This window comes from Dipodomys merriami, unplaced genomic scaffold, assembly GCF_024711535.1.
Source record: "Dipodomys merriami isolate MVZ:Mamm:240054 unplaced genomic scaffold, mDipMer1.0.p SCAF_549, whole genome shotgun sequence".
Taxonomy (NCBI): Eukaryota; Metazoa; Chordata; class Mammalia; order Rodentia; family Heteromyidae; genus Dipodomys; species Dipodomys merriami.
In genome coordinates this window covers 305,182-449,360 of record NW_027206123.1, presented here as the reverse complement: position 1 = coordinate 449,360, position 144,179 = coordinate 305,182, and the positions used below count along the sequence as shown (strand labels likewise).

Here is a 144,179-nt window from a genome sequence, read left to right as displayed (position 1 = left end):
AGTTGATTGGTTATGGTTTCTTTGGACTCCCATTCCTTCTGTTGGGTTCCATTCAGCATTCCCTTTGTGGTCTCCCTGACTTCCTTCAGCTCTTTGTTAATGGCTTCCATGAATGCCTTTAGTGATCTTTGTGTATTCTCTACCTGGTCTCTTAATTTGTGAATTACTCTTTGATTAGTTTCCTCCCTTCTGTGGGATTCCTGCAGTTCTCTTTGAGTGTTCTCTGCCTGCTCACGCCATTCCTCCCATTCTCTTTGAGTATTCTAAAATTGTTCACGCAAATCCTGTATCAGTTTTTGAGAAGCTTCCTCACGCTTATGATATTCTTGTATAAACTTCTGGGATGCCTCCTCTCTCTCCCTATCACGCTCATACAGAGTCCTTTGTACATTGTCAAACTTCTCATTTATCATGTTTGCTATTAGCGTTTGTAGAGCTATTTGGGAACTCTCCTCTGGATTATTCTTTATCTGTTCTAATCCCTGATTATCAAGGTTGGAAATTGAGATACCCGAATTTGCCATTTTTCTTGTGTTTTTCCGGCTTACTCGGACCATTTGAGATAAAGATTGCACCAGTTTTGTGCTAGAACACTATTTTAAGGCAACCATCAACCAAAGTTTGCCTTTGTACAGTCAATAGTCTACAGATACAATCTAGTTCAACAGATACATCTATTCAACATCAAACGACTATATGTTAAAGGACTTCGAACCGCAGAAAAGAATTTGGAAAACCAGAAATTATTAGGATTAGGGAGAGATGTGGGTAAAAAATAGGAATAGATTGGTGTGGGGAGGCACAGGGAGAGTTATCTATGTCCTAATCACAGTGCAGTAAATGGGTTGGGTAGGATGCAAGTAGAGAGAGAGAGAAAAAGAAGAGACGGAAAGGGGAATAAAGAGAGACCAGAAAAAGAATAGAAACGTAAAAATTAATGTTATTATAGAGGTTAAAAGACCGTCTATTTAGAGAGGAATGTGAATATGTTCAGAGAAGGGGAGGGACATAGAGGAGATGTGAAAAACTTTAAGGATGGGAAAGGGAGAAGAAAATATCAGAAGTTCAGTAGAGCTAGATAAAAAACAAAAAGATAATTAAGAAAGAAAGAAAAAGAGAAAGAAGACAAGAAAAGAAAGGAAAACTCTCATTCACGTATTCCTAAAATAAAAATTATAAGATGAGAAAAAAAAAAGTTACTGGAAAACAATTATTTTTTCAGAAGAGGCAAAAATTAAAGATTAATAAAAGTTTTAGAAGGGAAAAAATTTATATATATATATATATATATATATATATATATGGTAACAAAAAACAAAAAACAAGCAAAAAAATAGAAAAGAAGAAGAAGGAAAAAAAAAGTCTTTTGATTTTTTTTTTTTTGGGGGGGAGGAGTGGGAAGAATCCTGTATCTCCCTTTTGTCTGCAACCAGTCTCTTGTTGGAGTCTCTGGTCAGCTTGTGGTCCTGTGGCTTGATTGGTTTCTTAAGTCGGTTGGTTGGAAGAGGCAGAAAAATGCTCTGCTTTACCCAAGATTTTGAGATCCCCCTCCCAGGTTAGTTTTCTGGGAGGGTGGTCTGCTTTGAGAGTCACAAAAGAGGGGGATGTGGTGATGAGGCTATGTTCTGGGTAGAGTTGAGGCCTTTCAACAAACAGTAGCTTTTCCCTGGGGCTATTTTGTGATAAAGCTCACAGCGCCCAGCCTGGAGCCATTCTCAGGGTTTCTGTTTTTCAATTGATTGTGGTGGCTGCTAGAGGGAGGGGCAGCCTCTGGCTCTGGTTACCCAGTGAGGCAAGGCATTCTGATGGCTGGCGCCTGAGCTGGGTGACTTTTCCCTGGATGGAGCTGAGTCTGGCAGGTCACTTCACCGTTAAGTTCTTGTGACCTGCTAAATGACTCATTTTATTCCAAGGCCTGAGCTGGAGCTAGCAGCTCCTCCGAGCTTTGTCGGTATCCAAGATGGAGATCACCGGTGCTGGGGGGGGAGGGGTGGCCTTCCCTCCTCTGCTCCCTGAGGAGTGAGGACGTCGGGCTTGTACTCACGCCGAGTCTTGGATCCTGGGTCGTCTCTGGTCTGCAAACAGCAGGATGAAGATGTTCGCTCCTTGTCTGTTCTTGTTGGTGTTGAGTAGAATCCGCTCGTCCGCTGCGTCTGGCTCCTTCGTCCCGGACTCTCTGTGTCTCAGGTATAACAATTACAATCTTTGGCAGCATTATTTAAGCATAAATTGGAGGCCCTCAATCCTCTGGATTGGATTTATGCAATAATTATAATTGCCATTGTCAGATCAATTCTCCCAATTCTTATTATTATATTTCCAGTCATTTTCCAGATGATCTTTAGATTTTTCTCTTCTGTGCACCAAGACATTCATGAGCTTCAATTAAAAAATAAAAAAGGAAGAAATTCCATGACATCTCCTGCTGAATCTGCGTAAGAGATCGCGCCAGACAAAGCATAAGCTTCATGGAAGTATGCCTGCAGGAAGGGGGTGTTGGTTTAAGGCTTCCTATATACTTTGGTGCACCTTTATTTCCTCTACCTTTATTCTAACTATATTCTTCTTGGCTGTACATTTGTTGCCTTTATTCTCATTTTGTCTGTTTTTCTATTGATCCATGAACAGAGCATGTGAAGCCACTTCCCCTAGTGCCTGTCCTCGCTCCTCTCTGCTCTCTCTCTCAACCTCCACTTCTCTCGCGGGCCGCCTCACACCCCCTGTGCATGCACACATGCCCCTCTGAGACCCTGGCCACTGCTGCCTCCACAGTGAGGCCCCTGGGCCCTGCCTCCTTCAGCCCTCGGCCCAGTCCCCTCTTCCCCTTGGCTCGACCCCTACCCTTGCCCACAAGAACAACTCTGAGTGGGCCCTAAGGCTTCCAGGCCATGGGAATTACAGCTTCACCTCAGCTCAACACTCCCCGCCAACCCTAGCCCTTGCTCAGGGGATCAAATCTCCCCTCAGCCTCACCACTAGAGGAGACTCTCCTCCAAGCCTCTCCACTCCACATATCAAGCACGTGCACAGTGACCCAGTGAGAGAAAGAGAGAGAGAGAGAGAGAAAGAGAGAAAGAGAGAGAGAGAGACTGAGAGACTGAGATACTGAGAGACTGACAGACTGACAGACTGACAGACTGAGAGAAATTGTTGGGGAAAACTACCTCTCAAGGACTCAGAATGTAGCACCCTTTGGGATGACTCAGCACAAAGCATACTTCAAAAAACAGCAAAAAGCACCCTGAGTAAAAAACTCAGCACTGCCCTTTGAAGGACTTAGCATATAATAGCCTTTGGGATGACTCAGCACACAACACCCTTTGAAGGAGGGAGTCCACAGCATGCAGTATATAGGACTCAGTGCATGGCACGCTTTGAAAAACTCAGCATGTAGTACTCTTTTCCAGGACTCAGCACATAGCACCCTGTGTTAAGACTCCATACACACCACCCTTTGAAGGGCTGAGTATGTAGCACCCTGTGTAAAACACTCAGAACACAGCACCCTTTGAAAAACTCAGCACATAGCAGATTTGAAGGACTCAGCACATACCACCTTGAGGAAGAACTCAGCACACACCACTATATGAAAGACAGTTCAGAGCACATTGTCTACAGGACTCTGTACACAGAACTCACTTCATCCCTCTCTTCTCAAGGATGCAGCACATTGCACCCATTGGAATAACTCAGCACACAGCCCTCTTGAAGCACTCAGCACAAGTACCCTGTGTAAAGGACTGGGCCCACAGCACCCATTGAAAAACTCACCTGTCCCTCCCTTCTCAAGGAGTCAGCACATAGCACCATTTGGGATGAATTAGCATATCACACTTTTGAAGGACTCAGCATAAAGTACATTGTGTGATGGACTCAGCACACAGCACCCTTTGAAAAACCCAGCACAGCCTACTCTTCTCAAGGACTCTTAACATGGCACCCTTTGGCATGACTCAGCCCACAGCATGGTTCGTGAAGACTCAGAAAAAACACCCTATGTGGGAAGGACCCAGAAAACAGCACCCTGTGAAGGACTCAGCACATTCCTGTATGTCACAAGTTCAGGCGTCATTAGAATTAGGGTGCTTTGTTCAGTATCATCATTCTTCAGAAACACTTCACAAATCCTACTAGTTCACATTTAGCTAATGTGTGTTTTATGGGGGAAGGTCAGCTGGGGGTCTTGAACTCAAAGCTTGTGGCCCCTGTCCCTGAGCTCTTTGGTTCAATGCTAGAACGCTACCACTTTGATTCACAGCTCCAATTTTGGTTTGTTTTTTTGGCGTTGTTCTTTGACAGGCCTTATGGTGATCAGGAAGGCCAAGTTGGGGTGTCCATGGGCAAAGGCTCTTAGCTGGGCCTGGAGCTGACTTCTCACTTCCTTGTGCCCCTGGGATCAGGGCCTCCTGGAGCTCTCTTGGCCTAGGGTGGAACAGATCTACTCTGGAATCATCACTCAGGGTGAGCAAAAGTCAGGTTGGCCCCGGTCACTTCCCCAAATTGAACTCTAGAGGACTATAGTCCCCATGATGGCACAGGGACGCATGTTCCACCTCTGGCCACCAGGAGGCAGGAGTTGTCCACCATAAGGATTGTATTGAGTTGTGTTTACTCTTGTTTTCCTGGGGCTCCCATCATGCTTTGAAGCCACCATGGACAGGAAAGTCCTTGAGACTTCCCTACAAATAACCATCGAAAAGCAAGTGGGGCTGTGGTTCAAGTGGCAGAACACTAGCCTTGAGCAAGAAAACTCAGGGATAGAGCCTTGGCCCTGAGTTCTCTCTCTCTCTCTCTCTCTCTCTCTCTCTCTCTCTCTCTCTCTCACACACACACACACACACACACACCCCACATGCATGCAAAATCAAAGAATTCTACACTGCAATCTTTGGGTATTCTTTACCTTTTCCCCACTGAGTCTGGTGGCTGTTGGCCTAGATGTTTGATGCATCCAACACCACCTGGCATCTTTAATTTTGGGGAACAGAATGGCTAGAAAGTCAGCCTTTCCCCATACCAGCTCCTTGATTGGTTCAAGGTCTATCCAGGCCCTTTAGGTCTCATTTTAAAGACTCGCCAAGATGCCTTCAAAAGGTATCAAATGCTGGGCACTGGTGGCTCATGCCTGTCATCCTAGCTTCTCTGGAAGCTGAGATCTGGAGGGTCATGGTTCAAAGCCAGCCTGGGAAGGAAAGTGTGTGAGACTCTTATCATTGATGAACCATCAGCAAACAAGAAGTGGCCCTGTGGTAGAGTGCTAGCCATGAAAGAAAGAGCCCCAGGACTGGAAGAACAAATCTTTATTGGGCTTATTTTCCCTTTGAAAACAATTTATTCTTTGTGATAAGCATAACATGGGTCTCTTCCCTGGCCACCAATAGGCCATTAGATGTCCCTTGAATATGGGCCACCTTTGCCCTAACCGACCCGCAGTTTACCCTTCCCATGACCAGCAGATGGAGGCCTGAGAGAAGGCCACCTGGCCACCTACTTATGGTGGCTGCTGAGGCTTTGGAGAGTCATTATGTCACAAAGCCATCATCTGCATCAGTCTAGAGAAGAAAAGGAGCGCTCCTCACCTGAGCCCGTGAGTTGTGGGTGGCTCTGGATGTAGGGCAGCTGTGGCAGGATGTGCTTTGTGGGGGAGGCCTCTATGGGGTTGGGAATCTCGATCTCTCCTCTGGCAGTTTCCACACTGCGTTGAAGTGGCAATTCTTCAAAACCTTTCTGCTCCTCCCTCATTGCTCCCTCCCTGGAGCCTGGAGGCATCCAAAGCGGCAGCAGTGACAGGAGGCTCAGCCTGTGCTGGCATCTGGAGCCCGTTGTCCATTTCTTCCCCTGTGAGGAGTGACAGCGGCTCCCGCAGCTCTCTCCTCTTCTCCCTCTTCTCCTAGGACAGCTGGTACACACGCTCAGGTTTCTTCTGACACAGCTCAGCCAGAATGAACATCTGCTCTTTACATGCCATGAGGGAATCCTCAACAGTGCGATGTGTGCCGACAGCTGGGTGCATCTATGTTGAAGATCACCCGCTGTACTATGGAAGTCCATCTCATCAGGCAGTTCATGGACATAGTATATTTTCTTCTCGGACGCCCACATGTCCTGATTCCCATCCCCACACAGGCTTTGGTGCCAGCTCATGGGATGGAGGGCCTTTGACTCAAGCTTTCTCTGGCACTGAGCTGCCAGGTGAACTGGGTGCCCGCATCAGGCCTGCCACTCCTGTTGCAGGAGTTTCCCTCTGTGGATTTCATCCACTAAGAGTGCTCACAAATCCACGTCCTTCTCAGTTTGGGGAATGTCTCCATCCTCTGAAATGGTCATGTGTAGGGGGGAGAGTCGACTCCTCACCTTTTGCTTCTCCGGGGTTTTCGACTTCCCCTTCCCCAGGGAAAGTCAGGAAGGTCAGCTGGGCCTGCAGCCGCTCTTCCTGTGGTCTGATTGCTTTCAGGCACTTGAGAGTGTCCTGCCACTTTGGGAGCACCACCTGGTCTCCCCAGTTGGTCGGGCCATGCACTTGCTTCAGCTACTCCAGGAGTTGGGTCTGCCTCTCCAGGTGCTGCTGCAGGGCCTCCTTCTTGGAGCTCAGCCACTAATTGGAGGTGATGTGCTGCTCACAGGTGGCTCTGAGCTCCTGTGGCTGGGCCAGGGACTGCTCCTGCTGGTCTTGAGATGCTTGGCTTTCTTTCTATGTCAGCCACTTCTTTCCATTCCTCTATCTTCGCCTCTGTGTGGACCAGCTGTTCCCGCAGGTGTTTCTTCACCTGCTGCTCTGTGTCTAGGATGCTGGAGAGCTCCTCCTTCTCACCGCTCACCATGTGGAGCGCGTCCCAAAGCAGGGCCAGATGCTCCTCCAGCTGTCCTTCACACACATATGCGCATCATGGGGTCTCAGGGATCTCCTGCCAATCCTTGGCCTTCTCCTCCAGTCTCCAACATTGCTCCTGCTTCTCCGGGTTCTGGAGATGTAGCCTCTTTTTTTCCTGGACCTGGATGTGAAGTTATTCCTTCCGGTTTTTCAACACTATCTGTGTGCAGTACGTCTGGGCCTGGAACTGCCACTTGGCCTGAGATGGGCCATGGTTCCTCCAGCCTGTTCTCTAGGCTGTTCTCTTGCCCCTTGGTCCTTCTCCTCTGTCAGTTGGTTCACCCAACTGACAGCTGCCGGGCCTCCTCCTTTCCTGTGGACCTCTCAATGCTCAGGTCTTCTGTGAAGGTATCTCTCTCTAGATTCGCTGTGTTCACTAGTCAGCTCACATTGTCCAGTAGTCTCTTCAGTAATTCATGCCCCACCAGTGCTTGTTGGAACTTGCAGATTCCTCTCTTCCTGTTGTCCAGAGCACTTCAAGCTTCTCCTATAACTTTGAGTTCACTTGCTCCAGGTCATCGAAGCTTCTGGCCATTTCCTTGAGCAGAAGGGTCACATCATGCAGCTGTTCAAAGAACATTTCAGTCGCATTCAGTGATCAGTGACCACAGAAGCTGACATCTCCAGCTCGGCCATGCACTGCTCTGTGGCCTGCCGGCAACTGGTGAGAGCTTCGTGCTCCCTTTCTGTATCATCGGCCGCCTGCTGCATGCAGGCGGGATTGTAAATTGCTTTCTGCCAAAACCAACCTCTGTATAGGTGCCTTGTGGCTCTCTAGCTCTATTTTAAGTGCTGCATGCACCTGTGCTATCTTCTCCCTCTCTTTCTCCCGTTGATCCTGAAGGTCTGTCTTTTCCTGCTTCAGTGATTGGATCTTGGCATAGAGTGCCTGGTTTCTTCTTTTCTGGGGTCCAGGGTGGGCACCACGTGTCGGTAGCACCTCTGCAGATCCTTGGTGGTATCAGGACCATTGACAATCTAGAACCTCATGGCTGTGACTGTGTCCAAAGGCATTCGAAGCCCATGGAGGGCATCACTTTTGGCCGGACCCTCCATTGAATCACGCTCCCCTGTGGTGTGTCTTGGGGATCCTTCCCTTTTTCATGTTCTTTGTTTTCTTGAATGCTACAGGTCTGTCAGGAGGATTCTTCTACCGGTGTTCTGGCGGCAGTTTCATGCCCGTAGCTTTCTCATGGAGTCTTGTTGTTTCAGACATCTGAGCGCTGAGATGGGAAAGATGGGCTGGCCATGTTCCCAGGCTCTGGGAAATCCTCTCTTCTCCGACTCACTGATTAGAACGTCAATTTCGTACTCTATTCCAAAGTCGCATGGAGTCTCTTGATCACCACTTAGCCACCACTACCTTCCTCAACTGCTGGTAGTGGTGTCAACCAACAGAGGGAATCCTGGTGCTTCCGGGCAGCATGGAATGTGGGTGTGGCCGCCATTCTTGTATCCCATTGGTCAGAAAGAACCGTGAAAGAATGGAGGTGTGACCAGAATACTGTGATGCAGGCAGAATGGGCGGAGTCAAGATGAGAACAGCCACTTTCCCAGGAAACTGTCCAATCCAGTTGGGGACAAGAAGGTGACCTGCTTTAGCTGGATGGCTGCACAGATTGTTCTGTATGTCTGTTTGTTGCCAGTCCCAGACCTTTAACTCAGGATCTGGGCACAGTCCGTGAGTTGCTTTTGCTCAAGGCTAGCCCTCAACCTCTGGAGCCACACGGCTCTACTTCTGGCTTTGTTGGCACTGAAGTTGGACAGAGGTCTCAAGGATTTTCCTGCCTAAGGTGACTTTGACCATGATCCTCCTATCACAGACTTGTAAGTATTAAGGAGGACTGCTGAGAGCCACGGGTGCCTGCCTAATCATTGGTCTTGCTGATGTTTTTGGACAGACCTGTGAGTTCCCTATCCTGGGGATTAAAAGGTGGAAGCTGGAGCCCAGAGTTTGAATCCTGTTCCTGCCACCTCCAAATGGCAGGAGATTCTAAGAAACTCATTCTTATCCATATGAATACCAATGGAATGTGATATATGTCATGATTGAATGGGCACTTCTTGAATGATTCTAGGATAAAATTATACACAATTATATCCTAGGACTCTGATCAATTTTAACTAACATTTCATGAAACTACTGCTTGAGTCACAGTGCTACTTCCGGGTTTCTAGTGGTTTATTGGAGATAAGATTCTCACGGACTTTCCTGCCTGGGCTGGTTTTCAACTGAGATCTTCAGATCTCAGCCTCCTGTGTAGCTTGGATTACAGTTGTGAGCCACAGGTGCCTGGCTTTGCCACTTTTTTTATGTGCATATTTTTCCCACTTGCAAGGCTTGGGGATCTAGGATCCCAGGATTGGCTGTGGCTCCAGTGGCTGCACCCCAGCCTAAGACAATGGAAGCTGAGGCAGAGTTGTCATGACCTGAGTTCAAGAAATTGCTTCGCAAAAAAAAAAAATAAAAAAAAATTGCTCCCTGGCTTGCAATTCACGCTGTTTTTTTTTTTTTTCTACCAGGCTTTGGATTTGAACTCAGGGTCTGGGTAACTCTGTAGCACTGTGGACGAAGGGGAAGCTCACCATGCTTGAAGACAAGAAAGTCCCGCCTGGTCACTAGGCCTGAATTCAAAAGCCCCAGCCCTGGAAACCATACTATTTATATTCATTGTAAAGATAGAATTTGTATTTACCTATAGATGTTCAGTCCATATCCTGTTTGTTGTGGTTATTGATTGTATTTTTGTTTTATTCAATTATTTACCATTTATTGACTGTGATGATATGCATTCCATTTATTATACTGATGACATCCCATCACATAGTATCTAAATTTGTAGACATGATGTCCATCATGTCTGACACCCAGGACTCTCAGAGAAAAGGAAAACAGGTGTCACACTTGGCTTCTTATTCCACAATCCAATTGTTTGCAGTGAACTCAGGGCCTAGCAGACCCAATTCATGAATGAATGTGTCAACACGGCAACCTCTAGCCAAGGAAGCTGCCAGGCAGTTCCCAGACCCTGACATTGAGCCACAGGGGTGGACAAAATAACCATACATGGATAGGCAGGTGGTAGTATACCAATAAATATATATTTGTATAGAATTCCACAGACATCTACTTAGGATTCAATGACATCAACTACATTCCTACCAACTCTTAGGTATTTATTATGCTGCTATTGAAGGAATAGTATTGTTTTCATGCTTAATAAACCATTCATTAAGATCAATCAGCGTCCTAGGATCATTGCATCCCATTTTAGATTAGACCGATGCCCGCAGAAACTTATTCAGTCATGAGTTTCCAAACATTCCATCATTATTCCCGTGCATAGGAACAAGTCTCTTGGGAAGTCTCCCCACTGATAGGTGTCAGGACCAGGATTCAGTATCAGGGCCTTCGATGACATATGGGCCTGTGGCTTCTGCGATAGCCCTCTAGCCTTGGCCAATGCAAAGTGAAGTAAACTTGTATCCATGTCATTCAGATCCAGGTTGGTCACCATGCAAAGGAATAAAATGTAAAAAATCCATACGGTGGCTATTTCTCAGTGAGGGTTTTTTTTTTCTCCTGCAAGGCTTCAGGGTCTAGGATCACAGGATCGGCTATGTGCCCATGGCAACTCTGCCTCAGCTTCTGCCTCAAATCTCTTGGTTGGAAAAAAATATAATAAAATAAAAAATAATAAACCACCCTAGCTCAGAATTTGCACCATTTTTTCTGCCATAGCTGGGATTCCAACTCAGATCTGGATAACACTATAGCACTGTGGGTGAAGGGGAAGATCACCGTCCTTGAAAACTACAAGGTCAGGTCTGCTCCCAGGGCCTGAATGGAAGCCCCCACACTGGCAAAAATCATATGCCCACCTATTTCAAACACAGGATCTCTATTTAAATACATGTGTGGAATGCATCATGTGTTTAATGTAGTTATTCTTTTTATTGTGTCTTAGTAAGGGATACATTTTGTATTTTATTGATTATGATGACAGATATAACTGTGCTGGCAGGGATGAGAACTAAATCCCATGTCTATAGCATTGCTTGAGCCTTCTCCATCCTAGCTGAGACTCAATTTTCACAGGGCAGTAAAACAAGTGGACATCTTAGATTCTCACATCTGCATTCCTCTTTTGGCAGTGTTGGGGTTGGAACTTAGATCTTAGCAAACCCAACAGGAGAAAGGGTCAAGGTGAGGATACCATGCTGAGAGCTAATAAGGAACTAAGCTGTTCCCAGGACCTGAGATTGAGCCCTGGAAGTGAAAGGGGGAGAGCACAATACTCATCTATTCATAAGCTGAAGGTAGTCTGCATATTTGTATACAGTAGGAGAGATGGCGACCTGTGATGGAATCCAATTTACCCCATGACTACCGATTCTTGGAGCTTTCCCGATGCCTCCATTTCATGACTGTGATGATTATGGTCAAGCTTCATCAACTCGTCATTGAAAATAATCGATACACAATGAGTCTTGCCTATCATTTCCTACGTGCATCTTGCAGGATGTACTCAAAGATGAGATTGATCGAATTCCACGACCCTTCCAAGTGCCGGAAAAGAGTATCTCAGGATTGCCCGCCATTCCCTCATTGGATGGTGTCTGACCTGGATTCGACCTTGAGGTCTCTGATATCCCGAGGCCCTTGGGCTTCAGCGAGAGCCAGCAGACCTTAAGTCAGTCCAGGTCACCTTCACTCTGTAGGCCGCCAAGTTCGGACCCAGCATGGTCACCAGGCAAAGGAAAATGAACATAAAAGCGCTAGGTGGAACTTCCTGCAACTTTTTTTCCCCTTCACGGCTATTTCTTTTTTCCTGCAAGCCCTGGGGTCCTAGGATCCGATGATGGATTGTAGGTCCAGAGGCTACAGCCTAAGATTATCGGAACTAAAGCAGAGTTACCAAGACTTGAGTTCAACCTCTGACTCTGTTGAAAAAAAAATATGAAGGAATTTGCCTAGCTCCGAATACGCCCCATATTACTGCCAGAGCTGGGATTTGAACTCAGGTCTGGGTAACTCTGTTGCACTGTGGGAGAAGGGGAAGATCACCATACTTGAAGACTACATGTTCAGGCCTGCTCCCAGTGCTTGAATTGAAGCCCAACACTGGCAAAAATCATATGCCCACCTATTTTACACATAGGATCTCTATTTACATACATATGTGGAATTCATCACGCTTTCAGTTTAGTTATTTATTTTATTGTGTCTTAGTCAGAGATGCATTTTGTATTTTATTGAATATGATGATAGATATAAATGTGCTGACATGCATGACAACCTATTCCTATGTCTATAGAGTTCCCTATGCCTTGTCCATCTTAGATGAGACCCAGGACTTTCACGGGACTGGAAAGCAGGTGAACTGATGTACTGCTCACATGAGGATTCATGTTTCGACAGTGTTGTGATTTGAATTCAGAACCTAGCAGGGCCAATTGGTTAAAGGGTCAAGGTGAGGACACTGGCCTGTGAGCAACTGAGGAGCTAGACCATTTCCAGGACCTGACATTGAGCACCAGGGAGGGCCAGGATGGGCATAAATTCATAATTTAAACATAGGATCTCTATTGATATACATGTGTGGACAGCATCTTTCATTCAGTACACTTCTCCTTAATTTGTGTCTAACTCATGGAAATATTGTGTATTTTACTGAATATGGTGACAGGTATAACTGTGCTGACATGGATGTCAACCTGTTCCCATGGCTATAGAGTTGCCTATATAGCATGTACCATTCCTAGCTGAGAAGCAGGACTTTCACAGTACAGGAAAAGAGGAGCATCACTTGGCTTCTCACATCAGTATTCATCTTTTAACAGTGCTGGGATTTGAACTCAAGGCCTAGCAAACCCAAGTGATGAATAGTTCGTGGTGAGTACACCAGCCTGTGAGCCAAAAGAGGGTTAGGTCCATCCCGGGACCTAAGATCGAGCCCTGCCCGGGCTGGCTTTGAACCGTGATCCTCAGATCTCAGCCTCCCGAGTAGATAGGATTACAGGTATGAGCCACTGGCCCCCAGCACTAATATGATTTCTGTGTACTCCTTTTTATGCGCCTGACACAAGTCTGTTTCATGTACTCATCACTGGTCACCTAGTCTTAAATACCTTTTTACAAAGTATGTTTTTTCCCCATAGTGTTTTCATATTGGTCCTCTCCATCAACAAATTACTGTTCCTTGTAAGTGTGCAGAGGGAAGAGCTCAGACACAAATTCTAGTATCATTATTTACTCACTACATTTACTTTTGGCTTTACATTTCTCATCTATAAATGGATGTAATCTACCAGAAATATTGAAGAATACTTTGCTTACTCCTAGAGCAATTAAAAAGAAAAGTGCAGAGTCCTTACATTTCCACCTTAGCTTACAAATAAGGATAGAGTCAAATTCAGATTGTTGGTATAAAGTCACAAATTGCTTCATGCAAAAATAAAAATAAAGTTTACCTCCTGGCTCTAAGGGTTGTGTCCTTTTAAGGCAACTACAGATATGTAAGTGGTATTATGTAAATTGGGTCATGTGTCCACATTTGTATTTAAGAACATACTCAACATATCATTGGAAAACATTGGTTATTGAATAGTATCTATATGAGAATGTTACTTGAACTAATGACACTAAGTTGAAAACTAATCTTTTTCCATCAAAATTTTCTTATTGCTTTATGTGCTGCCAAGTGTTCTTCATAAATTTATACATAGATTTTCTTCAGTGAACTGGATAGAAACTAAAACTGATTAAGGATTTCTGCCTACTGAGTGAAGCAGGCTTGAGGCTTGTGTTGTTACCTTCTAGGTATGTATAACTAAGCTACTGGCTATGTCGGTGGTGAAAGGCTTTCTCCTAAGTTCCCAAGACTAGAACAAACAAGATCATTTGATAACAAAGCACAAATCTTATTATATTTTATCTATGTGGGATAATAAACATGTGAAAATAAACGATTTTATTTATAAGAAAACAATACCACCAAGAAAAGTGAGGATACATTAGAGAGACTGCAAGAACATTAGGGATTTACTGTCTCACCTGATTATGTGATTGTTATTTCTTGATATTGAAACTCTCCTTTTGTTATTCTTATTGTATGTAATCCAACACTGTTTATTATTATGTATTCAATGTGGGAAATCTAAATTCAAAGATGTCTAAAAATTTTTCTTTTTCAATCCTAACATTGCCATTATCAAGGTCACTCTGGTCATCATCATCTTCAAAAAATTACTATTAGCATCATAAATGCTAATTATTGAAAGTCTGGTATGTGTCTATGATTTTGTATTATTTGTATTTTGATTAATAATTTTAATATTATGACTGTGCATGCATCCGTGTTAAATTTTTGAATAAATAAACAAAAAAACTAAACCATAACAGGTAGCTTGATTATGTGATTATAACAAACTATTGAACAGATTTTTGAAGCATTGCCCATTTCTAACCAGTATGAATTAACTTCCCCTCTCTCTGTCATTACACACAAATATTAAAGGGTTTGAACAGAATTTTTTCAAGTAATATACTATAAATATTACTACTACATCATGTGTATATCTAAAATTCGTTTGAAAATAATATATTCTACTTTCAATTGAAATATTAGTCATTTTACTCTAGGAAACTTTTGGAAAAATAGACTATATCTTTGAAATGAAAAGCATAAAAGTTTTAGAGGGAATGTATATATTCAGAAATATATATATGTGTGTGTATAAATTTTATATGTAGAAGTCATACATTTTTAGAGGGAATTTGTCGTCATATATATATATATATATATGCATAGAATTATGTGCATTATAGTGAAACAAACATCTTAAAACGTAATTAAAATAAAAAAAAAATCATCAAACCAAGTGCCGGTAACTCACACCTATAATTCTAGATCCTCTGGTGGCTGAGATCTAACAATTGTTTTCACATCTAGCCCAAACAGAAAAGTACATGTTAGAATCTTATTCTCCAATTAACCATTCAAAAACAGAAATTAGCCTTGTGCTTCAAGTTGTGCAGTGCTGGCCTTGAACACAAAAAAAGCTTAGGGACAATGCCCAGGACTTGTAAACAACAACAACAACAACAACAACAACAACAACAACCTGTCTCACATTAATTTCACAAAAGCATTTTTTAACTGCTGTGATCATTTCTTAGAAACATGAATATACGCCCTTGGAAATTTTTAAGTAAAAAGTATAGAATATTTATGTCTATGTTAAAAACATGACTATTTAGATTGTGTAAGATATTTAGGTAATGATTAGGAATTAAGTATAATGATAGGTAGGTAATAATTGGGACTGGTCTTTTATTCTATTTTATGATAGTGATAAAATGATACCTGTAATGATTATATAAAATTACTCTTGCTTGGTATTTGAATTATAATAAGTGATAAACATTTTCTGAAGTTTTTTATTGTGAAAATATTGTACCAAGGGGTTACGATTACATGGGCAAGGTAATGAGTATATTTCTTTTCAAGCATTGTTGTCTCCTCTTTTGTTTCCTCTTCCCATCCTTTTCACTCCCCCCCCCACTGATCCCCACGCCCTCCCTCCCCCATTCCCAGGCCAAAGTTGTAACATTCGTTTTTTAGACATAACAAAAAATAACTCCAGTTTTCACTGTGTTTTATGTTGGTATAATTTGTCGAGGGTTAGGGAAAAAACAAATCATTTAAATACGAATACAGGTGGAACCACTGCAACAATGAAATGTACAAGTCGTTATGTTGAAAAATGAACTTTACAACTTTGGTGGGGGGGGAGAGGATTGGGTAAAGGGAGTCTGGGAAGTGATGGGATGCGGAAACAAAGGAGGAGTCAACAATGCTTGATAAGAAATGTACTCATTATCTTGTCTATGTAATTGTAAACCAACTGTACTGCATTTTCACAATAAAAAAATACCTCTCAGTCCTATCTCTCAACATCACAGGATTTAATTCTCCAGTTAAGAGACATAGATTGTCTAGTTGGATTAAAAAGCAAAATCCTTCTATCTGCTGCCTTCATGAGTCACATCTTGCCCATAAAAACAAACACATTTTGAAAGTGAAATACTGGAACAAAATCTACCAAGTAAATGACCCCCATAAACAGGTGGGAGTTGCAATCCTAATATCAGATAAAATAGACTTCAAATTAAAATTCGTGAGAAGAGAAAAAGAATGTCGCTACATACTAATTAAGGGATCATGCCCTCAGGAAAATATTACAATTCTAAATATCTATTTGTCAAACAATGGAGCACGCAAATTTATCCTAGAAACACTACTTTCCCTCAAAGCTCACATTGATCCAAAGACATTAATTGTTGGGGACTCTAACACACCACTATCCCCACTAGATAGATCAACTCGGCAAAAACTCAATAAACTGCAGATCTAAACAACTGCAATCATAAACTAGATTTAACAGACATCTAACGAATATTTCACCCAGCAGTATCAGAATACACCTTTGTCTCAGCAGACTATAGAACATTTTCAAAAACTGACCACATTTTAGGTTACAAAACAAAAGTCCAAATTCAGAAACATTGAAGTTATACCTTGCATTCTCTCAGACCACAGGAAATAAAATTAGAATTCAGCGCCAAAAGCCACCAAAGAAATCCTGTAAGGCATGGATGCTGAACAACACACTGTTGAATCAGGAGTAAGTCATGTAAGAGATTAGAAAGGAAATTAAAGTGTTCATGATATTCAACAAAAATGAGCACACAAATTACCAGTTCATCTGGGACACAGAAAAGTCAGTACTCGTGGCAAGTTGGAGATATATGAAACCAACAATTTAATAAGATATCTGCACCTCCTTGAAAAAGAGCAGGAAGATAAACACCAACCCAGTAGATGGAAAGAAATAATTAAAATTAAATAAGAATTAAATGAATTAGATTCCAAAAAAAACATAGAAAGAATCAACAAAACAAGGAGTTGGTTCTTTGAAAACATTAAAAAAAATTGACAGATCCTTAACAAATCTTATCAGAAAAAGAAATAAATAAACTCAGAGATGAGAATGGAAACATCACCAGAGAAACAACCAAGATTCAGAACTTTATAAGGGAATATTTCTCAAAACTATGCTAATAAGTTTGAGAACTTGGCAAAAATGGACCTTTTCATAGCAAATATCGACATGCAGCTGAAACTAAACCAAGATGAGTTAAACGATTTTAACAGGCCCATATCAAGCATTAAGATAGAAAAGCAATAAGAGAAGTCCTATATAAAAAAGCCCAAGACCAGATAGATTTACATCAAAATTCTACAAGGCCTTCAACACAGAGCTCACACCAATACTACTCCAACTCTTCAATGAAATTGAAAGAGAAAGTTCACTACAGAACTTACTCAATGAGGCCATCAAAACCCTCATCCATAAACCAGGCAGCGACTCATCAAAAAAGAGAAGTTTAAACACATTTCTTTGATGAACATTGATGCAAAACTTCTCAAAAAAAATTTGGTCAATTGACTTCAACAATTCATCCAAAAAATAATACACCATGATCAAACAAGATTCATTTCAGGGATGCAAAGTTGGGTCAATATATGCAAATTAATTAATATAATACATTGCAACAAGAGCAAGGATAAGAACCACATGGTTATCTCCATTGCTTGAGAAAAAGCATTTGACAACATACAACAATCCCTTTATGATGAAGGCTCTCGAAAAATTAGGAATCCAGGGAACATTCCCCAATAGAATAAAGGCTGTAAATGACAAACCTACAGCCAGAGTTATACTTAATGGAGAAAAACTAAAGTCATTTCCTCTTAAATCAAGAAGGGGACAACGGATTGCTGGGTCATAGGGAAGCTCTATGTGGAGTCTTTTGAGGAACCTGCATACTACTTTCCAAAGTGGTTGAAAAAATTTACACTCCCACCAACAATGCAGTAAGGTTCCCTTCTTTCCACATCCCCATCCAACATCTGTTGTTATTAGAGTTCTTGATTTTAGCCATTCTAACTGGAGTGAGGTGGTATCTCAATGTCGTTTTGATTTGCATTTTTTTATGGCTAGGGAGGTTGAGCATTTATTAATGTAACTATTGGCCATCCTTCGTTCCTCTTCAGAGAAGTTTCTCTTTAAGGCTTTAGCCCAATTATTTATTGGGCCGTTATTTCTTTGAAGATTTGTTGTTGGGGGATATAATTTTTTGATTTCCAGGTATATTTTAAATATGAGACCATTGTCCATTGTATGGCTAGTGAAGATCTTCTCCCAATCCGTGGGCTTTCTATGGATCTTGCTAACTATGACCTTTGCCATGCACAAGCTCTGCAATTTCATGCAATCCCATTTGTCCAACCTTTCTTTGATTTGTCGTGTTTCTGGGTCTCCATTAAGAAAATTTTGGCCTGTGCGTCATTTACCCAAATGTTCACAAACAAGAACACACTGAAGCTACCAACAAGACTATGTTTATTGTAGCATTATTTACTATAGCTAAGATAAGGAAACAACCCAGATGCCCCTCAGTAGATGAATTGATCAAGAAAATGTTGTATATATACACAATGGAATTCTATGCCTCCATCGGAAAGAATGACATTGTCCCATTTGTTAGGAAATGGAAAGGCTTGGAAAAAATTATATTAAGTGAAGTAAGCCAGGCCAAAAGAAACATATGTCCCAGTATCTGGTATATGACTGTGTCAAGCGGAAAAGGTCAGATAATTTGATGTTAGGGAAATGAACCCTAAATATTTATTCAAATGTTATTTTTTCCTTCATGCGATTGTTTCTAACACAATTGTAAAATTATTTCTTTGTTGCTTTGTATGTCCCTCCCTCACAGTATAACCCCTGCTTTCACTGTATTTGATGTCGGTATAATTTGTAGAGGGGAAGGGAAAAACACATCGTTTAAATACGGATACAGGTGGACCCATTGCAACAATGAGATGTACAAGTCGTTATGTCGAAAACGAACTTTACAACTTTGGTGAGGGGGGGATTGGGTGGGGGCCTGGGGAGGATGTGAAGGGATGGGAAGGGGAAACAAAGGAGGAGATTACAAAACTTGATAAGGAATGTATTCATTATCGTGCCCACGTAATTGTAACCCCTCTGTAAATATTTTTACAATAAAAAACAAAAGAAAGGGACAAGGATGTCCACTCTCTCCAGTTTTTTTCAATTTAGTATTAGAATGCCAAGCTACAACAATAAGACATGGTGCAAACATAAAATGTATCCAAATAGGGAAAGATTAAGTAAAACTAGCCCTCTTTGTAGATGGCATGATCGTGTATTTAAAGAATCCCATGGAATCCACTCCCAAATTAGTCATAGTGATTCAAAACATTGGCAAAGTTGCCGGTTATAAAATTAAACCTCAAAGACAACGGCTTTTCTCTAATCCAACAATGACAAAAGTGTGGCTGAAACCAGGAAAAAATTCCATTTATAATAGCCCCCCCAAAAAATAAAACACCTAGGAATTAATCAAAAATGAAGGACCCTTATGATGGAAACATTTTTGTTTTTGTCAGTCATGGGTCTTGAACTCTGGGCCCTGGTGCTGTCCCACAGGTCTTCAGCTCAAGGAGAGCTCTCTATCACTTGAGGCACAGCACCACTTCCGGTTTTCTAGTTGTTTATTGGAGATTAGAGTCTCACAGACTTAACTTCCCTGGCTAGCTTTGAACCATGATCGTCAGATCTCAGCCTCCTGAGTAGCTAGGATTACAGGCATAAGCCACCAGTGCCCGGCTGATGAAAACTTTAAAAACATAAAAAAGAAAATCAAAACAGTACTTAGAAAGTGGAAAAACCTCCCATGCTCCTGGATTGGAAGGATCCACATTGTGAAAATGGCAATACTTGCCAAGGCTATCTGTAGTGACCGTCCACTCGACCAGCGAGGAAAAACGACCACCACACCAGGAGTCTTCTCAGATCACACTTTATTGGAGAGCCTTTTAGTTGTAGGAGAGCTTGGGCGCGAGAGAGCGTGCACCCGAAACACAGCCGCTTATATAGGAGAATCGGAACGCGGGTCTTTCTATTGTTGGTCGCCTGCCTTTCACCATCACCAGGTGTCATGGGATTGGCTGGGGGCTCTACCTGGCTCGTGCACGCGCACAGCCCAGGCCTCCCACCAAGCACCGTCTGGGGTGGAAACCTCAAAGCTGCAAGGGAGTGGGCGGAGTCTCGCCTCGGCTCCCTACAGCTATCTACAAATTCAATGCGATACCTATCAATATTCCAACCTTATTCTTCAAGGAAGTAGAAGAGGCAATCCAAAAATTCATACAGAACAATAAAAGACCCCGAATAGGAAAAATGATCAAAAACAGAAAGAAAAGTGCTGGAGGAATATCCATACCAAATTTCAAACTCTATTACAACACCATTGTAATCAAAACACCTTGATACTGACACAAGAACAGATTGAAAATCCAAAAATGAACCTACAGACCTATAGCCATCTAATCTTCGATAATGGAGCTAAAAATTAGAATGGAAGAAAGTCAGCCTCTTCAGTAAATGGTGCTGGCAAAATTGGTTAATCACTTGTAGAAAACTAAAGCTAGATTCTTATATATCACCCTGCACCAGAATCAACTCCAAATGGATGAAAGCCTCCGGAGTCAAAGCAGACACTCTGAAAACATTACAGGATGGAATAGGAGAAACCCTAGGTCTCCTTGGCGCAGGCCGAAATTTTCTTAATAGAGACCCAGAAATAAAAGAAATCAAAGAAAGGTTGGACAAATGGGAATGCATGAAGTTGCAGAGCTTCTGCATGGCAAAGGACATAGCTAGCAAGAACAATAGAAAGCCCACGGATTGGGAGAAGATCTTCACTAGCCATACAATGGACAAGGGTCTCATATCTAAATTATACCTGGAAATCAAAAAATTAAATCCTCCAACAACAAATCTTCACACAAACAACTGCCCAATAAATAAGTGGGCTAAAGCCTTAAAGAGAAACTTTTCTGAAGAGGAAATAAAGATGGCCAGTAGATACATGAAGGAATGCTCAACCTCCCTAGCTATAAAATAAATGCAAATCAAAACAACATTTAGATTCCACCTCACTCCTCTTAATATGGCTATAATCAAGAACCCTAACCACAGATTCTGGATGGTATGTGGACAGAAGGGAACCCTACTTCATTGTTGTATGGCTTGTAAACTTGTTCAACCATTTTGGAATGTAGTATGGAGATTCCTCAAAAGATTATACATAGAGCTGCCCTATTTCCCCGCAATCCCACTTTTGAGCATTTATCCAAATGATACAAACATGATTATTTTAAAGCTGCCAACACGACTGTGTTTATTGCAGCATTATTTACCATAGATATAGATATAGAACCAACCCAGATGCCCTTCAGTAGATGAATGGATTAAGGAACTGTGGTATATATGCACAATGGAATTCTATGCCTCTATCAGAAAGAATGACATTGCCCCATTTCTTAGGAAATAGAAAGACTTGGAAAAAAATTAATTAAGTGAAGTAAGCCAGGCCCAATGAAACACAGGCCCCATGGTTTCCCTTATTTGCAATTATGTATATATGTGAGAGAAGCAGAAACGGTCAGATAAGTTGATATGAGGTGAAATGAACCCAAACATAAGTATTCAAATTTTTTTCTTTCTTGTGATTGTTTCTAACGTTTATAAGATGATTTCTTTGTTGCTTTGTATGTCCCTCCCACACAGTATAACCCCTGTTTTCAGTGTATTTGATGTTGGTATAATTTGTGGAGGGGAAGGGAAAAAAACAAATAGTTTAAATAGGGATACAGATGGACCCATTGCAACAATGAGCTATACAAGTCGTTATGTTGAAAAATGAACTTTACAACTTTGGCCTTGGTGGGGGAGTTAGGGAGCACATGGTGGGGGGATGAGAATGATGTGAAAGGGAAACAGAGGAGGAGGCAACAATGCTTGATAAGAAATGTACTCATTATTTTGCTGATGTAATTGAAACCCCTCTGTACAGTATTTTCACAATTGAAAAAGAAATATACTATTCAGGAAAAAATATATAGAATTAGGGGCTGGGAAGGTGGCTCAGTTGTAGAGCACTTGTGTTGCATATGCTTGAGGCCCTGGGTCCAATTCCTCGGCACCACATAAGCAAAAAGAAAAAATCAGCAAGTGGCGCTGTGGCTCAAATGGTAGAGCACTAGCCTTGAGCTGAAGAGCTGAAGGACAGCGCCCAGGCCCAGAGTTCAAGCCCCATGAGAGGACCCCGAAAAATATATATCAGAGAGAATTATAAGATATAAAAATACTTAAGACTCAGGATCATTGTAGCATTAATATTGTAGCATTAACAAATATATGCCCTTTATCTGTTGCATGTATTTTCACTTCTGTTATAGTGTCCTTTGAATTATGAAAATTTATCATTTGATATTATCCGATTGATTCTTGCTTTTCTTTAGCCACGAATGAGCGTCCTGAGCATGTTGGATTACAGGCATAACATATTGGTGCATGTTTGTCTTTCAATATTTTAAGGGTTGTCTTCTTTCCTTTGAATTCAAACATTGTCCTGTCAGTAAATCTGCAAATTCTCCAACTGCTGTTCTCAAAATGATAAGCATCTGTTCGATGGGTAATTGTCCTGTTCATTGTGTTTGACATAGTTCTCATTTTTTCTATTGATTTGCCCTTCCTAATTATTTCATATGATGATTAGAATATTTAATATATAGACTTCGGTTTTGCCTCTATGGAGATTGTCAAAAGAATGTTTTAAAAGATTCTTATAGAGACAGAATTGTGAACTTTATACATAAAAACGAAAAAACTTTTAGTTGGTCATTGTTCCTATGAAGAAATTTTAAAAATAGGATTTAAATTATATAGTAATTATTTTTAAATGCCATATGAACCAAAAATATGATAATCAGCACAATTTTCCCTAGGTGACTGTCCCATTTATTCCCCCACCCCACTTTTCCCTGTTCTGGAGCCTAGAAAGGAAAAAGAAAATTTGTGTTGATTATTAAACATTGTGAAATTCTCAAACTAGCTTTTTAGAAGCTGTAGAGGGTTGGGATGTAGAACTGTGTTAGAGACCAAGCCTTTTATATTCAACCCCCTGCGCTGGATCTTCAGCACTGAGAAAAGAGGAGGAGGAAGAAGAAGAGCAGAAGGAGGAGGAGGAAGAGGAGGAGGAGGAGGAGGAGGAGGAGGAGGAGGAGGAGGAGGAGGAGGAGGAGGAGGAGGAGGAGGAGGAGGAGGAAGAGGAGAAGGAGGAGGAGGAGAAGAAGAAGAAGAAGAAGAAGGAGGAGGAGGAGGAGGAGGAGGAGGAGGAGGAGGAGGAAGAGGAGAAGGAGGAGGAGGAGAAGAAGAAGAAGAAGAAGAAGGAGGAGGAGGAGGAGGAGGAGGAGGAGGAGGAGGAGGAGGAGGAGGAGGAGGAGGAGGAGGAGGAGGAGGAGGAGAAGAAGAAGAAGGATGTCTGGGAAGATGGCTCAGTGGTAAAGTGCTTGCCTTGCATGCTCAAGGCCCTGGGTTCGATTCCTCAGCACCACATAAGCAAAAATAAAAAAGCCGGAAGTGGTGCTGTGGCTCAAGTGGTAGAGCACTAGCCTTTAGCTGAAGAGCTGAGGAACAGCACCCAGGCCCAGAGTTCAGGACCATGACCGGACCAAAAAAAAGAAAAAAGAAAAAGAAGAAGAGGAGGAGGAGGAGGAGGAGGAGGAGGAGGAGGAGAAGGAGGAGGAAGAGGTACAGAATCAAATTTATCCACATTTTATTTAATGAATATTTATGGCAAAATAACAGGTTCAAGTTTCATTTTGATCTTTACAGTAGTTCCTATTTAGCCTTTGGATATACATTTCAAGTGGATACCTGAAATCCATGAAGTACTTTATATAGTTAACCCTCAGTATCCAGAATTTCCACATCTAGGTGTTCAATCAACCAGAAATTTAAAATATTCAGGAAAAAAATGATCCCCAAAGATTCAATATAGCAACTATTTACATACTGTTACATAACCTTGATGTAATTTAATGTGTAACTTACTTTGTATGATATACTATGCTATTTTTTATATGGGACTGGAACCTATCCTGATTTTAGTGTACTCAATCAGTTCTGGAAGCAACACTGTAAATACCGAGATGACCATTTTATGCTTTTACCCAACAAATATAATTACAATAAAGCTCCAGGTATAAATTAGGTACAGTAAGACAATTATAACAGTAACTAATAAAAATAGAAAAATTATAACAATATACTGTAAAAAAAAAAAAGTAATGTGAAATGTATGTGGAAGTGCGTACCTGTAATTCCAGGAAACAGAAGCCTAGGGAGGAAAATAATCAAAGATATATACAGTGAAACTTTAGCTCCAAAAGAACCCAAAAAAACAAAATAAAGGTATTATGTGAATGTTGTCTCTTTCAAATTATGAGATGATTTTCCATTAATCTTTTCAGAGCACAGTTGAGCACAGGTAACTTTTTGGGTCTTTGTCCATCCCAGGAAACAAGAAAGACAGAGGGGTCTGAGGAAAGGTAAGTGCGGTGCTGGCCCATTCTCCAGCCTCCCTCAGCCCGGGAGACAATCAGATACAGCGAGGAGCCAAGTCAAGTAGGAAGAAAACACATTTATTAACAGAGAGCAGCCCTTTTTAAAGCCAAAAAATCGGGTGGCATGGCAGGCAGGGAAGAGGAACCAATCACTGTCAAGGTCACACCCTATCATGCACCTAAGCTTTCACGGGCTGGTTAAGCACTGAACATAAGGTAAATTCGGCTCTGCCAACTCAACTCCCTCTCAGCGCCATCTTTGCTGCCCATGTGCTCTGCAGTAACTAACTACAGAAGGGGAAATTACAGTGAAGGGGACTACTGTATAATTGTTTTGTGAAGAGGAAAACTTATCTTATTAAAAGGTTATTTTCTGAGAAGAAAAAATATGCACAATTCTTTTGCCTTTTTCTGAAACTCTAAGACATTTCACCTCTCCCAACTAACCATCTTCCCACCTGGGTGCTGGAAAGGACAAGCACTCCCAAACTAGCTTAGCTCTGCCATCAAGTTTTTCCATAGCAACAATGTTTGATAAGAAATGTATTCATTACCTTTCTCAGGTAATTGTAACCTCTCTGTACGGTATTTTCACAATTAAAAAGAAAAAGCAGAAGTACAAACATGATTTATTCCTGAGCAATCAAGCTTCCTGTAGACTGTTTCACTCTTCCTATTTTGCTCCCAGATGCCCGGGAGACCTTGGTTTGAAGACATATTCTGTATAGTCAGGTGTGTGAGATAAATGACTTCCTTATAAGAAAATGTGAGTTTGAGGATTGAAATTGAGAAGGGAAATCAAACTCTTCCATCATTTTTACTAATGACCAGAAAACAATGATAATGTGCTTACTTGGTGAGAGTAAGCAACTTTTGCCACCTGTGGTAATGAATTTAATTTTGATGCTGTTGTGAAATGTATCGGACATGTGTCTTGATCCCTAATTCCTTATTTTCTGAAAGCACCACCTATTCAGAAATTCTGATTTGTGCTGTGAATATTTACTTCCTGTAAAATGCAGTTGTTTGGATATTTTGATTTTGTGAAATCTTGGTTAGTTTGATATTGTTGTCTCATTTAAATTATAAGCAAGTAAAAATCAATTGAACCTGATTAAATGAAGTTCTTTCTACCCATTTACTCTGGTACAGATTTCTCTGATTTAGGAAATCTACATTTTAAGTCATTCTGGATGCCTAACTAGGTCTGTGTATGTGGATGAGTCAATAAGAATTGCAGACTTTGCCACATTGATTTTGGAGCAAAACCTTATAGCTGGTAACTGCGCAATGATTCAAAAGACAGCTGAGTCTGAAGCCACGAGCTCTCCTGCCTGTGTTCAGCTCCAAATCTCTTCTAAAACACCACTCACTTCCCATGCAGTGGTTTCTTTTGCTATCCAAAAAGGTTTATGGAGCTTAATCTTATGCTGGCCTCCTAGTATGCCAACATGAGGGGAGTCAGGAAAGCAAGGCTGATGTGGCAGAGGCATTTTTTTGGTCAGTTGTGGGGCCTGAACTCTGGGACTGGGCATTGTCCCTCAGCTCTTCAGCTCAAGTCTAAAACCGCTGATCTAAACAGCTGCATATATCAACTAGATTTAACAGACATCTATTGAATATTTCACCCAGCAGCATTAGAACACACGTTTTTCTCGGCAGCACATAGAACATTTTCCAAAATAGACCACATTTTAGGTCACAAAGCAATCTTGTCCAAATTCAGAAACATTGAAGTTATACCTTACATTTGCTCACACCACAGGGAATAAAATTAGAACTCAACACCAAAAACCACCAAAGAAAGTCCTATAACACATGGAGGCTGAACAACACACTGTTGAATCACCAGTGGGTCAGGGAAGAGATTAGAAAGGAAATTCAAATGCTCATGATATTCAACAAAAATGAGCACACAAATTACCAGCTCTTCTGGGACAGAGCAAAGGCAGTACTTAGAGGCGAGTTTATAGCTTTGAGTTCCTAATTGGAGAGATCTAAAACAAACAATATAATGAGACATCTGAACCTCCCTGAAAAAGAGCAGCAAGATAAACCCTAATCCAGGATATGGAAATAAATAATTAAAATTAAATCAGAATTAAACTAATTAGGATAGAAGAAAACAAAATTGACAGACTCTTAGCAAATCTTGAAAAGAAGAAAATTCACCCAAATAAATAAACTCAGAGATGAGAATGGAAACATCACCAGAGAACCAACCAAGATTCAGAACATTAAAAGGGAATACTTATCAAAACTGTGCTAATAAGATTGAGAACTTGGCAGAAATGGACCTTTTCATAGCAAATATTGACATACCAAAACTAAACCAAGATGAGTTAAAACATTTTAACAGGACCATATCAAACATTGAGATAGAAACAGCAATAAGAGAAGTCCCATCTAAGAAAAGCCCAGGACCAGAAAGATATGCAGCAGAATTCTACAAGGCCTTTAAAGCAGAGCTCACACCAGTAGCTCTTCAATGAAATTGAAAGAGAAAGTTCACTACTGAACTTATTCTATGAAGACATCATAACCCTTATCCCAAAAACAGTCAGGGACTCATCAAAAAAAGAGAACTATAGACCCTTTTCTTTGATGAACATCGATACTAAATTTTGGCCAATCAACTTGAACAATTCATGCAAAAAAATCAAACACCACGATCAAACAGGATTCATTTCAGATATGCAAAGCTGGGTCAATATATGCAAATCAATTAATATAATTCATCACATCAACAAGAGCAAGGATAAGAACCACATGGTTATCTCAATAGATGCAGAAAAGGCATTTGGCAAGATTCAACACCCATTGATAATGAAAACTCTGGAAAAAATAGGAATTCCGGGAACATTCCTCAATACAATAAAGGCTGTATATGACAAACCTACAGCCAGCATTATACTTAATGGTCAAAAACTAAAGCCATCTCCTCTTAAATCAGGAACGAGACAAGGATGTCCATTCTCGCCACTCCTCTTTAATCTAGTATTAGAATGCCTATCTACAGCAATAAGACATGATGCAAACATAAAATTGATCCAAATAAGGAAAGATGATGCAAAACTCTCCCTCTTTGCAGATGACATGATCTTGTAGTTAAAGAATCCCAGAGACTCCACTCCCAAATTATTCAAGCTTATTCAAACTTGGACAAAGTAACTGGGTATAAAGTTAACCCTCAAAAATCAATGGCTTTTCTGTATGCCAACAATGAGAAAAGTGTGGCTGAAATCAGGAAAGCAACTCCATTCATAATAGCTCCACATAAAATAAAATACCTAGGAATTAACTTAACCAAAGAAGTCAAGGACCTCTATGATGAAAACTTTAAAAACCTGAAAAAGGAAATGAAAACAGAACACAGAAAGTGGCAAAAACTCCCATGCTCCTGCATTGGAAAGATCAACATCATGAAAATGGCAATACTTCCCAAGGCTATCTACAAATTCAGTGCATTACCTATCAATATCCCAAATTCATTCTTCAAGGAATAGAAGAGACAATCCAAAAATTCATATGGAACAATAATAGACCCAGGATAGCATAAAAGATCATTAACAGAAAGAAAAGTGCTGGAGGAATATCAATACCAAATTTCAAACTCTACTACAACACCATAGTAATCAAAACAACTTGGTAATGGCAGAAGAACAGACCTCAGGACCAATGGAATAGAATTGAACCTACAGATATATAGCCATCTAATCTTCGATAAGGAAGCTAAATAATTAGAATGGAAGAAAGATAGCCTCTTCAGTAAATGGTGCTGACAAAATTGGTTAATCACTTGTAGAAAATTCAAGCTAGATTCTTATAAATCACCCTGCACAAGAATCAACTCCAAATGGATGAAAGCCTCCGGAGTCAAAGCAGACACTCCGAAAACAATAGAGGTCTCTTAGCACAGGCCAAAATTTTCTTTGTAGAGGCCCAGAAACACAACAAATCAAAGAAAATTTGGACAAATGGGATTGCATGAAATTGCACAACTTCTGCAAGGTAAGGAACATAGCTAGCAAGATGGATAGAAAGCCCACTGATTGGGAGACGATATTCAGTAGCCATACAATGGACAAGGGTCTCATATCTAAAATATACCTGGAATTCAAAAAATTAAATCCCCCAACAACAAATCCTCAGAAAAACAACTGCCCAATAAATAAGTTGTAAAGACTTAAAGAGAAAGTTCTCTGAAGAGGAACAAAGGCTGGCCGGTAGACATATGAAGAAATGCTCAACCTCTCTAGCTATAAAATAAATGCAAATCAACCTAACATTGAGATACCACCTCAGCCCAGTTAGAATAGCTATAATCAAGAATTCTAATAACAACAGATACTGGAGGAGATGGGGACAGAAGGGAATCTTACTGCATAGTTGGTGGGAGGTTCCTCAAAAAGACTCCAGACAGAGCTCCCCTATCACCCACTTTTGGGCATTTACCCAAATGATCACAAACAAGATCATACGAAATCTACCAGCACAACTATTTTTATTGCAACATTATTTACCATAGATAAGTTATGGAACCAATCCAAATGCCCCTCATTAGATGAATGGATCTAGAAAATGTGGTATATTTACACAATGGAATTCTATGCCTCTATCAGAAAGAATGTAATTGCCCCATTTGTTAGGAAATGGAAAGACTTGGAAAAAATTAAGTGAAGTAAGCCAGGCCCAAAAATATAGGTCTCATGGTTTCCCTTATTTGCAATAACTAGTATATTTTTGACACAAGCAGAAAAGGTAAGATAAGTTCATGTTAGGTGAAATGAACCCCAAGATAAGTATTGAAATGTATTTTTTTCTTTCTTGAAATTGTTTCTAACATATTTATAAGATTATTTCTTTGTTGCTTTGGATGTCCCTCCCCCATGGTATAACCCCTGCTTCCATTTTATTTGATATTGGTATAATTTGTGGAGGGAATGGGCAAAGCCAACCTTTAAATAGGGATACATCGGACCCATTGCAACAATGAGCTATACAATTCATTATGTCCAATAACGAACTTTACAACTTTTGCCAGGGGCGGGGTGTTAGGGGGTTGTAGAGAGGAGATCAGAAAAGATGAGAAGTGGAAACAGGAGGAGGCAACAATGCTTGATAAAAAATGCACTCATTACCTTACCCATGTAATTGTAACCCCTCTGTACGGCATTTTGCGGAAAAAAAATTTTTAAAAACGTTTGGCAGAATAATGTCAAAAAGTTTTTGACAGAATAATCATTAGTGTATCACCTAGAATCTGGATATGGTTAGGAACTCTAGAGGATTTTCTCATACTTTCAGAATTTTCCTAAACATACATAATAAGTCAAATGAGGTGTTTTATACATATAATCCTAGCTACTCTGAAAATGGAAATGTCGATAGTTGCAGTTCAAGGTCAAGCTACAAGAGACCTCCAGCTCAATCAATAAAAGCTGGGTGTGCCAATGTGTGGCTGTCTTCCTACCTATGTTGGACATAAAACTATGAAGTTCACTATCCAGATAGCCTAGGAATAAACAAATACAAGATTCTATCTCAAACACAAACAAAGCAAACATTGCTGGATGTGGTATGGTGCAAGTGGTCAGATGCTTGCCTGGCAAATGCAAGGTTCTGAATTTGAATCCAAATACTTACCTCAAAAAATTAAAAATAAACAATATGAATTAATTCTCTAAATCACTTCTCAGTGCAATTATCTTATGTATTCTTCAAATAATCTTGTAGTGAAGGCAGAGAATTGATTAAACCAGATCAATATGATAGGTGAAATGAACCCAAGAATAAGTATTGAAATGTATTTTTTTCTTGCTTGCAATTGTTTCTAACATATTTATAAGATTATTTCTTTGTACTGGGAATGCCTAGCTTCTTCATAGTTCACAGGCTGGTGTGCTCATGTGGACCCATTCACCAATTATGCCTGCTATGCCCCGAGTTCAGATTCCAGCCCTGCCAAAAGATTCATCTTGATGTCAGAAGCAAATCGTTGCCCTGTTTTCCTTTCCTGTGCAACTCCTGGGTTTCAGCTATGATGGAAAATGCATGGGCCATCCTGTGGTCATGGGAATAAGTTGCTATACATGTCAGCCGAGTTATACCTGTCTTCATATACTCAAGAAAATACACAATACATCCATGAATAGCATATAAAATAAAGACAATAACTACACTTAACATACCATGCAGTCCACACACGGATGTGAATATATATCTCATGTTTCAATGATGCATTGAGGACTATTTTGGCCTCCCTGGGGCTCAATCTCAGTTCCTGGGAACAGCCCAGCTCCTTACTGGCTCACAGTCTGGTGTGATCACTTGGACCCAATGGGCAGTTGGGCTTCCTAGGCCTCGATTTCAAATCCCAGCACAGCCTAAAATTCCCCCTGATGTGAGAAGCCAGTCATTGCACCTGTTTTCATGTGCTGTGCAAATTCTGGGTCTCAGCTAGGATAGAGACGGTATAGGCAACTCTATATTCATGGGAATAGGTTGTCATCCAGTTCACCACAGTTATATCTGTCAACCTATACTTAAGAAAATACACAATACATCAATGACTAAGACACAAAATAAAGAGAATGACTACACCAAAGGCAAGGTGTCGCCCACTCATGTTTGGAAATATAGATCCTTTGTTTAATTATGAATTTATGACTATATTGGCCCCCACCAGGACTCCATCACAGGTACCAGGAATGGCCTACCTCCTTAGTGGTTCACAAGCTGGTGTGCTCACCATGACCCATTCACCAGTTGGGCCTGCTAGGCCTTGAGTTCAAATTCCAGCACTGCCAAAAGATTCATTCTAATGTGAAATGCCCAGGGTTGCTAATGTTTTCCTGTTCTGTGAATGTCCTGAGTCTCATTGAGGATAGAAAATGCTATATAAGCAACTCAATAGCCATGGGAATAGGTGGTCATCAATGTAAGCACAGTTCTATCTGTGACCATATTCAATAAAATGCACAATACATCCATGAATAAGATAAATAAAAATGAATAAAAAGTGTAACTACACTGAATGCAAGATGCATACCACACCTGTAGGTAAAGAGAGATCTTATGTTTAAAAAAGGTGGGCTTGCTATTTTGTCCAGTGCTGGGGCTTCAAATCAGGCCCTAAACCAGGCCTGACATTCTAGTCTTCAAGGATGGTGAACTTCCCCATCCCTCTCAGTGCAACAGAGCTATCCAAACCTGAATTCAAATCCCAGCGCTCACAAAAGATTCTTCCTGATGTCAGAAGCCAGTTGTTGCACACGTTTTCTCCTCTCCTGTGAAAGTCCTGAGTCTCAACCAAGAAGAGGAATTCATAAGCAACCCTATAACCATAGAAACAGGTTGTCATCCATGTCAGCAAATTATACCTGTCACCATATTTAGTAAAATACAGAATACCTCCATGAAATAGAGACAAAATAAGAAGAAGTTCACACAAGATGCTGTACAAACATGTATGTCAATATAGATCGTATGTTTAAATTATGAATTCATGACTATAGTGGACCACCCTGGCAATCAATTTCAGATCCTGGGAATGGCCTAGCTCGTTAGTTGCTCACAGGTTAGTGTGTTCACCTTGACTTATTCGTCAATTGGTCCTACTAGGACCTGAGTTAAGATCCCAGCACTACCAACAAGTGGATCTTGTAGTAAGAAGCCAAGTGTGAAACTTATTTTCCTTTTCTCTGAATATCCTGGGTGATCCTGAGAATCCTGGCATGATGGAGAACATTTCTATAAATCTAGATGCTCTGTGATAGGATGTCATCAATGTAATAAAATTAAGGTGTTTCATCTTAGTTCAGTCAATGGTAAATAAATGAATTAAACAAAAAATACAAGAACAACCACACCAAACATGTATGGACTGAACATCTATAGGTAAGTATAAATCCTATCTTTACAATGTATATAATTAGTATGTTTCCAGGGCTAGGGCTTGAATACAGGACTAGTGAACAGGCCTAACTTTCTTTTCTTCAAATACGGTGATCTTTCCCTTCATCCACATTGCTGCAGATTTACCCAGATCCTGAGTTCAAAGCCAAAGCCTGGAAGAATAAACAGCGTGAATTGCAAGCCAGGGAGCTAAATTTTTCTTAAATTTTACTTTCCTCAATATGGCGCTTGAACTCAGGTCGAGGCAACTCTGCCTCAGCTTTGATCACCCTAGGCTGGGTTGCAGCCACTAGATCTACAGCTCCTCCTGGGATCATAGACCCTCAGGCCTTGCAAAGAAAGCAATGCACAGAAAAAATATGGCCATTTTATGTTTTCTTCCTTTGCATGGTGACCCTCATAGGTCTGAATGACACTGTTGCAAAGGGTACTTCATCTTGCATTGCTGAAGGCTGCCAGACTATCAGGGATGCCATAGGCCCACGTGGTAACATAGGCCCTGATTTCGAATCCCTGTCCTGAGACCAACCAATGGCAGGAGCTACTAAGAAAATGGTTCCCATCCATAGGATTAACAATGGAATATTGTCAATGTCACGGTTGAATGAATTGATCATGAATGATGCTCCTATAAAATTAGACAGCATCATTTCAGGAGGTTGATGCATTTTATTTAATATTTATGAAGTATTGAAAGAATATTATTACTTAAAGGAATGCAATAATTAAAGGACACTGATTTCATTAACAGTTTAAGGATGAAAACAATTAATTACATTACCTTAATTACATTAATTACATGGAGGTATAATTAATACCCAGGAATTGGAAGGAATGTAGTCTATATAACTGAATACTGTATAGACTTCTCTGACACTCTATAAAGATTTATATTTATTAGCATACTGCCATCTGCATGTCAATCTTTTCTTATTTTGGTCACCCCTGGGCCTTGATCTGAGGACCTGGAAACAGCCTGTCAGCTCAATTTGCCCCAGGATGGCATGCTAACATTCACCCATTCATGAATTGGGCCTTGAAGGCTTGTAGGTCTTGAGTTCAGATGCCAGCACTCCCCAAAATTAATCATGGAGTAAGAAGATAATGGTGATACATGTTTTCCTTTTCTGTGAAAGTCATGGGTGTCAGGTATGAAGTGGAATACATATGCAGACCTATATCCTGTGTAATCAATGTAATCAATGTTTTATGTTCCATAATAGTCAATAAAATAAATGGTCAATACATGAATAAAACAACAAAATAAAATAACTACACTGAATGCAATATGGAGTCAACATATGTATATAAATAAAAATCATACATGTAAATTGTACATGAATAGGATGTTTTCTAGTGATGGAGATCTATTTTAGGCATAAGGAACAGACCTGAATTTCTTGACTTTAAGTTGGCCAGCTTCCCATTCCCACACAGTGCAACAGAGTTACCAAGACATTGAGTTTCAATCCCAGTGCTGGCAGAAAAATGGTACCTTTGCAGTATGTGAGGCCCAATTCTTAAGCATTTCATAATGTCTCCATTTTATGAATGTGATTGTTTAACTGCTTAATAAAGAATTAACTAAAATCAATCAGTGTCCTATAATATAATTGTTTATAATTATATCCTAGAATCATTCAAGAACTGCCCAACCATGACATACATCACATTCCATTGGTATTAATATGGATAGGAATGAGTTCCTTAGGATCTCCAGCCATTTGGAGGTGGCAGAACCAGGATTCCAACTGTGAGCTCCAGCTCCCACCACTTCAACCTGGAGATAGGGTACTCACCGGGCTGTCCAAGAATATCAGCAAGACCAATGATTAGACAGGCACCAGTGGCTCTCAGCAGTCCTCCTTGATACTTACAAGGCTGTGATGGGAGGATCATGGTCAAAGTCATCCTAGTCAGGAAAGTCCTTGACACCTCTGTCCAACTTCAGTGCCAACAAAGCCAGAAGCCCAGGGCTCCAGTGTGGAGGGCGAGCCTTGAACAAAAGCAGTGCTCAGACTGTGCCCAGATCCTGAGTTCAAGGTCCGGGTCTGGCAACAAACAGACATACAGAACAATCTGTGTAGTCATCCAGCTAAAGCAGGTCACCATCTCATCTCCAACTGAATTGGACATTGTTCAGTGGGAAAAGGGCTGGGGGAGCTGCTATCTTCTTGACTCCGCAAATGCTGCTTGCATCACAGAATTCTGGCCACACCCCCATTCTTTCATGATTATTTCTGACCAATGGGATATAAGAATGGTGACCACGCCCACATTCCATGCTGCCTAGTAGTACCCGGGATTCCCTCTGTTAGTTTACAACACTACCAGCAGTTGAGGAAGGTAGAGGTGGCTGAGTGGTGAGGAAGAGACTCAAGCAACTTTGGAATATAGTAGAAAATTGAGATACCTGCCCACACCCTCGCTCCCTCCTCACCTTTCCAAGTTGCAGGATTTCAAACCTCAGGCAATGGTACACTGCCAGCCCGCCTAAAGACCTGACCTGGTCCCTGGCCCTGGTTCTCTGCTCTTGGCCCATGTGTTTGCAATGCCGCTGCCATTGCTGCTTGCCCCACCTGGAGCAGCCTCCAGCAGCTTTTCCCAGCAGCACAGGTGAGTGGCTGCTCCCAAATGACCACTACCTGGGATCAGACACGCCTCTGGGGGCACCATGACCCCTTTCTTGGATCTGAGGAGCCACCTTTCTGTCTTGGGCATTTCTGAAACAGAAACTCAATATATGCTCTAGTTGGATTGGATTGAGGTTCTCCTATCTGGGACAGGTATGCCCCACCAGGCCTGGTCCTCTGTAGTTGTAAACATGTAGCGCCATGCTCAGTCAGCGATTTAGATGGATTATCCCAAACTTTTAGTTCACAGCACCCGATTCTTGACCACAGGTGAAGCTCTGGGTAGGGCCACAACCATCAGACCTCATTCTCCTCACAGGACGGTTTTGAGGAAACAAGGGATTTATAGAGAGGGAATCTCTGGAGCATGGCTTGGCATGGAGTGAGTGGCATACAGAGAAGGTTCTCTGCAATTCTGTGAGCAAATGACAGGAAGATACCCACAAAGGACTCAGGTGGAGCAGTTATTAATCATGCAACAGCTGGGGATTTTGAAACAAACCATGGCTCTCTTTCATCATTACCCTATCCCCATGAGGAAGGGGATCCTTTACTGTGTTGAATTTTGCATCTGGGGAAACCGAGGCACAGAGAAGTCTGGTGACGTCCTTATGACTTCAACTTCACAGGAAGCTCGGCCTGACTTCACTACCATGCTCCCTAAGACAATGGGTGCAATTCAATTCACTTCTTGTGGTAGGAAGTCCACTTCTTGTCACTTGTGGGGTTTGAACCCTAGGCATGGGCACTGTTCCTGAGCTCCTCAGCAAAAGGCTAGTGCTCTATCACTTGAGCCCACAACACCACTTGTGGTTTTCTGGTGGTTCTTTGGAAATAAAAGTCTCAAAGACCTTCCTGCGGGGGCTGGCTATGAACCATGATCCTCATATGTCAGCCTCCAGTGTAGTTAGGATTAGAGTTCTGAGCCACCGGCACTCAACTTAATTTTAATTCTGACTTCTCTCTCTCTCTTTTACAAAAACTGGTTGAATAGGTGCTGGAGGAGGGGGTCCAGCATCCCCATGTGGTTGGAATCCAAGGTGACCCTCTCATTCTGGAGGTGGGCTGTGGGACAGGAGCTGTCTTGCTCAGCCTGTTGAAACAGCTCCCTGAGGTAAGCCCCACTTTTCCCTGGCTAGACCATGAAATTCATTGTCCATCCAGCCTTACTGGACTTATTGAATTGTATTGCTTTCTACATCATTTTCTAGCACCTGGCCAAACTTATGATACATAGTTACGGAGTGAAAATGTAATGCCTTCTTAAGAAAGTCATTTAGGGCTCTGGGAATGTGGCTTCATGGTACGGTGATTGCCTAGCATGCATGAAGCCCTGGGTTCAATTCCTCGGTAACACAGAAAAAAGAAAAACACTAGAAGGAATGCTGTGCCTCAAGTGGTAGAGTGCTAGCCTTGAGAAAAAAAAGCTCAGGAATAATTCCCTACCCCTGAGTTTAAGCCCCAAGACTGGCAAAAAAATTAGTAAATGGAAAATAAAGAACCCATATTTGAAATACATAATTGCTACTTCCATACTGACACCTAATAATAGCCCGTAATTCATGTATTTTACTTATGTTAGGATACTGTGTTGAAAAAAGTTTTGTTCATTAAGTCACCGCAATTAATGCCAGGAATGTGCTTAGATGTGAGCTGAAGATTAATTCTGCAAATTCAAGGATTCAAGGATTTTGTGTCATCACTGCTCATCACAAAGTGAAAAGTAGTCTAAGTGTGATTTTGAATTCCTTTTGATCAGTTTTGGCATCAAAAAGGCAGAGGCTAATTAATAGTTGTGACAGAAAATAAGGAGTAACTCCAGATGGAAGGAAAAAAATGATAGTAAATAAGGTATACCAGAAACTGGTCTAGAGAACCATTTTTGGTTATTGAAGAAATAGTTGTAAACTAGGCTTTTGCTCATTGCCTTTATCATTCTAAATCTCTTAGGCTACTTCTTAATCTCTGCGTGATAAAAGTTTCTCTTTTTTTTTTAACTTGTGTGCATTTTTTCCTTTTTTCTTTTTAAATTTTTTTTAATTTTTAATTTTTAATTTTTATTTTTTGTGAACACACTGTACAGATGCGTTACAATTACATGGACAAGATAATGAGTACATTTATCAATCATTGCAGCCTCCTCCTTTGTTTACCCTTCATATCCCTTCCCAGCCTCTCCCAACGCCCCAACCCCAAAGGCCACACCCCGCACCAAAGTTGTAAAGTTCGTTTTTGACATGACAATTTGTACTTCTCATAGTTGCATCGGGTCCACCTGTATCCTTAAACGACTTGTTTTTCCACATCTCCTCCACAAATTATACCAACATCAAATATAGTGAAAGCAGGGGTTGTACTCTGGGGGTGGGACATACAAAGCAACAAAAATATAATCTTATAAATGAGTTAGAAACAAAGGCATGAAAGAATAAAACATTTAAAAACATATCAAGGGTTCATTTTCCTAACATCACATTATCTGACCTTTCCTGCTTTACTCAAACATATACTAAATATTGCAAATAAGGGAAACCATGGAACCTATGTTTCTTTGGGCTTGGCTTACTTCACTTAATATTTTTTCCAAGCCTTTCCATTTCCTAACAAATGGAGAAATGTCATTCTTTCTGATGGAGGCATAGAATTCCATTGTGTATATATACCACATTTTCATGATCCATTCATCTACTGAGGGGCATCTGGGTTGGTTCCAGATTTTAGCTATGGTAAATAAGGCTGCAATAAACATAGTTGTACAGGTAGCTTTAGTGTGGTCATGTTTGTGAAAATTTGGGTAAATGCTCAAATGTGGGATTGCTGGGTCATGGGGGAGCTCTATGTGAAGTCTTGAGGAACCTCCATACTGCTTTCCAAAGTGGTTGAAAAAGTTTACATTCCCACCAACAATGAAGTAAGGTTCCCTTCTGTCCACATCCCCTCCAGCATCTGTTGTTGATAGAGTTCTTGGTTATAGCCATTCTAACTGGTGTGAGGTGGTATCTCAATGCTGTTTTGATTTGCGTTTCTTTTATGGCTAGGGAGGTTGAACATTTGCTCATGTGTCTATTGGCCATCTTTGTTTCTTCTTCAGAGAAGTTTCTCTTTAATTCTTTAGGCCACTTATTTATTGGGCAGTTGTTTCTTTGAGGATATGTTGTTGGGGGATTTGATTTTTTTGAGTTCCAAGTATATTTGAGATATGAGACCCTTATCCCTTATATTGCTAGTGAAGATCTTCTCCCAATCCGTGGGCTTTCTACTGATCTTGCTAGCTATGTCCTTTGCCATGCAGAAGCTCTGCAACTTCATGCAATCCCATTTGTCCAACCTTTCTTTAATTTGTTGTGTTTCCGGGTCTCTATTAAGAAAATTTGGACCAGAGCCAAGGAGACCTAGGGTTTCTCCTATTCCATCCTGTAACGTTTTCAGAGTGTCTGCTTTGTCTCCGAGGTCTTTGATCCATTTGGAGTTTATTCCGGTGTAGTGTGTTATATAAGGATCTAGTTATAGTTTTCTATAAGTAGTTAACCAATTTTGCCAGCACCGTTTACTGAAGAGGCTGTCTTTCTTCCATTCTATTATTTTAGCTCCCTTATCAAACATTAATTGGGTATGGGTCTATAGGTTCATTTCTGGGTTTTCAATTCTATTCCATTAGTCCTGAGGCATGTTCTTATGTCAGTACCAAGAAGTTTTGATTACCATAGCTTTATATTAGAGTTCGAAATTTGGTATTGATATTATACCAGCAGTGTTCTTTCTGTTGAGGAGCATTTTTGCTACTTGGGGTCTTTTATTGTTCCATATGAATTTTTGGATTGCCTCTTCTATTTCCTTGAGGAATGAGTTTGGAATTTTGATAGGTATCGCATTGAATTTGTAGATAGCCTTGGGAAGTATTACCATTTTCACAATGTTAATCTTTCCAATCCAGGAGCATGTGAGATTTTGCCATTTTGTAAGTTGTTTTGATTTCCTTTTTCAAGATTTTAAAATTTTCATCATAAAGGTCCTTCACTTCTTTGGTTAAGTTAATTCCTAGGTATTTTATTTTTTGAGGTGGGATTACAAATGGAGTTCCTTTCCTAATTTCATCCACACTTTTCTCATTGTTGGCATACAGAAAAGCCATTGACTTTTGGGGTTAATTTTATACCCTACTACTTAGTCAAAGTTTTGAATCAGCTTGAGTAATTTGGGAGTGGAGTCCATGGGATTCTTTAAATACAAGATCATGTCATCTGCAAAGAGGGAGAGTTTTATTTCTTCTTTCGTTATTTGGATCCCCTTTATGTTTTTTATCTTGTCTTATTGCTGTAGCTAGGCATTTTAATACTAGATTGAAGAGATGTGGAGAGAGTGGACATCCTTGTCTTGTTCCTGAGTTAAGAGGAAATGGCTTTAGTTTTTGACCATTAAGTATAATGCTGGCTGTAGGTTTGTCATATACAGCCTTTATTGTATTGAGGAATGTTCCATGGATTCCTAATTTTTCCAAAACCTTCATCATAAAGGGGTGTTGGATCTTGTCAAATGCTTTTTCTGCATCTACTGAGATAACCATATAGTTCTTATCCTTGCTCCTGTTTATGTTATGAATAATAATACTTGATTTGCGTATATTGAAACAGCTTGCATCCCTGAAATGAATCCTGTTTGATCTTGGTGTATGATTTTTTGGATGAATTGTTATAATCGTTTGGCCAAAATTTTGTTGAGAAATTTTGCATTAATGTTCATCAAAGAAATGGGTCTATAGTTCTCTTTCTTTGATGAGTCCTTGCCTGGTTTTGGTATGAGGGATATGATGGCTTCATTGAACGAGTTCAGTAGTGAACATTCTCTTTCAATTTCATTGAAGAGTTGGAGGAGTATTGGTGTGAGCTCTGCTTTGAAGGCCTTGTAGAATTCTGCTGTAAAACCATCTGGTCCTGGACTTTTCTTAGCTGGGAGGTCTCTTATTGTTGTTTCTATTTCAATGCTTCATATGGGCCTGTTAAGCTGATTTAACTCATCTTGGTTTAGTTTTGGCATGCCAATATTTGCTAGGAAAAGGACTATTTCTGTCAAGTTCTCAAACTTATTAGCATAAAGTTTTGAGAAATATTCCCTTATAACGTTCTGAATCTTGGTTGTTTCCGTGGTGATGTTTCCATTCTCATCTCTGAGTTTATTTATTTGGGTGTGTTCTCTTCTTTTTCTGATAAGATTTGCTCAGGGTCTGGCAATTTTGTTGATTTTTTCGAAGATCCAACTCTTTGTTTTGTTGATACTTTGTATAGTTTTTTTTTGGATTCTTATTCATTTAATTCTGATTTAATTTTAATTATTTCTTTCCGTCTACCTGATTGGGGTTTATCTTGCTGCTCTTTTTCAAGGAGGTTCAGAAGTCTCATTAATATGTTGTTTTCAGATCTCTCCAATTAGTTGACTTGGGAACTCAGACCTATAACTTGCCTCTGAGTACTGCCTTTGCTATGTCGCAGAGGAGCTGGTAATTTGTGTGTACATCTTTGTTGAATATCATGAATACTTGAATTTCACATCTAATCACTTCCATGACCCACTGGGTGTCCAACACTGTTGTTCAGCCTCCATGTGTTACCGGAAATTCTTTGGTGGCTGTTAGTGTTGAGTTCTAATTTTATTCCCTTGTGGTCAGAGAGAATGCAAGGTATAACTTAAATGTTTCTGAATTTGGACAAGTTTGCTTTGTGGCCAAAAATGTAGTCTATTTTAGAAAATGTTCCATGTGCTGCTGAGAAAAACGTGTATTCTGATGCTGCTGGGTGAAATATTAGGTAGATGTCTTTTAAATCTAGTTGACCTATGCAGCTGTTTATTTCTGATGTTTCTCTGTTGAGTTTTGCCGAATTGATCTATCTAGTGTGGAGAGTGGTGTGTTAAAATCCCCAACAATTAATGTCTTTGGATCTATATGGGATTTGAGGGAAAGTAGTGTTTCTTGGATATATTTGGGTGCTACATTTTTTGGCGAATAGATATTTAGAATTGTAATATCCTCCTGAAAGAGAGATCCCTTAATTAGTATTTAGCTACCTTCTTTAACTCTTCTCACGAATTTTAATTTGAAATCTATTTTATCTGATATTAGGATTGCAACTCCCGCCTGTTTATGGGGGCCGTTTGCTTGGTAGATTTTGCTCCAGCCTTTAACATTGAAAATGTGTTTGTTTTTTGGGCAAGGTGTGACTCCTGAAGGCAGCAGATAGAAGGATCTTATTTTTTAATCCAACTAGACAGTCTATGTCGCTTAATTTTAAAGTTAAGTCCGTTAATGTTAAGAGTTAGGACTAAGAGGTATTTGGGAGTTCCTGCCATGTTATCCACCTTCTTGGGGTTGCGAAAACTGTGTTCTTCCTATGGTTCTTGGATTCTCACTTTTGGTGCAGTTTTTTGGCCTTTATAGTGGTCTTGTTGGTTTTCTCTGTGAAGGACATCCTTAAGAATCTTTTCTAGGGCTGGTTTGGTGGAGATGTATTGTTTCAATTTTTCTTTGCTATGGAATGTTTTTATTTGGCCTATAGTTATGAAGGAGAGTTTAGCTGGGTACAGTATTCTTGGTGGATACTTGTTTGTTTTTAGGGCTTGGCATACATCATTCCAGGCTCTTCTTGCTTTGATTGTCTCTGCTGAGAAATCTGAGGTGATTCTAAATGATTTCCCTTTATAGGTGATTAACCTTTTCTCCTTGACAGCTTTAAGGATCTTTTCCTTTGTCTGAGTTGATCCTGTGTGGATTATAATGTGACAGTGTGATGTTCTATTCTGATCTGGTCTATTTGGAGTTCTAAAAGGTTCTTGTATCTGAATAAGCCTATCTTTTTGCATGTTTGGGAAGTTCTCTGCTAGGATCCTGTTAAACAAATTTCCTAGACCATTAACTTCTGTTTCTAGATACTCCTCTACACCCATTATCCTTAGATTAGGTCTTTTGATGGTGTCTTCCAAGTGTTGGATAGATCTATCATATTTTTTGGACTTGTCTTGGATGGTTGTATGTTCTTTCTCTATAATATCTAGGCTATCTTCAATCCCCGAGTTTCGATCTTCTGCATGGTCTAACCTGCTGTTAAGACTTTCTACTTTGTTTTTTATTTCTTTTCCTTCTAATTGGTCAGCTTTGATGTCTTCACATTCTTTGTTGAAGCCTTGTTTTAGATCTTGTATGGACTTCTTTACTTCCTTAATTTGGTGTTCAGTGTTTATTCTCAAATCACTTAGTTAATTGGTTATGGTTTCCTTGGACTCCCATTCCTTCTGTTGGGTTCCATTCAGCATTCCCTTTGTGGTTTCCCTGACTTCCTTCAGCTCTTTGTTAATGGATCCCATGAATGCCTTTAGTGATCTTTGTGTATTCTCATCCTTCTCTCTCAATTTCTGTATTACTTTTTGCTTAGCTTCTTCCTGTTCATGCCATTCCTGCCTGTCTCTTTGAGTATTCTCAAGAAGCTGCACACGCAAATCCTGTATCAGTTTTTGAGTATCTTCCTCACCCTCATGATATTCCTGTATAGAACTTTTTATTGTCTCCTCTCTTTCCCTCTAATGCTCATACAGAATCCTTTGTAAATTTTCAATCTTTTCCTGCATTGACCTTTTGTTTGTGTCCTCTCTCTTTCTATCATGCTCATACAGAGTTCTTTGTATGGTTTCAACCTTTTCATTTATCATGTTTGCCAGCAGTGTTTGTAGACCTATTTGGGAACTCTCCTCTGAATTATTCATTATCTGTTCTGTCCTCTGATTATCATGAATGGGAATGGAGATACCCGGACCTGCCATTTTTCCTGTGGTTTTCCGCCTTACTCTGCCCATTTGGAATGAAAGTAACACCAGTTTTGTCCAAGAACACTAACTTAAGGCAAGCATCAACCAAAGTCTGAGTTTGCATAGTCAATAGTCTGCAGACACAATCTAGTTCAACAGATACCTTTATTCAACCTCAAACAACTATATATTAATGGGCTATGAACCTCAAAGAAGAATTTAGTAAACCAGAAGTTATTAGGGTTAGGGAGAGATGTGGGTAAAAAAATACTAATGGAGTGATGTGGGAAGATACAGGGAGAGTTAACTAAGTCCTCGTCTCAAAGCAGGAAATAGGTTGGATAGGATGGAAGTAGAGAGAGAAAAAACAAGAAGAAATTGAAAGGGAAAAAAGAGACCAGAAAAAAATAGAAAAATAAAAATTAGTAATATGCAGATTTGAGAACAAACTATTCAAAGAATGGGAATATATTCAGAGAAGGGGAGGGATATAACGGAGATGTGAAAATTTTAAAAATAAAAATACTTAAAATGTTATATAGGTATAAAGAGGTAGTACTGCTATTAAGGAATTTAAGTCTCAGAAGTTTTGAATTGAGTAATAAATTTGGATTAAGTGTGTACACAATGGGGGATAGAGCCTAATAGTTAACTACGGGTTTATCTGAGGATGTGCATAACAACAATTAAGTCCCATAAAGAGGAACAAAAGAGAGGAAAAGATGAGAAGGGTAAGGAAGAAAGAAAAAAAAAGATCAGAAATTCAGTCGAGCTAAGCAAAACACAAAAAGAAAAAAATTTTTAAAAGAAGAAAAAAAAAAGAAAGAAAAACGCACACACACATGTGTCCCTAAAATAAAGATTATAAGGGGGAAAAAAGTTACTAGAAAATATTTGTTTTTCAAAAAAGGTAAAAATTAAAGATTAAAAAAAGTTTTAGAAAAGAAAAAAAACTTTTTAAAGGTATAATAAAAAAGAAGAAGAGGAAAAAAAAGTTCTTTGATTTTTTGGGGAGGGTTGGGAAAAATCCTGTGTCCTCCTTGTGTCTGTAATCAGCCTCTGGTTGTAGTCTCTGGTCTGCTTGTGGTCTTGTGGCTTGGTTGGTTTCTTAAGTCAGTTTGTTTGGACAGGCAGAAAAATTTTCTGCTTTACCCAGGATTTTTCGATCCTCCCCAAGTTAGTTCAATAGGAGGGGGGTGTGCTTTGAGTATCACAAAAGAGGGAGATGGCTTTTTCCTCAAGTTTGGAGATGCTGTGATGAGGCGATGTTCTGAGTAGAGTTCAGGCCTTTCAGCAAAGAGTAGCTTTTCCCGGGGCCTAGTTTGTGAGAAACTCACAGAGGACAGCCTGGAGCCACTCTCAGGTTTTCTGTTTGCTGATGTCGAGGCTACTAAAGAGAGGGGCAGCCTGTGGCTCTGATTACCCAATGAAGAAAGCCAATCCTAGGGCTGTCGCCCGAACTGGGTGACTTTTCCCTGGGTGGAGCTGAGTCTGGCAGGTCACGCCATTAAGTTCTTGTGACCTGCTAAATGACCCTAGTTTTATTCCAAGGCCTGAGTTGGAGCTAGCAGCTCCGCCAAGCTTTGTCGGTATCCAAGATGCAGATCTCCGGTACTGGGGGGGGGGGTGGAGGGGTGACCTTCCCTCCTCTGCTCCCTGAGAAGGAGTGAGCAAGTCAGGCTTCTACTCATACTGAGTCTTGGTTCCTGGGTCATCTCTGGTCTGCGAAATGCAGATGTCTGCTCCTTGTCGGTTCTTGCTGATGTTGAGTAGGATCTGCTTGCCCTCCGTGTCTGGCTCTTTTGTCCCCAGACTCTCTCTGTTTCAGGTATGTCGGTACCTCCCCCACTGCCACCACTGCCACAACAGCAGCAGCAGTTGCTGGCAAGAGCGCAGATCTGTCACCTTGCCTGGATTTTCCCTCTCTGGCCTCTCTGTCCTGTGATGGCACACTTGGTGTGATTCCTGGCTTAGGACTGTCGACTGGAACTCTATAACTGCTTTCTATGGAAGAGCTTTTTATTTCCCTCCAGCTTCTCCTCTGCCATCTTCCCAGAATTCCCGAAATATACCTCCTTCTATGCTGTTGTTTCATACCTTATTTCCTTTGTTTTCTAAAAATCTCAGTCTTTCTATATTTCTCTATGAACATTTCCTGATAGTAAATACACCTATACAGATGTCACAGGATGCTAATATAAGGGTCCCATAACTCATGAGTCATTAATGTAACAAAATGGAAAAGAGGACATATTTACTGCTACCTCAATTTTTCTGAAAAGCTGCAATGTCATCATTTGGTTAAAATTCCATTCTTTGTCTACACAGTGTCATTCAGTCCACCTAAATGCAAATATGAAATGGGTGCTGTTGGTTTAGAACTGTAATCCTAGCTACTCAGGAGGTTAAGATGAGAGGATTGTGGTTCAAAGCTAGCCTTGTCAGGAAAGTCCATGAGACCCTAATCTTCAATTAATCACCAAAAACCCGGAAGTGGTGCTGTAACTAAAGTGGTAGTGCGCTCAACTTGAAATGAAAAGCGGGATCCTGTGCCCAGGATCAGAATTCAAACCCCACAACCAACAAAACAGGTGAAATATGACTTTAAGGTTCCCCAGAAGGAACGGCAAGATCAATAATCTTCCCAAGCAAAAAAAATTAATTCCAAAATTATTCAGTGCACCTACTTTTGGTGAGTTATGTTATGGAATCTGTGCTGGACATATTCTCTAAAAACAAATTGTTTAGGGATTCAGGTGGACCCATTGCAACAATGAGATGTACAAGTCGTTATGTCAAAAAACGAACTTTACAACTATGGAGAGGGGGAGTATGGGAAGGAATGGGAAGGGGAAACAACGAAGAGGCAACAATGCTTGATAAGAAATGTACACGTTATCTTGCCCGTGTAATTGTTACTCCTCTCTATGGTATTCCCACAATAAAAAAAGAAAAAATGTCAAATATTAGCTTCACAATAAACATCTAATATTTCTTCTTTGAAGAGAGACGTCTATACAGTTGATGTCACTTGGCTTTCTTACTATCTTAGTTCGAATCCAACCCTGGGAGGAGAGTCTGTCAAACTCTTATCTGTAATTATACAGCAAACAAGCCACAAGTGGAGTTTTGGTTCAAGCAGTAGAGTACTAGCTTTGGGGGCAGATTAGCAGGAAAAAAAACTGTTCAGGGACAGGATCCAGCCTATGAGTTCAAGCCCCATAACCAACACAAACTAAAAAAAACAAGCAAACACAAAAAACCCAGATATTTCATTGGGACCCTCCTTAAAGGAGTACTGATCATACTCACTGGATGCTTTTTTGGAATCCTTATTGCTCTGGAGAATTCAAGACCAAACTAAAGGAATTGAAAACTGACTCCTGAAACAAGAGAATCATCTCAGGAGTGAAAATACCAGCGGTAAGACACTTTAAAACTTCCATGTCATTGTTTCTTGGCAGTTGAACTGTTTTGGGGGGTCCAGTCGTGGGCCTGAACTCTGGGCCTGAGCGCTGTCCCTCAGCTCTTCAACTCAAGGCTAGCGCTCTACAACTTCAGCCACAGCACCACTTCTGGCTTAAGTTTTGCTTATATAGTGCTGATGAATCGAACCTGGGCCTCATGCATGCAAGGCAAGCGCTCTACCACTGAGGCAACTTCCCAGTCCCTGCATTAGAATATGTTTAAAACAATTTTATTTCTTTTTGTTCTATGCTGGCCTTCAAATGGCACATTATATCTTTTTGTAATTCTCTCAATTAGAAGTTTACAGAAAAGTTATATATGAGTAAAAACACACACGAAAAAGTCGGGGACAGAGTTTGCTTCAAGCCTTGGGACTTTCTTGTACAGTAAAAAGGAAAGCACAAGTTAACTTGAACTTTGTCAATCCTCTATATTCCATTCATCTCCTGGGATCAGTTTCCACATCCAGTAGCAGTTATTTCCAGGAACAATCTACGGTGCTGCCTGAGATATAATGAATGTTTTCTTGCTTCACCGAAATAACACAAAGACACCCTGATCTGAGGTTACACGTGTTTCAGAGACAACTTAGTAAAGAGAAAATATGAAATTTATATTGCTCTTAAATACATTTTCCATGAGTATTTTGAGTTCAAACTTTGTAAGTTCTCTATAAATTAAGGCGAATTTTAAACGGGAAGAAGGTTCTCAGATCATTTTTTTGTAAGTGTATGTGCTGCGCATTATTTCCCAACTGTTCATGAGTTAACAGTAAGAAAACAATAGCAATAATAGGAGAAAGAGAAGTTTTGTGTTTAAGTATAAGGGTTCAATACACTATAGAAGATTCTACAAATAAGACCACATTGAAACAATAAAACCAAGTCCAGTATGTAAATTTGAGAGTGATATAGAGAAAGCACTACTCCTACGTGGAACAGGAAGTATGAGGCCACTCCCTTTCTAAATCACGCTTGCTAATCACGCAACTTTGTAGACAGTAGAATGGAAGCATAATTCTCTTTCCAATGCAATTCAGATATAAGAGCATGGACTTAATTGGAAAAAAATTCCATCCTGAGAGAGCAGGGATTATACTAGCCGTGAACTGGTAGAAAAGATCACATTTATTTTCTTTCTTTTACTTATGTATTTTTTGTTGTTGGTGGTCTTGGCACTTGAACACTGGGCCTGGGAGCTTTCCCTCTGTTATTCAGCTCAAGTCTAATGCTCTATACTTGAGCCACAGTGCCACTTTCAGTTTTCTTGTAGTTAATTGGAAAAAGAGTCTCCGGGACTTTCCTGCCCGGCCTGGCTTTGAACCCTATCCGAATATCTCACCACCACCCAGCTTAGGATCACACTTCTAACAGTGTACACACAGCATATATAATGTGCATGTTCATCTATCTTTATATGAATTCGTAAGTTAAAAATCTAGGCTACAGCTTAGCCTTTACACTCACAAAAATGTTTGTAATTTAAAAGTTGATACTACTGGAGAAATAAAACCTAACAATGTAAAGGTGTATGGGAAGTTCAGTTTGCATCCAGCCAGGGCAGGACAGTCTTTGAGAAGCTATAATTAACCAACAAAAAGCTGGATTGGAAGCATGGCTCAAGTATTGGAATACCACTCATGAGCAAGATTGCTGAATAAGAACTTAACCCTGTTGTATACATGCATACAACCATACACATATATACAGAGACACTTATATGCACACACAAATACACATATGAAGCAACTCTCAGAATATGTGGAAAAGTTGGAAAACAATAGAAAATATGTCCTGAGTAAGACTAGAACCAAGTGATAATTTTTAATGTTAGAAACTCCTCAAGAGAACCTTCTTCAAAAAAGTTTATGAATATTACATAGATAGGGACCAGAGATAGTAAGAGAGTCAAGTAATTATTATTAATGAGAACGGGTCCATGGAGGAATTAATCAGAGACTCCTGCGGGTGCATCTGAAAATGTTCATATCCTGTGTCAAATGTTAGAACATCTTTGAAAAGAGTACATGAACACTTTGAGCAGTATTGTGGATAATATTACTGGAGAAATTCAGAATTGCTAGTCTGTATCTAGATTAAATAAACCAAGAAACTATGGAGGGGCAATGTGATACAAGGCTAGAATTCTAGCACTCAGACTAAGACAGGAGATTAGATAGTGGAATTATACAGTGATACCTTCCCTGGACCAGGTAGTATAATTTTGTCTTAATAAAACAAACCAAAGAAGAAAGGAATACAAAGTTGGAAGTTTGGGCTAATTTTGCCATTATGTTTTGAGAAGTCAAGTTTCCTATTGAAATGCAACTCACATGTAATCCTCAGTTGTGTTTGAAATGTTCTCTTCATTACAGAACATTCTTAGATGCAAAATGGCTCATGATTCCCATCCAAAATTTGAAAAACTAAGTAATCATCATTTTGATATATTCCAAGGAAAGGATGAAGGATTAGAAAAGCTTAAGCCTGGAAAAACTAAGTAATCATCATTTTGATATATTCCAAGGAAAGGATGAAGGATTACAAAAGCTTAAGCCTGGAAAAACAGCAAAGTTAATCTAATGTAGCACTATGTAGATCTTGCTAAATTAGAGTTTATATTTAAAATAAATATTTTGGTTTTGTTTGTAATTTCATATTCTATAGGATACTACAAAATTCTTTTTAAGTAGAGGTTTAATTGAAAAATTTACAAATGTTTCTTGCATTCTATTTGCCTAGAATTTTCTTTCATGAGAGTAATAATTAGAACTCAGTTAATAGATAATACCAACACTTCATGTATAAAATGATAATGTGAATAATGAAGACAGAGTTGGCAACAAATGGATGATATTAATTTATACATTTAGAAAAAGGGCAATTTTTTGAGGCTTTGGTATAACATCGTATGAAGAGAATAATTGTGTGAAATCTTCTTTCTTCTACCTGTATGTAACACAGGAAGCAATTTCCTTAATTACGTGCCTCTGTATACAGTGAGAAAAATGCTAAGTTTGGGATTTGTTTTATTTTCGTTTTTGATTTATTGGTTTGTCCTAGTCTTGAACTTCGAGACTGGACACTGTCTCTGAGCCTGTTTATGCTCAAGGCCCGTGTCCTACCATTTCCAACCTCAGCTCACTTGTGTCTGGCTTTTGCTAAGAAGTTTATTGGAGATAAGAATCTAGAGAACCTTCCTGCCTGGGTGGGTTTTTCTCAACGTCTAGTGCGTTGGGGTCCCTGGGTAAGGGTAACGAAATCACAAGGACACTGTGGATGCAGAGTGCAAACAGCAATTGTCACTGCATGCTGTGCTTTATTGTTAGTGGTATTTAATGACAAGCAAGCATGATCTTTGCCAAGATTTGGTCAGAAGACATTGACACAAAAATTTCAAAAGATACATTTTTACTTGACCTGTGAGACAATGTCTTGGTATATTATTATCTAAACTATTTTAGAGCAAGCTCAAACCAATCAGGAAAATGCTTGACCAGCTGTTCATCTATGATTAAGCAAGAAGAAGGGCTACTTCCTCAGCCTTCAGGAGTCTGTGACATGTCTTTTGAGATAGGGAGAGAGAACATTTTCCCTCTCTAGCCCGGCATACCAAGAGCTTTCCTAATACTCAAATACAGTCTTCAGATAATCCTGAGGCGAAGCCTGCATCATTCTGCCCCCTAAACATAGACCCTGAGTCTTCACAATTTCCTTCTTTTTTCTTTTGTTTTAAAAGTAAAGCTTTCCACAGAGTTATCATAGATGCTTGCATTGGTTTCATAAAAATCAAATATAACAGTACAAGTGCAAACAAAATAATAACAATCATAATTCCCATACCACTAGCAGTATGTGAAATGCTTTGTAGTATTTCTTTCGGATCCAACCCTTCCAAATGTTTAATGAATGCATTAGCAATATTAGAAGCATCATCATTTGTAAATTGTTTACCAAAAATCTCATGTACATTAAATTGTAACTGAGCAATCAATTGAGCAGCAGTAGAATTTCCAGAAAAATACTGCTGTATTACATTCTAATCATGTATGGATTTCTTATATTTTACATTAGTAATGCAAAAGGTAGTAAAATTCCAATTACATTTTAACAATAACTGTTTTTCTACAACCAATAACTTGTTTCCTAACCATTCCACTGTCTGTTTAAGAATATTAATGTGTTTGTAATAGAGCATCAATTTCTACCTGTGAGACCCACAATTCATGTGAATCCCGGTGCCATTCTTCCACAAAGTGCTAATTTGTAAGGAAGTGTGTAGGGCAATTCCAGACACCGCAGCAACAGTGGTAATAGCAATTAAGCTTAAGATCACAGCTACAATGGCTCCAATCATACGCTTTGCACGTTTTAGTAGTTTGGTAAAAAAATTCAATAACAACACTATCCACAGAATTTTGGGACTATTCTCTTCCTAATTTATCAGGCCAATATGAGTTCTTTCTTGTAATATCATAGTACGATCACTGTCATTAAAATTAAGAGAGGGATTATGCAAGAACACAGGTGACAATTAAAAAAATAAATAGTAGGAGAAAATGTAAAATTTCCCACTAAAAATGCATAAGGCAGAGGTACACAAGCTGTTGCATCATAAGATTTGTACAAAGTAAAATTATAAGTGGATGCAGAGTTCACCGTCCTTGAAAACGATCCATTTGATAGCATCACAGGTTTCAGCGCCGCTGCGACCTTCCAAAGATGAGTCTGAACAGCAGTGGGTGCAGGCATGAAAACCCATAGAGCATTGGCAATGCTTCCATCTCTGCAGGCCATCAATCGAGCTCCAGTAAGCGATCCATTAATGGCTTCCGGCATCCTAGTAACATTTGATAAATCATATATGGTAATATTCCATTCTGAACATGTGTTAATAAACTGTCCAAAAGGTCCTCAATTAATAAAATTATTGAACATTTTTCCAAATGTTCCTCTACACTCTTGCCACACAAAAGGCTGATATTTTAAATCAATATAAGTAAATCATTGCACATAGGTAAGGATAACTCTCCATCAGTGACATTTTCCCAGCTGCTATTAATGGCCAAGTAGTTAATCGCTGCAGCTGTGTTTTAGAATTGGAAGTGCATTTCCCAGGTAAAACCCAATGTTGCCAATTCATTACTAAACATGGAGGAGGCCCCAGACAAACAGGCAAGGAATGAGTATAGTAAGTAAAATTTTAAAAGCTACCATCATCCTTATTGCAAAATGTGAAATTATTCCAAGGAGGAGATAAAACAGCAGGAACAGTATAGATGGTTATATCCATGTCTACCCAAACAACAGGTTCCAATAAAGGAGGGTTAGGAATAAAGGCCCCAAAACTTACATTAGCATTAGCATGGACAGAGTTTACAGTAAGCAGGGCACACATGGCCAGGAACAAATTCTCAGCTGGGACAGGTTTACCATTGCATTGTAACATCTTTTGTCTTTCTCCAGGCAACTTTTTAACCTGTCCCTAGGTGGGCAGGGGGATTTCTTTTTCCTCAATTGGTGGCTGATTCCTTGAAGGATACAGGGCTGTCCTCACTGGGCCTCATCTGTATCCATCAGGCAGGAAGCTAGTATTGTTTGCCATCCTGTGTAGACACAAAATCTTATCCTCTCCCCTTATGTAATAATGTTCCTAGTTGCCATTCTGCATCCAATGCAATCTTAATCCATACCGAAGAATTTAAATAAGGTTTCTCTGATATATGTTCAAAATGGTGCTCAGCTCTAGTTAAAATATCTCCTTGTGGTAAGTTTAAAAAATTAAGAATATAAAGAGCTAGATGTAAAATTATTTTAAGATTTTGCATGGAAAACCACAAAATTTCCATACCCTCATCCAACCTTTTCCTCCTTTTTAATTTTTTAATTTGTTGTTGTAGTGTGCCATGAACTCGTTCAATAATGGCTTGTCCTTGGGGGTTATATTCTATTCCTGTAATATGTACCACATCATAAAGTTTACAAATTCTTTTAAATCTGATATTTTATAGGCTGGTCCATTGCCAGTCTTTATTTTAGCAGGCACTCCCATAATGGCAAAAGCTTCCAATAAGTGTTCTATTACATGGTTAACAGTTTCTCCCATAAGGGCAGAAGCCCAAACAAATTTGGAATACATATCTATTGTAACATGTAGAAAGGAAAAACGGCCAAAGGCTTATACATGGATTATATCCTTTTGCCAGAGCTCGTTCTGTTGTAATCCACGAGGATTTTCGCCAGCAGGTACAATTCTCAAATGCATTGGTCTGCATATAGGACACCTTTTTATAATTTGTTTAGTTTGAGAATAAGGTATTTTATAATGCATATGTAAATGGCTAGCATTTGTATGTAAATGAGCATGATCCTGTTTAGCAGAAGCAAAACTAACTAATTTATCAAACTGATTATTGCCATATACAAGGTACCCAAGTAACGAAGAGTGAGTTCTAATGTGAGTAACAAAACTTTGGCATTACGTTGTTGCAGTAATGCTTGTAATTTTTTAAATAGTTGGTTTAGCTGGGGTTTGGATGAATATGTAACTGCAGTGACTATATTAGTCACAACTCCTACAGCATAGGCAGAATCAGTAACAATATTAACATCTCCCACAAAATCTTGTAACATCTTATTAATAGCAAAATGTTCATTTTATTGAACTGATGCTTAAGTAGTTGTTTGTACCCAATATTTATTTGTTGTCCAATAGCACTTTTTGTTTTGGAGCCATCTGTAGAAATGGTAAGAGCAGTGGAAATAGGGGCCGTGGTAATTATATTGATAATGACAAGTTGTTGTTTATGCAAGCAATCCCACAATCTAACTTTGGGAAAATGATAGGAAAATTGCCCAGGAAAATTTACTAATGCTATTTGTAGCGTTTCAGACAGGTATAATAAATATTTTACTTGGACATTTGACAAAGGAAAGATAATTTCAAATAAATCATACACCGATAGGGTAAATACCCGTTGCCTGGCCTGTTGAATAATTATTGACAACTGTTGTTTATAAGGCATAATATATTTTGTAAATCTATGCCTTGTATAAATCCATTCTAATGGTACCTCATTTTGTCGTATAATTCCTGTTGGGTATTTCCATGTATCTAAAATATATAAATTTATGAGTTGATTTAGCGTTACTCGATGTAAAAACATTTTTTTATTCTCTGTTCTACAAATTGTACTTCTCTTTCAGCTTCCTTAGTTAAAGTTCTTTTGCTATGTAAATCAGGTTCCCTTGTAATAATGAAAAAAATTATATAATTGATAAGTAGGAATTTCTAAGGATGGTCGCATGGAAATAATATCTCCTAGTAACTACTGAAAATCATTTAACTTATGTAATTGATCACGTCGTAAAGATATTTTTGAGGTGTCACTGTTTGTCTACAAACAACATATCCTGATGGAGGCATAGAATTCCATTGTGTATATATACCATATTTTCTTGATCCATTCATCTACTGAGGGGCATCTGGGTTGGTTCCAGATCTTAGCTATGGTAAATAATGCTGCAATAAACATAGTTGTGCTGGTAGCTTTAGTGTGGTCTTGTTTCTAAACATTTGGGTAAATGGCCAAAAGTGGGAGTGCTGGGTCATAGGGGGGCTCTATGTAAAGTCTTTTGAGGAACCTCCATACTGCTTTCCAAAGTGGTTGAACAAGTTTACACTCCCACCAACAATGAAGTAAGGTTCCCTTCTGTCCACATCCCCTCCAGCATCTGTTTTTGTTAGAGTTCTTGATTTTAGCCATTCTAACTGGGGTGAGGTGCTATCTCAATGTTGTATGGATTTGCATTTCTTTTATGGCTAGGGAGGTTGAGCATTTCTTCATGTGTCTATTGGCCATCCTTCTTTCTTCTTCAGAGAAGTTTTTCTTTAAGTAATTAGCCCACTTATTTATTGGGCAGTTATTTCTTTGAGGTTTTGTTGTTGGTGGATTTAATTTTTTGAGTTCCAAGTATATTTGAGATATGGGAACCTTGTCCGTTGTATGGCTAATGAAGATCTTCTCCCAATCCGTGGGCTTTCTATTGATCTTGCGAGCTATGTCCTTTGCCATGCAGAAGCTCTGCAACTTCATGCAATCCCATTTGTCCAACCTTTCTTTGATTTGTTGTGTTTCCGGGTCTCTAATAAGAAAATTTCGGCCTGTGCCAAGGAGGCCTAGGGTTTCTCTTATTCCATCCTGTAATGTTTTCAGAGTGTCTGCTTTGACTCCAAGGTCTTTGTTCCATTTGGAGTTGATTCTGGTTCAGGGTGGTATAAAAGGATCTAGCTTTTGTTTTCTACAAGTAGTTAACCAATTTTGCCAGCACCGTTTACTGAAGAGGCTTTCTTTCTTCCATTCTATTATTTTAGCTACCTTATAAAAGAATAGATGGCTATAGGTCTGCAGGTTCATTTCTGAGTTTTCAATTCTATTCCATTGGGCCTGAGTTCTGTTCTTGTGCCAGTACCAAGCTGTTTCGATTACTATGGCTTTATAGTAGAGTTTGAAATTTGGTATTGATATTCCTCTAGCAGTGTTCTTTCCATTGAGGAGGGTTTTTGCTATTCGGGGTCTGTTATTGTTCCATATGAATTTTTGGATTGCCTGTTCTATTTCCTTGATGAATGAAGTTGGAATTTTGATAGGTATCGCATTGAATTTCCAGATAGCCTTGGGAAGTATTGCCATTTTCACGATGTTAATCTTTCCAATCCTGGAGCATGGAGGATGACATTGCCGCATTTGTTAGGAAATGGAAAGAAGTGGAAAAAATTATATTAATTGAAGTAAGCCAAGCCCAAAGAAACATAGTTCCCATGATTTCCCTTATTTGCAATATCTAGTATATGTATGAGTCAAGCAGAAAACCCTAAGATATGTATTTAAGTGCTTTTTTTTCTTTCATGCATTTGTTTCTAACGCAATTATAAGATTATTTCTTTGTTGCTTTGTATGTCCCTCCCCCACAGTATAACCCCTGCTTTCACTGTATTTGATGTCGGTATAATTTGTGGAGGGGAAGGGGAAAAACAAGTCATTTAAATAAGGATACAGGTGGACCTGTTGCAACAATGAGAATTACAAGTTGTCATGTCGAAAACAAACTTTACAACTTGTGGGGGGGATTGGGTTTGTGGGAGGGCAGATGGGAAGGAATGAGAAGGGTAAATAAAGGAGGAGGCTACAATGCTTGATAAGAAATGTACTCACTATCTTGCCCATGTAATTGTAACACCTCTGTACCATATTTTCACAATAAAAAAAAACAAGAAACAAAAAAAAAACATATCCTAAACATTTTACCACGATATTTTTTTGTATTTTTCCAGGTGCTATTATTAATCCAAAAATCTTTAAATATGGAGGGTAAACACTGTGACACCATTTCTAATTCTGTCATATTTGGTCCTCCAAATAAAATATCATCCATATAATGAGAAATATAAATGTGAGGCCATTTTTGTCTAACAGGTTTTAAGGCCTTATCAACATATACCTGTCACATAGTTGGAGAATTCATCATTCCTTGGGGCAACACCTTCCATTGGAAGTTCTGATGAGGGGTTTGATGATTTATTTGTGGTAAAGAAAAGGCAAATATTTTATAATCTTTTACATGTACAGGAATGGTAAAAAAGCAGTCTTGTAAATCTATTACTATTATTGGCCAATTTTTAGGAAGGATGACAGGCGACAGTATACCAGGTTGTAAAGCCCCATAGGGTACGTGGATGCCTTACCTCCTTGTAAATCAGTCCGCAATCTTCATTTCCCTGACTTCTTTTTAATAACATATATTGTAGAATTCCCTGGTGACATAGATGGCTCAATATGTCCTTTGGTTAACTGTTCTTCAACTAATTGATGAGCTGCATCTAATTTTTCTTTAGATAAAGGACATTGTTGAATCCAAAGAAGTTCCTCAGATTTCCATAATATCTTTATGGGCCCCAACTAAAAATGTTAAAATTGAATATGAGCTCCCCATTGTTCCAGTATATCTCTATCAATTATGTTAACTGGAACTTCCATAATATAAGGTTTAAGGACAGCTGTCTGTCTGTCTTCTGATGTTATAGTAACATACGACACTGAGAGTTAGAAAAGAGCAGCGGGAGAGAGCCTCTGGGCCTGAGCTAGGCCTTATCTAGGGTATGGGCAGAGATAGGTGTTGCCACATCAAATTCAGATGTGACCTCAGCGGATGCAGATGTGACCTCTTCCAGGTGTCCCAGTTGCCTAGGTAATACAGGTACTGGGTGGAGACTTTGCTGTGAGAAGGGTGGAGTCTGCTCGCCATCCTGGAGCAGACCTTATATTCCAGCCTTTTAATAATCATAAAATAGGGTGTGGATTCTCTCTGGCTACTTGCTGCTGACAAGGGGGCTTCGACAATAGGGGTAAAAGGCTGGAATTCGGTCCACTCCCAGAGAAGGCAGTGAGCAGCAGTGGTCTCTTGGTGGCGTGAATCCTTAGATGAAGTCTGGAGAAGTCTCATGAGCATTGAGGGGCTGGAAAAAAAATACTAGTGAGCAAATAAATGGTAAGAGGAAGGACTTGTGGCTTAAAATGTTGTAGAAATGTCCCTAGCTACTTCTGACATCTGCCGACTAGGTAGAGAAGTCAGGTGACAAAGGCAAGAATTATAAATTCCTGTTCAGTTAATAGATAGATAGGTATAGACATTGGATGGGCACGCTTCTTACTTCCCCTGACCTCCAGACTCTGGTTAATTTTGAAAGGGCAGGCACAAAGTAGCTGATGTGTCATCTCCTCTTACTCCTCTCCATGTTCCCTTGTTCCCCAGACTGGCTGTGTCTAGGTGCTCATTTCTGGGATGGCTTGTCCCAGTTGGTATTCAAGGAGGTTTGAACTCAAGGCCTGGGCACTGTCCCTGAGCACTTCTGCTCAAGGCTAGTGCTCTACCACTTTGAGTTACAATAACACTTCCAGTGTTTGGCTGCTTACAGGTAAGAGTCTTGAGCCATGCTTCAGGCCGGGCTCTTTGCAGGTTAGTTGGGAGATGGAGTCTTAGGGATTTTTCAGCCTGGGCTGGCTTTGACCTGCAATCTTTGCCACAAAAGACCTTTATTATTTCAAATTAAAGCAACAGGGAGGAAGTGGCGCTGTAGCTCAAGTGGTAGAGCGCTCGCCTTGAGCTGAAGAGCTGAGGGACAGCTCTTAGGCCCAGAGTTCAAGCCCCATGACCGACAAAAAAAAAAAAGACTAGCACCTTACTAAAGCAACAGGGAGATCAAGTAGAATAAGTAGAGCTTACCTGGTTCTTATCAAGAATTGACTGACAAATATTCTGAAATGACAAAACTCATTAGATGTGATGAGAATTTCAGTACAGATATGCCCAGTATTTTAAAACCATGTAGTCAGTAGAATACACAACACAAAACAAAAAAGGCAAAACTCAAAACCTAAAATTTTGGCAACAGTGTTTAGACATCTTTGCTAACAAAGCACATCACATGGTTGGGCCTCAGTTACCAGGGCCTGTGAAAAAAGCAAATTGTTAGCAAGGCAGCTTAGAATAGCCAGATGGAGTAGTAAGTTTGGTGGAAGGTTAAGGGCCAGATGGGGCCAAACCCTTAAGCCACCATGTGGCCAAGATGGCAAACTCAAGATGGCGAATTTCTGAAAAAAAATGCAAAGACACCCTGAACAAATAGACCAAGACTACAATTGGCTAGCCTTTGAGATAGAACCTAGAGGGGGTCCCTGGGACCCAGCCTGCGTCGCACTCTTCAGGGCACAAGCCAAAATGTAGAAAAAAGAAAGGGAGAGATAGGGAAAGTTGGACATGAATGGCAGAGAGAGAGCAAAGAGAGCCTGGAAATAAACAGAATTCTGACCATTTACCATTGCAGTAGAAAAACTGTCTACATCTGAGAATGGCATAAACATGAGGTGCTCTGGCTTTCCAGGGAGCGCAGGAGACATTTCAAAGGGGTTTCACGGCTCAGGCATGATTTGCAGCACCCCATTAAATGAGTAGGAGAGTCAGTCTGGTGAGTGAAGGAGAGCTGACCATGCAGAAGGGGCTTCCCGACTTCCCCCAGAGCCCTCTAGAGAGAGCAACAGAGAACCTTAGAGTAGCTTCACTCAACGGAGTAGAGAAGTGGTGTGGACATGGATGTGAAGGCCAGCAATGGTATCGATGCGCTGTTTCCACAGCAGACAGATGGGTTCGCAAAAGGTCATTAGAACTGTGGGTATTCCTCAGAACAAAAAGGGGAAAACAAACAGAAAACGAAAAAAGAGGGAAAAAATACCAGAGAGAAGTCCCAGCTATCCTGACTTTAAGCCCTTTATCCGAGTCACGGCACCATTCATGTTAGGTTTTTAAAAAGAGGTAGCCGAGTAAGAAAAGCACCATGCACGTGATATTCAGGTAAGGGGTAGGTTTATTCAGTAGACCTGCTGGGACCAGGCAAGGTTGGAAATCCACGCGGCTGGGAAAGGCCTAGGAAAGAGAGATCTGGGAAAGAGAGAGGAAAGAAAGAGAGAGCAGAGAGAGCTAGAAAAGAGCAGCAAGAGAACAGAGAGCTAGAAAAAAGCTGTGAGAGAACAGAGAACTAGAAATGAGCAGCAAGAGAGCAGAGAGAGCTAGAAAAGTACAGTGAGAGAGCAGAGCTAGAAAAGGACAGTGTGAGAGCAGAGAGCGAGAACAAAGAGTTAGAAAAGAACAGTGAGAACAGGGAGAGAGAGAGCAGAGAGCTAGAAAGGAACTGTGAGAGAGATAGAAAAGAGCAGAGAGCAGAGAGAACTAGAAAAGAGCAGCAAGAGAGTGCCTCTGGGCGTGGGCTATGCCTTATCTAGGGTATGGGCAGAGAAAGGTGTGGCCACATCAAATTCAGATGTGACCTCAGGGGATGCAGATGTGACCACTTCCAGGTGCCCAGTTGCCTAGGTAACGCAGGTGCTGGGTGGAGACTTTGCTGCAAGGAGGGTGGAGTCTGCTCTCAATGCTGGAGCAGACCTTACAAGGACCATACACCATCACTGCCTTCTTAAGTTTACCAATATCATCAACAGCAGCACATTCATATCTGGCTGGTTGAGATATACCATTCATAGGGGGTGGTCGAATTAAAGGATAAGAAAAAAATAGGCATTTCATCATCAAACTCACTGTCTGAGCCCTCTGTTTTGTGAGGGATTGATGCTATAAAAATTCCATCGGCCAGTGAAGGAGCCTAAGGCTGCTTTACTTTCACTTTCTCAGGTTCTCTTTTCACTCTGCTAATTTCCAACTCCATATGTTGTAATTTTGATAACAAAAATTTCATTTGCTCAGATATTTTATTTACACTTTCAATTTGTTCCTTTTCACGCTTTTTTACCACTTGTTTTTTTCTCTGTTAATTGCAATGCATCCTTATCTATTGTGTCCTTAACCTCAGAGTCCAATTGTAAATATAGAATAGAAGGGGTGGCCTCTTTCTTTAAGTCTGCTATTAATCCTTCCTCATTCAAAGCTTTAAAAGGGTATGTAAAATAGCCCAAATGGATCAAAATCTAATAGGAATCTTTTTAAATTTAATTTTATTTGTGAATATACTGTACAGAGGAGTTACAATTACGTGGGGAGGATAATGTGTACATTTCTTACCAAGCATTGCAGCCTCCTCCTTTGTTTACCCTTCACATCACTTCCCAGCCTCCCCCCACCCCCCAAATCCCAATCCTTCTCTTCCCCCCTTCCCCCCTCCCCCCCCCCCGCACCGACGTTGTAAAGGTAGTTTTGGACATGACAACTTGTACTTCTCATTGTTGCAACAGGTCCACCTGTATCCTTAAACAACAGGTTTTTCCCCATCTCCTCCACAAGTTATACTGACATCAAATATAGTGAAAGCAGGGGTTATAATGTGGGGAAGGGATATACAAAGGAACAAAGAGATAATCTTATAAATGCGTGAGAAACACATGCATGAAAGAAAAAAACAATAAAATACACATCTAAGGGTTCATGTTCCTGACATCACATTATCTGACCTTTTCCCCTTGACTCATACATATACAAGATATTACAAATAAGGGAAACCATGGGACCTATGTTTCTTTGGGCCTGGCTTACTTCACTTAATATATTTTTTTCCAAGATTTTCCATTTCCTAACAAATGGGGCAATGTCATTCTTTCTGATGGAGGCATAGAAATCCATTGTGTATATATACCACATTTTCTTGATCCATTCATCTACTGAGGGGCATCTGGGTTGGTTCCATATCTTAGCTATGGTAAATAATGCTGTAATAAACATAGTTGTGCTGGTAGCTTTAGTGTGGTCTTGTTTATAAACATTTATGTAAATGCCCAAAAGTGGGATGTCTGGGTCATAGGGGAGTTCTATATGAAGTCTTTTGAGGAACCTCCATACTGCTTTCTAAAGTGGTTGAACAAGTTTACACTCCCACCAACAATGAACTAAAGGTTCTCTTCTGTCCACATCCCCTCCAGCATCTGTTTTTGTTAGAGTTCTTGATTTTTGCCATTCTAACTGGACTGAGGTGATACCTCAATGTTGTTTTGATTTGCATTTATTTTATGGATAGGAATGTTGAGCATTTCTTCATGTGTCTATTGGCCATCCTTCTTTCTTCTTCAGAGAAGTTTCTCTTTAAGCCTTTTGCCCACTTATTTATTGGGCAGTTGTTTCTTTGAGGATTTGTTGGTGGGGGGTTTAATTTTTTGAGTTCCAAGTATATTTTAGATATGAGACCCTTGTCCGTTGCATGGCTAGTAAAGATCTTCTCCCCATCCGTGGGCTTTCTATTGATCTTGCTAGCTATGTCATTTGCCCTGCAGAAGCTCTGCAACTTCATGCAATCCCATTTGTCCAACCTTTCTTTGATTTGTTGGGTTTCCGGGTCTCTATTCAGAAAATTTCGGCCTGAGCCAAGGATACGTAGGGTTTCTCCTATTCCATCCTGTAATGTTTTCAGAGTGTCTGCTTTGAGTTCAAGGTCTTTGATCCATTTGGAGTTGATTCTGGTGCAGGGTGATATATAACGATCTAACTTAAGTTTTCTACATGTAGTTAACCAATTTTGCCAGCACCATTTACTGAAGAGGTTGCCTTTCTTCCATTCTATTGTTTTAGCTCCCTTATCGAAGATTAGATGACTATAGGTCTGTAGGTTCATTTCTGAGTTATCAATTCTATTCAATTGGTCCTGAGGTCTGTTCTCATGCCAATACCAAGCTGTTTTGATTACTATGGCTTTATAGTAGAGTTTGAAGTTTGGTATTGATATTCCTCCAGCAGTGTTCTTTCCATTGTGGAGCGTTTTTGCTATTCGGGGTCTTTTATTGTTCCATATGAATTTTTGGATTGCCTCTTCTATTTCCTTGAAGAATGAGGTTGGAATTTTGATAGGTATTGCGTTGAATTTGCAGATAGCCTTGGGAAGTATTGCCATTTTCACAATGTTAATCTTTCCAATCCAGGTGCATGGGACTTTTTGCCATTTTTTAAGTTCTGTGTTGATTTCCTTTTTCAAGATTTTAAAGTTTTCATCATAGAGGTCCATTACTTCTTTAGTTAAGTTAATTCCTAGATATTTTATTTTTTGTGGGACTATTACAAATGGAGTTGCTGGCTGTAATTTTGTCATATACAGCCTTTATTGTATTGAGGAATGTTCCATGGATTTCTAATTTTTCCAAAACCTTCATCATAAAGGGGTGTTGGATCTTGTCGAATGCTATTTCTGCATCTATTGAGATAACCATGTGGTTCTTATTCTTGCTCCTGTTGGTGTGATGAATAATATTAATTGATTTGCGTATATTGAACCAGCTTTGCATCCCTTAAATGAATCCTGTTTGATCATGGTTTATGATTTTTTGGATGAATTGTTGAAGTCGATTGGCCAAAATTTTGTTGAGAAGTTTTGCATCAATGTTCATCAAAGAAATGGGTCTATAGTTCTCTTTCGTTGATGAGTCCCTGCCTGGTTTTGGGATGAGGGTTATGATGGCTTCATAGAATGTGTTCGGTAGTGAGCTTTCTCTTTCAATTTCATTAAGGAGTTGGAGGAGTATTGGTGTGATCTCTGCTTTGAAGACCTTGTAAAATTCCGCTGTAAAACCATCTGGTCCTGGACTTTTCTTAGCTGGGAGGTCTCTTATTGCTGTTTCTGTTTCAATGCTTGAGATGGGCCTCTTAAGCTGATTTAACTCATCTTTGTTTAGATTTGGCATGTCAATATTTGCTAGGAAAAGGTCCATTTCTGTCAAGTTCTCGAACTAATTAGCATAAAGTTTTGAGAAGTATTCCCTTATAATGTTCTGAATCTTGGTTGTTTCCGTGGTGATGTTTCCATTCTCATCTCTGAGTTTATTTATTTGGGTGCGTTCTCTTCTTTTTCTGGTAAGATTTGCTAAGGGACTGTCAATTTTGTTAAGTTTTTCGAAGAACCAACTCTTTGTTTTGTTGATTCTTTCTATAGTTTTTTTGGATTCTAATTCATTTAATTCTGATTTCATTTTGATTATTTCTTTCCGTCTACTGGATTGGGGTTTATCTTGCTGCTCTTTTTCAAGGATTTTTAGATGTGTCATTAAATTGCTAGTTTCAGATCTCTCCAATTTGTTGATATAGGAACTCAGAGCTATAAACTTGCCTCTCAGTACTGCCTTTGCTGTGTCCCAGAGGAGCTGGTAATTTGTGTGCTCATTTTTGTTGAATAGCATGAACATTTGAATTTCCTTTCTAATCTCTTCTATGACCCACTCTTGATTCGGCAGTGTGTTTTTCAGCCTCCATGTGATACCAGACTTTCTTTGGTGGCTTTTGGTGTTGAGTTCTAATTTTATTCCCTTGTGGTTAGAGAATTTGCAAGGTATAACTTCAATGTTTCTGAATTTAGACAAGTTTGCTCTGTGGCCTAAAATGTGGTCTATTTTAGAAAACTTTCCATGTGCTGCTGAGAAAAACCTGTATTCTGATGCTGCTGAGTGAAATGTTCGGTAGATGTCTGTTAAGTCTAGTTGATCTATGCAGCTGTTTAGATCTGCGGTTTCTCTGTTGAGTTTTTGCCGAGTTGATCTATCTAGTGGGGAGAGTGGTGTGTTAAAATCCCCAACAATTAATGTTTTTGGATCTATATGGGTTTTGAGGGAAAGTAGTGTTTCTTTGATAAATTTGGGTGCTCCATTGTTTGGTGAATAGATATTTAGAACTGTATTATCCTCCTGAAGGAGAGATACTTTAATTAGTATGTAGCGAAATTCTTTACCTCTTCTCACGAATTTTAATTTGAAGTCTATTTTATCTGATATTAGGATTGCAATTCCCGCCTGTTTATGGGGGCCGTTTGCTTGGTAGATTTTGTTCCAGCCTTTAACATTGAAAATATGTTTGTTTTTTTGGGCGAGATGTGACTCCTGCAGCAGAAGATAGAAGGGTCTTGTTTTTTAATCCAACTAGAGAGTCTATGTGGCTTTATTGGAGAGTTCAGTCTGTTAACGTTAAGAGATAGGACTGAGAGATATTTGTGAGTTCCTGCCATGTTGTCCACCTTCTTGGGGGCTGTGAAAACTGAGTTCTTCCTATGGTTCTTGGATTCTCAGTTTGGGTGCAGTTTCTTGGCCTTTGTTGGGGTCTTGTTGGTTTTCTATGTGTAGGACATCTTTAAGAATCCTTTGTAGAGCTGGATTGGTGGAGATGTACTGTTTCAATTTTTCTTTGCTATGGAAGGTTTTTATTTGGCCTATAGTTATGAAGGAGAGTTTAGCTGGGTACAGTATTCTTGGTTGATAGTTGTTTGTTTTTATGTCACGGCATACATAATTCCATGCTCTTCTTGCTTTGATTGTCTCTGCTGAGAAATCTGAGGTGATTCTAATTGGTTTCCCTTTATAGGTGATTAACCTTTTCTCCTTGACAGCTTTAAGGATCTTTTCCTTTGTCTGAGTTGATCCCGTGTGGATTAAAATGTGACGGTGGGATGTCCTATTCTGGTCTGTTCTATTTGGGATTCTAAAAGCTTCTTGTATCTGAATAGGCCAATCTTTTTGTATGTTTGGGAAGTTCTCTGCTAGGATCCTGTTAAACAAATTTCCTAGACCATAAACTTCTGTTTCTACGTGCTCCTCTACAGCCATTATCCTTAGATTAGGCCTTCTGATGGTGTCTTCCAGGTGTTGGGTAGATCTATCATATTTCCTGGACTTGTCTTGGATGGTTGTATGTTCTTTCTCTATAATATCTAGGCTGTCTTTAATCCCTGAGATTCGATCTTCTGCATGGTCTAACCTGCTGTCAAGACTTTCTACTTTGTTTTTTATCTCTTTTCCTTCTAATTGGTCAGCTTTGATGGCTTTAAGTTCTTTGTTGAAGCTCTGTTTTAGGTCTCGGATGAATTTCTTTACTTCCTTAATTTGGTGTTCAGTGTTTATTCTCAAATCACTTAGTTGATTGGTTATGGTTTCCTTGGACTCCCATTCCTTCTGTTGGGTTCCATTCAGCATTTCCTTTGTGGTCTCCCTGACTTCCTTCAGCCCTTTGTTAATGGGTTCCATCAATGCCTTTATTGATCTTTGTGTTATCTCTACCTGGTCTCTCAATTCCTGAATTACTCTTTGATTAGCTTCCTCTGGTTTGTGGGATTCCTGCAGTTCTCTTTCCTCCCGTTCGTGGGATTCCTGCTGTTCTCTTTGAGTGTTCTCAGCCTGCTCACGCCATTCCTCCCTTTCTCTTTGAGTATTTTCAAGTTGTTCACGCAAATCCTGTATCAGTTTTTGTGTAGCTTCCTCACGCTTATGATATTCCTGTATATACTTTTGGGATGCCTCCTCTCTCTCCCTATCACGCTCATAGTGAGTCCTTTGTAAGTTGTCAAACTTCTCATTTATAATGTTTGCCACCAGTGTTTGTAGAGCTATTTGGGAACTCTCCTCTGGATTGTTTGTTATCTGATCTGACCCCTGATTATCAAGATTGGGAATTGAGATACCCGGATTTGCCATTTTTCTTGTGTTTTTCCGGCTTACTCTGCCCATTTGAGATGAAAATAGCATCAGTTTTGTGTTAGAACACTATCTTAAGGCAAACAACAACCAACGTTTGCATTTATTCAGTCAATAGTCTACAGATACAATCTAGTTCAACAGATACATCTATTCAACATCAAACAACTATATGTTAATGGGCTTCGAACCGCAGAGAAGAATTTGGAAAACCAGAAATTTGTAGGGTTAGTGAGTGTTGTGGGTTAAAAATAGGAATAGATTGGTGTGGGGAGGTACAGGGAGAGTTAACTATGTCCTAATCTCAGTGCAGGAAATAGGTTTGGTAGGATGCAAGTTAAGAGAGAGACAAAGAAGAAAGGGAAATGGAAATGAAAAGAGACCAAAAAAAATAGAAACATAAAAATTAATATAGTTATAGAGATTGAAAGACCATCTATTTAGAGAGGAATGTGAATATATTGAGAAAACAGGAGGGAGATAGAGGAGATGTGAAAAACTTAAAAAAATGCTTAAAATATTATATGGGTATAAAGAGTTAGTACTGCTATTACGGAATTTAAGTCTCAGAGGTTTTGGATTGAGTAATAAATTTGTGGATTAAGTGTGTACTCAATGGGGGATAGGGTCTACTAGTTAACTATGGGTTTATCTGAGGATGTGCAGGACAAGAGTTAAGTCACATACAGAAGAAAAAAAGAGAGGAAAGTTGAAAAGGATAAAAAAGGCAGAAAATAAAATATCAGAAGTTCAGTAGAGCTAGACAAAAAACAAAAAGATAATTAAGGAAGAAAGAAAAAGAGAAAGAAGACAAGAAAAAAAGGAAAACACACATTCACGTATTCCTAAATTAAAAATTATAAGAGGGAAAAAAGTAACTGGAAAACAATTATTTTTTCAAAAAAGGCAAAAATTAAATATTAATAAAAGTTTTAGAAAAGGAAAAAAATTTTATATATATATAAGGTACCAAAAAAAGAAAGAAAAAAAAAGAAAAAAGAAAAGAAGAAGAAAAAAAAGTTCTTCCTCTCCCTTTTGTCTGTAACCAGCCTCTTGTTGGAGTCTCTGGTCAGCTTGAGGTCCTGTGGCTTGATTGGTTTCTTAAGTCAGTTTGTTCCAACAGGCAGAAAAATGCTCTACTTTACCCAGGATTTTGAGATCCCCCTCCCAGGTTAGTTTAATGGGAGGGTGATCTGCTTTGAGAATCACAAAAGGGGGGTGATGAGGCTAGGTTCTGGTAGAGTTGAGGCCTTTCAACAAACAGTAGCTTTTCCCTGGGTCTATTTTGTGAAAAACTCACAGAGCCCAGCCTGGAGCCATTCTCAGGGTTTCTGTTTTTCAATTGATTGTTGAGGATGCTAGAGGGAGGAGCAGCCTCTGGCTCTGATTACCCAGTGAGGAAACCCACTCCAATGGCTGGTGCCTGAGCTGGGTGACTTTTCCCTGGATGGAGCTGAGTCTGGTAGGTCACTTTGCCGTTAAGTTCTTGTGACCTGCTAAATGACTCGTTTTATTCCAAGGCATGAGTTGGAGCTGGCATCTCCTCCGAGCTTTGTCGGTATCCGAGGTGGAGATCACCCGTGTTGGGGGGGGAGGGGTGGCCTTCCCTCCTCTGCTCCCTGAGAAGGAGTTAGGACATCGGGCTTGTACTCACGCCGAGTCTTGGGTCCTGGGTCGTCTCTGGTCTGCAAACTTCAGGATGAAGATGTCCGCTCCTTGTTGGTTCTTGCTCCTGTTGAGTAGAATCCTCTCTCCCTCTGTGTCTGGCTCCTTCGTCCCGGAGACTCTGTGTGAGCGCTCAGGTATGGCCGTGGTGGCGGTTTCCGCTGTGACCCTGCCACCTCCGCGGCAGCTGCTGGCAGGCGCTCAGATGTGTCTCCTTGTCTTGGCTTTCCCTCTCTTGTCTAACTCTCTGTCCTGTGATGGCACACTTGGTGTGATTCTCTGGCTTAGGACTGTTCACTGGAACTCTAAAACTGCTTTCTATGTGAGAGCTTGTTCAGATTCCAGCTTCTCCTCTGCCATCTTCCCGGAACTCTCTAATAGGAATCTTTTCCTCTTCTCGAACATCTCTTTCTACTTTATTATTTACTCATTTCAAATTATCAACATCTAATGTTCCTTCATCTGGGAACCAAGGATTCCATTCCCTAACTACATTAATACACATTTCTATGTCTGAAGAACAAATATTTAGATCATAAGCAGCAAGTAAATGTTTAAGCATATGTAAGTACGGAGTAGATTTAACTTGTCCCATCACCCTGTAATTAAAAGTACTTACCTGAATATCCCATCCTGAATTCAACAATGAAGGGTCCCTGTTTGGGTGCCAATTGTATCGTCTAGTGCCTTGGGGTCCCTGGGTAAGGGTAACGAAATCACCAGGACACTGGGGATGCAGAGTGCAAACAGCAATTGCCACTGCATGCTATGCTTTATTCTTAGTGGGTGTTTAAAGACAAGCAAGCATGATCTTTGCCAAGATTTGGTCAGAAGACATTGACACAAAAATTTCAACACATACATTTTTACTTGAGCTATGACACAATGCCTTGGTATATTATTATTTTTGGGGGGGGGGTCCGTTTGTGGGGCCTGAACTCTGGGCCAGGGCGCTGTCCCTCAGCTCTTCAGCACAAGGCTAGATCTCTACCACTTGAGCGACATCACCACTTCCGGCTTTTTTCTTTTGGCTTATGTGGTGCTGAGGAATTGAACTCAGGGCCTCATGCATGCAAGGCAAGTGCTCTACCACTGAGCCACCTTCCCAGCCCTGTCTTGATATATTATTATCTAAACTATTTTAGAGCAAACTTAAACCACTTCTCCAATTTCAGGAAAATGCTTGACCAGCTGTTCAACTATGCTTAAGCAACAGAAGAGCTACTTCCTCAGCTCCTAGGAGTCTGTGACATTTATTTTGAGATAGAGGGAGAGAACGTTTTCCCTCTCTAGCCTGACATACCAAGAGCTTTCCTAATACTCAAACACAATTTTCAGATAATCCTGAGCCCGAGTCTGCATCATTCTGCCCCTTCAACATAGACCTTGAGTCTTCACAGGCTTTGAACTGTAACCTTAAAATCTTAGCATCCTGATTATCTATGATAGTTAAAAAAGTATAAATATAAATAATTTTTCCAAGAATACCAGTAGGGGAAAAATGATGCAACCCAGTATATAGTGATCTTCTTTCCAGAACACGGAGGGCATCACATTAGCAGAGGTGCAGTGTATTTTCACAATGGAGATAAGCTATTCTTGATGTGAATTAAGGAAATTTTGAGGTGCACCGTACAAGTTGGAAACTGGTAGGCTAGGATGACTTTATGGCATAAATCTTGTGATTGATGGTAATTAAATAATAGCTTAATCTGACAAACAACTGCTTACTCCCGAAGAATTAATTAAAACATGCTTCATAGTTATATCCTATATCAGAATGTAGCACATTTTCTGTTCACTTCTCGGTCTGTAACACACCATTGGAAAATTCATCTATTGCCGAATTACATAACATGCAAACAGGTATATTTTGAATCTGTCAGGTATGGAATGTTCAGAATTTGAAAATGAGTAGTTATTAGTCATAGGAATTTTGAAGAACACATACATTCTGTCCTCTTAACAACTTATTTACTTTTAAAAGTTATGGGTTTCCATTGAATTAAACTGTTTTCTGTTTTAGTATAAGAAAGTACTAAATTTATTCTATTTTCGAAATATTGGCAAGTATATTGTGAAAAAATTGTCTAGTTGGATATCATTCAAGTTGATGACCGTCTAATAAAGAAGAGGTAATTAATTCAAATTAGATGCCAAATAATACTGATTTTTGAAAAGGTACTACATAAAGAATAATATTTACTATACCAAAACAGTGAAATTTTATTTCACCAGCTTATTTTTTAAATGTAATTTCAATGTGAAAGTGATGTGCACTGGGGTTACAGCCATTGTAAGGTACTGAATACATAACTTTTCAAACTTGTTATTCCCTCTCTCATTTTTCTCACAGTTTTTCCTTCACCCCAATATGCTTCAAAAGTTGTAATGTACATTTCCAACTTCTTGTCTTGTGAGAATTGCTATTGCATTGGTTTGGTCTTTGTCCTTTGCCTCACCATTATTTTTGTTCGTGTTCCCTTCCCTAATTAAGGTAAATGTATACACAATACACAGGATACCAAAATCAAACACAGCAGGGGATAAACCATACGGGAAAATCTCAAAGAAAATAGAAATCACATAGTACATCAAAAACAACAACCACAAATAAATATTTCTCTTTCCATATCTTGGAGTACATTTTGCTCAGCATCAGCTTATATGGTCATATATACGCATAACAAAGGCACTGGAAAATAGTAGTTTCATGGATACTATATCATGAAACAACATGTTAACTGTTTTTGATGGTAAAGGCGGGATTATGACTGGTGATTTCACGATTCTGATAAAGGAATTTCAAAAGACCTTTAAAATTTATGACAGGTAAATTTTAATTGTTCAAACTTTTTAACAACTTAGCCTATTAAGAAAATTTAATATTGTCTGGGAAAATAGGCTTTCATGCAAAGAAATCCTTGGAGACTTAGCTGAGAGGTAGCAATGTGGGTGAATATGGTTCATTTTCACAGTAAACTAACAAGCCTCACAAACCTTGCTGTAAATCCTGTAGGTTCCCTTGAGAATTGTCCTTATCCAGGAAATATACTCTCACTGTGTGAAACAAGGTAGCAGTGGAATTAAAATTCAAAGTTCTTTAAAAAAAGACATCAAAATTTGTGAATTGACATTTAATTACCAAACAGTAATTCTCTGAAAAAGAAGGAAAGATGTAACTCAAAATCACTTGACTTTATTAAAAGTATGAGAAAAGAGTAGTGAAGAAAGAAACCTTAGAGAACTGTTTTCTCCCCAGTGGTGTAATGGGTTCTTGACCTTGTTTCTTCCCTTCTATCTTCACAAGTTATAAAGTGTATCTCAAGACTGGAGTAACCAGTTCAGACAAAGAATACTCAAAGAATGGGGGCTTGGAAAGTGGCTCAGTGGTAGAGCGCTTGCCTTGCATGCCTGAGGCCCTGGGTTCGATTCCTCAGCACCACATAAGCAAAAAAAAAGCTGGAAGTGGAGCTGTGGCTCAAGTGGTAGAGCGCTAGCCTTGAGCTGAAGAGCTGAGGGACAGTGCCAGGCCCAGAGTTCAGGCCCCACGACTGGCCCCCACCCCCCCCAAGAAAAAGAATACTCACAGAAGAAAATATTTGCAGTAGATGTAGGTAATTTATAACCTTTGACAATCTATTTAAATCTGTTCAAAATTCTCCCCTACCACAACTGCACTCTTTGAATAGTTTGTTTGCTTTTCCCATGACTGTCCTTCATTAACTGCTTAAAATTTTGTGAGCTCATATATATGCTCTCTAAAGATTGCTGTTTGGTTGTGATTTTTGTGTGTTTTTGTTATATTTGAACTCTAAGTCAAGTTTTCCTAGCCTTGGTAGAACAATTATGGATCTAATATTCCAGAAATTATTTTTGGCCTACTTATGCTGTACTGAAATCTTCCACTCATCATTAGGAGAGGGGTATTAAAAATAATCTTGTGACATTTGTGATTTTGTTTACTCATATGGGCTGGTCATCTATAAATTAAAAGTTTGAACTACAGTACTTTCTCTCATATTTTGTGATCTCATCTTTCATTTTAATTTGCCTTACATTTCACAATTGCTTACGGCTAATTCCTGCAAGGAATTGAGGTGGGTCTTCAATTACTTTCTCTTAGCATGTTGCATGGGCCAAGGTGAGAAGTCTTGCCCATGTTATCTGATGATGCAGGTAACTGGGATCTGATATCCTCAGACCCATGGGTACTTCAGAAGAATAATAGATTTTAGGAATCATATCAGCAAAATTTGTGTATAATCAGTAAGAATGCTTCAGAAATATGGAAAAAAAAAACACTGGGACTAGCGAGTTAACACAATAAACGCATCAGCAGTGTAAAATCTCTTCTAGATTAGAGGAAAACAATATTTTTTTTACAATGTGAATTCAGAAGACCAAGAACACTTAGAAGGTATCACAAGTTTATACCGAAGACATTGCAATGATACTTCTTATATTCTAATATATATTCTAAGCCTAATTATTTATGTTCCAATCTATTTATGGGAATAATTTTCAATTTATTTGCCAAATTATCAATTAATTCTAGTAAGATTCACTGTGTGAAATTTAAGATAAGCATATATAAAATATATAAGTATATATAATATAAGAAATTGTTATGCATTATTCTGTTGAGGTTAGGTTATCAAATGCAACTCTGTTTTAAAGTATTATTCCATTATCTCTACCTCAGTTTTTGGTAGAGTTAGACCTAAAACTTTACCATTTGTAAATTTACAACCTGGAGGCAAGAGGAAACACTTTGATTAAAACATTACCAATTTAAGGCCTAATATCGAGGAGAAATTTATGGACTTCTCCAGGAGCTATGGAAATATTTGGTGATAGAAAGTCAGTAGTGTAAGTTCCTGCCTGTTTGGATGGTAGACAGGTCAGGATATTAGGTAACATGAATATGAACACTTTTTTCACCTTCTTGGCTTTAGCTACTTTTGAAATGATAGGTATAATAAATAATTATATTTTGATAAAATACCTTCTATTCTGAACAATTCTGTCTGAAGTTTTCCTCTCTCTATGAACCCTTGTAACTAAGATTAGTTTTGTTCCAGTAAGACAATCTATGCTGTCAGGGTAAGATATTCTGGTTGGTCTGTTCCTACATGGAAGAAGGGTAAAGGGTCAGGAAGACATTTTTCCCTTGAGCTACCAACTCATGGACAATGTCTAAATGTCCATTCTAGGCTTCCTGATGAAGAGGGGTATACTTACCTCATTTCTAGTATACATGAGGGGCCTTTTTGGAAAGTAGTCTCGGCAGTGTAGTAAGCCAATTAATTTTGGCATCCCAAAGAAGAAATTTGTATGGTATTCTTCTCCATTATTTTCTTGCAATTGATACCTTCCTCATGTTTTCATCTTGTTCCGTGTCTTCATCAGAATTGCCTAACCAGAGACTTTGAGTACCAGTGGGAATGAGGTGTCCATGTATTTCCCCAATAGTTCACGTTGGTTGAAATGGTCAGAAAAATCCGGTGAATTTTCTGCATATGTTTTTTCACCATGATTTATTTTCTCTTTTTCCATTTTTACTATTTTAAATTATTCAGACTGGACAGTAGTGAATTGATAGAGAGCAGAGGAAAGATTTTCCTCCGTATAAAAAAGCACAGACTGAAAATGAGGACCAGTGGTGTATTCATGATTCATGTGCAGCTTATTCTAGGAAGGAGAAAATAGGAAACAATGCCTTCTACGTAAATAATTTGGGAAATACCAAGATATAGTGTAAGAGAACTTACTATTCAATATATTAGCTTTAAGAGCTTTCTAATAGATCCATTATTTATTGGTAACCAACATTAGAAAAAAATGTATAATGTAGTAGTAAAATAGAAGTCCTATGTATGACTACCTAAATTCTTGTTTTTTTAAAAAAAAACTTGTTTTCATCTAAAAAAGTAGGCCTGGGCTGGGAAGGTGGCTCAGTGGTAGAGCGCTTGCCTTGCATGCCTGAGGCCCTGGGTTCGATTCCTCAGCACGATATAAGCAAAAAGAAAAAAGCCGAAAGTGGCGCTGTGGCTCAAGTGGTAGAGCGCTAGCCTTGAGCTGAAGAGCTGAGGGACAGTGCCTAGGCCAGAATTCAGGCCCCACAACAGGACCAAAAAAATAAAAAAAGTAGGCCTATCTATTGTATTCAGGTGATTTTGAATTTTGATGATTGAAGATGCTTAATGAGAATTCAAAATGTATTAGTCGTCCTTTGATATCAATTAAATTTCATTTTTTCTTCTTGGAGAATATAATGATCAAAGCAATAGTTCAGAATCAGCAAGCAATATTTCACCATCATGCTTCCAGTGCAAATGGATCTCCAGTAAGTAATCCTCTATACCATTTTCCACAAAGTTTTGTTACAGATACAATCTGCCTGCCTTCTCTAGCTGCTTTCCTAGCCTGGACCTTTTCTTTCATTGTGCAGGAAAAGTGTGAGTCAACTGATTTCAGTCAGATCGGTTCCTAGAATCATCAAGGATTTTGATTCTTTTTTAAAAAAAAATTAGTTGTGGGGCCTCAACTCTGGGCTTGGGCACCGTCCTTGAGCTCTTCAAATCAAGGCAAGCGCTCTACCACTTGAGCCACAGAACCACTTCTGTGGTTCTGTTTATGTGGTGCTGATTTGGGAAATGGCAGAGCAGAAAGTGAAATGATGCAACCAAAAATATAAAAGCAAAATAAATTAGGATAATTATGGAACAACCATATTGTCTATGAGACTCATGAAAGAGAGAGAGGAAGAGAGATACAGATGTGCAATGACCTAGCTAGCCAAAAAATCCATGCTTCTGATCCATTTACAAAGCAAACAATTTTATTTTTTATTTGTTAAAAGAGATGGAAATAGAATTTATATATTTACTTGAAATTAGTAAATACATTTTTAGTAGCCTGCATAAAGAGACATAGCTTTGAACAAATTACAAACAAGAATCTTAATCCTTGGGCTGGGAAAGTGGCTCAGTGGTAGAATGCTTTTCTTGCCGCTTACTACAGTGAGGAGACTTCTTTCCAAAAAGGCCACTCCTATGAATACTAGGGATGAGGATGAGTATACCCCTCTTCATCGGGAAGCCTAGAGTGGACACTTAGACAATGTCCATGAGTTGGTAGCTCAAGGCAGATATTCACGCAATTACTGTGAATGTCTGGACACCCTTGCACAGTGCTTATATGTGAAACATATTGCAACAGTACACACACCACACACACACACACACACACACACACACACACACAAACACACACACAAACACGCACACACACATCATCATCATCATCACCATCAGATTTCTTCTTAAGTATTTTTTGTGTATGGTCTTAAGAAGAAATTTACATTACTAACTTGAATTTCTGACAGAACAATATAATCACTATACATCTTGCTTCTATACTCTCAATATTAAATTGCTAAGTATGTGCAATAGATAAGTATAGGAAAAAGCTGGAGCCACACTGGTGGCTCATGTCTTTATTCCTAGATAATCAGAAAGACCAAATCTGATGATTGTGGTTTGAAACCAGACGAAGAAAAAAATCTATTAGATTCTGGTTTGAAAGTAACCAGCAAAAGCTAGAAATGGAGCTGTGTTACAAGCAATAAAATGCTAACCTTGAGAAAACTAAAACAAAACAATAACAAATTTTGGGACAGATCTAGGCCCTGAGTTCAAGCTCTAGTATTAGTATTTAACTAATGAAGGAATGAATTAGTTAAAGAATTACCTAAAATAAATGTAGTGGTCACATGTGGAGGGGCAGATAAAATGTAACTACCATGGTGACTGAATTATGTATTATTTTGTAGTAAGGAAATTATCATTTGTCCTAATCACTAATATTTTATTTGAGCTTTTTTGTACAATAAACCCTGAATTTGGCATGCGTGTGCATGCTTGTGTACGTGTGCACACATGTGTGTTTATGTGTGTGTGTGTGTGTGTATGTGTGTGTGCTGTTGCAATGTTGCTTGCCAATATGAACAGGGTGAGGCTGAAAAGAACTGTGTTGCAATGTTTTTCTTTTTATCAGTGTTATGTCCTGTCATTTCAGTGAAACCACCCTTCTGTACATTTTATTTGTTAATAACATCATCATAATCAAAGCATTTACAACATAAGTTATATAAAAGAGATCATTTTCAGTTCTTAATTTATTTTAGGTAAAAAGATACACATATAATTAGGTAGTAAGTTATTGCTGTAAGATGACTGTCACTACAAAATATGTATTTGACTTCTTAAATTGTTTATATATATATATATATATATATATATATATATATATATATATATATATATATAATTTTTTTTTCTTTTTGTCAGTCGTGGGGCTTGAACTCTGGGCCTGGTCTCTGTCCTTCAGCTCTTCAGCTCAAGGCGAGTGCTCTACCACTTGAGCTACAGCGCGACTTCCAGTTTTCTGGTGGTTTATTGGAAATAGGTGTCTCACGGTCTCTCCTGCCCAGGCTGGCTTTGAACCGCGATACTCAGATCTCAGCCTCCTGAGTAGCTAAGATTACAGGCGTGAGCCACCAGCACCCGGTTTAAATTGGTTATATTTTTAAAGAAATATTCATGAAGGGGCTGGGAAGATGGCTCAGTGGCAGAGCGCTTGCCTTGCAATGCCTGAGGCCCTGGGTTCGATTCCCCAGCACCACATAAGCAAAAAGAAAAAAGCCGGAAGTGGCGCTGTGGCTCAAGTGATAGAGCGCTAGCCTTGAGCTGAAGAGCTGAGGGACAGCGCCCAGGCCCAGAGTTCAGGCCCCACAACTGGACCCAAAAAAAAAAAAAAAAAAAAAAAAAAAAGAAATATTCATGGAGTGATTTTGACCGACTTGACCAAATAGGTATTACTCTCTGGTTATTTCTGTGAAACTCAAGGTGGATAAACTCTTTCCAGATTTCTTTTGAAAATAACTTTCTTTGTAAGATCGTATCTATTCACACTAAGATAATAAACCCCGTATTGTTAAGGTTTGAATATCGCATCATATTGACTGAAAATCAGTATTGTGGCTATGCTTGTTAGATATATATTTAAAAAAAAAAACATGCGTCATCTCCAGATTGTGGATGCATTTGAAGTTGTTTTGTACATACAAAGGTTTCTTCAATAATAGTTCTTTTGTGGGAGTAACTATCACAACTTTAACAAATAAGGCTTTTCGAATATGTTTTCCAATATAAATAACATCTCAGACCGAGTCTTGCAATCTCTGAAAACCATCTAAATATTTTAGTAATATTTTAGTTCATTGATTATACAGCTAAAGACATTTCTGAAATAAATATTGTTAAGATCTGAAAATGTAAGTGGGTATATAGGCTTTTTTATGGATCATTTTATGAAAAGCCAGTTTTTATGAAACTAAAAGAAATAGAATAAAAGAATGTAAGTGAATTGTGTAACTTAATTAGTATAATTTTGTTTTCTATTAGCACAGTCCTTTGAATGTAGATGATGCAGTTAAATTATTTTTGTGTCACTGTGCTTCAGTTATTTTTAGAATCTTTGTAGTTATAAGAGTGAATTTGCAGTAAAAATAAATGTCTTTTAATATGATTAGGATTAATCTTGTGTTTTGTGTTCTAGTCCCATGAAAATGAGTTATTTTCAAGTGTTAATAGTTTATTATTGAATCTTCAGTATCATAGTAAATTTTGAAAAAAATTGGTAGTATTGATGTCTTTATTTTCGGGGGGAAGGGTCCGGTAGTGGGGGCTGAACTCTGGGCGCTGTCACTCAGCTCTTCAGCTCAAGGCTAGCGCTCTACCACTTGAGCCACAGCGTCACTTCCAGCTTTTTTCTTTATGCTTGTGTGTTGCTAAGGAATCGAACCCAGGGCTTCATGCATGCAAGGCAAGCACTCTACCACTAAGCCACCTTCCCAGCCCTTCATGTCTTTTTAAACCAATAGTATTCACAAGTTGGAGAGTCTTTAATTCATACTTAGGTCTTGGTGTCTATGATTTTTTATCCTCTCATTCCTAATATTAGTGATAGGTCAGAGTGCATTTTTGAGTATAGGAAAGGTAAAATATTTATCTGGGGTCAAAGGTGATTTTTATATCAGTCTTGATTTAATAGCATTTTAAAGTAGTACCTTTCTCTCAAAATGTTAGGTGTAAAAAGCAATCAAAATACTTCGAATGGTAAACAAATTAGTTGAGCTTCAATGTGGAAATGAGACCTGCAGTCTGTTTCCATCAGGAATTGGGGAGGTCATTATTTCAGTAAGACAGTGTTAAACAGAGATAGGGTCCCCAGGGTGTTCAGTGTTGAGTGAAGGGATAAAATATGACTTCTACTATTTTGAGCTAGAAATCAAGAATATTATACTTTAGCAGTTGTTTTCACCAGGGAGCTATGCATTGATTATGAACTTTGAGTTTTTATATTATAGTTCCCTATTTTCTAACAAAGATAAAGTGAAATATTGTGAAAGTGAAAACAATAATTCTGGGAAATTTTCCTAGAATTTGTAAACTAAGTGCAAGTATTTTAGTCATAAAATAGAATGAGGTTAATTGATAGAGTGAGAGATGATCCTCAGGGTAACACTTACCATGAGTGCAATGTTGTACTAATAATTCCAACTCTGAAGACTTCAATATCATCATCTGAGAATTAAAAATGTAAGGAGTTCCACTTTATGCAATTATTGTGAGGATTAAATTATATACCATAGGTAAAGTACTTGGAAAAACAATCAATTAGTATTTGGCACATTCTACCTGTTTTTTATCATGTGATGAATTCTAACATTTTTACCGTGATTTTTTTTTTGATGTATAAGTAATATATTTGCTTGTTTAGTTTTTTTTAATATTATTTTATTTTATTTGAGAACATACTGTACAGAGGGGCTACAATTACATGGGCAGGATAATGCATACATTTCTTACCAAGCATTGCAGCCTCCTCCTTTGTTTACCCTTCACCTACCTTCCCAGCCTCCCCCCTCCCCCCACCCAATTATACCCCCCTCCCCCCCACCGACATTGTAAAGCTGGTTTTGACATGACATTTTGTACTTCTCATTGTATGTGCAATGTGATGTATTGATATGCATTGCATTGATCACTTTTCTGTCACTATGAGGAAAATACCTGCAAAGAAAATGTCTGAGGAGGAAACTATTATATTGACTCATGGTTTAAGAGAACACAGTTAAAGATCAAATGTCTCCATTTTTTAAATCATATTTTTATTATCTTAACTAGGTGTACATGGGAATTTCCTTTCAATAAATGAGTTTTTTAAGTATAATGGATCTTTATATAACTTTTCCCTACCCTTCCAAACCTCACCCCACTTTAATTTTTTCTAGTTTCATATTATTTGCATTGAATATAATGTCTTCACTCTTACTCCATAACTCTCTTTATTTCTTCCCTTTGACTTCCCCTCACATCTTCCAAGTGATAGTTTCCTGGTATTCATTTTGTTGGATTAAAAGTTCAATTTTATAAGAAATGACACCTTTTAAATACTGCTCTGAAAAATGAAAACTTTGGTTAATACTGTTGTTTAACTTGCATAAAATTCTGGCTTCCAAATATGCGACAGAACATGGGTCCTTTGTGTGTATGGCTCTGACTTCATTTACTTAACATATTTTTATATCTATCCCTTTCTTTGCAAATAATGTAACAGTCCTCATAATGGATAGATGTAATCCAATTTTGTATATATGACATACTTTCTACAACCATCCCTCTGTCAAAAGGCATCTTGGCTGTTTCCATAACTTGGCTGTGGTGAATAGTGCAATAATGAACAAGGTTGTGAAAGTGATTTTACTGTAACCTTTTGGAAGAATTCATCACTCTCTTTCTGGGAGCAATCCTCTAGCCAGTTTTCTAGAATAAGCACATTCTTCCTTTCATCTCCATCACAAGATATTGCAAGTCCTCAAATACACACTCTACCATACATGTCTCAATAAGCTAAAACCACACTATGCCCATATTCTTAAAATATATTTTTAATACTTACATAAATTTAGTGAGAACCTTCTATGTGCTTTCCTAATGTGGGAATGAGAGACATGACAACAGAGTAAAAGTATGAAATATACATTTTAATTAGCTATTATTATATTTAAAACTTTTTCAGCTCTAACTCACAGACTCACTCACTATTATTTTAATCTTTATTTGATTACTTCATCTATCCCCTAAATTATAACAGGTGAGTTAAATACAGACAAAAAATTGTGGTTTGATTTTGACACTCATGTGTGAGGATGCACAATATGGGCAAATAGATGGATTGGAATTAATAGCAATTACCCATTTTGTTAAAGTAGAGATGGTTTTTTTCCAAACTGATACATATTTCATTCAACAAAAAGAAACTTGTAAAAATTCCCTTTGTTTTGCTCTTCATTAACTTTTGTTTCCATTTTATTTTATAATGAAGGATGATTTCATATATGTACTGTAGATACAAAAATATGTTAAACTATTTCTACCCCTATGTATTGATATATACATACATACATATATTACACAGGTTACAATGATAATTTATAACTTCTGTAACTATACAATTTACTAAATTATTAAAAACATCGATGGTTCATGCCTTGAATCCTGGTTACTCAGGAGGCCGAGATCTGATGAACATGGTTTAAAGCCATCCTCGGCAGGAAAGTCCATGAGCCTCTTATCTCCAAACAACCAACAGAAAATAAGAATAGGAACTGTGGCTCAAAGTAATAGAGTGGTAGCCTTGAGAGAAAAAGCTCAGGGACATCACCCAGGCTCTTAGTTCAATAACTACAATCTACCCCAAAAAATCTATCTAATTTACATCTGTGTAAGTAGAGTATTTCCATCACCCAAATGCACATCCATGCTCATTTGCAAGGTAAATCTGTTTTGTCTGAAGTACCACTAAACATTATCACTAAAGTAGCATTGGAACGTGGGTTCATTCTATATCTCTAATGGATTTTTCTCCACTAAAATACTCAAGTGTTACAATTATTCCAATTATTTAAAATCATACCTTTTTTCTTTAATACCCCTAATATTACAGTTTGAATTCAGTGTCTTGTGCCCCCTAAATGGGTGTTCTTTCCACTTTGTCATGTGTCCAGCCCTAAATTATCCTGACAATTTTGCAGATAGACACTGGCTTCCTACATGTGTAAGATCTTAGCCTCAGTCCACTTTATGTTATTCTTCCTGGAATTTAGATTAACAAGTGCATGGTATTAGGTAAAGTTTTTTTCTGTCTAGTCTGGGCGTTAGCCACTGTTCTCACATCAGTGCACTCCCATGTAGTCAGGATTTTCATAAGCTTGTCATAGCTGATTTTTAAAAAAATCTTTGCATTTCCTGCAGGTTCTTGAGTACTGAATTAATTGTGTTTTCTTGTCTTGTTTTGTTTCATTTGAATGTATGTGTTGAGTTGTTCCTCACTTTTCCTTGTTTCTTTCCCTGATGTTCTTACCTAAAGTGCTGAGAAACCAATTTTTCTTTCTCAAGATTGTCAGGGTGAACATTATTTATTTTAAAGCAATTTCAGTAACAATTAAACACCTTCATATCTATGAATGGTATACAAATGCTAAGCGCTGAGAAGGGTGTTTGTACTTTCACGGTAGACTTTGTCATACACAGATCATGAAATATATGAAGATAATATAACTACAGATGCATGCCAGGAGGAGAAAAACCTATTATTAATGGTGTGACAGAGGCTTCCCTTCTAGTGAAAGAAATATATTGCTTTATGTAGGATTTCACAAAATCATATTGCTAGGAAGATCCTAAGCAATCCTCTAATACTATAGACTTGAGAGTGATGAATTGACTTCCTTAATAATTTACTTTTGGGTCAAATAAATGCAGGCATCCAAAAAGAGTGTAGATTTTAGAGAAACATGATGAATTTTATGTAAATAGGTCCTTAGCTGATTTTGTTAATTTGTGAGCTAATACAGGGAAATAAAGTACAGCAAGGTAAAAAAATAAAGAACTTCACATTGAAATACTCATTTGTGTGTGTGTGTGTGCGGTGCATGTGCTCATGCATGCACTCATAATTCTTGAGGCTTGATAGTGCCTGGGAACTATTCCTCAGCTTCTGTGCCCAAGGATAGTGGTCTACAACTTCAGCCACTTCTGTGGGGTTTTTTTGTTTTTGTTTTTGTTTTGTTTTTGTTTTTGTTTTTTTTTTTTAGATAATCGCTTGTATTTTCATGATTGGACTGGCTTTGAAATGGTCATGAGATTTCAGACTCCCTATTAGCTAGTTAAGCTTATTCAGCCTCTGAGTACCTAGTTAAAATTCTGGCTGTCCTCTTTGCTTCACTGCTCTTTTATTCATTTCCTGAGGTAATCACAAGCCTAAGTCATATATATGTCTAATTGCTTTAAAAATACTGTTACTGCTTGGCACCAGGGGCTCCTATCTGTACTCTTAACTACTTAGGAGGCTTGAGAACAGAACCCAGGCCAAAAGTTTAGTGGAATTCCTTCTCAATCTATAGCTGGCTGCATTGGATCATTTCCACCATCCTTCACTATCTAGTTACTACGATTGGAAGGACTGTGGATCCAGGCCAGTCAAGGTAGCAGGCTGGACAAGTTGGTGTTCATCTCGGATGCCACTGATGATGAGAAAGCTAAAAGGACAGATCAGGTGCATGTTCTTGTGGAAAGGAAACACCTATCCTAAAATTAACCACTGATACGACGCCGGCCTAGCAGGAAAAATATACCCCAAGTTGAAATACCCACAATTTCCCACAACCAAAATAAGTATATACATGAACATTCAAAAACTTAGTACAATCTGTTCTTTGCTCTAATATCAGCTTCATCTGATTATCGTATGATGTGACAGAACAGTTTCTTCATTAATCTTATGATAATTTAAAAAGACCTAAAAAAATTCTTTCTCACTTATTAAGTGCAAATTAATGGCAAATTTCATCATTTCTTACATATTTGACTACCACTATAAATTCATCTTATGATTATCATTAATAGTAATATATTCTGATTTATTACTTTACTTTGTAACAGTTTTTAAACTTTTTGCTTTTTTGCTGAAGTTGAAATATTTAAATAGTATCATCAAAGTATATTCCTTGGGTATTTAGGGCAGTTTTTTACGAAGTTTTTAACCAATGGATTCTAAGAATTCTTAATTGGTATATCATTTGGTTTATTTTAAATTTCAATTTAATTTTATTTTAATGGTAGTGTACACAGGGGTTACAGTTACATAAATAAGGTAAAGTAATGAGTACATTTCATAGGGAAGGAACATTGTTATCTCTTCCATCGATTTTTTTTGTACACGCAAAAGAAGAACTACTGATGCTTTTGTAGTTGCTATTGATACATGGGTAATTTTGCTTTCTTTGTTAATGCATTTTTATTATAAAATCAATATACAGAGGGTTTATACTTAATTAAGTCAACTAAAGAGTACACTTCATTTTATTTTCTAAATTTCAAATTTTGGGCTTAAATTATTTCTTTTGTTTCTTTAGGGCAATTCATTTTTTTCAGAGTTGTACGATTAGTTAACTTAATATTTAACATATGACTATTTAAAAATTATTTTCTTAATTTTTATATGGCTATTGATTTTAAATAAATTTATTTTCTTATAGTTATAAACATATTTGTCCAGGTAACAAATACTTACTGTATTTTCAAGAAGCACATACTTTATTAAGAAAGTCTTGGTCACTCTTTGGAAATATTTTTACTTGAATTAAAAAAAAAAGTTTGATCTCCGCATTGTGATTTGTGGCATCCATTTTCTAGCTATGGTGGGAAGTGCAAATAGGGTTTGTAATTCGAGAGATACTGAGAAACTCTGTGACCTTATTATAAAACTATTCAGAATGAAATGATTAGAGATATAGCCATCGCTAGTGTTATATAGGGCACCTCGCTATCATATTCTAAATCTTGAGTTAAAATACCAGTAACATCAATCTTTTGTCAAAATAAAAGGACACATGTTTAAAAATGTTTATTATTTAAACTTATTTGCCAAGATTCTCATGTCTTCTAATAATTTTCAATTTACTTAATCTATTAAAATCCAAGTATATTGTGATTGTTTTATTTCTACTAAACTTTTAAATTGTACGAGCAATATTAAGATTTCATATATTATCATACTTTTACTATTTGTGATAATTTCCTCCATTTAGTATGATAATATCAATATTCCAAATGTGTTTATGTGGTGTGTATGTGTGTGTTTAAGTGGTTTGTGTGTTTGTGTGCTTTGTGTGTACTTTGTAAAGTTTGGGAGATCACACCATTGCTTCACACATGCTAGGCCAATGTTTTACCACTGGGCAATACTGCCTTGTTATAATCCAAATAGTGTTTTAAATCATGACTTTGAAACTTTCATTCCTAGTATGTTTTTTCAAAATTATATATGATAAAATGTGATACATATTCTATCCACGCTAGCAATTTTTATTGTTATTTAGAATATTCCCACTGCCTTTCCACTTCCAAACTCTTGTGTTTGTTATTGATAAAGGTTTTACTTTGCTTCTCTCTTCATTCTTTCTCCCTTTATAGTTTAGCTATTCTTTCTTCTATTTCTTTGGGAATTAATTATCATATTCCTATTAAATTTCCTTACATTGTAACAGGTATATACAATGCTTTATTTCCTATTTTATTTTTTCCCATTTTTACTGACTTTTGGTCCAAACTATTAGATGGATTAAAAAGAAACTTGACTCAGGACACTTTACTTTTCTCCTTCTCTTCTCTGAAGTCTTTCTGTTTTTTGAAACACAATAGCAATGACATATAGCTCCTATGTGGTCCATCATTCTTTCCCCTCTCACTCTCCTCTGTTGTAAAGCTCAAGTTGTTATCATTCAGATTTAGTATGCTACAGCATTATCTAAATCTTAACTCATTCCTAAATTAATTTTATTTGTTTCCAGTATTCTCTAAAGGCATTTCTCTATGTATACTATCTGGGGTCTTGTGTTTTTCCAAGGTACAAAATATGAGTGACTATCAAACATCTAGATATCTCTGTAGAATATTGGTCCACCTGCTCAATAAATTCGTATGTAAATTCAAGGAATACAGGTCAGTCAGAACAATCTTGTAAAATGGTGTAGCTTCAGCCTTCATACTAGCTTTGAATCTTATTACCATGTTTAGTAGTGAAGATAAAATAGTTCTACTATAAGAGCAGATACATAGAAGAATGTAACAGATTTGTCAAAAATCAATTCTTAGTTTTATGAACAATAGATTTTGAAAACTATCCTATGACTTTATGAAATAAAAATAAAATCTTAAATGGGTGTATTGACACTATTGTCTCTTGAGATTTAAAGAATGATCTTAGAATACTACCTCAATCCTTTTTTGTTTTGTTTTGTATTTTTGTCATTCATGGGGCTTGAACTCTGGGCTTAGGCGCTGTCTGTGTGCTCTTCCGCTCAATGTGAGTGCCCTACCGCTTGAGTCACAGCACCAGATCTGGTTTTCTAGAGGTTTATTGGATATAAGATTCTCATGGACGTTTCTGCCTGGGATGGCTTTAAACCGTGATCCTCAATTCTCAGACTCCTCAGTAACTAGGGTTACAGATATGAGCCTCAGACACCCGTCCTACCTCCATCCTTATACAAAAATTTAAAATAAAAATGATTATCAAACTAAATGTGACATGTGAAAACCTATAAAACATAAATGTAAAATTTCATGACATTGCATCACTAAGGGTTTCTAAAAAGTTGACATGGAAAGCATTAGTGGCTAAAGAAAAGCAAGAATAAACTGGATTATATCAAGTGATAGCTTTTCATAATTCAAAGGATACTATAACCGAAGTGAAAACATATCCAACAGATAGAGGGAACATATTTGTTAATGCTACAATGTTAATGTTACAATATTTCTGAATCTTAAGTATTTTTATATCTTCTAATTCTATATAAATTTTTACCTGAATAGGATATTTCTTTGAAGAACATATATAAATTAATAGTCAATAGGAGGAGCATATGAAATAAGTTCTTCTTTAGTTTCTAAGAAAAAAGACAAAGAAAACTCACTAGTTTGACCCTAATATAAAAAGATGACAGAAAATATAGTAATGCATTTGTGGAGAAAATGATAAACTCTACATAGGAGAATGATTTGTATAATACTGCGATCATTTTAGCAAGCAAGATTGCAAGTCTTCAAAAGGTCAGAGAGAATTTTATATGATCCAGCCATTAAACTTCTATGTATGTATTAAAGAGAAGTAAAAAACTTGTTTGGACAGGGAATGTAGTTCATTGACAGTGCACTTGAATAATATGTGTGAGACCCTGGAAATAATCCCCAAAACAAATGTGAAAAGACACACTATAGAGGATGTATGCTGGACAAACTCCTATAAGTGAATTTTATATCTTTTTTAATGTCTGTTCTAAAATTTGCAGCATTTCTATTTGAGGAAATGCAAGTTTGTGAAAATTAGGCTTGGAAAACCTATTATTGTACAATTTAATTCCAAAGCACTAAAATGTATACAATAAAAGGAGATTATATATTGATGTGAATTTCATGTCAGCAAAAAAGTAAACTATTGTTAAAAACACTTCACACAAATTGCAGAATACCTAAAAAGATGTGTTCAGTGTTGGCTAAAAATTCCTTGTAAACTACAGCGTTTAAAACAAAGATGTGATTTCTGTGTACTTTGAGTTTTTTTGGTCCGTTGTTTTTTTGAGTTTATACAGAGATAACTCAATCAAAAAGTGTATGTGATAACTGTAATATCTAAGAATTATGCATCACTTATAACTAATTGATAACCTTTTCTGGAAGAAACTTTTAGCAAATCACAGATGACCCAAATCTATGCATCTGCATTCTGTGAAAGTCATATGTTACTTCCTCAATCCAATTGTATTCTCTACTTCGCTAGGAAAATAAAATATTCTTAAGGTAAGAGCCAATAGCAGCGAAAAGAAACAAAATACATAATCATCTTAATATATTTGTGAAAATAACAAATGAAATAAAACAATTCCAATATTAGTACCTATGAAGATGCTCCAGAATACCAATATCCATTGAATTTTTGGAATTTTAATTTCTACCAACATATAAAAACTAGAACAAGAAAACAAATATAGTCTTAGAGCAAACCAGCCTTGGACTAATTTTTTAAATTGTTTTGACATTACAAAATAATTGATCCCCTGGGAAGGTATGTGAAGGGTAAAAAAAGGAGGAAGCTGCAATGCTTGATAAGAAATGTACTCATTTTCTTGTCCATGTAATTGTAACTCCTCTGTGCAGTATGTTCACAATAAAAAATAAAATTTATAAAAAAGTGAGGAAAAGGAAAAAAAGGAAAAAAAGAAAAGAAAAGAAAAAAATCAAAAGAATTGATACAATTAAGATAATGATTTTTCCTATGGAAATCAATTTAAAATGTTTATTACGTATTATAGCTCAAATACCAAACAAGATTATTTTTATACAATCATTACAAATATCATTTTATTGCTATAGTAAAATAGAATAAAAGACCAGTCCTAATATACTATCATTATTCTTAATTCCTAATCATTACCTAAATATCTTAAACTAAATAGTCATGTCTTTAACATAAATGTAAATATTCTATAGTTTTTACTTAACATTTTCCAGAGGCTTGTATTCTTGTTTCTAAGAAATGTTCACAGCAGTTAAAAGGTGCTTTTTTGAAATTAATGTGATATATATTGTTGTTGTTTGCAAGCCCTGGGCATTATCCCTAAGATTTTTTATGCTAAAAGCCAGCATTCTAAAACTTGAGGCACAGAGGTAACTCCTGTTTTTAGTGGTTAAATGGAGATAAGAATCTAACAAATACTTTTTTGCTGGGGGGGGAGGGTCCAGTCATGGGGCCTGAACTCTGGCCTGGGCGCTGTCCCTCAGCTCTTGAGCTCAAGGCTAGAGCTCTACCACTTGATCCACAGCGCCACTTCCAGCTTTTTTCTTTTTGCTTATGTGGTGCTGAGGAATCGAACCCAGGGCCTCATGCATGCAAGGCAAGCGCTCTACCACTAAGCCACCTTCCCAGCCCCCTAAAAAGTATTTTCCTCTCTGAGCTAGTTTCGAACACAATTCTAAGATCTCATTAACCAGAATAGCTCAAATTATAGGCATGAGTCACTGGCACTTGGTTTGATGTATTTTTTTAATTTTAATTATGTTTTAAGATTTTTGTTTCACTATAATGTACATCATTCTACACATAAATTCAGATATATGTATATATTTCTGATGACAAATAATCTCTAAAATGTATGTCTTTCTTCATATAATATATATATATATATTTCTGAAGACAGACTTCCTCTAAAATTTTTATGCTACTATTTTTTGATCTTTTTCATTTCAAAGATATACAGTCTATTGTTCCAAATGTTTCCTAGAATAAAATAACTAATATTTCAATAGAATGTAGAATCTATTACTTTCAAGGGAATTTTAGATATACACATGATATTGCAGTAACATTTACAGTATGTTACTTGAAATAATTCTGTTCACACTCTTAAATATTTGTGTGTAGTGGTGTGGAGAGAGCAAGTTCATTCATAGTGGTAAGAAATTTGCAATACTTCCAAAATCTATTCCATAATTTGTTATAAGCACATAGTCAATCTACCTGTTATGGTTTAGTTTTTTTGTTTCTTTATTTGTGCAAATCTTTAATATGGATGCATGCACAGTGGTAACATTAAAAATATTAATCCAGATTTTGTGCATATTTATATTTCTCTTGGGAAAACTAATGAGCTCCCAGAAAATGTCCATAAGGAGCCTTTCAATTCTAATATCACGGTTTGTCTTAAAATGCTTTAAATTCTACACACTCTAATGTGGACACAGGGTCATATTATGGAACTTTTCTCTTCAGAGTGTGAGCACTACCCTATTGCTTAACATGGACAATATACCTTCATACATATACTGGGCATGTCAAAGAAGAAGTGGTAGTTGAACAATTTTCTTAGCAGTTTTTACAGATGAAATGGAAATAGAGCACCTATGAACTCAAAAGGATTGTGCAAAGAAGACAAGGGCACAATGTAGAATGTGCCATGACATGCTGAAGTATATTTTCAAATAATGTGCTCAGGTGTGAGGGTGTGTTCAAAGTACAGATTCAGACAATGTACTTGGATATCTTGGGGTGGGGGAACTACTTTAACCTCTTCTGGGATAAATGTACAAGAACAAGCCTATAACTCTGACTCTAATCAGCCACATCATCAACTAGGGATATTTTCCAACTGCAAAGTGAGAAAAAAAAAGGCTCATCACAGTTAGTATTCGGGTTGAAGCAATGGCAATCACATAACTTTTCTTATAAGTTTTCAATTGTTTTGGAGCATTAAAGTAGGAAAAAGCCAAATAATTATTTTGCATGTACCTAAATTAAATGGGATGTATTCTACTGGTCTCTCTTTAACTTGAAAGTTATAGATTATGTCTTATTTACTCTATCTTGGGACAGTGATCTGCTGCCAGTTATTTTCTTCTCGTCCCCTTCTTTTGCCCTTCCACTTACATAATTATTAGTTAAAGAGACAAACTTAAGCTTGCATTTATAAATTCTTCAAAATTATCTGAACTACTTTATACTTCTGGCAGCCTCCTATATCTTTCTCAAGGGAAATATTTTTGACACTACCATTTTTATCCTCCATGATATTGGATAGCTTCCTGCCTAATTCAGTGCAAGATATACATGAAACTCATCCAGATTTCTCAAAACTCGTACCACCATAAAATCCTATCTTACATAGAAATCATGCTTTTAGAATGTCTGGGGAAGTGGCATCTCTCATTTTTGAATGACCCTAAGTGATACTTACATGGAGTCATATTTTAAACCAATATGCCACTCAGTAGATGAACGAATTGACAAAATGGGTTTATGTATGCACGGTGGAATTCTATACTTCAAATTCATACGGGGCTGGAAAGTCTAGGAAAAATCCCACTAAAACCTGTTGCAACAATGAGAAGTACAGAATGTCATGTCAAAACCAGCTTTACAATGTCGGTGTGTGGGGGGGAGGGGGTATGATTGGGTGGGGGGGAGGGGGGAGGCTGGGAAGGGAGGTGAAGGGTAAACAAAGGAGGAGGCTGCAATCCTTGGTAAGAAATGTATGCATTATCCTGCCCATGAAATTGTACCCCCTCTGTACAGTATGTTCTCAAATAAAATTAAAAAAAAAAAGACATAAAGAAAGAGATTCCGTGGTTTCCTCATTTGTAATAAGTAGGAAATGTCTAGGATATTCCTAGCAGTTGAGCAGAATTGCTCAATAACTATGTATGTATGACCATATAAGATGATGATGAGCAAAATGGACTCCTGGATATGGGAACAGAGTTTTCTGTTGGTGGTTGTTGTTTTTAATGTACTATGTGATTTCTTTTTTCTTTTGTGTTTTCCCTTTGGTTTATCCTTGTTATATTTGATTTCAATATCCCGTGTATTGTATATACATTCATATTAATTTGGCAAGGGAAGAGGAACAACGAAATGGCAAGACAAAGAACAAACGGCAAACCAATGCAATAGCAATACTCACAAAACAACATGTTGGAAATTTACATTACAATTTATGAGGGGTCAATTGGGCTGAAGGAAAACTGTGAGAAAAATGGGGGAGGGGGTAAAAAGTTACACATGTTATGTATTCAGTACCTTATAATTACTACAACCCCTTCTATATATCACCTTGATGATATAATTAAAATAAAAATGAGCTGTATAAAATATAATATTACTGTATTGGTATAGTAAATATTATTCTATGTGTATTAACTTTTTAAGAAATGAAGATTTTTGGCTGCTAATTTGAATTAATTACCCCTTCATCAGAGGGTCATCAACTTGAATATCATCAAACTATTCAATATTTTCAGAATATAATTGTCATTATTTTGAAAAAAACATTGTTTTAGTATTGTCTCATACTAAAACAAAAATAGTTCAATTCTGTTGGAACTCCTAACTTTTAAAACGGAATAATTGTTAAGAGGACAGAGTATATATGTTCTTCAACATTCCTATGACAACTAATTACTCATTTTCAAATTCTGAACATGCAACACTAGAGACATTCAAAACAGTACCTGTTTGCATTTTATTTAATTCTGCAATAAGTACTGTTTTCAATGGGGCGTTACATATTTAAATTCAACAGAAAAAATAGCCACAGTCGGGTAGAAGGTAAAACTATGAAGTGTCTATATTAATTCCTCAAGAGTAAACATTTGTTCATCAAAGTAAGCCATCATTTCTATAATCATCAATCCCAAGTTTTTATGCCATAAAGTCATCCTAGCCCCAAAATTTCCAACTTGTAATGTGCACCTTAAGATTCCTTAAATTCACAACATGACAAGCATATAACTATTGTGAAAAAATACTACACTTCTGCTAATGTGATGCCCTTCGTATTGTGGAAAGAACACTACACTAAACTTTGCTGCATCATTTTCCACCCAGTGTTATCCTTGAGATCAGAACACTTGCAAATATTATTTATAGTTATATATTTTATCTACCATAGATATTCAGGAGATCTGAATGTCTGAATATTAAGATCTGAAGACTCTGGTTCAAATCCCACCCAGCAAGGACGGTTCCTTAGATTCTTACCTCCAATAAACTGCTCACGTAAAACCTGACACAAGTGGCACTGAGGTTCAAGTGGTAGAGCAGTAGCCTAGAGCAAAAACAGGCTCAGGGACAGTGCCCAGACCTAGAAGTTAAGATGTCACACAATTACTCTCTTCATACCATGTTACACCAAAGTCTCAAAAAGTTGCTCTTTTGGTAAATTTATAAATTAATAGCATCAATTTGTTGTCAACTTTATCTAGATTATTCACATTATCATGTTACTTATGAACTGTTGAAATTAACTGTTAACTAAGTTCTAATTATACCTTACATGAAAGAATATTTTAGGCAAATAGAATGCCAGAATCATTTGTGAATTTGTAAATTAAATCTTCTACTTAAAAAGAATTTGATAGTAAAGTATAGAATATTAAATTACAAACAAAAATATTTACTTTAAATCTAAATTCTTATTTAGCCAGGTCTACAAAGTCCTACTTTAAATGAACTTTCCTATTTCTCTAGGCTTAAGCTTTTGAAATTCTTCATCATTTCTTTAGAATCTAACAGAATGATGGTTGCTTTTTCAAATTCTTGGTTGGGAATCATGAGCTCTTTTGCATCTAGTAATGTTCTGTAATGAAGACGACATTTAAACACAACTGAGGATTATATATGAGTTGCATTTCAATAGGAAACTTGACTTCTCAAAACATATTGAAAAAATTAGCCCAAACTTCCAAATGTGTATTCCTTTCTGGCTTATTTTTTATTCCTTTCTGGGTTTGTTTTATTGACACAAAATTATACTACCTATTGCACTGAAAGTATCACTATGTCATTCCACTCTCTAATCAGCTGAGTTAGTCTGAGTGCTAGAATTCCTGGCTTGTATCACATTGTCCTACCATAGTTTTTTGATTTATTTAATCTAGATACAGACTAGCAATTCTGAACTTCTCCAATAATATTTTTCACTAGAGTGATGGCTCAGGCTGTTTATGTACTATTTTCAAAGATGTTCTAACATTTGACACAGGATATGAACATTTTCAGGTGCACTGAACGGGTCTCTGATTCATTCCTCTCTGGATCCGATCCCTTTATTAATGATGACTTGAATTTCTTACTATCTCTGTTCCCACCTATGTAATATTCTCAAGCTTTTTGGGGAAATTTCACTTGAGGACTTTCTACTATTAAAAATTATCACTTGATTTTATTTTTACTCAAGACATATTTTCTAACTTTTCTACAGAATCTGAGAGTTGTTCCATATGTGTGTTTGAACATATAAGTGCATCTGTGTGTATGTGTGTATTTGTATGTATATATGTATGCAAAAACCTGAAGCCCTTCTTCAGCAATCTTGCCCATAACTAGTATTCCATCACTTGAGACATTATTCTAATGCATCTTTTGCCTGGTTAATTATAGTATTTTGCCCAAGCTCGATACAATCTGAACTTCCCAGACTGCTTTACATTCTTAAGTTTTATTTCTCCAGGGGTATCAACTTTTGAACTGCAACCATTTTAGTGAGTGTAAAATCTGTTTTCCAGAGTTTTAACTCGAGTTCATATAAAGATAGATGAACATACACATTACATATGCTGAGTATACACTGTTAGAAATGTGATCATAAGCAGGGTTCAAGTGTTTCACACCTGTAATCCTAGCTAATTAGGAGGCTGAGATCTGAGGATTGCAGTTCAAATCCAGCATGAGTAGGAAAGTTTCTGAGGCATTTATCTCTAATTAACCACCAGAAAACTGGAAGTGGTGTGGGGTTCAAAGGTAGAGAAAAAGTTTTGAGCTGAAGAATAGAGGGACAGTGCCCAGGCCCGGAGTTCAGGCCCCACTACCATCAAAAAAAAGAAAGAAAAGAAAAAGTAAAAGAAATGTAATCTTAGCCACTAGTTCATTGCTAGTATAATTCCTACTCTCGACATGGCCTTTTTTCCAGTTAAGTCCATGGTCTTATATCTGAATTGCTTGGAACCAGAATTATTCTTCCATTCTACTTTTTACAAATTTGAATGATTAGCTATCATGATTTAGAGGTAGTAGAAGAAAGAGACTGTTCTCATCCTTCATGTTCCACTTAGTAGTAATGCTTTCTCTATGTCACTCCCATAGATCTACATACTGGCCTTGGCTTTATTATTTGAAAGTTGTCTTTTTTGCAGAGTCTTGTATAGAGTATTGAACCATTATACTTAAATACAGAACTTCTCTTTCTCCTATTCCTATTGTTTCTCCTTCTGTTAACTTATGTACACTTGGATAATAATGCACAACACAAACACTGACAAAAAATGTTTCTGAGTACCTTCTTCCCACTTAAAATAGGTCTGAATTTACAGAGCACTTAGGAAATTTGAACTTAATGTACTCCAGGATATTGTTTTACTTTTTCATGTTTTTTATTGTGAAAATGGTGGACAGAAGGGTTAGAGTTACATAAGTAAGTTAATGACTACATTATCTAACGAGCATTGTTACCTCCTATTTTGTCTTTCCCCTGCCATGCCTTTTCTCCCCACAACCCCAACTCTCCCCTCCTATCCCCAAGTTGTAAAGTTCGTTTTGAACATAGTGTTTTGTTCGTCTCATTGTTACAACAGGTCATACTGTATCCTTGTTTCACCATTTTATTTCCCTTCCCCTCCCCACATTAGAAAAATGTATGTGCAAGGTCACTGATATCAAACAGTGGAAATGGGTTATACCATGGAGGAAGAAAATGGAAGAGAAAAAAAAAACCACATAATATATATTAGATACAATAAAAACAATAGTAAGAAAGAAAAAAAAACAAGTTATGCCCCTATTTTGGGGCTCATTTCACTTAACATAATCTTATATGGCCATTTGTACATGGATAATGTTTTATAAGCCATGTAAATTCCATATTTTCTCGTTACTAAGTTGTCTCTGAAACACGTGTTACCTCATGCCCAAAGATGTCTTTGTGCTATTTCAATGAAGCCAGAAAATATTCACTTTGCCTGGAGCAGCACCGTAGATTGTTACTGAAGTAATTGGAAGGAACTTTTACAGGAAGTAGAAACTGAATCCAGGAGAGAAATTGAACATAGAGAAATGACAAAGTTCAAGTTAATTTGTGCTGTCCTTTTACTGTACAAGAAAATAATCCAAGGCTTGAAGGAAACTCTGTCCCTGACTTTTTCGAGTTTGCTCTTTATTCATAAAACTTTCTGTAGACTTCTAGTTGAGAGTATTACAAAAGGAAACAATATGCCATTTGAAGGCCAGCATAGAAAAAAATGGAAATAACATTGTTGTACAATGTTCTACTGCAAAGAAACAAGGATACTGGGGTTTTAAAATGTCTTATGCATGGATATTTAACTCCTGAGACGATTCTCTTTGTTGTAAAAGTCAGATATCCATTCCTTTCTTCTGGTCCTGAGTTTGCCATATCAAAAAGCAGGATCCAGTGAGTATGATCAGCAAAAGGAGCCTCTTTTCAAACCAGTGCTTTAAGGATGGTTCCAAAGAAATATGTGGGGTTTTTTTGTTTGCTTGTTTGTTTCTGTAGTTTGTGCTGCTTCTGGGGCTTGAACTCAGAGCCTGGACCCTGTCCCCGAACAATTGTCTTTCCTGCCCAACTGCCCCCACAGCTAGTACACTACTGCTTGAGCCAAAAGCCCATTTCCGGATGTTTTGGTGTTTAATTAGAGATAAGAATTTGACAGATTCTCCTGCCTGGATTGGCTTTGAACTGAGATAGTAAGAAAGCTAAGTGACATCAACTATATGGACTTCTCTTTGGAACCAAGAAATATTAGATGAAGATTATTATAAAGGTAATATTTGACCATTTTTAAAAGAAGAGAATACATCCAGCAAAGAAGCCATAACTTAAATAATTCAGCAAAAGTAGGTTCACTGAATCATATTGGAAAATTTTTTCTGCTTGGGAAGATTACTATTCACTTCATAGTTCCTTTTGGGGAAGCTTAAAGTATATTTGACATTTTTTGTTTGTTGTGGGGCTTGAACTCTGATCCTGGCACTCTTCCTCAGCTCTTGAGCTCAAATTGAGTGCTCTACCAGTTTAGATACTGCACCACTTCCTGATTTCTGATGGTTAATTGAAAATAAGTGTCTCATGTACCTTCTTGACCATGCTAACTTTGAACCACAATCCTCTGGTCTCAACCTCTTTGAGTAGCTAGGATGACAGGTGTGAGCCACCAGCACCCGGCTCATATTTGTAGTTATGTGCACTTAATGACACTGTAGACAAATAATGGAAATTTGAATCAAATGATGACATTTCAGCTTTTCAGAAAATTTGAGGTAGCAATAAATATGTCCTCCTTTTCCATGTTGTTACATTAATGAGTCAAGCTATTGGACTCTTACTTTAGCATCCTCTGATGTCTGTGGCGGTGGACTTAGTATAAATAATTATTAGTAGAGAAATATAGAAAGACAGATTTTTAGAAAGCAATGGAAATCAGATAGGAAAGAATAACATAGAATGGCATTCAATTTATCACACAGAGATTAAGAACTAGCCTAAGTGATATAGAATGCTAAAGATAATGAAGAATAAGCTTGGTTTATAACTAGTTCTTCAATAATCAAATATGGTTCCCTAGAAGAATTTCTGGTATAATTTAGTTATTATTATTGTGAGGTCTGCTCCTGGATGGTTCCTCTCAGCAAAGTCTCCACCCAGTACCTGTGTTACCTAGGCAACTAGGACACCTGGAAGAGGTCACATCTGCATCCGCTGAGGTCAATCTGAATTTGATGTGGCCACACTTTTCTGCACCCATACCCTAGATAAGGCCTAGCCCAGGCCCAGACGCCCTCTCTCTGCTCTTTTCTAGCTCTTTCTCAGGTCTTTCCTTCTCTTCTCTTTCCCAGCTCTCTTCTCTTTCCTAGCTCTCCCTTTCCCACCTCTTTCCCAGATGCTCTCTTTTCTAGCTCTTTTCTCTCTTTGCTAGCTCTTTTCTCTTTACCAGCTCTCTCTTTCCCAGCTGTTTCTCCTTCCCAGATCTCCCAGCAATCTTTCTCAGGCCTTTCCCCACCACGTGGAGGACCAAGATGGCCTGGTGCCAGCTGGAACTAAGAATAAACCTACTCCTTACCTGAATACCACGTGCATGGTGCTGTTTTTACTCGGGTATCTCTTTTTTAAAAAAACTAACAATTCTCATTTATTTCTTCCATCTGGATTTATTCCTTCACTTCTATCACAACTATTAATTAGCTGGTGCCTTTTTAGTGCCATACTGAGCAAAAAGATTTCCAATTCTCACTGAGACGACCCTTCTCATTGTGATTAGCAGTGACCACTCAAAAACCTGGAATCTTTGAATTTCCAGGATTAATCTTTAGTTGATATCTAAGCACATTCCTGACATTAATTGCAGTGACTTACTAACAAAATGTTTTTTTTCTCAACACTGCCTTCTAATATAGGTAAAGTACATGAATTAAGAAATATTCTTAAGTTATTATTAGAAGGAGCAATTTTATATTAAAATATAGGTTCTTTATTTGGCATTTATTAGCTAAAGAATTTTTTGCCAGTCCTGGGGATTGAACTCAGGGCCAGGGAACTCTTCCTGAGATTTTTCTTTTCTTTTCTTTTCTTTTTTGCTTAAGGCTTGCACTCTACCACTTGAGGCACAGCACCACTTCCTTTACTGTTTATGTGGTACTGAGGAATTGAACCCAGGATTCTTGCATTCTAAGCAATCACTGTACCATGAAGCCACATTCCCAGAGCCCTAAATGACTTTCTTAATATGGCATTACTTTTTCATTAGATTACTATGTAGTATAATTTAGGCTAGGTGGTAGAAAAGGAAGTGGAAAACAATACTAAGTCCAGTAAGGCTAACATTCCTATCACATCCCTAAAGAAGTACAGTGTTAAGACCTGCAGGACTCATAGGGATGTTGCATGTTACATTATTATATAAAAAAACATAAAAATTCATCCCTGACATCCACAACATTATACTTACACATTCAAATTCAAGAGCCAAAAATCTAAACCTTTTTATTGATTGATTTTATTTATTGTATTTCCTAGGAAGGAAGAAGGAGAATGTAGAAGGTGATGTTGGAAAAATATGTATATTGGCTCCTAGTCCACATTTTTGCACTTTTAAAAAGTGCTACTGATGAACTCCACATCTACTTTAATATGCTGTCTGCACAAAATGCAGAAAATGAAGACATTTATTCTGGTGGATAGTCACATATATTAACAAAATACAGTTCTGGATAAAAAAGTTACCATTATAAAGTCTTGTCTATAAAATTGTTTCATGTCCTACTAGAACAAAATGTAGTCTTGAAATTAGTCCAGCTTTCTTTGAGATTTTATGCTGTCTCAGTATTAAGATGTTCTCTAATTCCAGTAACATGGAAGCATAAAAGACATGATTTGAAGATCTCAGTAGTTTGAGAAACAAAAGTACATAATAGTTTCCTTCCTGCAGAGACATGTGATGGCAAGTATGACTGATTGTATTATAGTTCTCTTCTTTTTCTTCTTTATCTCAAGTACTGCATATCTTGGCATATTAGTCTGTCCTGCATCAGCTTACTGTAGGTGAGATTTACCTCTACTCTGCAATGTCAAGATGGGTCATGTCACTTACTTCGGCTTACAAAAATGAACCAGAAGTGGTCAAAGGCTATTTCTAGGGGAAAATTTCTATCCTATGGTCTGTGTCTAAGAGCTAACTTCTTTACTCTTACCGATAAAAATAGCATATTTCCAGAGGGAATCTTTTTTCAACTTATATACTGGAAGAATATAGCATGTAAAATTGAAGCAAAACTCAAACACAGCAAGAATTAAGCGAATATTAGTATGTGATATTAGTATGTTAGTTCCTTACCATTCTTGTATGACTATAGCACATCAGAATTTAAGAAATACTAAACAAGTACTAAACAAATAGATAACACTTCCTGTTTGATGCTATTACAATTTTTAAATAAATAAGCATTCTCTATGTGATCACTTGAGGGGTTAACTCTTTCTATAAATGTTTTCAATCACTCTAGAGTACTGTATCTAACATCCACAATCATTATCAAGAACTTGTGATTGAGATGAGAAAGAAATACCTAGATTTCTCGCTTCTCTTTTCCTCTTCTCCTTTTTCTAGTGAGAATTCTCAGCCTTTCTCCAAATTCTCCTATTAATAAAGAAAGAATGACACATTGTGGATATCAAGCAAAAGGCTTCAAAGCCAGAATTTTATTCTTTCAGAAATAGATGAAATAAATCAGAGTGGCTCAAGGAAGAAGAAAAGTATGATTTTTCTCTTTCTGGCTTCAACAATAGAGAGTGAACACGACTCTAAACAGTTTTCCTTGGCTATTTTTTTAAAAATATTGTTTTTTAATAAATAATACTTTTAACAATTAAAAAATTTAAAATATGTAGTAATTTGCTGTTTGCTTTTAGTAGGCATGAAATATGGAGTGATATTCCCATTCATTTATATGTTGTTTAATGATCAAGCCACATCATATCCATTAATTTCTGCTTGTAACATTTCTTTATGGGGAGAATGCTCAAAAACTTATCTTCTGACTGTGATGAAATATCTATTCTTAAGTATAATCACTTTGCTTCTTGTAGTATAAAATTAATATATTTACTTTTAGTCATGGAAGTTTGCTAATTAAAGTTATATAAAACTTGAATTGTAAAGTGAAAGAAATGCCTAGTTCCTTTACTTGTTTAAAGAAAATAATTATGCATTTTTTCAATTATATTTCTTTGGGAATGTGTAGCATTCATTGATTTAACTGTTAAAATTGATAACAGTTACATTATATCAAGTAGATTCAAACTTGTATTTGAAAATTGCACACTTAACACAAATATACTTTACTTGCTTCTGAAACATAATTAAAAGAATAGTATAGCAAAGCTTGGTGTTAGTTGTTCATGTGTAGAATCATAGAAACTCAGGAAGCTAATACCTGAATATTTTATCTCAATATCAGTACAAACAGACAAAAATATGAAAATTTATCTCCAATTATCCAGCAGGAGGCAGAAGGTGAGGAGTGGTTCAAGGAATAGCGTGTCATTAGCCATGAGCAAAAAATACAAGGGAGACCATTAAACATTGTGTTCAAGCACTAAAAATGGCATATACACAAAAGACAACAAAAAAGTTGTATGAGCATCAATAATGAAGACAAAATAGTAGAAAAGATCATGAGAAATGTTGGGAAAACATCTGGAAGACAGAAATTATTAGACAGAATTTTGATTCATGAGAGGGAAAAGTCACAGTATAATTTGGACAATCTCATTGTAGTCATATGTGTTGAAACATGGCTATTGGGTAACATGTAAAAGAGCAGACTGGATTACCTGACATATCAGACTTCGTCTGTAACTATGCATCATCTCACTCTGCAAAAATCTAAAATCGTGCTTGTTAATTTAAGGAGAACCTCATGTTAGAGACTGTTTGGTCCACACAGAATGGGGTCCTTATTTTGAGGCTTCAGACCAGTGCTTTATTTTTATAACCACTCCTGTTTTACCCCTCTTCCCTGGTTCAGCTATACCTTACTAAGCTGGCACCAAGCCAAGGCTTTGAACTAGACCCCCCCCTGCCTTTTTACATTTAGAAGCATTATTTGTTGCTGGGTTATAAGCTGCAAACCCTTGAGTATTAATAAAGTCATTTCCTAAGAGATGACAGTAGCTGTGTAAACAAACCTAAAATGTCAAAGACATATCACAATCTGTAGGTGTAGATTTATTTTTCCCATTGTTCCATGGGACCCATTTTTGTTAACAGATCACATTCTGCTGTCTTTTCATAAGAAATCATAGAGGTGATTTTTTGCCTCTTATTCAATTATATCTAATATTTTAAAATAGATTTGTTGGTCTGATTTTTTTTCCAGTAAATCTTATCGCTTACAATAAATGAGAACATGTTGTTTCAGTATCCTATTAATATAACAAAATACATTATAAAATTAACTTAAAAGGAGGAAAGATAAATCTTGACTTCTGATTTTATACATTTCATTGTATGTTTCTTATCCTCATTGCTTTGGATTGCTGGTGGCACTGTACCCCATGTCAGGAATATGTGATGGATTATTTGTATTCATGAAAGCGAGGAAGTAAAGAAGAGGTGGAATAGGAGTGGGGGAAGGGAGAAATAGGAGGAGGGGAAGAGGGAGAAGGAGAAGGAAAAGGAGAAGGAGAAAGAGAATTAAAAGAAGGAAGAGGAAGAAAGGACTTTTATGTTAACATCCTCTTTGATCACAAGTTCTCAGTGACCAAATCTTTATGACTATGCCCACTTGAAAGGGTTCACCTCTTTATGGCAACATAGTGAAAGCTCATTATTAATCCCAATCCTTTTTGATTTCAGATTTCATTTATTGCGTGGTGGATAGATACATCTATACAATTGTGATAACTTCTATTCCTAAATATTTACATGACTTAATCAGAGAAGCTATTTGGCATAAAGGTGGTTTGGTTATACCATTGCTGGAGAAATGAATGAAATATTTAGAGTACAAATGCTTTTAATTTGGCAGATAAGGAAGCTTCAAGAGATTTCATCTTTGACCTTCAAAAATGACTATTTCATCGAACTCATAATAACTTGAATTTTTCATAATTATATGGCATTTTCATTCAAGTATGTGTCATCTATAGTGAGGTTCTTTCTTTCTAGTTGAAGTAACAATAAATACTATCATGATCATTTATTTTTTAGTTATTCTATAGAGAGTAGCTATTCAAAAATAAGTTCTATTAAAGGCTGTTGGAATAATTGGATAACTGATGGAATATCGTGCTTTAGTTATCTCATATTGAGATTGATTTACTTCTAAAATCACTACTGACATATAATACATGAAATTCAGTGTTTCTCTGAAATGACTTGTTATTCAAACCTTAGAAATACATGACAAATAACTGAGATTTTTATATACCCCAAAATTTATGAATCTACTTTTTTCTGTCAAATATAGCTTATGTTTAAAGGAAGAGAAAATTATGTGACCAAAGTATATAATATTTAATGAAAAGTAAAATTGCTTAATTCAGCCTGACAGAGCCTGTTGCTTTTAGTTTACATGAGAAATTTGATTAATGATTCTTTTTCGCTTTTGAATAATAGAATATTTCAATTTGTCCAAAGATTCTGTCATCTAAACCTTTGAGTGTATATGTTTTAAATAAAAATGAAAACTAGTTTTCACACTGCATGTTCAAGTTTAATAACTAAATAAATATCTAAACGTTAATTTGTTAAATGGAGCCTCTAAAATCCAAATAATATGAAATTTAATTTATTCTTACACATATTAAATCTGTGCTAAGTGTAGGTGTCTCAAGTTTGTAATCCTCACTACTCAGAAAGCTGCGGTTCAAAGCCCAAACACATCACAACACACACACATATCACACACAAATCATAACACACACACACACAAACACACACACACACACACACACACACACACACACACACACACACACACACACACACACACACACACACAAAGCCAAAAACGGAATTCTGGCTCAAATGATAGAGAAATACCTTTGAGGGAAAAATGAAACTAAGTTTTAGGTCTTGAGTTAAAATCACAAGAACCACACACACATACACAATATTATGTCTAAATTCTTATTTTAGTTTGAAGAAATAATATCATGAAAAGTATGATTTGTTACATATCTTGCAATGGTTGTGAAATTGTTTTTAGTATAATTTGTCAAAATATAACAGGATATTTAAATTCATATTAATGTAGTTATATTTATAATTACTCATAATACCTTGTAGTACAACAGTTGGTATATTTTCTATTGCCATAAGAAAGATTCTCAGTAAAAGAAAGAAAGGAAGATAGAAAGATAGAAAGAAAGAAAGGAAGGAAGGAAGGAAGAAAGATAGAAAGGAAGAAAGGAAGGAAGGAAGGAAAGAAAGAAAAAGAGAGAGTAGGGATGGAAGGAAGGAGGAAGAAAGGAAAGAAGTAAAGAAGGAAGGAAGAAAAAAAGGAAGGAAGGAAGAAATGAAGGAACAAAGGAAGGAAAGGAGGGTGAAAGGAAGAGACAAATCTAATTTCTAAAATCTATTAGTCCAACAGAAACTCGATGTAATTAACCCTTTAGTAAATTCAAGTTTGCAATTTTCACTTCTTTGCATGTTCTCCAAGCATGAATGAAAGTAACGAATAGAGGATCATGAATAACCAGGTATATGTGTTTGCATGTGTAGTAATATGCATGCAAATCTTTCTCTCATTGTCTATACATTGCAAACAATTTACACTTATAAATATTCTAAAAAATATAAACAATCTAAAAATTGATGTAACCAACGAATGTCAATGTATTATATAATGTGAATATTACTATTTTAGTGCTATTAACGTTACATTCTTCATGTTATATTAATTACAAAAATTTATTATGTATTTTATCAGAGAAATTAATATCCTCTGATTTTGGTGTCTGTGAAAGTCCTAATAGCAGAAAGTAATTAAAATAAAATGATATCTGTATTTGCTGGCTCAAACGAATATTTATGAAAGTAATTAAGTCATCAGAGATTCTTCAAATATATCAGAAAGGCCTTAGAAAGACTGTACAATGTTTACATGGTTACCTATGATGTGATTCAAGAGCCATTAACCTATCATACTTCACTTTGCCATCACTATAATTATTCCTATTTTAAGAAGAATCATCCACATAAGTCAAATGATATAAGCTTGTCCTTAAGTTATTATCTTCTATGAAATAATATCCAAATGATATACTACCCTAAGTTAAAGCAAAAGTTGCAAAGTGTATTGGACAATGTAACTCCTTTCAGATACACATGTTGAAAATATATTCCCCTGTCAGGTGACATTAGAATCAACCTTTTAGAGATGACGCTGCAATAATGATCCTGATTAAGTAAGCCCAATATAAATTACTCTGCCTTATGAATGTCCAGCAAATAATTATAATGAACCAGAAAATGGACCCCCATGAGAAAAATAATTGCTTGGAACAACCATTTTTATAATCAATGTTCAAGCTTCTAGAGTATGGCTAATATACTGCTTTTGATTTTATGCCACTTACTTTGAAGTATTCTCTCATAAAAGCCCAATGGCTAACAAAGAGCAAAGTAGTATGGAGTTAAATATCACAAATTTTGATAAAAATATTTATAGTATTTTATTATTTGAATTGTATTCTCCAAGTCTCCAGGTTAGAAATATTTTTAAATTGGAATTGAATTGAGGTTCAACTCTATTCAACTATCATAATTAATTTTCAAAAAGTTTTTATCTTTAAGTAGTTGTACAAAGGAATTGACATTCACTGAAACAGTATATAGGATACAGTGTATCTTGATCAATATCACCCCTTTCAACATTCTCATCCACCCCTCCCAATCAAGCCCAATCCTTAAGTGTCTCAATATTTTGTTATGGAATTACTTGCCATTTAACAAAGCAGTTTATGTGTACAATGCACCTGGAATTGTGTTACCACTTCAACACCTCCACCCCCATTTCACACTACCCCTTCCTTTGTATATTTCAATTCTGGGAATTATACAATGGATTGTTGTCTGTATTCTATCGTTTTCCCCTTCAATTTCCTACCCCTCTCACATTGCCCCCCACTGTCCTCTCTTGCAGTACACATTTACTGTTATTTATTTTGCTGGGCTTTGACAGTCTTTTAAGAGAATTATAGTATGTTCACTCTCCACGGACTATGACATTTCAGAAAATTCATTTGTATCGCCTTGCATCCCGTAAGTGGATTGCTGGATAATAGGTAGCTCTCTATTCAGTTTTGTGAGCAACTTCCATAGTTTTTTCCAAAGTGATTGAACAAGATTACAGTCTCACCAACAATGAAATAGAGTTTCCTTTGGGCCACAGCCATATCAGTATCTGTGATGGTTCGTTTTTTTCATAATGAAATTGTAACAGGGTTGAGATGAGTCTCAGTGTTGTTTGGATTTGCATTTCTTTTATGGAGAGAGATGTGTCTATTTGTTATTCTTACTTCTTCTTAGAAGTTATCTTTAAGTATTTAACCATATTTTAATTGGGTTCTTTTTTATTTGAGGGTTTATTGTTGTTGGGTTTAACTTTTTCATTTCTAAATATGGGTTAGTTATGAAAACCCTTGTCTGATGATTAGCTAGTAAAATTCTTCTTCCATTCTGTTCTCTTTCTATATATCCTGCTAACTTTTCCTTTGCCATGAAATAACTCTTCAGTTTGATGCAATTCTATTGATCCAGATAGAATACTATTACGCCATTTATAAGGAAATGGAAAGACTTAGAACAAACATATTAAGTGAAGAAAGACACACTCAAAGAAATATAGGTTGCCTGATTTCCCTCATTTGTTTTATTATAATGTGCCTCTAATTCTACAAGTAAACACTCTTGGATGGTAAAAGAGAAAACATTACAATTGGACACGATAAATTATTTGGGATTTTAAACATGTATACAGTGAGATCAAAGCAGGATGCCCTTTGAGAGGATCACAAAAGCTCAATAGTTATATGAATATCATCATATAAAATAAAGTTCATCAAAATGATCTCCAATAAATGATAATGAAAGATTTTTTATTTGTTTGCTTTTTCCTTCTTTCTTCTGATGCTGGGTTTTTTTCTGCACCTTTGGTCTTATATGTAAGTTTTCAAAGGGCAAGGGGGAGCAGAAATGGTGGGACAAAGGGTGAACAAATGCAGCAGTCCTACTCAATAGACACTGCATTAAAAATGAACTATTCAACTTATAGGGGAAGGAGGTTGAAAGGGAAAAACTGGGAGAACATTAAGGAAGAGGTGACACTTCAAAAAGAAATGTGCTCATTATCTGACTTAAATAATTGTAACCCTTCGGTACATCATCTTTAAAAATTAAAAATGGACCTCATAAACAGGCCAGAGTAGCTATACTAATATTAGATAAAATAGGCTTTAAATTAAAAGTGGTATGAAGGTATAAAATAGGCTTTAAATTAAAAGTGGTATGAAGGTAAAAAGAGACAAAGAAAGACATTACATATTGGTAAAGAAAACTATCCATTAGGAGGATATAACAATTCTAACTATCAATGCCCTGAATCCTAGAGCTCCCAAATTTATCAGACAAATACTACTTACCCTAAAAACATGTATACATCCAAACACATTGTTGGTTGCTTGAACACATCATTCTTACCTCTGGACAGGCCAGCCAGGTAAAAACTTAGCAAAAAACCTTCAGTGCTAAATAACTGTATTGACAAACCATCCCTAACAGATATCTACAGAATTTTTCATCTAGCAGTGTCACAATATATATTTCTCTCAGCAGCCCACAGAACGTTCTCCAAAATAGATCATATCTCAGATCACAAGGAAAATCTGTGAAAATTAAAAAAAAATGAAATTACTCCTTGTAATCTGTCAGCCCATGATTGGACCAAATGAGATCTCGACATCAAAAGGCATCACAGAAAATTCTGAAACACAGAGACTGAATAACACATTGCTAAGTCATCAGTGAGTTACTGATGAGATATGGAGGGAAGTTCCAACGTTTATAGAATTCAATGGAAGTGAAATAGACAAAATGCTACCTCCTCTGGGATACAACAGCACAGGCAATACTCAAGGAAAATTTATATCTTTGAGTGTGTATATCAACAAATTAGAACAATCTTGAATCAGCATTAGGTACTTGAAAAACAGGAACAAGCCAAACCAAATCCAGTAGACAGAAATAATACAAATTAGAATAAAGAAATAAATGAATCAGAGTCTCAAAAACCATACAGACAATCATAATTGACTTATCTTCTAGTAGCTGACAACTTCTCCCAATGAGCTCACAACTTCTCCCAATGAATGTCAGTGTATCTATTTTCAAAGATAGACTCAACCAGCCCAAACCAGTGAACAAAGCAAACTATTAGGATTCTATGAAACAACATTTTGTTTGCCTTTAAATAAATTTAGTCTGTTATTATTAAGGTGATTTATAGAGGGATTACAATTACATGTGTCAGGTACATTTCCTTTCATAAAATGTCTTCAGTTCCCTCACTTGTTCCCAGTCCTACCCTCCTGTCCCTACCCGTTTGTTAAATAGTTCACTTTTATCAATGTTCAATGAACTCCACTGCTACAATTTTTCACTAAAGCTCTGTGCCCACCCCATACCTTCCTGAAGACATACAATGAATATACCAGGCATGGGATAAAGACTATAGAATCATCACAAATTATAAACAACAACAACGAACACAAAACAAAAAAGGAGTTTTTTTGTTTCCATATCACAAACTTTGTTTCAGTATATATATTATATAAATATAATTATTTTTATCATAAAATCAATTCAGGGATTGAAGAGTGATAACGTAATTTTGCTTTCTATTTAATAATACTTTTTATTCTAACATTAAAGATGTAAGTAACACAATTGAAGTCCTATGAAATTTGAAGGTTTTGATTTAAAGTTATATTTTCAAAAATTCTAATAGTTCCATTTCGGCAACCAAAATGAATAACAGGAATGTTTTATACTCAAGAATGTCATTATTTCATGTGCAAAAACTAAAATAAGTGTAATATTAATGTAGTGGAAATAAGAAATCAAATACTTATGCAATGCATCAATTCCATAGATTATGAGATTTATTGATAAAATTAATAAAACTTGTTTTAAGTAGATTACTTAAGACATGAAGCAAGTGATAATTTTCTTTTCTAGGTGAAGTTGATATAGAAATCAAAGCCCAAAGATTCCAGAGTCCTGTGTGCTTGATGCGTGGCAATTTACACATATGCTTGTCTCATCTCAAAGTTATTTTAAAATAACTGTTAACAGGAGTAGAATGAAAAGAATCACTCAAATGTTTACTTTTATTTTGTGACTAAATATGCCTTTTTATATGTATTTTATTTCAAAAATCTGGTAAATTTATTTAAGTCATACCAACAATAATGAGAAATAAACAGCCCCACTCTCCTTAAAAGACAATCAATAAAAAAATGAAACAACAAAGAAAAAAAATGAACCTCATTTTGCACGTGGTCTTTTATATTGTGGTGCTTTGTAATTGTGGATTATATGACTATCTCATGAGTCTGGGCTTGAATCACTAGGGAGGGCTACTGGAAGAAAATTTCATATCTAGAGCAGCTAACACAGCTCTGCAGTTGTTTGTGGGTTTCACTACAGTAGCAGCAGGACATATGATGTACAAAGGAAATGATTCCAGTGTTTTATAGGCCAGAATGTGATGAAAAGCATACTTTTATCTTCTTAGATGAAATCAGAAGACCACACTTTTAAAGATTACTAAATGATCAGCCCTTTAAAAAGCATTGCCATCTTTTAGGGACTCCAGGTAATTCAAGTCCTTCATCTCCCCACAAACATTGCTGCCATTCACAATCATTGCTAAGGTGAATAACCAGTTCTTTTTGACATTTCCAATGGTTTAGGAGCAATATAAACAATAATACAAGTTGTTGAGAAAAGTTAATTTAGAATCAGTAAACAAATCAGATTAAACTCTATAGCATAACCTTTAGGAAAAATGAATTAAGGAATATGGCATGTCCTTTGTAATTTAATATTAGACATTAGGGCAAAATGCCAGAAACAGACTCTGCAAGGAGGAAAGAGAAGTCTTTGATATGATATATTAAAGATTAACTAGGGAGAAGTAATTTTACCTACAATTTCTCTTATATGATAACATACTTTTGTCTACTAATCAGAGAGACTCAAAAAGATTTTTAATTATGATATGAAAAATGCATCGTCATGAATGAATAAAATCACGGAGTAGATGGCTCATTATTCTCATTATTTTGAATGATCTGGTGTTTTTGTTTGTGTGGAAGTATGAATGAATTTTATGTCTGGGGAGGAAAGTTTGATTATTAGATCATTGTGTGATATCCAATGTCAGGAACCTAACATGAGTCAAAGTGGTAAATATGTATGTGAATGTGTGTGTGTGTGTGTGTGTGTGTGTGTGTGTGTGTGTGTGTGTGTGTGTGTGTGTGTGTGTCGGTCGTGGGGCTTGAACTCTGGGCCTGGGCACTGTCCCTCAGCTCCACAGCTCAAGGCTAGTGCTCTACCACTTGAGCCAAGGTACCACTTCCAGAAGCTATTATTCTTATCAAGAAAGGACTTCACATTGACAGGTATAATTACAAGAAGTAAAACGATAAATATTCACAGTGGCACAAAAATCCCTTAGGTGCCTAGCAAGACAGCACATTTTTCCAGACACAGCATGTTTGTGATGTGAGCGATTTGCAAACAAAGCGACCGTAGAAGATGTTGGACCCTAAACAAAACTGACAATTGCATAAACCCAGTCCTCTATGACAGATGTAGCAAGGCCTATCTTGGAGATTCTTGTTAGAAACTTGATGAAAAATTTATAGTTTAGTTGTTATTACAGAACTCTTTTACACCTGTCCCTATTTAACATAGTTTCTTTTGCTCTAACATATTTTTTTCGCTCAGGAAACTCTTTTTTGTTTGTGAAAACTTGGTTGTTCACAACATAGACATGAGTCTTTTAAACCTTTTGAAATTGCTGCTCGCATAGAATTCAATGAGATGAGCTACTCTTTGTCATTTCATAGGAATAAACTTACTTTGATTCAAACCTGGACAGCAGCTAGCTTGTTCTCCCTCCTAGAAATCCATCTGTGTAGACTTCTTTACATGTAAACAGACCCTCATTTACTTGCAAAAGTCTGTCAGTGAGTCAAAACTAATTCACCCAATGAGGCGAATTCCTTTCCCATGCTTCCTTTACATTAAAAATACAAACAATTTTTACATTTTGTTGAACATTAAAAATGTTCAACAATGTGCATACTTTTTAATGTGAAGTGTGATTCCTATTTTCCATAATGTGAATCAAACAGAGAAATCATTTTAAGATGTGAAAGAGCCTTTCAAACAGTCTTTGACCTTGAAAATTTTCCTGGGTATGAATTTTTTGAGAAAAATCTCTTTTCAAAAATAAAGTACTGCGGGGCTCTGGTGGCTCACGCCTGTAATCCTAGCTACTCAGGAGGCTGAGATCTGAGGATCGCGGTTCAAAGCCAGCCCGAGCAAGAGAGACCATGAGACTCCTATCTCCAATAAACCACCAGAAAACCGGAAGTGTCGCTGTAGCTCAAGTGGTAGAGCACTCGCCTTGAGCTGAAGAGCTGAGGGACAGCGCCCAGGCCCAGAGTTCAAGCCCCATGACCGACAAAAAAAAAAAAAGTACTCATTTTTTTATATTGTGCTGGTACTCGGGTTTGAACTCCCGGCCTTGCACTCTACCTGTGGAAGGTCTGCTCCTGGATGGAGAGCAGACTATATCCTCCTTGCAGTGAAGTCTCCACGCAATAACTGTGTTACCTAGGCAACTGGCACACCTGGAAGATGTCACATCTGCATCTGCTGAGGTCACATCTGAATTTGATGTGGCTACACCTATCTTCACCCATCCCCTAAACAAGGCCTAGCCCATGCCCAGACGTGCTCTTTCCCAGGTCTTTCCCAAGTTTTTCCCAGGCCTTTCCCAGCAGCGTGGTGGACCAACATGGCCTTGTGCCAGCGGGATTGATGAATAAACCTACTCCTTACCTTAATACCATATGTGTGGTGTGGTTCTTACTCAGCAACATCTTTTTAAAAACCTAACATAAATGGTGCCATTTGAACAACGGAAAGGTTTAAAGTCAGGATAGGAGGTGGGATTCCTCTCCTTTTTTTTTTCTTTCTTTTGTTTGTTTTTCCTTTTTTTGCTCTGAGGAATACTACAGTTCTGAAGGCCTTTTGGGAACCGGTCTGTCTGCTGTGGACAAAGTGAATCAATTCCTTGCTGGCCTCTGCATCTACCTCCATGCTTGTACATTTTGGTGAGTGAACTACTCTCTAAGGGTTCTCTGTCCCTCAGTCTCTCTCCAAATGTGATTCCACGTCAAAGAACCTGCTAGGCCTTTAATTGAAAGCCCAGTCACGTCTGGAGCTGAGGGCACTTGACTCTGGTTGCTTGGCCACTCCCTCCTAGAGGGCTCAGTGGTAAGTTGTGGGCCCACTTCCATCCAATAAGCCCACCTTCACTCACTGATTATTTTTCTCTCCTACACCCTTAATGGGGAGCTGTGTGTAACTCCAGTGCCTTGAAACCCCTCTGAAATGCCTCCTGTACTCCCTGGATAGCCAGAGCACCTAATTTTTTAGTCTCTTCTCAGATTTAGACAATTTTTGCCTCTGCAATGGTAAACGGTCAGAAGTCTGTTCATTTTCAGGATCTCTTTGCTATCTGCTAATCATGTCCAACTTCGTGTATCTCTCCCTTTCTTTTCTACAACGTTTTGGATTGTGCCCTGAAAAGTGTAATGAGAGTTGGGTCCCGGGGACCTCCTCTAGCTTCCCTATCAAAGACTAGCCAATCTAGGCTTCATCTATTTGTTCAGGCTTTCTTAGCATTTTTTCAGAAATTCACCATCGTGAGTTTGTCATCTTGGCCATATGGTGGTTTCAGGTTTTGGTCCTATCTGACCCATAACTTTCCACCAAGTTTACTACTCCTCCATCCATCTATTCTATTGTATCTTGTTAACAAGTTGCTCTTTTCTCAGACCCTGGTAACTGAGGCCCAACTATCTGATGTGATTTGTTAGCAAAGATGTCTAAATATTAATGTAAAAAAATTTAGATTTTGAGTTTTGCCTTTTTGGTTTTGTGTTATGTATTCTAGTACCGACTACGTGACTCTAAAATATTGCGCATATCTGTGCTAAGATTCTCACATCTAACGAGTTTTGTCATTGCAGGATATTACTTGGTCAATTCTTGGTAAGGACCAGATAAACTCTACTTATTCTTTTTGATCTCCATGTTATTTAATTGGAAATAATAAAGAATTTTCGTGAAAAAATTGCAATTCAAAGCCAACAGGGGCTAAAAAATCCCTAAGACTCCATCTCCCAGTTGCAAAGAGCCAGACTGGAAGTATGGCTGAAAATTCTTAACTCTAACCAGCCAAACACTGGAAGCGGTACTATAACTCAAAATGGTAGAGCACTAGCCTTGAGTAGAAGTGTTCAGGCACAGTGCCCAGGCCTTGAGTTCAAATCTCCATGAATTCTCACTGAGACAAGTCATCCCAGAAACGAGTACCTAGACTCAGCCAGACTGGGGAACAAGGGACCATGGAGAGGAGTAAGAGGAGATGATGTCATATCAGCCATTTAGTGCCTGCCCTTTCAAAATTAACCAGAGCCAGGAGGAATATAAGTAAGAAGCCTACCATCTAATGTTCATACCTGTCTACCTTTTAACTGGATGGGAATTCACATTCTTGCCTTTGTTACCTGAATTCTCCTCTACCTAATCACCAGACAGGGACATTTCTACCAACATTTTTCACCCCCAAGTCCTTCCACTTGCCATTTATTTTCTCTCTAATAATTTTTTCCAGGCCCTCAATGCCTCATGAGACTTTCTCTAGACTTCATCCAAGAGACTTGCCTCCACCAGACTTTATCAAAGGACTCACACTCACCAAGGGACAGCTGCAGCTCACTGCCTTCTCTAGGATAGGACCAAATTCAAGCCTTTTACCCCTAATTTCGACACACCTTGTCAGCAGGAATTAGCCAGAGAGGATCCACACCTTATTTCATGATTATTAAAAGGCTGGAATATAATGTCTGCTTCTGGATAGCGAGCAGATTCCACCCTCCTCCAAGCAAAGTTTCCTCCCAGTACCTGCGTTACCTAGGCAACTGGCACTCCTGGAAAATATCACTTCTGTATCTGAAAGTGATGTGGCCACACCTTTCTCCACACATACCCTAGATAAGGCCTAGCCCAGCCCTAGATGCTCTCTTTCTCAGGTCTTTTCCAGGTTTTTCCCAGGACTTTCCCAGCCGCATGGAGGGCCAACATGGCCTGGTGCCAGAGAGAATGATGAATAAACTTACCCCTTTCCTGAATACCTCGTGTTTGTGTGGTTCTTACTCGACCACTCTTTAAAAACCTAACAATCTGGGCTTTAATTCTCAATGTTACTCTATACTTCCTGAAACACACTTTCACTTCTTCCTTTTACCACAAGTGGATAAAAGAATCTCTTAGGTTTATCTACTTGGAATAGCTTTGAATTACAATTGTCAAATTTGAACCCACCTTGTATGGAGCTGTAAGCCACTGGTGCTCTGCTAGAACTCACTTCTTAATAATAAATATTCACAAAAAGAGGAGAAAACATATTTGTTCAATAACGTATGTATTGCCAGATAAACCAAATCACTTGCTACTGGAAGAGAAAAAGAGAGAAGTTAGAAATGAATATGGAGGAGAGAGACATAAAGAAAGAAGAAGGGAAGCGAGGGTGAGTGATAGGAGGGGAGGGGAAGGAAGGATGGAAGAGGAGGGGGAGCTGAGTATAGTTGTCTATTCCTCACCAAGGTATTGTTGAACAATCAGTACCTTTGCATTTATGTAACCAAAGCTTTCTATTTTTGGTAGTAGTAAGCTGAGATATAAAATACAAATTTACGTGTAAAACCTGTTAGTGTGCTTATTCTTGCAGGAAGGAAGCCACAGTTAGGTTACTGTTAGAGACAAGGCAAGAGTAAGCAGTTTAAGTGATTCTGAGAAACAATAATTGATATGCCAGGAATGCTCCCTTGTCCAAGTATTACTCTTGTTCCCTGTTCCAGTATTCCTTTCTAAAAGGATAGCAGAAACAGGGAGGCTGGGAAGGGATGGGAAGGGGAAACAAAGAAGGAGGCTACAATGCTTGATAAGAAATGTACTCATTATCTTGCCCATGTAACTGTAACCCCTCTGTAGAGTATTTTCACAATAAAAATAAATAAAAATTAGCAGAAACAGAAGAGGAAGGAGATATCTGAGCAATGATCATCTTTCTGTTTACCCTCATCTGTTTACTCTCATCCCCTCAAACAATAAAGCCAAAGGAGACTTAACCTGAACTAGTAGGGGAAAATGGGGGGGGGGGGATTTCATTCTAACTTAATGTGAAAGTTCTAAAATAATTGGTACAGCATTTCAAATATTGAAATAAAGCTTTTTTAATTATTATTAAAAAGTAATTCAAAATTTATTGAAAATTTAGAAGACTACAGCACTCACTACATAGTGGATTGTGCATAATTAAAACTGACTCCTGTTTCTATCATCAGAAATTGAAAATCGTCCTTAAACTTCCAATACTAGGTAAATTGTCCTGAATATTCACTTAAAATGTGCGAATATAATGCAGAAAACATAACTTTAAATTTATACTGTTGAAGTGATGAGTGATGGACATTCATGATGGAAAGCATAATATTGAGAGCATGGAAATTATTTTCCTTCCATCTTCAGTGTGTAGAAAGTGAGAAAGCTCTGTTTGATGGCCCTGAAAGTCCAATTCTAAATTTAGGACAGAAGGTGAATAATAAAGGAGACCTATCTCAGGCATTCACAGATTGAAAATGTGGAAAAATAGCCTCATTTATGTAGGTCAAATATGGAAGTGAGGATGTGGCAATCCCAAAGCCAAATGCCAAAGGAAGAGATATTTTACAAAATACCATGAAGATGAAATAAGCCTTAAATAAGGAGCTGGGCTTAAAAGGAGTAGGACAGAAGAATGGAGGGGGAAATGTTGGACTAATACAGTCAGATCACTCAACTCGGAGAATATAATTAGGAAACTTGAAGGGATAGGTGGGGTTGGGGAAAGGGAAGGAAGAAAAGTGGAAAGATTTACAATGATCCAGATGTGTTGTACAATGAAATGTACATACACTCTATTCCACACTGACATGATGGAGTGAAACCCCTTTGCACAACTAGCTGAAGATTAAAAAAAAATTGGTTTTAATATTAAGAGACCAGAAGCATAAACCTTTAGAGATAAATAACAGGATAGCATTGACATATTGTTGAGGCTTATGCTCTTTTCAATATACAAAATTTAATAAGTGTCAAGTCTGCTGTAAATGTAAATTTTACTTTGCCAATTCTTTTTGCAAATTGCTTAAACTAGAGAACCAAATTCCAATATCGCTTCTCTTCAAATAAAAAAATCTTATAGACCTTTAGTTGTTTCTAAATATCTTAAGGTAATGCATTTTAACTAATTTCATTCCAAATTTAAATTTAAATTTTAAAGCACTAAAGTCATTTAAAATCCTCTCACGTGGGCACATGTATAGATAGATAACTAATATGGGCAGAATCAGAATTATTCAGATGGTTGTAAATGGATGCTTACCTAGTTTTCTCCCTGCGGGATCATAGAATACTGACTATCCTAATTGGAAAAATTTAGCTTTCCCAGGTTTTCTGCATATAAACACTCCATCAAAATTTTCTCTTTTTCCAATTTTAATTTTATTTTTTGTGAACCTACTGTACAGAGGGGTTACAATCACATGGGCAAGACAAAGAATACATTTCTTATCAATCATTGAAGGCTCCTCCTTTGTTTACCCTTCACATCGCTTCCCAGCATCCCCCCGCCCCCCCACCACCACCCCCCCGCACCAAAGTTGTAAAGTTCGTTTTTGACATGACAACTTGTACTTCTCATAGTTGCATCCGGTCCACCTGTATCCTTAAACGAATTTTTTTTTAATTTAAATTTTTATTTTTTGTGAACATACTGTACAGAGGGGTTACAATTACATGGGCAAGATAATGAGTACATTTCTTATCAAGAATTGCAGCCTCCTCCTTTGTTTATACTTCACATCCCTTCCCAGCCTCATTTCGCCCCACACACAAACCCAACCCCTCCAAAGTTGTAAAGTTCGTTTTTGACATGACGACTTGTACTTCTCATAGTTGCATCAGGTCCACCTGTATCCTTAAACGACTTGTTTATCCCCATCTCCTCCACAAATTATACAGACATCAAATATAGTGAAAGCAGGGGTTGTACTCTTGGGGAAGGACATGCAAAGCAACAAAGAAATAACCTTATATATATATATATATATATATGTTAGAAACAGTCACACGAAAGAAAAAAATCATTTGAATACATATTTTAGGGTTCATTTCCCTAACATCACCTGATCTGACCTTTTCTGCTTGACTCAGACATATACTAGATATTGCAAATAAGGAAAACCGTGGGACCTATGTTTCTTTGGGCCTGGCTTACTTCACTTAATATAATTTTTTCCAAGTCTTTCCATTTCCTTACAAATGGGGCAATGCCATTCTTTCTGATGGAGGCATAGAATTTCATTGTGTATATATACCACATTTTCTTGATCCATTCATCTACTGAGGAGCATCAGGATTGGTTCCATATCTAAGCTATGGTAAATAATGCTGCAAAAAACATAGTTGTGCTATTAGCTTTAGTGTGGTCTTGTTTGTAAATATTTGGGTAAATGCCCAAATGTGGGATTGCTGGGTCATAGGGGAGCTCTATGTGAAGTCTTTTAAGGAACCTCCATACCGCTTTCCAAAGTGTTTGAACAAGTTTACACTCCCACCAACAATGAAGAAAGATTCCCTTCTGTCCACATCCCCTCCAGCATCTGTTGTTGTTACAGTTCTTGATTATAGACATTCTAGCTGGGGTGAGGTGGTATCTCAGTATTGTTTTGATTTGAATTTATTTTATGGCTATGAATGTTGAGCATTCTTCATGTGTCTGTTGGCCATTCTTCTTTCTTCTTCAGAGAATTTTCTCTTCAAGTCTTTAGCCCACTTATTTATTGGGCAGTTGTTTCTTTGAGGATTTGTTGTTGGGGGATTTTATTTTTTGAGCTCTAAGTATATTTTAGATATGAGACCCCTGTCCATTGTATGGCTACTGAAGATCTTTTCCCAATCTGTGGGCTTTCTATTGATCTTGCTAGCTATGTCCTTTGCCATGCAGAAGCTCTGCAACTTCATGCAATCCCATTTGTCCAACCTTTCTTTGATTTGTTGTGTTTCCGGGTCTCTACTCAGAAAATTTCGGCTTGAACCAAGGAGGCATAGGGTTTCTCCTATTCCATCCTGTAATGTTTTCAGAGTGTCAGCTTTGACTTCGAGGTTATTGATCCATTTGGAGTTGATTCTGTTGCAGGGTGATATATAAGGATCTAGTTTTAGTTTTCTGCAAGTAATTAACCAATTTTGCCAGCACTATTTACTGAAGAGGCTGTCTTTCTTCCATTCTATTATTTCACCTCCCTTATCGAATATTAGTTAGGTATAGGTCTGTAGGTTCATTTCTGGGTTTTCAATAATATTGCATTGGTCCTGAGGTTTGTTCTTATGCCAGTACGAAGCCGTTTAATGACTCTGGCTTTATAGTAGATTTTGAAATTTGGTATTGATATTCCACCAGCAGTGTTTTTTTCCATTGAGGAGGGTTTTTGCTATTCGGGGTTTTTATTGTTCCATATGAATTTTTGGATTGACTCTTCTATTTCCTTCAAGAATGAAGTTGGAATTTTGATAGGTATCGCATTGAATTTGTAGATAGCCATGGAAAGTATTGCCATTTTCAGGATGTTAATCTTCCCAATCCAGGAGCATGGAAGATTTTGCCATTTTCTAAGTTCTGTTTGGATTTCCTATTTCAAGATTATGAAGTTTTCATCACAGAGGTCCTTCACTTCTTTGGTTAAGTTGATTCATAGGTATTTTATTTTTTGTGGTGCTATTTCAAATGGAGTTACTTTCCTAATTTCAGCCACACTTTTCTCATTGTTGGCATAAAGAAATGCCATTGATTTAGGGGGGTTAATTTTATACCCTGCTATTTTGCCAAAGTTTTGAATCAGCTAGAGTAATTTGGGAGTGGAGACTATGGGATTCTTTAAATACAAGATCATGTCATCTGCAAAGAGGGAGAGTTTTATTTCTTCTTTCCCTATTTGGATCCCCTTTATGTTTGCATCTTGTCTTATTGTTGTAGCTCGGCATTCTAATACTAGATTGAAGAGAAGTGGAGAGAGTGCACATCCTTGTCTTGTTCCTGAGTTAAGAGGAAATGGCTTTAGTTTTTGACCATTAAGTATAATGTTGGCTGTAGGTTTGTCATATACAGCCTTTATTGTATTGAGGAATGTTCCATGGATTCCTAATTTTTCCAGAACCCTCATCATAAAGGGGTGTTGGATCTTGTCGAATGCTTTTTCTGCATCTATTGAGATAACCATATGGTTCTTATCCTTGCTCAGGTTGATGTGATGAATAATATTAATTGATTTGTGTATATTGTACCAGGTTTACGTCCCTGAAATGAATCCTGTTTGATCGTGGTGTATGATTTTTTGGATGAATTGTTGAAGTCGATTGGCCAAAATTTTGTTGAGAAGTTTTGCATCAATGTTCATCAAATAATGGGTCAATAGTTCTTTCTTTGATGAGTCCCTGCCTGGTTTTGGGATGAGAGTTATGATGGCTTCACAGAATGTCTTCCGTAGTGAACTTTCTCTTTCAATTTCATTGAAAAGTTGGAGGAGTATTGGTGTGAGCTCTGCATTAAAGGCCTTGTAAAATTCCGCTGTAAAACCATCCGGTCCTTGACTTTTCTTAGCTGGGAGAGCTCTTATTGCTCTTTCTATTTCAATGCTTGATATGGGCCTGTTAAGCTGGTTAAACTCATCTTGATTTATTTTTGGAATGTCAATATTTGCTAGGAAAAGGTCCATTTCTGTCAAGTTCTCAAACTTATTATCATAAAGTTTTGAGAAATATTCCCTCACAATGTTCTGAATCTTGGTTGTTTCTGTGGTGATGTTTCCATTCTCATCTCTGAGTTTATTTATTTGGGTGCGTTCTCTTCTTTATCTGGTAAGATTTGCTAAGTGTCTGTCAATTTTGTTAAGTTTTTCGAAGAACCAACTCTTTGTTTTGTTGATTCTTTCTATAGCTTTTTGGATTCTAATTCATTTAATTCTGATTTAATTTTAATTATTTTTTTCTGTCTACTGGATTGGGGTTTATCTTGCTGCTCTTTTTCAAGGAGGTTCAGATATCTTATTAAATTGTTGGTTTCAGATCTATCCAATTTGTTTATTTAGGAGCCCAGCGCTATAAACTTGCCTCTGAGTACTGCCTTTGCTGTGTCCCAGAGGAGCTGGTAATTTGTGTGCTCATTTTTGTTGAATAGCATGAAGATTTGAATTTCCTTTCTAATCTCTTCCATGACCCACTCGTGATTCAGCCGTGTGTTGTTCAGCCTATATATGTTACTGGACTATCTTTTTGTATGTTTTGGGAGTTCTCTGCTAGGATCCGGTTTAACAAATTTCCTAGACCATTGTCTTCTGTTTCTAGGTCCTCCTCTACACCCATTATCCTTTGATTACGTTTTCTGATGGTGGCTGCAAGTGTTGGATAGATCTATTATATTTCTGGGACTTGTCTTGGATGGTTGTATGTTCTTTCTGTATAATATCTAGGCTATCTTTAATCCCCGAGATTTGATCTTCTGCATGGTATAACCTGCTGTCAAGACTTTCAACTTTGTTTTTTTATTTATTTTCCTTTTAATTGGTCACCTTTGATGGCTTCAAATTCTTTGTTGAAGCTTTGTTTTAGATATTGTATGGACTTCTTTACTTCCTTAATTTGGTGTTCAGTGTTTATTCTCAATTCATTTAGTTGATTGGTTATGGTTCCCTTGGACTCCCATTCCTTCTGTTGGTTTCCATTCAGGATTCCCTTTGTGGTTTCCCTGACTTCCTTCAGCTCTTTGTTAATGGATTCCATGAATGCCTTTAGTGATCTTTGTGTATTCTCATCTTGCTCTCTCAATTCCTGTATTACTCTTGCTTAGCTTCCTCCCGTTCATGCCATGCTTATAGTTCTCTTTGAGTGTTCCCATGCTCTTTAGGCCATTCCTGCCTTTCTCTTTGATTATTCTCAAGATGTTCACGCAAATCCTGTATCAGTTTTTGAGTAGCTTCCTCACGCTCATGATTTTCCTGTATAAACCTTTGGATTGCCTCCTCTCTCTCCCTATCCCCCTCATACAGTATCCTTTGTATGTTTTCTATCTTTTCATTTATCATGTTTGCCAGCAGTGTTTGTAGAGGTGTTTGGGAACTCTCCTCTGGATTATTCGTTATCTGTTCTGTCCCCTGATTATCAAGATTGGTAATTGAGATACCTGGCTTACTCTGCCCATTTGAGATGAAAATAGCACCAGTTTTGTGCTAGAACACTATCTTAAGGCAACCATCAACCAAAGTGTGAATTTGTACAGTCAATAGTCTACAGGTACAATGTAGTTCAACAGATACATCTATTCAACATCAAACAACTATATGTTAATGGGCTTCAAACCACAGAGAAGAATTTGGAAAACCTGAAATTATTAGGGTTAGGGAGAGATGTGAGTAAAAAATAGGAATAGATTAGTGTGAGGAGGCACAGGGAGTGTTAACTATGTCCTAATCTCAAAGCAGGAAATAGGTTGGGTAGGATGCAAGTAGAGAGAGAGAAAAAAAGAAGAATGGGAAAGGGAAACGAAAAGAGACAAGGAAAAATAGACGAGTAAAAATTAATGATATTAAGGAGAAACAAAAACAATCTATTTAGAGAGGAACGTGAATATACTGAGAGAAGGGGAGGGACGTAAAGAAGATGTGAAAAACTTAAAAAATGCTTAAAATGTTATATGGTATAAAGAGGTAGTACTGCTATTTAGGAATTTAAGTCTCAGATTGAATTGAGTAATAAATTTGTGGATTAAGTATGTACACAACGGGGGATAGGTTCTACTAGTTAGCTACGGGTTTGTCTGAGGATGTGCAGGACAAGAGTTAAGTCATTTAAAGAAGAACAAAGGAGAGGAAAAGGTGAAAAGGATAAGAAAGGGAGAATAAAAGATCAGAAGTTCAGTAGAGCTAAACAAAAAACAAAAAGATAATTAAAAAAGAAAAAAGAGAAAGAAGACAAGAAAAGAAAGAAAAATGCAAATTCATGTATCCCTAAAATAAAAATTATAAGAGGAAAAAAAAAGTTACTGGGCAGCAATTTTTTTTCAAAAAAGGCAAAAATTAAAGATTAATAAAAGTTTTAGAAAAGAAAAAAAATTCTTTTATATATAAAGTAACAAAAAAAGAAGAAGAAGAAAAAAAAAAGTTCTTTGATTTTTTTTGGGAGGTGTTGGAAAAATCCTGTATCTCCCTTGTGTCTGTAACCAGCCTCTTGTTGGAGTCTCTGGTCTGCTTGAGGTCCTGTGGCTTGATTGGTTTCTTAAGTCAGTTTGTTCCAACAGGCAGAAAAATGCTCTGCTTTACCCAGGATTTTGAGATCCCCCTCCCAGGTTAGTTTAATGGGAGGGTGATCTGCTTTGAGAATCACAAAAGAGGGGGATGTGGTGATGAGGCTAGGTTCTGAGTAGAGTTGAGGCCTTTCAACAAACAGTAGCTTTTCCCTGGGGCTATTTTGTGAAAACCTCACAGAGCCAAGCCTGGAGCAATTCTCAGGATTTAGGTTTACTGATTTTCAATTGATTGTCGAGGCAGCTAGAAGGAGGGGCAGCATCTGGCTCTGATTACCCAGTGAGGAAAGCCACTCCTATGGCTAGAGCTCGAGCTGGGTGACTTTTCTCTGGATGGAGCTGAGTCTGGCAGGTCATGCCGCTGTTAAGTTCTTGTGACCTGCTAAATGCCTCGTTTAATTCCAAAGCCTGAGTTGGAGCTAGCAGCTCCTCCGAGCTTTGTCGGTATCCAAGATGGAGATCTCCGGTGCTGGGGGGGTGAGGGGTGGCCTTCCCTCCTCTGCTCCCTGAGAAGGAGTGAGGACGTTGGGCTTCTACTCACGTCAAGTCTTGGTTCCTGGGTCGTTTCTGGTCTGCAAACTGCAGGATGAAGATGTCCGCTACTTTTCAGTTCTTCCTGGTGTTGAGTAGAATCCGCTCACCAGTTACATCTGGCTCCTTTGTCCCGGACTCTCTGTGGCTCAGTTATGGTGCCCTGCAATTGCCGCCACGACTGCTGCCGCCGCCATGGCAGCTGCTGTGAAGTGCTCAGATGTGTCTCCTTGCCTTGACTTCCCCTCTCCTGCCTAACCCTCTGTCCTGTGACGGCACACTTGGTGTGATTCTCTTGCTTAGGACTGTTCACTGGAACTCTAAAACTGCTTTCTATGCAAGAGCTTGTTTAGATTCCAGCTTCTCCTCCACCATCTTCTCGGGAACCGCTCTTTTTTAGGAAATTTGTTTAACAGGATCCTAGCAAAGAACTTCCCAAACATGCAAAAAGAAAGGACTATTCAGATACAATAAGCTTTAGGAACTCCAACTAGACCAGACCAGAACAGGACATCCCACAGTCATATTATAATCCACACAGGATCAATTCAGACCAAGAAAAAGATCCTTAAAGCTGTCAAGGAGAAAAGATCAATCACCTATAAAGGGAAACCAATTAGAATCACCTCAGATTTCTCAGTAGAGATAACCAAAGCAAGAAGAGCCCAGGATAAGGTATGCCATGCCCAAAGGCAAACAATTATAATCCAAGAATATTATACGCAGCTAAACTTTCTTTCATTACTGAAGGTCAAATATAAACCTACCATAGCAAAGAAAAATTGAAACAATATATCTCTGCCAAATCAGGCCTAGAAAAGATTCTTAAAGATATCCTACACATAGAAAACCAACAAGACCACAATAAAGCCAAGAAACTGCTCCCAAACTGAGAATCCAAGAACCATAGGAAGAACCCAGTTGGTACAGCTCCCATGAAGGTGGATAAAATGGCAGGAACTCCCAAATACCTCTCAGTCCTATCTCTCAACATTAACGGAATGAACTCTCCAATTAAGCAACATAGAGTGCCTAGTTGGATGAAAAAGCAAGATCCTTCTATCTGCTGCCTTCATGAGTCACATCTTGCCCATAAAAACAAACACATTTTGAATGTGAAAAGCTGGAACAAAATCTACCAAGCAAACAGCCCCCATAAACAGGCAGGTGTTGCAAGCCTCATATCAGATAAAATAGACTTCAAATTAAAATCAATGAGAAGAGATAAGGAAGCTCACTACATACTAATGAAGGGATCCCTCCTTCAGGAGGATATTACAATTCTAAAGATCTATTTTCCAAACAACGGAGCACCCAAATTTATCCAAGAAAAACTACTTTCCCTCAAATGCCACATAGATACAATGACATTGATTGTTGGGAACTTGACACACCACTCTCCCCACTAGATAGATGAACTCGGCAAAAATTCAACAGAGAAACCGCAGATCTAAACAACTGCATAGATCAACAAGATTTCACAGACATCTACCGAATATTTCACTCAGCAGCATCAGAATACACGTTCTTCTCATCAGCACATGGAACATTTTCCAAAAAAGACCACATTTTAGGTCACAAAGCAAACGTCCAAATTCAGAAACATTGAAGTTATACCTTGCATTCTCTCAGACCACAAGGGAATGAAATTAGAACACAAAACCAAAAGCCACCAAAGAAAGTCCTGTAACTCATGGAGGCTGAACAACACACTGCCGACTCTCGAGTGGGTGTTGGAAGGAATTAGAAAGGAAATTCAAATGTTCATGTTATTCAACAAAAAAGAACACACGTATTACCAGGTCCTCTGGGACACAGCAAAGGCAGTACTCAGAGGCAAGTTTATTGCTCTGAGATGCTATATCAACAAATTGGAGAGATCTGAAACCAACAATTTAACGAGACATCTGAGCCTCCTTGAAAAAGAGCAGCAAGATAAACCCCAATACAGTAGATGGAAAGAAATGACAAAATTAAATCAGAATTAGAATCCAAAAAAAAACATGGAAAGATTCAACAAAACAAAGAGTGGGTTATTCGAAAAAATGAAAAAAAATTGATAGCCCCTTAGCAAATCTTATCAGAAAAAAGAAGAGAATACATACAAATAAATAAACTCAGAGATGAGAATTGTAACATCACCACAGGAACAACCAAGATTCACAACTTAATAAGGGAATAATCCTCAAAACGTTTTGCTAGTAAGTTTGAGAACTTGGCAGAGACAGAACTTTTCCTACCAAATATTGACATGTTGTAACTAAACCAAGATGAGTTAAACCATCTGAACAGGCCCATTTCAAGCATTGAAATAGAAAGATCAATAAGAGACCTCCCATCTAAGAAAAGTCAATGACCAGATGGTTTTACAGTGGAATTCTACAAGTCCTTCAAAGCAGAGCTAACACCAATTATCCTTTAGCTCTTCAATGAAATTTGAAAAGAAAGTTCACTACCGAGCTCATTCTATAAAGCCATCATAACCCTCATCCCAAAACCAGGTAGGGACTCATCAAAGAAAGAGTACTATAGACCCATTTGTTTGGTGAACATTGATGCAAAACTTTTCAACAAAATTTTGGCTAAACGATTTCAACAATTTATCCAAAAAATCATGCACCATGATCAAACAGGATTCATTTCAGGAATGCAAAGCTGGCCCAATATATAAAAATCAATTAATATAATTCATAACATCAACTGAAGCACGGATAAGAACCGCATGGTTATCTCAATAGATGTGGAAAAAGCATTTGACAAGATCCAAAACCCCTTTATAATGAAGGTTCTGAAAAAATTAGGAATCCATGGAACATTCCTCAATAGAATAAAGGCTGTATATGACAAACCTACAGCCAGCACTATAATTAATGGTCAAAAACTGAAGCCATTCCCTCTTAACTCAGGAATGAGACAAGGATGTTCACTCTCTCCACTTCTCTTCAATCTAGTATTAGAATGCCTAGCTACAGCCATAAGATATAAACATAAATGGGATCTAAATAGGGAATGAAAAAGTAAAACTCTCCCTCTTTGCAGATAATATGTTATTGTACTTAAAGAATCTCACAGAGTCCACTCCCAAATTTCTCAAGTTGATTCAAAACTTTGGCAAAGTAGCAGGGTATAAAATTAACCCTCAAAAATCAATGGCTTTTCTGTTTACCAACAATGAGAAAAGTGTGGCTGAAATTAGGAAAGCAACTCCATTCATAATAGGCCTCCAAAAAATAACTAGGAATTAAATTAACCAAAAAGTGAAGGACCTCTATGATGAAAAATTTAAAAACGTGAAAAACGAAATCAAAACAGAACTTAGAAAGTGGCAAAAACTCCCATGGTCTTGCATTGGAAAGATCAACATCGTGAAAATAGCAATACTTCCCAAGACTATCTACAAATTCAATGCGATATTTATCAATATTCCAAACTCATTCTTCACGAAAATAGAAGCGGCAATTGAAAATTTCATATGAAACAATAAAAGATGCCAAATAGCGAAAATGATCCCTAACAGAAAGCGCAGGGCTAGAGGAATGTCAATACCAAATTTCAAACTCTACTACAAAGCCATAATAATCAAAACAGCTTGGAACTGGCACAAGAACAGACCTCAGGACCAATGGAATAGAATTGAAAACCCAGAAATAAACTTACAGACCTATAGCCATCTAATTTTCGATAAGGGAGCTAAAATATAGAATGGACGAAAGACAACCTTTTATGTAAATGGTGCTGGCAAAATTGGTTAACTACTTGAAGAGAACTAAGGGTAGATCATTAGATATCACTCTGCACCAGAATCAACTCCAAATGGATGAAAGACCTTGGAGTCAAAGCAGACATTCTGAAAACATTACAGAATGGAATAGGAGAAACCCTAAGACTCCTTGGCAGAGGCCTAAATTTTCTTAATAGAGACCCAGAAACAAAACAAATCAAAGAAAGGTTGCATAAATGGGATTGCATGAAATTGTAGGGCTTGTGCATGGCAAAGGACATAGCTAGCAACATCAATCGAAAGCCCACTGATTGGGAGAAGATCTTCACTAGCCATACAGCAGACAAGGGTCTCATATCTAAAATATACCTGCAACTCAAAAAAATTAAATCCCCCAAAAACAAATCTTCAAAGAAACAACAGCCCAATAAGTCAGTGGGCTAAAGAAAAGGAGAAACTTCTCTGAAGAGGAAAGAAGCATGGCCAATAGACAACCTCCCTAGCCATAACAAAATGCAAATCAAAACAACATTCAGATACCACCTCATCCCAATTAGAATGGCGATAATCAAGAACTCTAATAGCAACAGATGCTGGAGGGGATGTGGACAGAAGGGAAGCTTACTGCATTGTTGGTGTGAGTGTAATTTTGTTCAACCACTTTAAAAAGCAGTATGGATATTCCTCCAAAAGCACCATATTGAGCTCCCCTATGACCCAGCAATCCTACTTTTGTGCATTTACTCAAATGACCACAAGACCACACTAAAACTACCAGCACAACTATGTTTATTGAAGCATTATTTACCTTAGCAAAGATATGGAACCAACCCAGATGCCCCTCAAGTGATGAATGGATCAAGAAAATATGGTATATATACACAATGGAATTCTATGCCTCCATCAGAAGGAATGACATTGCCCCATTTGTTAAGAATTGGAAAGACTTGGAAAAAAATTTTAAGTGAAGTAAGCCAGGCCCAAAGAAACATAGGTCCCATGGTTTCCCTTATTAGCAATAACTAGTATATGTCTGAGTCAAGCAGAAAATGTCAGATCAGGTGATGTTAAGGAAATGAACCCTAAGATATGTATTCAAAAATTTTTTTGTTTCATGCAATTGTTCCTAAAGTATATATAAGATTTTTTTGTTGCTTTCTGTGTTCCTCCTCCACGGTATAACCCCTGCTTTCATTGTATTTGATGTTGGTATAATTTGTGGATGGGAAGGAAGAAACAAATCGTTTAAATAGGAATACAGGTGGACCCACTGAAACAATGGGAGGTACAAGTTATTATTTTGAAAAACTAACTTTAAACTTTTATGAGGGGAGAAGAAGGGGAAGAAGATTGGCTGGGCGGCGCGGGGAGAATGGGAAGGGATGGGAATGGTAAACAAAGGAGGAGGCTACAATGCTTGATAAGGAATGTACTTATCTTTCACTTGTAATTGTAACTCCTCTGTACAGTATTTTCAAATTAAAAAAGAGAAATGATTAAAATTGGAAAAAAGTTCGGAATAGACCTCTTTTCCTAATAGCCATGAAAGTAGCCAGTGGGTTTACAAAGTCGTGTTTAATACAACTTCTATGTTGGCTTAATGCTTTTGGAACAGAAGTCATTAGAGAAATGCAATTCAAAGTTACTATGATACTACTTCATAACTATTATAACACTTATCCAAAAATCAAGCGAACCTGGTGTGGTGGTAAAGGCTTGTAATTCCAAGCATTTAGCAGGTTGGAGTAATAGGATTTTATTCTAAGGCCAGTCTGGGTTACTGCACATAGTACAAACCTGCCCTTAAAAAAAAGGTAATAATGTTGGTGAGAATGTGGATAAAAGAAATTTTCTAGGGCTGGGAAGGTGGCTCAGTGGTATAGCGCTTGCCTTGCATGCCTGAGGCCCTGGGTTTGATTCCTAAGCACCACATAAGCAAAAAGAAGAAATTTTCTACACTCTTAGTCAAAATACAGGTTAATATTCTCGTTGTAGAAAGTAGTATGCAGTTTTCTAGAGAAATGTAAAGTTGAAATATCATCTGACCCACCGATCATGTATTTATTTCTCTTTGGGTAACTGATAAATATATCTATAGTTCATTGCTATTCACATTATTCACAATAACGGCCAAGATATATAAATCGAAGTTAAGGGTAGAACTACAGACTAATAAAGCACTGTGTTGCATGCACAATATATTTTTGTTTCATCTTTAATATAGCAAGAGTCTTCTCCCAGTAGCCACAATTTACAATAACCTGAAAGATGTATTCTAAATGAAGAAAAATGTCTTCTGATCTTTGTAAAACCACACACGCACAAACACACACACAAACACACACACATACACACACACACAAACACACACATACACACACACCAACATCAACGATTTAGAGAAAAATGATTTTTTTTATTCCCAAGAATTTTTTTATTGTGAAAATACTGTACAGAGGGGTTACAATTACATGGACAACATAATGAGTACATTTCTTGTAGTGCCCACGTTGCTGGACCCCCACCAAGAAGACCAACAAGAGTCAGACGTTCTGAAATGCAAAAGCATGGTTTCATTTAGACGGGTTAAAGCTCGGGCCTCGTCCTACACTCCCACACAGTGGAGCCTAGGAGGAGAGCCCTGAGCTAAATAAAGATTTGCAGGGCTTATAAAGGCAAACAACCAGGTGTTTGGATTACCACCACGTGTTGCTCTGCTAGCTGAGATAAACAAGCAACAAATGATCACTGCCTCAAAAATGGAGTTACTTTAACCCTTCCTCCCCCCTTGACTTATGGTCCTGAGACACAATATTGTGGCTCCAGCCCAAAACTTCACTCCAACAGCTCTCGATCTTGACTAGTCCCTCTATGACCATAGCCATGTTTTCTTTTGCTATTCCTGAATAGTCAATGTGAAAACAACAGTCTTCTCCTAGGACAGCACAAAGTTCCCCTTGTTGTACTGAGCGACTCCCAGGAGTTATGCAAATGATAATTGAAACAATAACAATAACACTCAGTCCATTTTTCTTTTCTTGAGTTATATATGGAGTGGTTGGGTAGGATGCTTAGAGACTTCCCATGTTTCCCCATGGTCATCCTGGGCAATGGGGTCAGCCGGTCTTTCATGGGTGCAGTGGATCTGAGCAGCAATGCTGTCCACCTTAAGGGCAGTGTGTGTAGCCAGAGGTACCATGTAAGGTCCCTTCTACTGTGGTTCCAAAAATCTCAAGTTGTACCTTCGAACAAACACACAGTCCCCTGGTTTAAACAAATGGGGGGTAGGAATAGAAGCAGAATCATATAATGATCTAAGCTGGGTCCACCCACTTTTGTGGACAAGCTATAGATAGTCAAGTTTACATAGAAATTCAGTGTCACTCAAATCAGCAAGTAATCCAGTCTGAAAGCTATGGATAATAGGTGGAGGATGTCCATACATTATTTCAAAAGGAGTACAGCCAAGGTGATAGGGTGAATTTCTTATTCTAAAGAGGTCAAAAAGAAGGAGTGGTACCCACTCTGTGCAAGTCTCCAAAGCCAATTTAGGTAAGGTCTCTTTTAGAGTCTGATTCATTCTTTCTACCTGCCCTGAACTCTGGAGTCTATAAGCAAGGTGCAATTTCCAATCCGTCCCCAGTGCCACAGCTATCCCCTGACTTACTTTTGAGACCAAGGCCGGTCCATTTTCCGAACTGATGGTGGATGGGAAGCCATAGATGGGTAGGATTTCTTCCAGGATCTTCTTAGCCGCGAAGTTCACGATCTCATGCTTTTTTGGGTAGGCTTCAACCCATCCTGAAAAGGTGTCTACAAAAACTAGCAAATATTTATTTCCAACTTTTCCACTTTAAATTTCTGTGAAGTCTAATTCCCAATACACATCTGGCCTATCTCCACAGAGGCTAGCTCCTTTTGTAACCAGTTGATTGGGGGCATTGGTGAGCTGACAGGCTTTACAATTTTTAACAATGTCCTCAATGAGTTGATTTCCTTGCTTAATTTTTATTTCTGAGTGTTGGAGCAAGTCCTGCATTCTTCGGGTTCCCATGTGAGAGGCCTGATGGATTCTCTTAAGAATCCCCTTGTCCAATCTTTGTGACAAGATAAGTTTCCCCTCACCAGTTTTACACCCGTCTTTATTTTCTTCTCTGCCTGGGGATTTATAGGCCATGGGAATTTTCTTTATCCACTCCAAGTCTTCTTGGGAGTACTGAGGCTCAGGAGGCAAAGCTCGAGGCCCTGCATCTACTAGAGTAAGTACTCCCCCTCTGGGATGGAGGGCCGCCTCCTTAGCTGCCTGATCGTACAAGTTATTTCCTTTGGTTGTTGATTCAGTTCCCTTTTGATGGCCAAGGCAGTGCATAATGGCAATATTTGCTGGTTCCCATAAGGCCTGGACAAGTCTTAAAATTTCTTGTTTGTTTTTAATAGCCTTTCCCTCAGCTGTCAGCAGCCCCCTCTCTTGGTAACTGGCTCCCTGGACAAGCATGGTAGCAAAAGCATACCGATTGTCCATGTAAATGTTTAATCCCTTCCCTTTTCCCATCCATAGGGCTTTTGTTAGTGCCACTAGTTCTGCTCTTTGTGCAGATGTTCCCTGGGGGAGTGCTTCAGCCTACACTATCTCAGTGTCCATGGTGACTGCTGAGCCCACGTACCTTTTTCCATCTCGAATGAAACTGCTGCCATCTGTGAACCAGGTATGCACGGAATGTGATAGTGACAAGTCAAACAAGTCTGGCCTCTTTTCCTTGGCCTAGTCCCTCTTTTCATGCTCAATTTCACATTCTTTGCCCTTCCTTTCCTTTCTTTGCTCCTCTGTCTCTCTCTTACTGTAAACCTTTTCCACCATGGCTATTAGATCCATAATGGACTTTTCACCAAGTCTTTCTAGAGCCTGCAACTTTTGCTTTCTGTCTGAGGCAGACTGATTTATATAGGAAAACATAATCATGTGAGCTGACTCCAGGGTCTCAAGATCATACAGGGTATATTGACTAAAAGCTTCCATGAGCTGTTCAAGTTACCTTGCCGGACTTTCACTTCCTCCCTATCTAACATCATAGACTCTGGCCATATTAGTAGGTCGGTGAGCCACCACCTTGAGACCTACAAACAGAGCCTGGTGATAGATGAGGAGTCGCTCCCTACCTTCAACCATATTGTAGTCCCATGTTGGTCAGATCTCAGGAAAATAGGAAGCAATCATGGCAGGATCTGTGATGGGCACTCCTGTGTGGCCAGGGATTTGTTTCTGGGCCGCCTCTCAGATACAGTCTCTCTCTTCGGTGGTAAAAAGGACCTGTAAAAGCTGACTTCAATCATCTCAAGTGGGTGATGAGTAAAGAGAATGGTTTCAAGCAAACGAATTAAATCCTGGGGTTTCTCAGAAAAGGTGGCATTTTGGGTGCACCAATTGTATAGATCACTTGTAGAAAATGGCCAATATGAGAATTACTGTTGACCATTTGCATCCACAGGACCTAATGTGCTTAAGGAAAAAACAGCTGCATTAGAAGGGGGAGAGGGGCTGATCCCATGGCTTCCTCTAGTGACTGGCCCCTCAGAAATTTTAAGGGCAGGTGCCGAGGGTTCAGCTGCTGGTTCTATAGCTACCTCCTCCTCTTGATCATTCTCAGGCTCTGCCAAAGTAACCTGGGAAGCTGAGTATGGGATAGGAAATATTTTTTCCACGTTATCTCCCTGAAAAACCAGGGGGTACAATATCTTTTCCCCTTTCTTAGTTTTTTTCTTTTTTTAAGTCTAGGGGGTTAGATGGAGTGTTGCCCATGATTTCCAGTCCCATTAGTCGTACAGTCCAAAAAACAATACACAGTACAAACAAAACATTCACAGCCCTGACAGTTAAAAAAAAGGTTACGAAGTGGAGATCTCCTGAATTGGTCCGCTGACCCCTGTAATAGGGAAGCAGAAGGAGCAGACCCACAGTGAGTGAGTTGGGCCTCAGTTATGAGGCCCTCTTGGTCAGTTCTGGCCCAACACCAAACCAACCTACGCACCACAATTTTCATGGCAGGGATCCAAGGACCATCCCCCTCACAAGAGGATCTGGGATGTTTCCCAGATCCTCCAGGGTTGTCATGCAAGCGCGTCCGCTATGACAACCCTTTACACAATACGAATTGGAGCTGCCGTCCTCACAAACAAAAATGAAAGTAAAACAGATAAAGAGAGGAACGACAGGACAAGACAAATTTGACAGCACTGTTTTACTTTCGGGGTCTGAGGTCTCGTGGGTCTCTTGAGGTATCCAGGACCAGCCCTCACTAACATGTAGTGACCATTTTGCAGGACCCCCACAAAGAAGACCAACTAGAGTCAGACGTTCCAAAATGCAAAAGCAAGGTTTTATTTAGACGGGCTGCAGCTTGGGCCTCATCCTACACTCCCACACAGTGGAGCCTAGGAGGAGAGCCCTGAGCTAAAGATTTGCAGGGCTTATAAAGGCAAACAACCAGGTGTTTGGATTACCACCACATGTTGCTCTGCTAGCTGAGATAAACAAGAAACAAATGGCCACTGCCTCAAAAATGTAGTTACTTTAACCCTTCATTCTTATCAAGCATTGTAGCCTCCATCTTTATTTCCCATTCCCATTCCTTCCCATCCTCCCCCACACCAAATCCTCCTCTTCCCCCAAAGTTGTAAAGTTCATTTTCAACATAACGTGTTTTACATCTCATTGTTGCAATGGGTCCACTTGTAACCCTATTTAAATGATTTGTTTTTTTCCCTTACCATCCACAAATTATACCAACATCAAATACCATGAAAGCGGGGGTTATACCATGGGGAAGGGACATACAAAGCAACAAAAAAAATCTTATGAATACTTTAAATACAATTGCATGAAAGAAAAAACATTTGAATACATATCTTAGGGTTCATTTCCCTAACATCAACTTATCTGAACTTTTCTGCTTGACTCAGACATATACTAGTTATTGCAAATAAAGGAAACCATGGGACCTATGTTTTTTGGGCCTGGCTTACTTCACTTAATATAATTTTTCCCAAGTCTTTCCACTTCCTAACAAATGGGGCAATGTCATTCTTTCTGATGGAGGCATAGAATTCTATTGTGTATATATACCACATTTACTTGATCCATTCATCACTTGCGGGGCATCTTAGCCATGGTAAATAATGCTGCAATAAACATAGTCGTCCTGGTAGCTTTAGTGTGGTCTTGTTTGTTGCTGGGTGATAGGGGAGCTCTTTGTTGAGTCTTTTGAGGAACCTCCATACTGCTTTCCAAAGTGGTTGAACAAGTTTACACTCCCAATGCAGTAAGGTGCCCTTCTGTCCACATCCCTTCCAGCATCTGTTGTTATTAGAGTTCTTCATTATAGCCATTCTAACTGGGATGAGGTGGTATGCGATTGTTGTTTTGATTTGCATTTCTTTTATGGCTAGGGAGGTTGAGCATTTCTTTCTATGTCTACTGGCCCTGCTTCTTTCCTCTCCAGAGAAGTTTCTCTTCAAGTCTTTAGCCCACTTACTTATTAAGCAGTTGTTTCTTTGAAGATTTGTTTTTGAGGGATTTAATTTTTTGAGTTCCAGGTATATTTTAGATATGAGACACTTCTCCGTTGTATGTCTAGTCATCAATAAAGGAGCTAAACAACATAGAATGGAAGAAAGACAGCCTCTGCAGAAAATGGTGCTGGCAAAATTGGTTAACTACTTGTAGAAAATTAAAGCTAGATCCTTAGATATCACTCTTCACCAGAATCAACTCCAAATACTTCAAAGACCTCTGAGTCAAAGCAGACAATCTAAAAACATTACAAGATGGAATAGGAGAAACCCTGGGTCTCCCTGGAATAGACCAGATTTTATTAATAGAGACCCAGAAACACAACAAATCGAAGAAATGTTGGACAAATGGGATTGCATGAAATTGCAGAGCTTCTGCATGCCAAAGGACATAGCTAGCAAGATCAATAGAAAGCCCTCAGATTGGGAGAACATCTTCACTAGAGAGAATCTTTTTAAAAAGTAAAGCGAAGTGGAATTCCTGGGGCATTTAGGTCACAATGTAGAAGGCAGTAGATATACTTGATGATCAAGTATAAAGTTGTAATGTACAACATGAGGATACAGGGGGCAACACTGGCCTTACAAAGGAATGAAGATAAGTAAATAGGATTTCTTCTTCCTAATGGGGATTGCTCTTTTAGTTGTTCTTCCTTCAGTAATGGATAAGCTGAACATAATTCTTTAAGTATATCTGACTTTTGCCCCATTTGTCCGGAAATGGACAGACTTGGAAAAAATTATATTAAGTGAAGTAAGCCAGGCCAAAGAAACATACGTCCCATGGCTTCCCTTATGTACAATAACTAGCATATGTCTGAGACAAGAAATAACGGTCAGATAAGTTGATGTTAGGTGAAATGAACCTCAAGATAAGGACTCATTTTTTTCTTTCTTGCTATCATTTCTAAGATATTTATAGGTTATTTCTTTGTTGCTTTGTGTGTCCCTCCCCCACGGTATAACCCCTGTTTTCACTGAAAAGTGTAATAGAGTTCCCATTTGGCTACATCCACCTCAGCATTTTCTATAGTGAATTTTCTTGATAATGGCCCTCCTACCTGGGACGAGGTAGAATCTGTCTTGTTATTGTAGATTTCTAGGCACCTTCTAGCTACCATAAATGAATGAATCCATGAAACCTATATTGCTCTGAGTGTGCATTCCTATCTCTTAGTATAATTTCCCCCAGCCTTTCATTTTCCTTAAGACTAGTGAAATGTCATCCCTTCTGATGGGTGAATAGAATTCCATTGTGTATGTGTGTCTGTGTGTCTGTGTGTCTGTGTAAAATGACTATAGGCCCATGAGTTCATTTCTAAGCCTTCTGTTTCATCTGTAATTTCATATTAAATTTGGATTGCTTTCCCTACTGCATTGAAGAACATTGTTGGGATTTTGCTGGGTATTGCATTGTCAATTGTTTGGGGGTAATATTGCAGTTTTCACAATGTTAATTCTTCCAACCAGGAGCATTGAAAGACTTTCCATTTCCTTGAATCTCCTTCAATTACCCATTTTAGAGTTTTAACGTTTTTACAGTAGAGGTCCTTCACATTTTTAGCTAAATTAATTAATTCCTAGTTTCGTTGTTGTTTTGTTCTGTTTAGTTTTGATTTGATTTTGAGCTAATATATATCAGGTTGTTTTTTGGATTCCAGCATGGATCTTCCCAGTGTTGATAACAAAGAACAACTACTGATTCTTGTGTATTTTATACCCTGCTACGTTGCTGAAGGTTAGCATCACCTTTACTAACTTGAGGGAGGAAGCTCTAGGGTCCTTTAAATACAGGATCATTTCATCTGTAAAAAGAGATAATTTTCCTTCTTCCCTATTTGGATCACCATTATGTTTTTATCTTGCCTATTGCTCTTGCTAGGAACTCCACTACTATATTGAACATTAGTAGAGAGAGTGGACATCCTTTTATCATTCCTGATTTTAATGTCTTCATGCTTCCACCATTAGTTACATGTTTATTATCTCTTTGTCATATACATACTCTGTATTATATTGAGGAATGTTCCATGCATTCCTAGCTTCTCAGACCTTTAATCATAAAGGGGTACTGGTGTTTGTTAAAAGCTGTTTTTACATCTATGTATATATGATAATGTGGTTCTTGTCCCTGCTTTTGCTGATGGTTTATGTTATGTTTATTGACAAGTATATTGGATCCAATTGGATCCTAGAATGAATACTGTTTGATTATAGTATACGATTTTTTTCTTAGTTGCTAAAATTGGTTGGGGAGAATTTTATTGAGAAGTTCTGTATCAATCCATACCAAGAGTTGAGTTCATAGTTCTCTTTCTTTGATGAGTCCCTATCTAATTTGGGCAAGAGTCTAATTCTAGCTTCATAGAATGTGTTTGATAATTTCATTTCCCTTTCTATTCCATTGAGGAGTTAGATCTGAGTATTGCAAGCTCTTTGCAGGCCTTAATTTCACGGTAAATCCATTGAGTCCTAGATTTTTCTGGTATGGGAAATTGTTTATTGATATTTCATTTTCATTACTTCTTATGTATTACTTCCTGGTTCAGTTTGAGTTAGGAAAGCATAAATTTGTCTAGAATTCTCCAGGTGACTGGCATACGGTTTCCAAAGTACTTTCTTATCGCATTCTCAATTTTGCTTATTTATGTTGTGATGTCTAATTTTTTCCCTATTTCTCTATTTGGGTGAGTTCTCTTATTGTATTTTCAGGGGTTTTTTTATTATGAAGGTGTTACACGGGGGGGGGTTCATTAAAATAAGCAATGAGTACATTACCCCCAACCTTGATATCCCATCCCCACAAAGTTATAAAGTTCATTTCTAACATAGCACCTAGTGTATATCACTGTTGCTTTGGTTAGTCTTTGTCCCACCATTTCTGTGATTTCCCTTCTTTCCCCAAATCAGATTAAGTTAGGTATAAGACAAAGTTTATGGAAATCAAAAACAGTGACTACAGGGAATAAACCAAAGTGGAAAAGGTAAATAGAAATAACAAAAACAGTTCACTATACAATTATCTTGTATCCATTTCTTGGAGCTCATTTCAATAAGTATCATTTTCTCTGGTGATATGCATATAGCTATTGAGCTATTGTGCTCTTTTCTAAGAATATCCTAGGTATATTCTAGTTTTTCCAAATGAGTGAAAACATGTAGCCTATGACTTTTTGTGTCTGGCTTTTTTGACTTACTATGTTTTCCAAGTCTTTCCTTTTACTTACAAATGGGGCAATGTCATTCTTTCTAACGGAACCATAGAATTTTGTTGTGAATGTATATGACATTTTTTTGACCGATTCATCTACTGAGGGGCATCTGTTTTGGTTTCCTATCTTAGCTATGGTAAATAATGCTACATTGGACATAGTTTTGATAGTAGCGTTAGTGTGGCTTTCTTTGTGGTCATTTGGGTAAATGATCAGGAGTGGGATTGCTGGGTCATAGGGGAGCTCTTCTGAGAAAACTGTACACTTCTTTATGGAATATTTGAGCAAGTTTACATTTCCACCAATAATGTAGTAATGTTCCTTTTTGTCCATATCCCCACCAGCCCAGCATCTGTTATTATTAATTTTCTTCATAATGGTCATTCTAACTGGGGTGAGGTGGAATCTCAATGTTGCTTTGATTTGCATTTCTATTACCAGAAATGTTGCATATTTCTTCATGTGTCTATTGGCCATTCATATTTCTTCTTCAGAGAGGTCTCTCTTTCAATCTTTAGCCCACTTATTAAGAATGTTGTTGGTTTTTGATTATTTGTTTTTTTGGGGGGTTAACTGTTGGGCTCTAAATATATTTGAGATATGAGGCCATTGTCTGTTGCAGAGCAAGTAACGATCTTCTCCCAATCTGTGGGCTTTCTATTTATCTATTTATATAAATTCTCTTCTTAGTCGGATTTGATAAGGGTAGGTCAATTCTGTTAATTTATTGAAAGAACCAACTCAGTTTTGTTGATCTTTTTATGTTTTATTTTGTCTTTATTTAGGTATTTCTGATTTAATTTTTTTAGTAGGTCGTAGGGCTTGACCTCTGGTCTTGGGCACTGTCCCTGTGCTCTTCACCTCAAGGCGAGAGCGTTACAGTTTGAGCCACAGTGCCACTTCCGGGTTTCTATTGGTTTATTGGAGATAAGAGTCTCACGGACTTTCCTGCCAGGACTGGATTTGACCCTGGATCCTCAGATCTCAGCCTCCTGAGTAGCTAGGATTACAGGCGTGAGCCACCACCTGTGTGCGTCTCTGATTTACTTCTTTTTTTTGTTTCTGTCTACTGTTTTGGGTTTGGGCTTGTTCCTGTTTTCAAGAAGTTTGAGGTATATAATTAAAATACAGACTTGAGATTTCCCCAATTGCTTGATGTAGGCACTTAGAGGTATACATTTTCCTCTGTGTACTGCATTACTGTGTCCCAGAGGAATTGGTATTTTGTGTATTCAATTTGTTAAATTTCAGAAACTTTCAGATTTTCATTATAATGCATTCAGTGCCCTAATGGTCATTCAGTAATGTGTTGTTCAGTCTTCATGTGTTTGAGATTTTTTTTTTTTTGCTTTAGCTGTTTAATTCTAAGTTTATTCTGTTGTGGTCTGACATGATTTGGCAAGTCAATTTATTTTTCTTTCATTTTGGATAGAATTTCTATGTAACATAGGATATGTTCTATTTTCAAGACTCTTCCAAGAGCTGCTGAGAAGAATGTTTCTATTGATGCTGAATGTATATTCTGTAGATGTCTGTTAGGGCTAGGCGGTCAATTTAGTTATTTAAGCCTGCAGTTTCTTGGTTGAGTTTTTCCTGGATAACCTATCCAAGGATAACAATGATGTGTTGAGATGTGTTTTTAGGTTAAGTAGCATTTGGTTGATGAAGTAGGGGTGCTCCAGGATTCAGGGCATTGATGTTTAGACTTTTTATATCCTCCTAATGGAGAGTTGCTTTTATCAATATATAATGTCTCTTCCTCCTATTTTTAACTTGAATTCTAGTTTATCTTATGTTAGTAATTCTACTGTAGCCTGTTTATGGTGTCCATTTGCTTGAAAATTTTACTTTCAGCCTTTCAGTTTGAGTATGTGTTTGTTTTTGTAAATAAAATGTGTCTCTTGTAGATTCTAGATGGATGCATCTTGTTTTTTTGATATTAGTATCTAATCTATGTCTTCTATTTGGATATTTAAGTCCAATGATATTGAGAGTTAAGACTTTGAAATATTTGATAAGTCCTGCTGTGTTATGCACCTGTTGTTAGGAGCTGTGCCTCATCTACTCTTAATATACTTACCTTGTTCTCTGGTAGGGAGCATTCTATGTAACCAGTTCCTGTTCTTCTTGATCTTCCCTATGTAGGATGTATTTGATTAACTTCTATACTGCTGATTTGGTGGAGATACATTGTTTCAAGTTTTCTTTGTCATGAAATATTTTTATATATCCTTTAAATATAAAGGATAGTTTGGCTTGGGACCGTATTCACGGTTGGTAGTTGTTTCCCTTTAATGTTTGTCATACATCATGCCAGGCTCTCCTTTTTACCATATCAGCTAAGAAATCTGTATTTATTCTGACTCTATATCTTTTATAAATAATCCGTCTTTTGCCAGGTGTGGATTTGATCTTCTGTTGTGATTTCTATTTCTGGATTTAGGTATTTGTCTAGACCATTAAGTATAGGAGAAGAGATCAGTTGTGGTGAGATGTTGTCATGTTAATACTCGTGGTTACAATGACAGTTCGGACTGCCCAGTGGTAAGGTGAATTGAGTCTGTGTTTAGATGTGACTGTCTCTGTTCATGATTTAATTCCCATGTGGCCCTTTGTTTCCACACTGTAGTTGTGCTTTTGAATATGTTGGCCAACACAGTCACAGCAGTCACCTGCCTGGCTGGGTAACTTTTCATAGATTTCTGTTTTCTTGTGAAGACAGTATAAAATCTCCCTCTGAATTTTATATCTATATATAATTATAGCTAACTTGGTGTGAACCTCTAAAATTGGAGTATACTCTAGGACTCTCAATATCTGTTTCATTAGAGAGAGCTAGGGTAATTTTCTGTTGTTATTCTGCTATTGTTTTTCCTCTTCCTCAGGTTTATTTATTTATATTGTGGATTTTTTCACATAATTTATGATTTGTGATGGTTGTATCAGATTATTTTTGTTTTTATATTTGTGTTACTTTGAAATAGTGATTCCAGGCTTGTATGAAGAGACAGTAATAATATGAAATGTGAAGAGCCTAAGGCTTAAAGAGGTACAATGAAGGCCTAAGTAACTCCATTACAGGCTAACAACCATCTTATTAAAATAACCATGGGGGAAGTGGCGCTGTAGCTCAAGTGGTAGAGCGCTCGCCGTGAGCTGAAGAGCTGAGGGACAGCGCCCAGGCCCAGAGTTCAAGCCCCACGACCGACAAAGAAAAAAAAATAACCATGGGTTTGACCAAGAAATGACACAAAAATAAAAACAATTCCTGGACAATTGAGACATAAGTGATCATTGGGAAAGCCAAAGGAATTTTCTTCAGATGCATTGACCAAACACTGGGTGGCCATGCAGGACATGGTGACCCAGTGGTCAGACAATTCCCATCTATATCACATCCACAATAATATTAGCCAATCACATATGTATAGCGTAGTTTGCTTAAAATGTTAACCAATCCTTTAATTTCTCATGTAAAACTTCCTTAAAGTTGTTTGTTCAATACTATAAAAAATAACTGTGCTTATTCTATGCTCAGGGCTTCTTAGCATCACCGGTTAAAGAGTGCGTGGAGGATCAACCTCGAGCTTGCAAATAAACGACTCCTTTGTTATTTGCATTGGTCATTGTCTCTGGAGGTCTTCAGGGGGTCTCGAGTCCAGGTACAACAAAGAGGGGCTCATCTGGGATCTCCCTCATAAGCTCACCCAGACACCTGATCAGGGAGTAGCAAAGAACAGCCGGTAAGTTTTGTAACTGTGATATTTGTGTAGTTTTCAGGTTGGGTCTTGGAGTTGGCAAGAAAACCTTGCAGACGTGCTATAAGCCAGCCAACGGGACCAGTGGGAGATGTCCCCCAGATGCCCGGGGAAGGTAAACTATTCACTAGTGCGGACATTTGTGACCATCTGTAGTCCTGAACTGTCTGCTTGATAGTTTACAGGGTAGACTGTCCACTAGTGTGGACATTTGGAATGTTTCCTGTCTTTAGTCCGGCACTTTCTGTCTGACAGTCTACCACCCAGTCTATCACCCGCAGGCTGTTAATGTGTCTTCTCTTAAAATCTGTGTGTCTGTCTGTATTGTGGCTTTCGTGGAACATTTCCTTTTTCATATTCATCCTGACACAGATGCCTGGAAACCCTGTTTGCCTCCATGAAAAATTGTTATTGTTTGTTCAGTTTCTTGTCCAACAATAATTACTTTCTCTTTCAGACTCTCTTGTCTTCTGCCTCGAAGGGTGAAATTTGGCTTAGAAAGTTGGCCCATTTGAAGCAAAGCTAGAGTCTAGTAGTCTTTTACCCGATGACATTGCTGAAACATCACCAAGTGTCTCCGTCTACCTCTTTGGGATCTTAAACAGGCCAGCGAATCCACACTTTTCTCCTTGGGACACTCTGAGTTGTGATTTTATCCTAAATCCCTGAAAACACCAGTTGTTTAATTTTGTGATATTTGTAATTGCCTTCCTCCTTTTTTCTTGTCTTGTGTGTGGACTGATATACGCTGAAATGAGTCAGAACCAAAGAACACCTCTTACCTTTCTGACAGATACTTTTAAAACTGTTAAGGAAAGAGCTAACAATTTAGGTGTTGAAGTTAAAAAAGAAAAATTACTTTGTGCAAGTCAGAGTGGCCTACTTTTGAGGTTGGATGCCCGCCCCCAAAGAACTTTTAATCTAAACATCATTTGGGAGGTTAAATGTAGGGCTTTTCTCCCAGGAAGTGCAGGGCACCCCGATCAGATTCCCTATATTTTAGTATGGCAGAATTTGGTGCAGGAACCTCCAAAGTGTCTGTTGCTCTTTCCACCCCTTTCTGTCGATAAAAACAAGATTTTAGCATTAGAAAAGGTTGTGTCAACTACTCCCTCAGCCTCCTTATATACCATTTTACAGGAAGGGAGTGAAGATCTTCTCTCATTAGACTCTGATCTCCTCCCATACACTTCACTGCTGCCTCCTCCAGCCCTCATGGAGGAAGGGGAGGCAGCAAGAGATGAGGAGCAAGGAGCCAGGAGCAACTTGGAAAGGCCAGCAGGAAGAACTCGTGATAGCATTCAGAGAGCTGCCAGCCTGAGACTCCCTGACACCACCATGATGCTGCTGTACAGAGAAATTGGGCCACCAGAAAAAAACGAGAGCCCCCCGACTTCAGTGTTGGCCCTTTCCACGAGTGACTTATATTATTGGAAAACACAAAATGCAAATTTTTCATATAACCCCAAGGATTTGATTTATCTCCTAGATAGTGTAATGTTCATGTGCCAGCTAACCAGGGATGATTGCCAGCAGTTACTTCGGATCTTGTTCCACACGGAAGAAAGAGAACGGATTCAAACTGAGGCTAGGAAACTGGTTCTGGGGAATGACGGGTAGCCTACTGCTAACCCTGATTTCACCAATGCATTTTTTCCATTAACCCGGCCTCCAAATGATGGTTGGGACTACAACACGGCAGAACGTAGGGGGAGATTAAGGGTCTATCACCAGACTCTCATGGCGGATCTCAGGGAAGTAGCCTGCAAACATACCAATTTGGCTAAAGTATACATGGGCTTACAGGGAAGGAAACCCTATGATGCCTAAATAGTTGAGGTCTACACAGACATTAGTGCACTTACTGCCAAGAAATATTGCATTAGGTCAAAGAATGTGCTAAGAAAGGGAAACTGAACAAAGCAGTGGCAGCCCCATAGAACCTCGACACTAATGACTAACAATACTGCTAATAATAAATAGGGATGTCAGGGTTCAGTTCCCCTCCCTGAACCCAGGGTAGCACTGAGAGTGGATGGGACTCCGGTAAAATTTCTAGTGGATACCGGGATCCAATACTCTGCTTTAATAAAGCCCCAAGGAAAAGTCTCAAATAAAATCTCTTGGGTGTTGGGCTAGGATGTAGCTCAGTGGCAAAGCGCTTGCCTAGCAAGTACAATGTCCTGGGTTCGATCCCCAGGACCAAAAAGAAAAGACAAAAAATACAGTTAAAAAACCCAAATAACAACAAAAAACCTCTTGGGTGCAAGAAGTAATGGGAATTAAACAATACTCATGGACCACCGAAAGAACAGTGGACCTGGGGATGGGATGAGTGTCCCACTCATTCTTCGTTATTCCAGAAAGCCCTTATCCCTTATTGGGAAGAGACATGTTAACCAAGGTCAGGGCACAGAGTCACTTATATACAAAAGGTCCCCAGGTGGAGGATGCTCAAGGAAGCTCAATACAAGTATTGACTCAGGGCCTGGAAGATGAGGACCGGTTGCTCCAACCACCCTAGACTCCCGACCAAGAAATCACCTATTGGCAAGAAAGGTATCCAGAAGCTTGGGCAGAGACTGGCGGGGTGGGACTAGAGAAACATAGACCAGCTCTCTTCATCAAAGTAAAATCAGGGGTGGACCCAGTTAGAGTTTGACAGAACGCTATGTCCATGGAGGCACAGGGGGAATTACACCCCACATTAGGCGTCTGCTAGACCTGGGTGTATTGCGACCCTGCCAGTCAGAGTGGAACACTCCCCTGCTACCAGTCTGCAAGCCCAAATCTAATGAATATAAGCCAGTACAGGACTTCAGGGAAGTCCATAAAAGTGTAATGGACAGTCACCCTACCATACCGAACACCTACACTCTCCTGAGCACCCTGCATCAATATAGGCAGTGGTACATTGTATTAGATTTGAAAGATGCCTGTTTCAGCCTACCCTTGGTGCCCAAAAATCAAGTTCCCTTTGCCTTTGAGTGGACAGATGTCAAAGGAGGTGTAAATGGATCTGGACAAGACTCATTCAAGGATTCAAAAACTCACCAACACTCTTTGATGAAGCTCTGCATGAGGACTTGGGTGAGTTTAGGGGAAGCCACCCTGGTCTGACTTTGTTGCAATATGTGGGTGACTTATTAACTGCTGGTGAAACTGAAAGAGAATGCATTCACGGAACAGAAGATTTACCCAAGATATTGGGAAACCTTGGTTAATGAGTATGGATCAAGAAAGCGTAAACCTGCAAATCAGAGGTAATGTACCTGGGCTATTTATTGAAATGGGGACAGCGATGTCTCACCAAAGACAGAAAAGAAACTGTCCTTCAAAATTCCAACACCAGGGTCACAGCACCAAGTAAGGGTGTTTTTGGGTTCTGCCACCTTTTGCCATCTGTGAATCCAAGGGTTTGCAGCGCTGGCTAAACCTCTTTACGAGGAGAAGCAACTGTTTCATGGACAGAGGAAGCTGAATGAGCCTTTGAACAGATAAAAAATGCCTTATTATAAGACCCAGTGTTGGGACTCTCTGATGCCAGTAAACCCTTTTACATATATGTGGATGAACATAATGGAATAGCAAAAGGAGTCCTAACCCAATATTTGGGCCCGTGAAGAAAACCAGTAACCTACTTGTTAAAGAAATTAATCTCAGTAACAGTAGGATGGACACCGTGTCTGAGAATGATAGAGGCTACTGCTCTGATGGTAAAATACACAGATAAATTAACCATGGGACAAGAACTGTATGTGACCACCCCCAAGACTATTGAGGGTGTGTTAAAGCAACCACCAGATCAGTGACTCAGCAATACCCAACTAACCCATTACCAAGGAATGCTACTCAACCCTCTCAGAATCAATTTCCAGGCTCCCTCGTCTCTCCACCCGGAAATGCTACTACCAGATCAGGATCTAAACATGCCACTACATAACTGCTCAGAGATCCTGGCACAAGTCCATAACATCCAAGAGGACTTAAGGGTCCAGCCATTGCTGGACGCTGAACTCGTGTGGTTTACAGATGAAAGCAGCTTTATTCATCAGGGAGAGTTATGCAGGAGTGGCAGTAGGGACTGAGACTGATGTGGTCTGGGCTGAACCTCTACCAGTAGCCATATCAACCCAGTGATCCAAGTGAATTGCCCTGACCCAAGCTCTAACACTGGGAAAGGACAAAAGGCTAACTTTGTACACTGACAGTCCATATGCATTTGCAACGGCTCATGTACACAGAGCTATTTACAAAGAAAGATGATTACTGACAACTGAATGAAAAAACATCAAAAATAAAGATGGAATCTTGGCTTTAATTACTGCTCTTTGGCTGCCTATGTTAGCCATTGTTCATTGCCCTAGACATCAAAAACCTAAAGATGCTGTGAGTAAAGGCAGTACTCTGGCCTACAGAATAGCCCAGGAAGTGGCATTACAAAGCCACTCTATAATGATGATTAAAACCCAGACCCTCGTACAAGAACTCTTCAGGATACTCCAATATACACCACAGAGGACTTGAAATGGATTGATCAACTGCCGATGGCACAATGCCTAAATGGTTGGTGGAGAGATTTTAGGAGCAACATTATCTTACCAGAGCAGTTAGGGAGTAAAGTACTGCTTAAGTTGCATTGAAGCACCCACATGAGTGCAAGGAAGATGCAAGATCTGGTGAGAAATACTGGACTTTGGATCAAAAATAACCATGCTAAAATAGAACAGATTGTCAGGGACTGTAAGGCATGTCAACTGATAAATTCAAGGAAGAACCAAACAGAAACAGGCAGTCAAATCAGAGGAGATATACCAGGAACTTACTGGGAGGTGTACTTCTAACTTGGCAAGGATGGATATAAATATCTGTTAGTTTTCATAGATGGGTAGAATACTTTACTACAAAGCACGAAACTGCACAGGTAGTGGCTAAGAAGTTACTAGAAGTGATCTTTCCCAAGTTTGGCTTCCTTATTATGATAGGATCAGATAATGAACCAGCTTTCATGTCCAAGGTAAGTCAGGGAATTGCAAGTGCTCTTGGGACAGATTGGAAATTGCATTGCGCTTATAGACCCCAAAGTTCAGGAAAGATGGAAATGTTGCATACAACTCTAAAAGAATCCCTGACCAAATTGACCATGGAGACTGGCGGTGACTGAGTAACTCTCCTTCCCTTTGCCTTATACAGGGTATGCAACTCCCCTTTTAAAATTGGTCTTTCCCCTTATGAAATTGTATTTGGAGTTCCCCTTTCACAATTCCTAACTTGTCACACAGTTGCTTAGAAAAGATGATGATTCTGAACTTTTGTTCTCCCTTGATGTCTGGCCCAGACTGAGGGTGCTATACAAGTTGGGCCCTCCACCAATCCCATATCACTTCTGCCCCGGTGACTGGGTCCTCGTGAAAAGACACTGAGAAGAAAACCTGGAGCCGAGGTAGAAAGGACCTTATG

General features: G+C 38.1%; 1 long non-coding RNA gene across 1 annotated transcript; it reads left to right on the top strand.

The window, feature by feature from the left end:
* The first annotated feature begins 34,696 nt into the window (after positions 1-34,696).
* On the top strand, positions 34,697-96,870 carry LOC138811679 (uncharacterized). Its single transcript, XR_011367482.1, has 3 exons — positions 34,697-34,974; positions 35,986-36,105; positions 96,683-96,870. It is a non-coding gene; the product is annotated as an uncharacterized lncRNA (long non-coding RNA).
* Positions 96,871-144,179: the final 47,309 nt, after the last annotated feature.